Source organism: Salvelinus namaycush, chromosome 25 (assembly GCF_016432855.1).
Source record: "Salvelinus namaycush isolate Seneca chromosome 25, SaNama_1.0, whole genome shotgun sequence".
NCBI classification, from domain to species: domain Eukaryota; kingdom Metazoa; phylum Chordata; class Actinopteri; order Salmoniformes; family Salmonidae; genus Salvelinus; species Salvelinus namaycush.
In genome coordinates this window covers 15212032-15351264 of record NC_052331.1, presented here as the reverse complement: position 1 = coordinate 15351264, position 139233 = coordinate 15212032, and the positions used below count along the sequence as shown (strand labels likewise).

The 139233-nt window shown below is 42.6% G+C and overlaps 4 protein-coding genes and 2 pseudogenes across 6 annotated transcripts; 1 reads left to right on the top strand and 5 right to left on the bottom strand.

Annotated features, from left to right (window-relative positions):
• Positions 1-25998: 25998 nt before the first annotated feature.
• On the bottom strand, positions 25999-60352 carry LOC120020293 (myosin light chain kinase 2, skeletal/cardiac muscle-like). 3 transcript variants are annotated; one of them, XM_038963855.1, is made up of 16 exons: positions 60051-60352; positions 53737-53946; positions 43616-43774; positions 43351-43432; positions 42275-42866; positions 41723-42051; positions 41068-41173; positions 39842-39935; positions 39437-39546; positions 35572-35713; positions 35356-35426; positions 35091-35219; positions 34750-34902; positions 31440-31518; positions 28348-28405; positions 25999-28039 (listed from the first exon to the last, which is right to left on the bottom strand). In XM_038963855.1, exons 3-15 carry the CDS (start codon positions 43733-43735, stop codon positions 28349-28351), a joined length of 2064 nt encoding a protein of 687 aa, XP_038819783.1. In that variant the 5' UTR covers positions 43736-43774; positions 53737-53946; positions 60051-60352; the 3' UTR covers positions 25999-28039; position 28348. The 3 variants fall into 3 exon arrangements, with proteins under 3 accessions (XP_038819783.1, XP_038819784.1, XP_038819782.1); XM_038963856.1 differs by lacking the exon at positions 53737-53946; XM_038963854.1 differs by lacking the exons at positions 53737-53946; positions 60051-60352 and adding an exon at positions 46899-47782.
• Positions 60353-69770: 9418 nt separating this feature from the next.
• Positions 69771-108287, bottom strand: LOC120020669 (annotated as a pseudogene).
• A 980-nt stretch (positions 108288-109267) lies between these two features.
• Positions 109268-114169, top strand: LOC120020292 (ranBP-type and C3HC4-type zinc finger-containing protein 1-like). The gene is made up of 9 exons (XM_038963853.1): positions 109268-109998; positions 110437-110611; positions 110744-110839; positions 110946-111087; positions 111173-111263; positions 111362-111641; positions 111723-111841; positions 112025-112135; positions 112238-114169. The coding sequence occupies exons 1-9, from the start codon at positions 109741-109743 to the stop codon at positions 112280-112282; spliced, it is 1317 nt and encodes a 438-aa protein (XP_038819781.1). The 5' UTR covers positions 109268-109740; the 3' UTR covers positions 112283-114169.
• Positions 114170-115258: 1089 nt separating this feature from the next.
• On the bottom strand, positions 115259-118516 carry LOC120020668 (annotated as a pseudogene).
• A 736-nt stretch (positions 118517-119252) lies between these two features.
• exosc4 (exosome component 4) lies at positions 119253-121214 on the bottom strand. Its single transcript, XM_038963427.1, has 3 exons — positions 120630-121214; positions 119981-120187; positions 119253-119734 (listed from the first exon to the last, which is right to left on the bottom strand). Exons 1-3 carry the CDS (start codon positions 120798-120800, stop codon positions 119375-119377), a joined length of 738 nt encoding a protein of 245 aa, XP_038819355.1. The 5' UTR covers positions 120801-121214; the 3' UTR covers positions 119253-119374.
• Positions 121215-123805: 2591 nt separating this feature from the next.
• LOC120020291 (cAMP-dependent protein kinase catalytic subunit beta-like) lies at positions 123806-137292 on the bottom strand. The gene is made up of 10 exons (XM_038963851.1): positions 136961-137292; positions 132174-132235; positions 131790-131918; positions 129916-130014; positions 129573-129655; positions 128197-128323; positions 126832-126927; positions 126567-126689; positions 126138-126302; positions 123806-125417 (listed from the first exon to the last, which is right to left on the bottom strand). The coding sequence occupies exons 1-10, from the start codon at positions 137004-137006 to the stop codon at positions 125292-125294; spliced, it is 1056 nt and encodes a 351-aa protein (XP_038819779.1). The 5' UTR covers positions 137007-137292; the 3' UTR covers positions 123806-125291.
• Positions 137293-139233: the final 1941 nt, after the last annotated feature.

Genomic DNA, 139233 nt, shown 5'->3' with positions numbered 1-139233 from the left:
CTCTCTCATCCATTTATATGCAGATGATACAGTCTTATACTCAACTGGCCAGTCCCCGGATTTTGTGTTAAACGCTCTACAACAAAGCTTTCTTAGTGTCCAACAAGCTTTCTTGGCACATAAACTTGTTCTGAACACCACCAAAACAAAGGTCATGTGGTTTGGTAAGAAGAATACCGCTCTCCCCACAGGTGTGATTACTACCTCTGAGGGTTTAGAGCTTACAGTAGTCATCCCATACATGTACTTGGGAGTATGGCTAGACGGTGCACTGTCCTTCTATCAGCACACATCAAAGCTGCAGGCTAAAGTTAAATCTAGACCTGGTTTCCTCTATCGTAATCGCTCCTCTTTCACCCCAGCTGCCAAACTAACCCTGATTCAGATGACCATCCTACCCATGCTAGATTACGGAGACATAATTTATAGATCGGCAGGTAAGGGTGCTCTAGAGCGGCTAGATGTTCTTTACCATTCTGTCATCAGATTTGCCACCAATGCTCCTTATAGGACACATCACTGCACTCTATACTCCTCTGTAAACTGGTTATCTCTGTATACCTGTTGCAAGACCCACTGGTTGATGCTTATTTATAAAACCCTCTTAGGCCTCACTCCCCCCTATCTGAGCTATCTACTTCAGCCCTCATCTCCAGATACAACACCCGTTATCACGCCCTGACCGCAGAGAGCCTTTTTATATCTCGATTTGGTTAGGTCAGGGTGTGATTTGGGTGGGCATTCTATGTTCTATATTTCTTTGTTTTTGGCCGAGTGTGGTTCCCAATCAGAGGCAGCTGTCTATCGTTGTCTCTGATTGGGAATCATACTTAGGCAGCCTGTTTTGCCACCTTAGTTGTGGGATGTTGTCTTCGTTTATACATGTATAGCCTTACGGAGCTTCACGTTCGTTTTTGTTGTTTATTGTTTTTTGGTGACATTTTAAAAAATTAAGAAAAATGTACGCTCACCACGCTGCACCTTGGTCCGGTCATTTTCAAGACGACGCTCGTGACACCCGTTCTGCCAGTCACATTCTGTTAAAGGTCCCCAAAGCACACACATCTGGGTCGCTAGCAACTGGAACGAGCTGCAACAAACACTCAAACTGGACAGTTTTATCTCAATCACGTCATTCAAAGACTCAATCATGGACACTCTTACTGACAGTTGTGGCTGCTTTGCGTGATGTATTGTTGTCTCTACCTTCTTGTCCTTTGTGCTGTTGTCTGTGCCCAACAACGTTTGTACCCTGTTTTGTGCTGCTGCCATGTTGTGCTGCTGCCATGTTGTGTTGCTACCATGTTGTTGTCATGTTGTGTTGCTACCATGCTATGTTGTCATGTGTTGCTGCCATGCCATGTTGTCATCTTAGGTCTCTCTTTATGTAGTGTTGTCTCTCTTGTCGTGATGTGTGTTTTGTTCTATATTTTAATTGAATTTATTTTTAATCCCAGCCCCCGTCCCAGCAGGAGGCCTTTCGCCTTTTGGTAGGCTGTCATTGTAAATAAGATTTTTTTCTTAACTGCCTTGCCTAGTTAAATAAAGGTTAAATAAAATTAAAAAAAATACAATAATCTTGCCTGTGGATGACAGCGAGAGCATGTAACTATGTGACGTAGCATGTCACAATTGTCCTTATGTCCTCCATCACCTAAACTAATGTTACACCTTATTGTGAATAACCATACAATGTTGTTGAAACTGTTTATGAGAAGCATAATGTGTGTTAGAGATACACACACACACACCTCCTAACTGTTACGGGTCACCTGTAAAAGATGAGAAACGTGTGTTAAGAGTTTGAGATGGAAGCGCTTGTTTTGACACCGAAACCTTTTGTTGTGCGTCTCCTGAATATATAGGCTCTTTCTGGTCATACATTTAGTGATCAAAAGTTACAAGGGCAATGTTATATTGTTTTTTAAAACGTTAATGTAGATTTTCTGAAATTTGTATGATATCCTTGTATTTCCTCGTTTATTGAAGAGGGTTCTGTTCATTTCCTGTTCAGAGAATTGATGGGCAAATGGGGCGTGTTCGAGCACATAGTTAATGAATCAATCAATCAAATGTATTTATAAAGCCCTTCTTACATCAGCTGATGTCACAAAGTGCTGTACAGAAACCCAGCCTAAAACCCCAAACAGCAAGCAATGCAGGTGTAGAAGCATGGTGGCTTGGAAAAGCTCCCTAGAAAGGCCGGAACCTAGGAAGAAAACTAGGAACCAGGCTATGAGGGATGGACAGTCCTCTTTTGGCTGTGCCGGGTGGAGATTATAACAGAACATGGCCAAGATGTTCAAATGTTCATAGATGACCAGCAGGGTCAGATAATAATAAGCACAGTGGTTGTCGAGGGTGCAACAGGTCAGCACCTTAGGAGTAAATGTCAGTTGGCTTGTCATAGCCGATCATTCAGAGTATCTCTACCGCACGTGCTGTCTCTGGGCAGTTGAAAAGAGCAGGTCTGGGACAAGGTAGCACGTCCGGTGAACAGGTCAGGGTTCCTTAGCCGTAGGCAGAACAGTTGAAACTGGGGCAGCAGCACGACCAGGTGGACTGGGGACAGCAAGGAGTCATCAGGCCAGGTAGTCCTGAGGCATGGTCCTAGGGCTCAGGTCCTCTGAGAGAGAGAGAGAGAGAGAGAGAGAGAGAGAGAGAGAGAGAGAGAGAGAGAGAGAGAAAAAAAAAAAACTACTTAAATTCACACAGGACACCGGATAAGATATAACAGACTGACCCTAGCCCTCGACACATAAACTATTGCAGCATAAATACTGGAGGCTGAGACAGGAGGGGGTCGGGAGACACTGTGGCCCCATCCGACAATAGCCCTGGACAGGGCCAAACAGGCAAGATATAACCCCACACACTTTGCCAAAGCACACCACTAGAGGGATATCTTCAATCACCAACTTACCATCCTGAGACAAGGCCGAGTATAGCCCACGAAGATCTCCCCCATGACACGAACCCAATATATTATATTTTTCTGGTCAAGGTTTGGCTTTTTCAAGAGAGGCTTTATTACTGCCACTTTTAGTGAGTTTGGTACACATCCGGTGGATAGGGAGCCGTTTATTATGTTCAACATAGGAGGGCCAAGCACAGGAAGCAGCTCTTTCAGTAGTTTAGTTGAAATAGGGTCCAGTATGCAGCTTGAAGGTTTAGAGGCCATGACTATTTTTATGAATATGTCAAGAGATATAGTATTAAAATCTTGTGTCTCCCTTGATCCTAGGTCTTGGCAGTGTTTTGCAGACTCAGGACAACTGAGCTTTGGAGAAATACGCAGATTTAAAGAGGAGTCAGTAATTTGCTTTCTAATGATCATGATCTTTTCGTCAAAGAAGTTCATGAATTTATCAATGCTAAAGTGAAAGCCATCTTCTCTTGGGGAATGCTGCTTTTTAGATAGCCTTGCGACAGTATCAAAAATACATTTTGTGAATGTTCTTATTTTCCTCAATTAAGTAGGAAAAATAGGATTATCGAGCAGCAGTGATGGCTCTTGGATACTGCACGGTACTATCTTTCCAAGCTAGTCGGGACACTTCCAGTTTGGTGTAGCGCCATTTCCGTTCCAATTTTCTGGAAGCTTGCTTCAGGACTCGGGTATTTTCTGTATACCAGGGAGCTAGTTTCTTATGACAAATGTTTTTTGTTTTTAGGGGTGCGACTGCATCTAGGGTATTACGCAAGGTTAAATTGAGTTCCTCATTTAATGAATGGTACGGGTAGTGTGGTAGTAGCTTATCCCGGGGGACGTCCGTTTATATCCCACATGGTATTTATGCTCTAAAGCATGGGTTTAGCACCGTTACTGATATGTGTGCTGGTATAAATACATATGTTTATTATCTGAACATGTATGTATGTTATTTCATGTGCTTTGAATGTTAATTGACCAGATATGTATAAGGGTTTCCCATGGGTATTGCTGTAAGAAGCCTGTCCTCTCATTGTTTGTGGGACAGGACAGGGAACAGGTTGGCATGCGGCTGTGGTTTCTGTTGTTATTGTAGCCTAGGTTTTGTTTGACGAGCTCTATTTGATTTTTTTTGTAAATACTTGTACATTTCGGCAGCTATTATTGTCTTCGCTTGCAAATAAAAAGCCTCACTCTTGGCAAGAAAAATCTGTTCTGCATTGTTGCCTCCTCTCTCTAAAATCGTACCGCTGGGTCAACCTCACAAAGCAGATACGATGTATATCGTGTTCCATTATCAGGCTGGTCTGGTGTTGAGGGAAGGGAAAAGGGGAACGGGCGGAGGGGAAGCAGGAAATGGGAACGGGGTAAGGAGGGATAACATTACTGGGACAATATTTGATTCATGGAGATGGAGATGTAAATATGGTCTAGCGGTTTAGTTTAGCTTCCGGCCAGGCTGCAGTCAGCAGCCTTAGAGCAGCGGGAGTCAGGGGAGTGAAGCCCTGTACTGAAACTCTTCTTGTCTTCAGCTCAAACCCCCAGGGATCCCAACAAAAGGACTAAAGATGTTGGATGCTCTGGAAAGTGACATTCGGAAGAAAACTCATACTTATTTCAACCTTTCATAATGTTAAATATCATTACTCCACAGAATTCATCTTGAGAGAGGAGGGAGGGGGTATGGTATATTGAAGGGCTTCATTATTTCTGGCAGGGAGATCCACACACACAGAGGTGACCAGAGGACTATACCCAAATGGCAACAGCTAGCGCTAGCTACAACAGATTGTACACCAAACACAACTTTCAGGCCCTGGTGGACACGCACGGGAGCATGCAAACACACACACACGCACACATATTTCAGGCCCCAGCACTGTGTGTGCATGGGGTTGGGAGATGAGCCAACAGCATAAGCCCACTACAGTACAGTACCTCTCACCCTCTAACCTCTCACTCCCACTCCCATCCGACATAGTTAGCCTCCTTCCAACTTTAATGTCTCCATCCCTATTGGATGATTTACTCTCCTCTGCCGGCCAGCTCCACTGTGAACAGAAGCCACAGCAGAGGCTCTCAAGGCCTAGGGAGATCAGGGGCTCCCCGGAGCTAGTCTGCTGGGCACTAACTGGTTGAATAAACTTTGTTTCAACATAATTTCAACCACAAAAAATGTATGTGATGACATTGAATCAACGTGGAAAACTGATTGGATATACAAAAAGTCATCAACGTAAAGGAATTTCTGAAATGTTTGTGTTTTTTCAAACAACTTCTAACCTATTAGCTGACAACTCAATCAAATGTAAATCAAAACTGGTAGACGTGAACGATAAAATGTATTATGAACCATAATACAATACAACATTGAGGTGGAGAGTGTATACAGCATTCTAGTTATCAGCCTCCACAGTGGTCGCTCTGTGCTCTGTGCTCTAACTGCTGGCAGAGAGAAAGAAAGAAACCTGGCAGAATCTCTGCTCTACTAGAAACAAAAAGCTGTCAATAACAGGAACTCAATCACAGCTGCCCTGGTTTCTGGTAAGTACTGCACTCTGGGCTGCCCAGTCTGCCTTTGACACAATGTGCCTGGGCTCTGGCCTCCTTCACTGAATGAAATCTCTAACTTGGCTCTCTTGGAACATAGTCATTTGTACCTGATGGGGTGATGGGGTGTCTCTGCTATTTTTATTCAGATGGTTTAGCTGCTTGCAACAAAGAAACAGCTCAACATTCTCCCTTGATTTACCAAAGAAAGTATAGAGCTCCAACAGTGCAGGTAGGTTAATGGAACCAAAAGTGGATGTAATATTTATGTAGCTCTTGTTTTCCCGAGACAGTTGCAAAACAGAGCAGATGCACACAGGAATTTGACTCACTGTCTTGTACTTTTGAGAATGAGCCTTGCGGTGAGCAATTTACCATAGAATGAGCCCAGAGTTAGGAAAATGAACAGAATCTTGCATAGTTTCATCAGGTGCTCGATTAAATTCTGGGGGCAGATGTGTTAGAAAATATACTACAACGAGGATTGGAAACACGGTGGTAGCTCCACCCCACTCTCTCTGCAAGTTCCGGGCAAGTCTATGGGCCAAATGTCCCATCCCCTTCCGAAATTCGAAAGTTGTAAGCAAGCACCTGCGAAATCGTGATTTGTCCAAACGATCAGTGAACAAAGAACAAAGTTCCTTGTCAATTCTTTATAATCTGGTGGACTTCTCGGAAGGGAAAATTATGTTTTCAGTTCTTGGAATCAGTGTACATCTCATCGACTGGGCTTTGAAGTCATAAACAGTCAGTTAGCATGTGTCATCAAAGCGCCACCCTCTGGCCACAGGCCCAATCTGCTCTGGATTATAACACTTATATAAGAGCTACAGTAGGCATACAGTAACACATCGCTGAAATACAGTTCTGCAATGTATGAAATTATGTACAGAAGACCACAGTAGATATTATCACGTTGTTGACACAAATCATTGTTAAACAAAGTACATATTCTCAGTACTTTGTAGATAATATAGCCTAGTTATACATCTCCAGCATTCTCCCGGCTCTCGGCTACTCTGTTCACTCATCGCTCTTTAGGATAAATATAAAATCACACTGAACATAATTCTCAAATTCTCTCTCTCGCACTCTCTCCTCGCCTCCCCTCCTCCTCTCCCCTTCTCCGTTCTGTTTGGAACCAGTTCGGGGAGCCGTGGAGCCGTGGGTTCAGGACTAATTGAATAAGCAGCGACCCTGTGGACCGCCTCTCTGTGGGACCCGGGATAGGATCTAAAAGTGCACTCCTCTGAGGGCAAACATAGCCAACTTAGAGTCATTTCATGCTCGCTGCTCCGGCATGCACACCAGGGGCCAGCCCAGCACGGAGGCCACACACACCAGAAAGAGAAGTAATTTATGTGCTCTCTAATCAGGCATGCTTTAAATTCTGTTCTTTCTCTCATGAAACACAGCTGTTAATTTTCCCTGGCTCTCAACCCCCCCCCCCCCCCTCATCTCCCTCCTCTCCTTCCTCTTTCCTGAATCAAATGGATGCTGCAAAGGCAATTAATAACCAAAAACGATCTCGACATGCAGGACTGAACATGCTAACACACCTTGACGGCAACTGCCTGTTTATCCCGAATAGTGCTCGGATGTGAGTGCTTATTATCAGAATGCATACCGGTATCAGTGATTGTTGCACCCTGTGCATTACAGCAATGGAGTTGACACATTAATAACAGCATTTACGAGGGAATCAAAATGCACAGATCCAGTGGTCAGTACGGTGGAAAAATAGCTCAGTATATACTTTTTTGTATTTGTTTATTTTTTGCCTAGGGTGTATCAATCATATTGGTGAACGTAGAAAGGCCTACCGTTTCCATGCTATCCAAGTCAGTGTCTTCTGAATCACCCCACCATCACCTCTCCGGGGTCAGAACCCCACTGGACACATGCCAGAGCACTGTTTCATTAAACGGAATTCCCAAATCACAATCTTAATGAAGCTTGCATCCATTCTGTTATTTAAGCTCCCAAACTGGACTGTTAGTGATTATGAAAACCTTCAGCTCCCCCCAATTACAGACCTGCGGACTTGTGGACCATAACGTCATCTGAAGCAGTTGATATGAAGTGAACTAGACCCACTCACGTTGCATAAGCCTACTGCTTGTCTAAACTTAGTGAAGTGAATACACACTGAGTGTACAAAACATTAGGAACACCTTCCTAATATTGTGTAGCATTCCCTTGTGCCCTCAGAACAGCCTCAATTCGTCGGTTCATGGGCTCTACGAGGTGTCGAAAACTTTCCTCAGGGATGCTGGCCCATGTTGACTCCAATGCTTCCCACAGTAGTGTCAAGTTGGCATGTTGTGGATCTCTAATCCAAATAGTTCCTTCCATCTGATCCCACAGATGCTCGATGGAATTGAGATCTGGTGACTGGGCAGGCCACTGCATTAAGCTGAATTTACTGTCATGTCCGTGGAACCATTCCTGGACAATCCTAACCTTGTGGCATAGGGGATTATCCTGCTGAAAAATCTATTTGCAGAGGGATACACTGCTGCTATGAAGGGATGCACCTGATTGGCAGCAATGATGTTCACATATCCCATGGCATTCAAATGTTGCTTCACTTTTATCAAGAGGCCCAATGTGTGCCATGAAAACACACCCAACAGCCCCACCAGCAGCCTGTAATGTTGACACACGGCATGATGGATGCATGTACTCTTGTGGTTTTCTCCATATCCTATTCCTCCCATCAGCATGAAACAGCAGGAACTAGGATTCATCAGACTATGCCGTGTGTCAACAATGTCCCATGTTTTCATTCCTCAGCCCACTGCAACCACAGTTTCTTGTTGTTTGCTGAAAGAAGTGGAACTCTATCAGGTCAGCTGCCAAACCCCATTCATGTCAAGGTATGACAAGTTGTGCATTCTTTTATGGGTCTTTGGGCACCAACGTTGGATTGTCAGTTGACTAACTGTAACCTGTCAGTTGACTAACTGTAGCCCATCTGTTATTCTGCACAATTCATGTCAGCTTCATTTGTCCTCTTTCATGAACGATCCGTTTTCGATCACTGGCTGGATGTCCTTTTTTTTATATATATAACTAGGCAAGTCAGTCAAGAACAAATTCTTATTTACAATAACGGCCTACCCCAGCCAAACCCTCCCCTAACCCGGACAACACTGGGCCAATTGTGTGCCGCCCTATGGGACTCACAAGCACGGCCGGTTGTGATACAGCCCGAGATTGAACCAGGGTCTGTAGTGTTGCCTCTAGCACTGAGATACAGTGCCTTAGACCGCTGCGCCACTCTGGAGTGCGTGGTGGACTATTATTGAGAAACGGTTGAGCATGAAACCCCCAGCAGCGTTGCACCTACAGCCATACCCGGTTCAAAGGCATTTCAATCTTTTGTCTTGCCCATTCACCCTCTGAATGGCACACAGCAATCCATGTCTCAATTGTCTGAAATCTTTAAAGTTTTTCTTTAACGTGTCTTCTCCCCTTCATCGACACTGATTGAAGTGGATTGAAATGTTCACCTGGCCAGTCAATGTCATGGAAAAAGCAGGTGTCCCTAATGTTTTGTACACTCAATGTAGTTCGCATTAATAAAATAATTGATGTACCCTTATTGTAAAGTGTTACCAACAATTTAATTAATACATGCTTTTTAATCCATTTAGTTGTTATATCTCAATAAATACCCTTTTAGAACAACTTTTTTATAATGGACAATAATGCCATAGAACACATACTCCATTACATTACTAGTGATAATAGAAGTATTTCGAAGAATATGAATCCCTGTCTCCGCCATGTCTGAGAGCATATCAGCCAAAGATACTGTAGCCACGCTGTAATCCCCAGATCTCCTGGCCCCTGTACCTGTCTACACTTCCTGCAACGGTTCTCTGCCCTTGACTGAAATATGACATTCATAAGCATTCCCATCATATTACAGGCTGTTTCGGGGGGCTTTAGGGTTCAGAGGAAGCCAGTCTAACAGTGTGCCTTTTATTACACGCATTAGTAATCCAGGAAAGGGGAAGCACATGTCCGGGTGAAATACGATCGATTTCAGATGACCTCCAACAGATCGTTTCTCAGTCCATCCCCTCTAAGACGTTCTATGAATCACTCACATAACTACAGTAACTCCCTCCTGATTCACTTACACGGACTGAGGTAATATCGAAGTAATTCATTAATCAATTAATTCACTTTCAGTGAATCGAAGAGCTCTCTCCTAAATGTTTAATAGCATAACTCTACTTTACACATTTTAGACGTACTTGATATGTTTTCTTTCTACGTGTCCTCTGATAAAGCTTACATTATGTTTGTCTTTATAGCGCTATTGGAAGTGAGGCAGACAGGCAGCCCCTGTGGTGGTGTATTTCTCCCTCTAGCTAAACTTGAAAGACAAGTGAGTCATTCGTTTACCAGGCTTGATATTACACACAAACATGCTAGGTTGTTTGGCTGGGTTAAAAAGATATGACTCAGCCGGTCAGATCAGAAGACTAGAGGTGTGGCTGAGCAGGGGCCACCTGTGAGAGTAAATGTCATTCCTGATCATCTGTTCTGTTGTATTGTTAGTAGCATGTTAAGATTAAACACTGACAGTTTTTTAAGCTTTTATGAGGTTAACAGAAGTAAGCCTCATAAAAGTGTATGTGCTTCTTAAGAGCCTGTGCAATTCCCAATGTTAGGAAAGTTACCACTTCATCACAATGTGATGAATAATGTTAATATTATATAAGAATATGTCATTTGCAAGAATATTTAAGGAAAATGTCAAATTGCAGTATACAATCTTAACATGTGAAAGAAAATTATGATCTGAAAGCCACGCCCCTAATAAGCCACACCTGAAAGTAAACCAAATTTAAATTAACCCATCTTTGGGTAATCCCAACAACCTAACAAATTGGGTTAATCACGCAACTCAACGGGCTGGGTCAAAATAACCCAGCATGTGTTCTGTCCATTATTTACCTAATGCTGGGCTAACAAAAAACAAATTGGGTTGTTTTTAACCAAGCTTTTTTGTTGTTGTTGACTGTACTGTACTCACAGTAGGGACAAGGTTCATTGGAAAACCCAGATGACTGGTAAAAAATCTATCAAAACACAGAGTGAGCACGCTGCTTTGGATGTGGAGTCTGGATTTTCTGGGGGATAAAGTCACTGAGGGGGAAATGGTTTCTCGAAGGACATTAAAATGTCATGAAAATATATTATTCATTTTCTAACTGTTTTATTGTTTTATTATATATGTCTGAGTTGTCTCTGGAGACCACTGTGTAATACGTTTGCTTTTAAACTAAATTAGAGAGTTACTAAAATGGTAACACTTTACAGTAAAGTATACTTTAAAATACTTACAGTATCTATATCATTAAGGACAGTATGAGAAAAAAGTTTTTAATTTCAGTCTTGGGTTTGACAGGTATATATCACTATTATGAGCTACATACCACAATTAGCTAGAGATAAATTCCTTGAACAGTCTTCAATCTAATTATACACCATGATAAAGTGCAATGTGCTCTAACTGTTCAGGAGTTCATTTGCCAGCACTGACACGACCTCCCCCCTCACCCATCTCAGGCCAAAGCCTCCTCCTCTCCTTCCCACTAATCTCAGCCTCAGTGTGGCCCTTTTTGTGTGCGAGCACTGAATCTGTGGGCTTTGCCGGCTTTCCACTCTACAACCAGGCAGGCTGCTGACTCCACACTCTCATCCCTCCATCCCCCAGCATCCTGTTTACTCTGTGTAGCCGTGCCACCTCAGAGTCACTCCAGACCACCAAGGTCCTAACGGCTGCGTGGGATTGGCCGGTTTAGCGGCCGTCGCCATGGGAACGGTAGGGAGAGGTGCTGGAGTGGGCAGAGGAGTGGCACTGATGGTCGCTTAGCGGTGAGGATGTTTTACGCTTTGGACCAGGGCGAGAGGAAATGTATGATTAAACTAAGACCAGTCCCTGACGTCAAAAAGTCATTGGGGTTGGTATGTGAGTAGAGCGTGTGGCGGTGGGGTGAACTGTACAGTGACCCTGTCGGTCTTTGTCTTCAGAACGTGGCAGAGACAATACAAGTTCTAGAATTAGTTGTTGAAAGCCAAGACATAAGTTAACATTGAAATGATTGCCACTGTCCTGTCAATCTAACATGGCCATTTCTTTAAAACACATTTAGTGGTTCTCTCTCTCACACAATCCTTCAATATGAGACGTTTTTATTCCCGGCCTCTGCCATAACATTTTATTACAGCTCTTTACTTGGCTGGCGAAAAGTGTTCATACCTCGCTGCTTAAATTTCCTCTTTAGGTATGAATGTAATTGGAGATGTTATTTTTGACACTAGGGAAAACAAGAGCTCATGTTGGCCTCTAATATCATGGCAGTTATTTTTCCAGAGCTTTTGTCACCCTCTCGTGGTAGGAGTAGCGGCATTCCGTGTTCTCTGCCCTCTTCTCAGCCTGTCAGCGTTTCAGTGTTTTCTCAGAGAGCTACCACAAATGGGACCACAGCTAGCTCCATCGCATCTATTTTTGCCTATATGGACACAGCCATGGGTGGTCCTGCTGCTTCTTTACATTGTTGAACTCCTGACAGCAGCAAACCTCTATGAAAGCTCCAGTTCAGTCTTCTGAGTCTGCATTTCAGGCTTCAGTCTTCTGCAGTGAAAATAGTTCTGCCAGGGTCAGTCTGTCAATGACTCATCAAAGCAAACAGCCCTGGCCTGGGCAAAGCAAACGTAGAGGACAACGCTTCATTGCCAGAACATTCTATTCTCAACCAGAAGTTCTGCTGCCATTGTGGAACTGACGAATGAATGGTGCTGCTAGAGTAGGAGGGGTGTTTAGCTTTCTGTTTTGGAATGAGTTGTCCTGGATATGAGGTGTTTGTGGCTAGTTTGAGGAAAAGGGGCCAGATTTCCAGGCAGACAGGGATGCTGGATGGAAGGTTGAAAGGGGGAGAGGGGGTTTCTGGGGAGGGATACAGGTGTGGGTGCATTAGTCCCTGGTCGGAAAGCAACCACTCCGCACTAATTTTTGCTGAGTTTCTGGAAAGTGGGTTTGAGAGAGAGAGAGAGAGAGAGAGAGAGAGAGAGAGAGAGAGAGAGAGAGAAAGAGATTCAGCGGAGAGTTTCCCCTTCTGCGCTGATGTGTGCTCCAGTACTTGGGCCTGCAGGTCCTGATGGCCTCCTGTTGGTCTGCCAGATTGGGGAGAGGAGAGAGAGGGGTCTGCTGAGAAAGTGCTGGGGGGTGAGGGGGATGGGGGAGGCATGTGCCACAAGGTGGAGAGAACATAGAGGGGGGAGGTCAGAAGCGGATGGAGCCTGTTTTCCAACATAGAAACCCTGCTTGTGTTTTACATACTTTCTGTGAGTACAGTGCAAGCATTAACCGACTGAGAAAGAGTCCCAATGGGGTCCATCTGTCTGTACAAGTGGACTGTATTCCCATTGTTGATACTCTCAGAATATTCAACATTCCATGCATGGCTCCCCCGATATCCTGAGATTCTAGACAGGAAGCTTCGAGTATACTTCTACTTGTTATTGTGGTTGTCCTCTACACAGCCTGGATGCTCTCACCCCGACTCTGACAAACTGGGGCGGGGGCATGACATTTTAAAAATCTGCAAAAAAATAAATCAGACACTTTCAGGGAAAGAAAAGCATTTGAGCCAAAGAGACAAGCCCAGCCAGTAACAAAACCTGGAACAGTGGGGAAAGGGGGGAATTGTGTGTCCTGACTCAGAAGTGTTTGTGCAGGGTATTCCAGGCTGACTGTGAGTGTGACAGCCACAGGATCAGGATGTGTGTGGGCTATTGTTCCTCACTTCTACCTCAGCGCTAAGGCTTCACTTACTTCCTCCTCTCCCACGGGCCGCGTGGTAGACGTCCTGGCCCACACACACACTCAGATGTGATGTGCAAACATAAATATGATAGTTCACTCTATTTCTGTTGCATCTGTAGATGTGAGGGGAGGCGATGTAGTGTATAAAATAGATTTTCAATCGCAAATTAATGTAACATTGTTTTTGTGTTATGCAAAAACAACTTCTAGAACTGGTAAAGTGATGTATCTTATGTAACTCAATCTTGTGTGTGATTTGAGAGGACATACTGAATATTCAACACCCTCACAGCCTACTTTTATAAACTGAAAAAAAAGTGATCATACATAGTGTAAGAACAGATTATTCAATCACTTAATCAAATGTAAAATGTAAAAATGTAATGCATTGTTTCATCCCAATCCCAAACCTATTGAGAAGTATTTGATAAATGCAATTAACTATTGTCATATGTGTGATGCGACTTCTTTGACATACCAATAATGAAGAACTTGTCATTTTGACATGGCGGAATGGCAATAAGTAATACATAATGGCAATAAGTAATACATAATGGAAATAAGTAATACATAATGGAAATAAGTAATACATAATGGAAATAAGTAATACATAATGGATATAAGTAATAGATAATGGAAATAAGTAATACATAATGGAAATAAGTAATAATGTCTCAATCTTTACAGTTTACTAATGTTGAACAAGCTGTATTTCATCATTATAATAAGCCGTTTAAGAGGACCCTCAATTCAGATACCACTAAATAGGCCTCATTTTATTATCATCTAATAAAGAAAATAAAGTACAGATATTTATGTTAAGGAAAAAAGGTAATGCAGGTAGATAGTTTGATTACAACAGCTGCTCATGTGTAAGAACATGTAGTAATAAAAACAGCATTTCCCAACAATACCAAACCTCTCAACCCGTAAGTACCAATAACAGTAATATCATCTACAACGCCACAGAACCGACACACAGAACAGTACATCTTTATGTCTGTTCTGCCACACACAACACATAAATGTCTCTCTCACACAGGCTGCCTTTGTGTGGTCAAGTATATATGGTCAAAAGAATGAACCACAGAACTGTGTTGCTCTTTTCCTGTTTTCCTTGTCTAAAAGGAGGTTGGACCCTGGTCTGACCAGAAATGCCAATCCAAGAAAAGACCAGCTATGAATCGTGAACCCGCTCTGCCTCTGACAGGAGAGCACAGCCAAAGATCAGTGATCCCACCCAAGACCATGAGGCCCACTACCCACTATTTCTGTTTGTGTGTGTGTGTGTGTGTGTTTGTGTGTGTGTGTGTGTGTGTGTGTGTGTGTGTGTGTGTGTGTGTGTGTGTGTGTGTGTGTGTGTGTGTGTGTGTGTGTGTGTGTGTGTGTGTGTGTGTGTGTGTGTGTGTGTGTGTGTGTGTGTGTCCCAAAAAATAGTTATTTGGCTGCCCAATAGAATTGCAGGGTACAATGCTTTAGTAACAAAAGCTGCAGACTGCGGTGCGAAAGGTTGCATTCCAGTCAGATTTCACGCTGGGCATTTTAATGCCGCAGAACCAACATGGGACAAATTGGACTGAGTGAAAACCAATTAAAACCAGTGATCCCTGATGTCACATCTCTCCACTTTACCTCAGCCGCTTCTCTCTCTGACCATGTCTCGACTTGTGTCGTCTGTACGTCTGACTGTCCGTCCTAGCTATTTGGAGAATCCTTCTCTCCTCTCCTGTCTGACTTTCTTTGTGGGAAACCTTTTACACCACAATAGCAGCGGCCGGGCCGGTCGGTCAGCTTGGGCCTGCCATTGGTTGCCTTACAGGACATGGTGTTTGTGTTGGCAGGGGGAGCTGTTTTTTGGGAGTCATACAGACAGAAAACAGGCTGGAGCTGGAGTTTTTTCCCCTGCGTACTTACGGTCCCGGCAGCAGAGGGACCGTCCAGGCTTCAGCTCATCAATCACTCAGCACTGGGAGGGAGGACAGTCTCTGTGGGTGGGATGGGAGGACATAGCAGAGAGATGGATGTGCATGTACTGTATGTATGCAGCCTATGTACCAGTGTGTGTGTGTGTGTGTGTGTGTGTGTGTGTGTGTGTGTGTGTGTGTGTGTGTGTGTGTGTGTGTGTGTGTGTGTGTGTGTGTGTGTGTGTGTGTGTGTGTGTGTGTGTGTGTGCGTGCGTGCGTGCGTGCGTGCGTTTGTGTGTTTGTGTGTTTGTGTGTGCTATTAAACATAACAGAGGGGTATGTTCGTGGGCAGGATAATTGGACATGTGCATGGGTAGGAGGTCAGAGAGATGAGAGATGACCACTTTATATGTCTGGTTCAGAAGTTCTGAGCTGACCAAACACACACACATACTCCTCTGCACTGCCTTGAGTGTGAGGACTGGCCTCCAGTAGCATCCTGCAGCCTGGGCAATTTTATTAAGCAACCATAAGAGAGCAGAACAGACCAGACCCATACCTGAACCTCAGCCCACATAACAGGCCCTGATGGATTGAACCAGCTCTCCCTGCAGTGGTGCTGCCCAGAGACCTCTCAGTAGGGCTGGCTGGCTTAACAGAGACCCTGTGCAGGCCCAGGGGTGAGCCAGGTTGATGGATAAACACAAGGCTGATGGAGAGGGCCCTATTGTGGGGAGCCCCGGACCAGCGGTAGGTCCTAGCCTGGAGATGATATGGAGCCACACCGCTGGGTGACCCAGCAGCAGGGACCCTCCCAGATCATTAAAGGGAACCTCGGCCTGGTCATTTGATCAGCGCTCTGAAAACACTGGACACAGCAAGCCGCTGTGTTTCCCCTACGACTGCAAATCAATCTGTGTGTGGGTGGGAGGGAGGGAGGAGGCGGGTGTTTTCATTTCATAAGTCATGTTTCAACCGTTCTTGAAAGGCGGCTTGCGCACTCATAAAGGTAACGCACATGTACTCACCACATGATTTAGAAAAAATCCAAATTGCTAATGATGGTTAAACAAATATAACCAAAGGCAATCATTGCAAGTTCGAAGGTTGGCCTAATTTTTTACTTCTGCTCTCATGCAAAATCGCAATTGACTGACTGGTGTAGTAGAATGTCATGACTCAAAAAGTTCTATCTTCATGAGAACACGGTGCTAAGACAGAGCAGACATTGTCACTGGGAGATATCCAGGTAAAAGGTGATAAATTAGGTTGTGATTGAAAGGGTTAATGAGACAGTTCCGTCTCATTGGTGGCGAACCTCAGCGGTGTTAAAAACAGATCAGTCACCAAGCGCTGGACGTTCCCAGCGCTGGACCTGACGACACATGTACTGCCATTAACTGAGCATAAACGCTGTTCGGTCTGTTCCTGTCCCCCCCTCCCCTCACGCCACGCAAATCAGAACCACCTGCCCTAGGGCCCTGAGAACCACAAGGCTCTCCTTTTCACCGGATCTCCACAGAGCAGAGAGAGAGAGAAAATAAGAGATCGGGAGAGAGAGAGAGACTACCTCCAGGGGGCCTACCTCCAGGGATATTCTTTGAACAGAACAGAGAATCTTCCCCTTGACATCCAACCCCCTCTTGGCCTCCCAGTCTCTACTCCCTTATGAAGAGTGCAAGATAGCCAATATATTTTATTACGTACAGGAAACTCCTGTTACAAAGGACACTTTGTTAGCCGATCCGTGGGGATCCCATGTGGGGTTGAGACTTGTCCTCTCTCTCTTTCGCTCTTATACTCCATATTTTTCTCTCTCACGCTTTTTTTCTCTCTCTTCACTTTTTCCCTCCCTCTACTCCCTCTCTCTGCTCTCTATGTATGTGGGTGGGTGGTAGGCATATCGGCTGACAGATTGTGGAGTGTACCACGCAAGGGCCTCGGGTGCTTTCTCAGAGCCAAGATGGCACCTGGGTCTCCCAGCACCTCCACCTCCAACCAGCTCCCATTGCCTGCCCTGCACCCTCACCACAACTATCCCCTGCCCTGACGTAACAAACCCCCTCCAGTCTCTGCAACCAGCAACCAGTCTACACACACACCCGCTACACGGCAGCAGTTCAGTTGAACAGCCACCAGGGGGCCAGAGGCCTGGACAAAATGAGCCACTCATATTATTCTCCATCCCTCACTCTGCTCCAGTGAATTATTTTAGACTAACTTATTCACAGGAATACATTTCTTGTTTAACAAACAACGAGAAAGAGGCAGACATCATGTCAGTAAAGCTGCTTTTTTCACCTTTTGTGTCTTTGCTCCGGTGGTCTGTAACTGACAGGAACTCAGGCACTATTTGTTATCTTTAGGCCCAATAAGTACATCTGGTTCTGGTTTGGTTCCTCCACATCACCCCTGGAGATGTGGATGGAGGGGACGCAGGGGTGGGGGAGGGTGGCGGGGAGGAGAGAGGGATTTCTGTGTGGGAGCGTTGGTCTTTCTTCTCCTCAGTCTTAAATTGAATTTCTCACCATCCCAAGCTGGGCCTTGGACCAGGGATCTAGGGCTTCTCAAGCCTGTCACACGAAACTCTCTGTTTAGCTAGCTCCCAGCCCTCAGGCTCTCAAATACAACGTGAAGAGAAAAAAAACCTGGAAAGAAATCAGTTTCACCTGTTTAGCCAAATGATTGCATGTTCAAAGGAATAAGACCTGTTAGCCAGATCACATAGGTTTGTGAGGTAAGAATGGCTCAACTCTTTTCGAACCCTCCCTGTCAAGAAACCATTTCTGTCTGTTGTTGGTGAAACACAGTGTCCGGTGGTGAAACAATAATGTTCAGCTCTCAGCTAGCCAGGATGCAAAGAAGAGATGTACTGATATTTTGTTGAATTACACTTTTGATCGCGTCTTTTATTTCAATCGGGAGGTAGGCCTACGTGTTTCCAAGCCATTATCACAGTTTTGTCATACTTTGAAAGAGAAAACGATGTAAATGTTCTCGTGTTCTGGAGAGAGAGCAGTCATATACTGGGAAGACCAACTTTACCTGAGGGCCTCACACTGTCTTGGTAGGAAGATTCACATTGGGAAAATGGTGAAGATGGCCTCTACTGGGGTTTAGCTGGCTAGCAGGTAGCTGTAGCAGAAGGTAGCTGGCAAGTCCAGTTAGCCAGGAGGTGATCTTGCGAGAAGTTACCCAGAAGGTCATCTGTCCCTGCTAATGTTTCACCGTTGGTACATGTTTATCATATGTTAAGTAGCTTGTTCTACCATAGAATATTGTTATAAAATGCAGTAACGTGTTGGAATCGCGGGTTTATGCACTGCGGTTTCGTTTTTTTTCATCATGAACTGTTTAAAATGGCGGGAGTTACTACCAGTTTGAGAGTGGCGTCATGGGTAATGTTTAAACATTGTTTCTACTTGTTATTACTTGTTTTTTTTAATGTATTCTTTATTCAGCATTTACTAACACTAACTGTTACTGTCTGAAATGTTAGGCTACCTGTTGAAGATGTTAAGAATAAAACCATTAGCTTAATTAGTAGTGAGCGCCATGAGGTCTTGGTGGGGCACTCTTATTTTTCGCTTGTTTCAATAATTGCAAGCTGAGGCTCATAAAAATGCCACTCCCATGCACAGTCACTACAAATGCCTCATTTGTTAAGTTTGACATTGTGTATCAGAACAGTAGGCCTATACATCCTACCAATTTTAGCTCAAGGCGCCCGCCAATAAAATACAAATGATTTATTGGCGCATCGAACCTTTGTTTACCTCCTCAGTGGATAGTGTTACACTTAACAATGGCGTCATCTGAATGCCGACATCTTTATAGAGCCTACCTGTGCCATTGCTTTAACTTGTTATGTTGACAATAAAGGCTCGCTGAGTAGTTTAAATCAGTTGGGGTCATGCCCTGCATCTTGTGCCCATTACTACAATATTAAGGCACTAATATTCAGACACCGAAAAAGACGGCTTAGAATCCAGACTACATCCAGATGATAACAGTATATTACCAATAACAAAATCACTACCTTTTTAATTTCTTCCTTAGCTACCGGAGTATGACTAGTTGCCATTATCAGCATCTTTCCCACTGTCCAGACAGCAGCCAACCAAAGGAAGCCTCATACAGGAAGTAATAAACACAGACCAGACCAGACTAATCAATTCATAACAACCATTGGACACAGCCCCAGTTAACCAGTCACTAATGTTTCTCTCTCCTGGGCCATCCTCCTAATTCAATCATCTTTCTCATGACATCATCAGGACCGACGGGCCAATCAGAGCCTGCCGGGCTAGCAGGCTAAGTGTTGGAGCTGACAGGGTTGATTGTTGTCCTTTGATTAGCTCTCCTTGTGTGGTATGGTCCGGCCGAGACGAAGAGCATAACGCATAACATTGGGCTACATTAAGTGCCAAGTCCAGCCCAACACAGGCATGGTTGTTATAAGCTCAATTGAAATCCTGATGGTGGGAAAATGGAGAGAGAGATAGCAGAAGGGGGATAAGGAGGTGGTTGTGTGGATTAGATTAGATAGCAGCGATCAGGACGGGAGATCTGAGATACCCTAAAGAACCCCTTTGACCCTTTGACCTCTAATGCGCACATGCACACACACACACACACACACACACACACACACACACACACTTGGTTTTCCTATTTCTTCTCTTTCTGACAAATTGTGTGTGTGTGTGACAGTAAATGACAGTAAAAACATGACCATACATATTTGAAAGGCTAGAGCTCACTGGAAATAAAACATCATAATAAGTGGAAATTAACAACACAAATTGCTTACCAGGTGCTTTCACACACATACACTCACACAGACACAAACGCGCATACAGTGCCGTGAAAAAGTATTTGCCCCCTTTCTGATTTTCTCTATTTTTGCATATTTTGATACTGAATGTTATCAGATCTTCAACCAAAACCTAATATTAGATAAAGGGAACCTGAGTTCACAAATGACAAAGTTAACAAAAATATAAAATTGATACGTATTTTATTTAATTAACAAAGTTATGCAACACCCAATTCCACTGTGTGAAAAAGCAATTGCCCCCTTACACTCAGTACCTGGTTGTGCCACCTTCAGCTGCAATGACTGCAACCAAATGCTTCCGGTTGATCAGTCTCTCACGTCACTGTGGAGGAATTTTGGCCCACTCTTGCATGCAGAACTGCTTTATCACAGCGACATTTTGGGGTTTTCATGCATGAACTGCTCATTTTAAGTCCTTCCACAACATCTCAATTGGGAGCTGAAGCGCAGCTGGGTCAAGACAATGATGCATGAAAATGGCTAAAAAGCAACAAATTTGACATTTTGGAATGGCCTAGTCAAAGTATAGACCTAATCCCAATTAAGATGTTGTGGCAGGACTTGAAACGAGAAGTTCTTGCTTGAAAACCCACAAATGTCGCTGAGTTGCAGCAGTTTTGCAAGGAAGAGTTACCGAAAATTCCTCTACAGCGACATGAGAGACCGATCAACAACTGTAGGAAGCGTTTGGGTTGGAATCATTAAAGGTGGCTCAACCAGTTATTGAGTCAAAGGGCGTAATTACTTTTTCACCGTCGGTCCTGATGATGTCATGAGAAAGATGATTGAATTAGGAGGATGGCCCAGGAGAGAGAAACATTAGTGACTTTTTCACACAGGTGTTGCATACATTTGTTTATGAAATAAATTAAATAAGTATGTAATTGTTGTGTTATTTGTTCACTAAGTTTCCCTTAGGTTTTGGTTGAAGGTCTGATAACAGTCAGTAAATATGCAAAAGTAGAGAAAATTAGAAAGGGGGCAAACACTTTTCAGGGCACTGTACACATACTGTACACATACTGTACACATACTGTACACATACACATACACATACACTCTTTCCCTCTCTTTCTGTTCATTCTGTGTTTCTCAGCCCTTCCTCTGGCCCCTGTTAAAAATCCCTGATTCCCACTTTTTCCCAACATAGCTCAGCTAAACCCCATCCACCAGCAGCACCAGCACCCCACCCCACACACTGTAGTCCTCTGTTTATTTTTTCAGGTGAACAAACTGTATCCCACACACTGGCTCCCTCAGTTGCTTTTAATTAGGCTTCTGGAATCTTCTGTGCTTTCATCTGATTCCACGGGTGTGTGTGTGTGTGTGTGTGTGTGTGTGTGTGTGTGTGTGTGTGTGTGTGTGTGTGTGTGTGTGTGTGTGTGCGTGCGTGCGTGCGTGCGTGCGTGCGTGCGTGCGTGCGTGCGTGCGTGCGTGCGTGTGCGTGCATGTGTGGTGACTCCTGGCCGAGGTAAATAAAAGTTAGAACAGAAATAGCTTGAGGCAAGATTGCGTCAGAGGCAGCAGGGTTAACAAGAGGTTGAACTGCCAAGCCAAGGAACATTTTGCTCACATCAGTGGATTCTAACAATAGTTATATTTAATTGATCAAATCCATTTACGTAATAGAGATGTATGTGTATGTTGTCTGTCTGTGGGTGCGTTAGTCCTTCTGACACTTTTTCACCCCCTCAAATACAACCTTGTAAAGCCTGAAAACTCAACTCATCACAAACAACAAGGCTGTTTTCATTCCAACCCTAAATCGAAACAGATCTCACTCAAGGATTGCTTTCGCCTAAGCTTCTAATGTGAGAGACCATAGATGGACTTCACTTACTGGGGTCTGCCCTAGGGTATTATGGGGCAAAGGTGTTAGGCTAATCCACACCATCCAATATCATTCATCTATAAAGGGCCATGACCCTTGATTTTCTTGGCCAAAGCATTACTAGGCCTAAGGTTAGGTTGAGAGTTCAGGAGGACATGGTTTGACCATGGTGGCCAACCTGGTCTCAGAGCAATTCGTATTATTCTGTACGTAAATCAGAGTCACTCCATCTAGTATGATATATTGCGTTTCGTATTGTACAGTAGGTATTCATTTGTGGATGTCCATCACCCATTTCATATGATATGTTACGAATTAGCTAGCTGGCTAACGTTAGCTAGGCTAGGAGTTAGGGGTTAAGGTTAGGGTTAAGATTAAGATTAGAAGTTAGGTTAAAGGGTTAAGATTAGGGTCAGGGGAAGGGTTAGCTAACATGCTAAGTAGTAGCAAGTAAAAGAGTGCCTTTGATATTTTAAGTAGAAAAATTGCTAATTAACTAAATTCTAAAGTTGTCCGTGATGAGAGTCGAACTCGCATCCTTTGGGTTGCTAGATGTTCTCGTTATACACCCACCCATCCTACTTACGTTTTTGCTTTAAGTAACCATCTGCCTAATGTAACCGTAACAAATGTAATATATCATACTAATTAGAGTGTCCCGTATCTACATGTATTATGTTAAGTCTAGTCTATAAGACCAGGCTGTGGTTGCATTCTCTGTGTGTAGCTATCACTTCCAAACCTAAGAGAAGTCAACAAAATGGCATCAAAACAACAATGAGTTATACTTTACAATAACTGTCATTGGGCCATTCATTATACATTCTTAAACATGTTTTCAAATAATTAAATACCTATTCATATTTAAAAAATAATTTGTGAATGCTTATTCATGAAAGTTATTATTAAGCGTTACCCAATAGCAATCCTAGTCATATAATCAGAACTCAGGAATGATCCCATGATCCAAACCATCAATTTATTCATTTCAAATTTGTTCAGAGATTTTATCTAACACCCAAGAAACGTTTTATAATGAAATTGGCCCCAACTTCCAAATGCTCATTGTGTCCCCTAAATCAGGTAGGCACATTCCTTCATATGATGGAGTGCCCTGCAGTTAAATGCTTTTGGGACAAAGTTACAAAATTCATTTCAAAGAGAATGAATGTAAATATTCAATGCTCCTCAGCCGTTACGTTACTTAATGATAATAGCCCTTTGAATCTCTCATTTAATCAGAGAAGATTACTGCTGGCAGGCAGCACTGCTGCAAAACATTTTGGGGCTCTAAGACGGCAGCCACCTCACTCTCTCCCATTTAACCAGTGGATACAGTTACTATTAGAAGTAATAACATTAGAATTATCCACAACGAGAATGAATGGTGCTAGTCAAGGAACAATTGAGGCACTGACAAATATACTTAACTCTGTAAAAAAAACTATGTCAACTAAAGCCTCAACATACAAACCAATTATATACTGTATATTTAATGAGACTCAGGTCATTGTGGGGGGGGGGGGGTTGATTAGGGGGAATATAAGGGGAAACTCAGGGTATGGATGGATGGGAGGGGGACTGATAAGCAACCTCGGTTGCCTGGTGGGAAGGGAGGGGGTGGGAGCCATGCTTTCCTCGGGTCGGGATGTGGGGGGTAGGGCAGATGAAGATGAAGGAGGAGGGGAGCTAGGCGTGGTGGGAAGGGGTGGGAAACATGGTTTTCGGGTGGGGAGGGAGGATGCGGGCGTGTGCATGGGGACTGAGGGGGTTGGGGGGAATGGGTTGGGAAGGGGGAGCCTTTTTTAATTTTCCTTGCATACAGAATATTTCTGTTGATGCTGTTCTTTGTCTTTCTATGCATTTCTTTGATTGTTTTTTAAAATGATTCTTTCAGGTGGCAGCCCACAGGTACAGGGAAGTAGGTCATATGAAATGCAAATATTATAACTGAATGTATGAATATATCTGAATTAAAATGATTTTGAATGTTCTACCTGTACCTGTAACCAAATTTGAAAACTTGGTAATGAAGAGGTAGATTGACTAATGTTACAGCAACTACAGCCATGCCATGAACACTTGTAGCAAATGGCTATTGACAACCCATTAAACCAAGGAGATAAACTGTACCATCAGACCTGGTCTTAAAAGTACCTGGGTCGTTCCATGAAAAGACTGCCTTTGATATTTTAAGTAGAAATTGTGCACCGATATTGCATTTTTAAAAGCCTGTTATATTAAATGAAGTATCCTTTAATATAGACCACATGGAGAATTCAATAAATCCCTCGGTCAACCCTGTGTCACTTCTAGGAAGATTTTAACCCACTTAATCCCAAAATGTATCCAAGTTTCACAATCAACGCCCTAGTTATGTTGTAGCCATTTCTGAAGATGATTAGTTATTTAATGTGATTAGTGAATCATTTCTGAAGATGATTCGTTATGTAATGTGATTAGTGAATCATTTCTGAAGATGATTCGTTATGTAATGTGATTCGTGAATCATTTACGCCTGTACGTCATTTTAAGTTTAACCCTATATGTGAACTGAACTCTCATTTTAATATGGTGGAACGATTCCTTTTTAAAATTATTCTAAAGAAACATTGAACATTTAATAGTCAAATCATAGAGTAAAACCAGGTAAACTGGTTCTACTCTTTTTGGCCATTTTCTGATGTTTTGTGGTGGAAAACTGAGTGGGTCGAGCAGAAAACATCAACCCTGTTACACAGATAGACAGGCTAGCAACGTTTGAATTTAATTTGCATTCAATTGCCACTCGCTGTTGCTTACAACAATCTTCCATTCTCCCTGTAACAAGGGAATTTATGGATGATTTAAGAACAAATCGTCAACCCTGTTACTTTATTGATCACTTATTAGGTACTTACTATAGTCATTTTTTTATTTCACCAAATGAGATGGGATAACATGTTTTTAATGATTTTTTTTAGGACTGAATGTTAAAATTAGGTGGACTAAATTACACTGCTCAAAAGACACCAAATTGGTTGAACGACCCGACCCACCTGCAACTTTTGAACATTGCTTTTGTTTAAAGGAGAGCCTGATGAGCATGACTCAGTAGACCTACACTGAGCGTACAAAACATTAGGAACACCATCTTAATATTTCGTTGCACCAACTTTTGCCCTCAGAACAGCCTCAATTTGTCGGGGGGCATGGACCCTACAAGGTGCCGAAAGCGTTCCACAGGGATGCTGGCCCGTGTTGACTCCAATGCTTCCCACAGTTGTGTCAAGTTGGCTAGATGTCCTTTGGTTGGTGGCCCATTCTTGATACCCACGGGAAGCTGTGCAGCGTTGCAGTTCTTGACACATTCAAACCGGTGTGTCTGGTTCCTACTACCATACCCCGTATAAAAGGCACCTAAATCTTTTGTCTTTACCCGCTGAAACGGCACATATTCACATTCCAAGTCTCCCTTGTCTCAAGGCTTAAACATCCTCCTTTTGCCCTGTCTCGTCCACTTTATCTACACTGATTGAAGTGTATTTAAAAAGTGACATCAACAAGGGATCATAGCTTTCACCTGGATTCACCTGGGCAGTTTGTCAAGGAAACAGCAGGTGTTCCTGATGTTTTGTGCATTCAATGTATATCTACATTGAAATCCTGAGTAGGCTACGGATTTCTTTCCTGGTTTTACTGCCCTCTACTGGACACATGTGGTCAATGGAATTTGAAACCCATTGGGATTGGTTGAGCCTCGAAGCTACAGGAGCGACAGTCAGGAACCCAACAAAACACCAACACTGTGATTGACAGAAACTCAGAACTAAAGTTTTGTTCTTACTTAATGTTGGAAATACAACACAATTTGAATACGTTTTAAAGAGAATTTCAATGAAAAGACACTTGTGATAATGTAGGCCGTCATTGTAAATAAGAATTTGTCCTTAACTGACTTGCCTAGTTAAATAAAGGTTAAATACAAAATTACAACACTTAAATGATAATAAAGGTGTTTTTTCTTTCGCTGTAATATTTATTTCAGTTTTAATGCTCCAAAACTTCAAAAGAAACATTGAATTCAAAATGAGTTTCACTCCATTGCTGAGATCAGATTATTATTGTATTTTTTATTGTACTCTATCCTTCAAAACAATGACAATCAATGTTCAACGGACTTAAAAAGACAGCAGTTTTACTGTTTATACAACTGTAAACCTAAGATACACCATAGAGGAAATTATTTAAAAAATGTAATATATGAAATACTAGCCATATTTAATTCTAATAGCTAGTATACTTTCCAATAGCCAACATTCATGGAAGGTAATAAAGTAGTTTAATTTTTAATTACAAAATGATAACATGTGGACAAGCATTGAGAAACAGTTTGAACAAATAACAATAGTAGCAATGGAAACATTTATGCACAACCCTACACATTGAAATAATTATGTATAATGTGTCATGTATGTACTATAATTGGTTTTACTGAGCACATGAAAGCAAAAAGCATGCTTTCATTAAATAAAAAGTAACAAAGGCAAAATATTTTTTTCCCACAGAAAACAAAGAAAATACTGATAAGACTTGAATTATTTGAATATAAAGTAAAACTGTTATATATATATATATATATATATATACACACACACATTAACAAAATATAATGAAATAATGCAGGGTATGACTACAAGCAAAAAAACATAACTACTAACATGGTATTTTCTCTTAAGTGCTAGGATTAGTTTTGATAAATTCATCTGATTTAAACAAATAACAATATAAAGTGCTAGAGCTTATGAAAACTGACCAGACAATATCCATTCAACCCTTTTCATACTGTAGATTTACAAATATACTAGAACATGGATAAAACGTCCCAAACATTGTCCGATTATTTTAGATTTAAATGTATTAATATCCTTGCTTGAATTTCGGCCTTTTTTGTTCTGTTTGTGTGAAATCAAAATGAGTCATCTCTGAAACTTAACCCTTAGATGCAGACCCTAAATCTGGGAGGCCAATCATCTTGTAATAAATATTCCTGCGCAAAGTACATATTTTTCTAAAATACAATATAGAATATCAACAGGATTTGATATTCTATAATTCTATAATGGATCGAATGATTTCAACAAAATGAAAACAGTATATCAATACTTTCCCAGACTCAATACTAAGTACTCCAGGTCTGCATTAAAGGTTTAAGCAAACAACTACATATTTGATCTATTTACACCCAATATCAAGAGAGCACAAAACAAATAACAAACACGTGACATTTGTCTATCTATCAGTCAAGTTCAACGGAAAAATCCTTTGGTTTGATAAATACACACAGTCAGAGGAAAAGTGGGGTACAGTACTCAACATGGAACTCTTTCACGTTAGCAGAAGATTAAATGAAATGGAGAGCAGCATCCCAGCATAAACATTGAGATGCAATGTGGATAACTGATATGGAAGTACAGCAAATCAAGATGGATTCACACATGAGGGAAGAGAACAGTAAAACTGTACGACAGGGAAACAAACAAACTTTGGCTAAAAGTAAACATAGTTTTATCTGGAATCTAGTTTGTCTGACAAAATCAAACCCCCAAAGTATTTACAAGATACTAGGTTAGAGTTTGGTGTTATGTCATACATGCATTGCAGATGAAATTCACATGCTGTACCTAGTATACTATCTTTCACTACAGCCTCCAGTCTTCTAAGCTTTGGCATCACACTGAAATAGCACTTTTACAGTACATGACAACCCATTCAAAAAAGTACAGTACGACTGTCAGTTAATGTTTCCACTAAAACCAATTCCTTCTTTTTGTCTAATTTTTAACCTATCCTTGGACATACGTGCTAAAAACAACAAAACAGCATATCTAGTGAGCTAACAGTTCAGGTAACATGTATCGTCCATTCATAACACAGCTACGGTAGTTCTATAGGTGTACAGACAGGTAAGCTCCAGTAATTCTACAGGTTGTAGTTTTACAGGTTGTAGTTCTATAGGTGTACAGACAGGTAAGCTCCAGTCATTCTACAGCTGTAGTTCTACAGGTGTTTAGACAGGTAAGCGCTGGTAAATATGCAGGTATACAGCAGGCTTGGTCCAGGTGGCCACAGCTGGCGCCGTCTAGTCATCATGCTGCTCAAAACATAATGGGATGGGAAACAGTTAAGTTTCAGCAATGTCAACCTTTTTGGGCTATAACACTCTAATCTGAATTTCTTACTGCCTTTATGCACAAATATTGAGAAAATGCTTCCCCCTGGTGGTTTCTAGGAGGACATGACTTTATTGTTGAGATTGAGAGCTGAATCCTGACTTGAGACGTAACATGTGCATTTTGGGGAAAATATTCCATTAAACTGTGTAGAGTGTTTACACAAATGTAGAAAAATATGCAGTAGGAAGTAGATACAATTTGTGATGAGGAAGGTTTAGAGACTTACCTCAACTATCTGTAATGGGTATGCATGAAGAACGCCGTGAGCGGTTACACATGTTCTTCTATAAAACACAGAGGCAAAACACTACGTTAAGTCAATCATCGATAACAATAAGAAACAAAAACACTTCCTAACCTCAGCAAACCAATCAGTGCCTGTTTTAAAAATAGGAACTACACCACTTGATAATATAGCGGTATTCTCTCAGGTAGTAAGCTGTTTCAAGTGTTAATGTCACATGCACAAGTTACGGTGAAATGCCTTTCTTGCAAACTCAAAAACCCAACAATGCAATAATCAATAACAATGCAATACTAGAAAAAAATATGCATACTATATACAGCAGGGGCCGGCAACCTAAGGCAAGTGTGCCAGCCTTCGATACATTGATTTCAAAATTGCGTTGGTATTCACTGCAATGTCGTAGTTTCCAAGTTATGTCAATCCTGATTAGCCAATGGGCTTTCATAATTTTGCAGGAGATTCATATTATTAGTTCAGTGCAAGACAACCCACCTCACCTCTCCCGCAAAATTCAAAACCAAGGCAGCACTGAAGATGAGAGATTCATTTTCACATGTTATCAGCAAAAGAAAAACAAGGCAGATGTCCACTCATTAATTGCCTCGGACAAATGAATAATGATTAGTTTTACTGATGCACCGGTCTATTTGCTCTCTTTGTTGTAAAACTGTTGTTTGTCGGACATCAAGTGTGCGGCATCATTTTTGGAACGAGACATGAGAAAAACTTTAAGGATGAGGAGGACAAAGCTGAAGGAATCAAAAGACACAGTCATCTCAAAGATAAAATACATGCCTGTGTCTGCCAGAACTGTTGAAAGGCACGTTACCGAGATGGTTAAAAATGTATAGGAGCAGCAAACTGTAGCGTCAAAAGATGCAGCTGTGTGGCTCTTGATGAGAGTTTGGATGTGAATGACATTCCACGTCTGGCAGTTGTTGCAAGATACTGTGACTCAGAGCCGGTACGTGAGGAGCTGCTTTGTCTATAACCCATGCATGGTACTACTAAAGGTGGAAGACGTAGCAAAAGCCTTCACAGATCATTTTGAGGAGAGAGGTGTCGATATCAAAAACATATTCACTATTACACCCCGCTATGGTGGGGAAACAAAGGATTGGGAAAGCTGACTGAAGATAAGATTGGCCACCCCGTGGTTAAATGTCACTATATAATTCACTAAGAGAATCTGTGTTCCAAGATCAAGCCTGCGGTGCTAATGGAAAGCTCCTCTGTTTAGCGAGCTATGGAATTCTTACTTTGATAGATATTCAATAGACACAATTAGTTGTAATGCACATATGAAAATCCTTACTGGCATGCAGATCGCTAGAAATGGTAAGATAAATAGTAAATCGGCACTCCAAACAAAAAAGGTTGCCAACCCCTGATATACAGGGACAGCTCCAATACCATATTTACAATGTGCAGGGATACTGGAGTGATGGAGGTAGATATATATAGGGGTAAGGACTAGGCAACAGGATAAAAGATAAACAGAGTAGAAGCAGCTTGTACAGTGCCTTCGGAAAGTATACAGACCCCTTGACTTGGTCCTAGCGCTCCGAGACAGGGTTGTGTCGAGGTACAGATCTGGGGAAGGGTACCAAACAATGTCTGCAGCATTGAAGGTCCCAAGAACACAGTGGAATCCATCATTCTTAAATGAAAGAAGTTTGGAACCACCAAGAGTCTTCCTAGAGCTGGCTGGCCAGGCCAAACTGAACAATCGGGGGAGAAGGGCCTTGGTCAGGGAGGTGACCTAGAACCCGATGGTCACTGACAGAGCTCTAGAGTTCCTCTGTGGAGATGGGAGAACCTTCCAGATGGACAACCATCTCTGCAGCACTCCACCAATCAGGCCTTTACGGTAGAGTGGCAAGGCAGAAGCCAGTCCTCAGTAAAAGGCACATGACAGTCCCCTTGGAGTTTGCCAAAAGGCACCTGAAGACTCCCAGACCATGAGAAACAGAATTCTCTGGTCAGATGAAATCAAGATTCAACTCTTTGGACTGAATGCCAAACGTCACGTCTGGAAGAAACCAGGAACCATCCCTACGGTGAAGCATCGTGGTGGCAGCATCAATCTGTGGGGGTGTGGGAGGGACTGGGAGGATCGAGGGAAAGATGAATGGAGAGATCATTGATGAAAATCTGCTCCAGAGCGCTTAGGATCTCAGACTGGGGTGAAGGTTCACCTTCCAACAGGACAACAACCCTAAGCACACAGCCAGGACAATGCAGGAGTGGCTTTGAATGTCCTTGAGTGGCCCAGCCAGAACCCGTACTTGAACCCGATCTAACATCTCTGGAGAGACCTGAAAATAGCTGTGCAGCAACACTCCCCATCCAACCTGACAGAGCTTGAGAGGATCTGCAGAGAAGAATGGGAGAACTCCACAAATGTTTATTTTTTTACCTTTATTTAACTAGGCAAGTCAGTTAAGAACAAATTCTTATTTTCAATGACGGCCTAGGAACAGTGGGTTAACTGCTTTGTTCAGGGGCAGAATGACAGATTTTTACCTTGTCAGCACTGGGATTCAAACGTGCAACCTTTTGGTTACTAGTCCAACGCTCTAACCACTAGGCTGCCTGCCGCCCCATAAATTCAGGTGTGCCAAGCTTGTAGCGTCATACTCAAGAATACTTGAGGCTGTAATCTCTGCCAAAGGTGCTTCAACAAGGTAAAGGGTCTGAATACTTACGTAAATATCATATTTTCATTTTTATTTGTAATAAATTAGCAAAAATATCTAAAAACCTGCTTTTGCTTTGTCATTATAGGGTATTGTTTTATAGATTGATGAGGTGGAAAAATAATGTTATCAATTTTAGAATAAGGCTGTAACCTAACAAAATGTGTCAAGGGTTCTGAACACTTTCCGAATGCACTGTAAGTGAGTGGGTGTGCGTGTGTGTAGAGTCAGTATAAATGTATGTGCATATTATGTACAAGTGATCAGATGATGGAGTGAGTGTGTAGGGCCCTGTAAGGGTGCATAGAGACAGTGCAGAAATAAAAGGTCAATACTATTGTTCTCTATAAGGAGTGAGTAGGTGTCCTGTACCTTTTCATGAAGTCGGTGATGGAGGACTGGATCAGAGAGCCATGGATGCCTCAATGCTTCAGAGGCACCTATCCTCCAACTGCACAATAACACACAAACAAACACAAACAGTGAGATAAATGTATAAACAGATGTAAAGCTCTGTCTCTTGGCAGACATTCCCCTTATAGATAGATTTTAATATATTGCAAAATATACTTTATATGTTAAGCAATATATTCTGGAATAAGGCGGATGTATGCAGGGGAGAAAGTAAGGTGGCCCGGTACGGCGTCCTGGCAAAATAAATACTGTAAGCCCTTTGAAGTGATTGTTTGACAAGCAGATGAAAACATCATGACTGGTTGGGTTTATGCCACAATACAAGCTAATACGTTTTTCAAAGTTAAATGAAAAATCTTTATAATTGGGACCATAGAGATGCTATAGAATTTATAGGGATTCTACATTTTATTCTATGATTAGGTCCACACGGCCGGCCCGCCCATTAGGTAGGATTAGGCAGCCTCCTAGAGTGGCAGTTTGACGAGGGAGACCTTTTCCGAGCTAAACTGACCAAGACGCACCTCCAACAACACATAACACCTCACATTATTCTGTCTAAAAACAATGATAACTTCTCTCACCCAGTGGCATGAGGGCTATTTAGGTGAGCGCTGATGCCGCCCCTTGATAATCAGTGTCCACTTTGTCCATGCCCAGCGCGCCTCTCCAGGGTGCTGTTAGAGAGACGCACCGCTGCGGTGCTCTACCAACGCTCCATCAGATTCATTTAACATAAATTATGTAGCATACGGTGGAAAGAGTAGTAGCCTATGTGGTTTTTCTGTAGCTCATAGACTGGAGACCAAATGTATAGCAATGTCATGAGACAGACACTTTTTAAATCATAAACTCATTAATGAGGAAGTCAAAGAAAAAGGCAAGTCAGCAGACATCAGTTTTGGATTGGCTGCGACATAACCAAACAGAGGTGGACAGCAAACGGAGATGAAAGTAAATAATTTCAACAATTGTCTTCATTTAATTCGACTTCACTAACAACAATAGGGCTTTGCTAGAGTCTATTTTCCTATAAAAAATATTTTTTTTTAAATGGATTTAATGTTGCTCTGTGGGATGTTCAAAGTTTTGGATACTTTTTTATAACCCAACCCTGATCTGTACTTCTCCACAACTTTGTCCCTGACCTGTTTGGAGAGCTCCTTGGTCTTCATGGTGCCGCTTGCTTGGTGGTGTTGCAGACTCTGGGGCCTTTCAGAACATGTGTATATTTACTGAGATCACATACCGTAACAGATCATGTGAAAAATAAAGTCCCCCTAAAATAAAGTCCCCCTGTGTGCAATCTAACTAATTATGTGACTTCTGAAGGTATTTGGTTGCACCAGATCTTATTTAGGGGCTTCATAGCAAAGGTGGTGAATACATATACACGCACCACTTTTCCGTTTGACATTTTTTAAACAAGTAATCTTTTTCATTTCACTTCAACAATTTTGACTATTTTGTGTATGTCCATTACATGAAATCCAAATAAAAATCCATTTAAATTACAGGTTTTAATGCAACAAAATAGGAAAAACGCCAAGGGGGGTGAATACTTTTCCAAGGCACTGTATGCCATACCCTTTGTTAAAAAAAAGGTTAAAAAGGATACCTATTGTTAGCTTTAAATTTTGAAATAAATAAATAAAAGGATCTAGATAATATAAAGCATTCCATAACAACTCCATGATGCCTTATTCTAGAAACAAGCTTTAAAATGCCCACAAAAGACGTGACTGTGATGACATTCTGAAGCTGAGCTGTGGCATTCAATATTCGAGGAGACAAAACATTTACTCTGCTATTCTGTCCCTATTATTTGAGCCTTTCACTGTCGGAAAAGAGATGTTTAAACCCAGGCAGCTTTAGGGAAGCGCTTCTGTTGTTGGGTTAAAAGGATCCTCCCCTTTTTTTAAATTTTCGCCAAAAAAACATACCCAAATCTAACTGCCTGTAGCTCAGGCCCTGAAGCAAGGATATGCATATTCTTGGTACCATTTGAAAGGAAACACTTTGAAGTTTGTGGAAATGTGAAAGGAATGTAGGAGAATATAACACAATAGATCTGGTAAAAGATAATACAAAGGAAAAACCAACCGTTCGTTTGTATTTTTTTGTACCATCATCTTTGAAATGCAAGAGAAAGGCCTAAATGTATTATTCCAGCCCAGGTGCAATTTATATTTTGTCCACTAGATGGCAGCAGTGTATGTGCAACGTTTTAGACTGATCCAATGAACCATTGCATTTCGATTAAAAACATTGTTTCAAGACTGCCCAAATGTGCCTAATTTGTTTATTAATATATTTTCATGTTCAAAATTGTACACTCTCCTCAAACAATAGCATGGTATTCTTTCACTGTAATAGTTACTGTAAATTGGACAGTGCAGTTCAATTAATAATAATTTAAGCTTTCTGCCAATATCAGATATGTCTATGTCCTGGGAAATGTTCTTGTTACTTACAACCTCATGCTAATTGCATTAGCCTACATTAGCTCAACCTTCCCGTGGAAGGGACACTGATCCCGAAGAAGTTTGCAACGGATGAGTAGCCAGCAGTTGAAGCTTTAGATTTACTGCCTCGGTTGAGTCTCTGTCTGGGTGGAAAGGTAACTTTTGCAAGTGCATTCTTAGATGCATATGGATGTCTAATATTTAACTATTTGCAAAAATCAACCGTTTTGTTGCCAACAAGACACTCTGGTTTGACAATGGAGAAATATGGTAAGAATGCCTATTTCGCTGTCCATTCTTACCTGAAACTTCTATTTATTATCCACCTTTCTTGAGACTTTTTCTCTTGATTGCAAGCTGATTTTCCTCCATTCAACGCACAAATAAATATAAAACGAATTTAATAGAGACATTGGTGATTTTATAAGTCTAATCAGAGTGAAAATATTAGGATACGTTATTGACATTGAACTGATTATATATATATACTAACCAGATGTGTTAAATATTTTGTTTAATTTGTTTGCATAGGCCTATGAATTGGCCTGCTATTATGTTCTGTTCTACCGACTATTAGCTGAGAAGAAAATTAGCCCAAGGCCAAACCTATTGCCAACCCCTGCTGTACAGTATTCTAGTTAATGCGGGGATAGGAGGGGTTGTGGCAATTTTTTGTCTCGGTGCAGCAGAACGTCCAGAGCCACTCTAGGCCCATAAATGTTTTGGGTGCATGCACGTGCACATATAGGAGGTCCCGTACCGGGAAGAAATTCAATCTACTTTCACCCCTGGATGTATGATACCTTTTATTGACGATGAGTAGTTTAGAGATGAAGTCTTTGGCTTCCTCTGAGATGTCTGTAAATTCTTCCTCGTCAAAGTTCCACTGGCAGTCAAGGATGTTGTTCAGAGTCTCAGGGTTATTGTCACCCAGGAAAGGACACAGACCGCTGAGACTGTAGAAGAAGAGGAAGAGCCTTCAGTGTGTGTGTGTGTGTGTGTGTGTGTGTGTGTGTGTGTGTGTGTGTGTGTGTGTGTGTGTGTGTGTGTGTGTGTGTGTGTGTGTGTGTGTGTGTGTGTGTCTGTGTCTGTGTCTGTGTCTGTGTCTGTGTCTGTGTCTGTGTCTGTGTCTGTGTGTGCTTACAGCATATATGTAATGACTCCCAGACTCCACATGTCGGTGTTGAATGACACAAAGTCATAGTTGACAACTTCTGGGGCCAGGAACTCTGGGGTGCCGAAATTCACTCGCAACTTCTCTCTGGGCTTGTATCTGGGAGGAATACATGTTCATTTTGAATAGGAATCTATCAATAGAAATACAATATTATAATACTGCATGCAGTGATACATCATATCATCTAAAATTATATGAATGAAACAAAGATCAATGTGAAGTTGAAACCTACTTTCTGGCAAGTCCAAAGTCAATGATCTTGATTTTATTTGTGACTCTGCTCACACATAGAATATTCTCCGGCTGAAAGACAACAAAAAGGGAAACGCTTCAAGGTGAAAAGATATCAGACACAGGTAGACAAGTGGTTATCTGTTGTGCACAATCTGTGTATTGCCATGCTCTCAATAACATCACTGCCCCTGTCAAATACAGTGTGGTTGTTTACCTTGAGGTCCAGATGGAGGATGTACATCTTGTGCATGTGCTGCAGGCCCTCACAGATCTGCCTGATGAACATGACCGTGTCCAGCTCCATCAGAGTGTAGTTCTCGTCGATGATCCGGTCAAAGAGCTCCCCACCATCCACACTGCGATCACACACACAAAAACCCATTGTACACTCTCAGAAAAAAGGGTATGGTTAGGGTACAGTATTATTCTCTGGGGTACAAAAATATCAAAATACGCATAATGTACCTTCAGAGGTACACATATGATCTCACATGGTGCTGTTCAGTACCTTTTAGGGTACATGTGCAGATAATCTAGTTTAATGGTACATTATTGTATCCAATATTTTTTATATAAAAAGGTACAATCACTGGAGGCATAGCTTACTGGAGGCATGGCTTTCAGTTAGTTATTTTTGCCCACCCGTGAGTGGAAGTGTTGTACCTATGGTTATGGCCTATGATTATATTAGTTAAAGTTTGAGCATGTCTGCTGCATGTTCTAAAGTCTTTATTAAGGCTTACATAAGATCATTTCACCATAAAGAGCTGTAATCAATATTATAGAAACCTGAACACAACACTGTGTGACCTTGTCAAGAGGTAATCCTCTTGGACCTCTTGGAAAAATGGTTAATGTGTTGGCTTGACCCAGTCCCGGGCGGCGCTGCCCTTTGAATTTGATACACTGGTGTCAGAAGTGGGATGGCGGAGAGGCGTGTACACATGAGGGACTTGGTATAGAGAAGAGGTACATTTTTTTCCACTTAAAAGAAACAAACAGCTTTGTCGCTGTGGTGGTACTCTAAAAATAAAAATGTGTATCTTATGTCTCTTTTAAGGTATGAACTGAAAGGGTTAATGTGATGGGCATTCTGAGTCTTTCCATGAGCCGGTTCATTATGCTCCGTTCACATAAAAGAGAAGCTGATTTGTCTCCCAAACGGCTCTTCGTTCAAAATGCTTAAAAATCTACCTACAACCATGCACTTTTTTTTATCTCTTATGTAAAGCCCAAAAAGTAGTCCACCATTCTGTTAGATTGTTAAATGCGCTTTTATTCATTTTTACTCACTTCTGGTGTGGACCAGAATGACGGACTCTCCCCACTATTTTTGGTTTCTGCAGTGAAGATTCACCATCTACAGATAATTATCTTGTAAATTATCTGCAGATATTCGTTGTTTGAGCTCAAAAAGCAGTAGTCGCAGTACGCAAATCAGGGAACCAAATAAAGGTCTATTTCACCGATGCAATTCGGTTCCCGACATTCACCAAAAAGATGCAATCAAAAAGAGCTGTTTATTGGCGAGCGAGCCAACACTGAAGGGTACAATTATGTACCTATAACTAAGGGTACAATGAATGTACATTACAGGGTCACTATCAAACTGGGTAAACTTACTGTGATTGTTGTAATAAAAAAATGCTTCTTGGCAAAGAGCAATTTCTCAAGCAAGAATTTTGCTTCGACTTTCTCGGAGTGGTGAGGGAAAAAATGAAAACTAACTGTTTAACTTTCACAACACAATAACTGTTAGATCTCTGAAACATTTTAACAAAGATGCATTTATTGATCACTTGAGTAAAGTCAATTGGGACCCGGTACTTATATGTCTAGATATGGATAAAGCATGGGACTGTTTCAACTGTTTCTTAAGCATTGTGGATAAAGTGGCTCCATGGAAAACTGTAAGAATTAAACAAAGAACTGAACCCTGGATGAATCAAGAAATCCTTGAGGCCATTAAATCAAGGAATACCACATTTTGAGAATATGACAGAAGCAAAGAAGATGATGCTTTCCCTAGACACAGAACCCTAAGGAACAAAGATAGTCAGATGATTGAAGATGCCAAAAAAATCATATTTTAAATGCAACATTTGTGAGAAAAGGAATAATCCTAGGAAGTTGTGGCATTCCCTAAATCAGTTGGCATATAGTGATAAACAGAAACAAATTGCAAAAGCTTGGGTCTTGAGGTCAAAGGACAAATTACGTTTGACAAGGAAGTGGCAGCTAAAAATCTCAATAACTTTTTCACAACAGTTGCCTCAGATTTAATTTAGAGGATACCTGGTTGTACTGGAGTGTATGGGGAGGGTCAGGTCCCAGGCCGTTACTCCAAGATGATTGTACAAGCTGATGCATTTTCCTTTACAGCAGTGTCTCAGGCTTGAGTTGTCAAGAGACTGTTTGAACTAAACTGCTCTAAAGCTACAGGCCTCGACAATATCCCTGACAGGTTTTTAAGATATGGTGCTGAATTTATTGCCCCCTTTGTCACCCATTTAATCAACATCTCTATTGAGCAGGGAAGAGTTTCCATGCATAGGAAACGTAATAGAGTGATCCTATCCACAAGAAGGGCAGCAAAACACACATGGGAACTATAGACCTGTATCTATTTTGAGTGTGGTGTCAAAAGTGCTGGAAAAAGTAATTTATTAACAGATGAATATACTATCAATAATAATATTTTATACAAATTACAGTCTGGTTTATGAAAGTCCCACTCCACTGACAAGTCTATTGTTTTCAACTGAATTTATCAGGACATTTCTGTGGAACGGTAATGCTGGATCTGCAGATGGCATTTCACAAGGTTGATCATAGTATCATGCTTTTGGTTTTAACAGCAGGGCCATTGACTAGGTTAGATCCTATTTATCAGGTAGAGACAAAATGGTGGATGTTAACGGAAAACTTTCTAGTGCAGTGGTCACCAACGTTTTGTCAAGATCACTTTCACAGCCAAAAATACAAGTCGAGATCTACCGCTAAGATTTTTTTTTAAACATGACTTACATTTTTTTTAACATTAACCTAATAAAAACAGTTCTGTCGGAATGAGATTTGTGCAATAGGCCAAAATATATTGATGTGACACCCTAAAGACGACGAGCTAGTTCAGTGTCACTTTGATTCTGCGTACACATCATGGTTCACCAGCAATCCCTAAACATCTAAAGAATAAAGACAGACCAGCCAAAACAAACTGGTGAGGTTTTTACTTAAAACCTACTCATCTGGAGGTCAAGCATTTTAATCAGCTAGAGAAAAGGGTCATATTAATTCAACTTGGTCTGGTCCATAGAATCATTACTGACTCAGCCTCTAGGTACCTATCAAATCATTCACTTACATTAGAGTTGTCCACCAATACAACACCAGAGCCTGATATTGCCTGTTTTAAATTCAAGAGTCTATTTGGTAAGAACACCTTTTTATATACCGTTGCTGTTGAGTGGAACGAACTACCACAGCAACTCAAATCCATGCCGACCACAATCTCATTTAAAAAGAATGTCAAAAGCTGGCTAATGATCGAGCAATATATATTTTTCTCATGTCTGTATGTAATATGTCTGTATTTATGTAATGTATCTGTATCTATGTAGCCTAATGTTGTAATGCTTTTGCACCATGGAATTTAGGGATTACAATGGAAATAAGTCAGACATTTTTTGTGATATCCCTGTCACTTTGAAAAAATGTATCTATTGTGTGTGTTTACTTAACTGGCAAATAATATCTATCAATCAATCAAATTTACCACCTGGTGATGTCACCAGGCAGTCCAAAACTCCATCCCACAAAAACAGGCTGAAATTTCAGGTGGCCTTTTCAAACAGCTCTTACACTAAAAGGGCATTATCATTTTCACAATTTCACAGTGTTATTCAAACCTCATAGTGTTTAAATGTATATAAAACACAGAAAAAAGCAAATTTTTGACTGCACTGGTCCTTTAAAGATTGAGAAAACAGTATGAGAAGGAACATACAGCAAGGTAGAAAACCATAGAGATTCAATATAATGCTGATAATGTTCCATTTCATTCTGTGGAGGGAACGTACTATTCCAGCACCAGGATGATGTCATTCCTGGACTCGTAGGCGGCGTAGAGCTGGATCAGGTTGGCATGGTCCAACTGGTTCATGACCGTGATCTCATTCTTGACCATCTCCTGCATGCCAAACACACACCAACCACACAATGAGAAGTGTCAGATGTTCACTCACAGCTAGCAGGCAATGTATGTCTCTTTTCTGGGTCAAATTAAAAACATCTGAAGAAATATATTCCCCATCCACGTAGACTGAAATGGCCTTAGAGCATTATGTTCTGATGTCTACTTTCATATTTTGAATAGAAAGCAAAGTAGGTCCGCATTCAAAAAGTCGTTTTCAAGGAAGCTACAAGGATGTGTAGAGGTTTTTACATGCATGCAAATCATGTAAAAAAATGTTTTGACTTTGTACCTTTTCTTTCGGACTCCGGGCTTTGATGATTTTGGAAGCTAGGGTGAGACCTGAGGAGTTTTCCATGCATTTGTGCACCTGGCCAAAACGACCCCTAAGAGAGAGCAAAGATAAGTAAGGTGTCTTCAGTTCAAAGTTTCTGAGTTACACCTGTCTGTGTCATTTTATCATTTATAATGGGAACGTTTCAACGCAACCATACTCCCTCGACAGGGGTCAGAAAGACTTACCAAAACTATCACCTGTAAGTCACAAATCCTAGAATGTTACACATCAAGATATTACATCCCCTGAATTGATTGGGATCTCACGGTCAGAACTTGAACTATCAGAACTATTGTATCAGTATGTCCTCAAATACAGAATCAGATCTCTTCCAATACAGGAAAGTAATATCATTTTGTGAAGGTATTGTATCTTGTATTGATTTCTTCTTTATTTCAATAGATGAGAGTAAGAGGCCTCTCTTTGAAGATTTGGATTAGCGATTAGCTGCCAGCTGGCAGAGGAGGTATGGTTTCACATACCCTGAAGGCTTCGAGTAAAAATAACTTTGAAGCTATGAACCAGGGGAGAGGAGAAGAGAGGAGAGTTACACAACTCAACTTGTCGAGGACCTCTCTCTTCTTCTCTCTCGGTCTTTGATCTAGGTTAGATACTTTTTTTCCCCGTGGGTACAGTTCCAAAAGACCCATTGGAGAATTGACTAATTTATAATAACTCAGTATGATGCAGAACAGAGTGCGACGGAGAGTAGTCGTTGATAGCCTATGCTCCCTGAGGAACGATAACCCTAAGCAGACATTATTTTACATTACTAGTTGAAACATTGCAGGAATAAATAAGAGATAAGATCACTGTTTTTGTCAATCGCACACAAGGAACTAATTAAATGTACTTCTGCTTTTAACCCAACCCGTCCGAAAGAAATACAGTACATACGTATAGGTTTTTGAAGAGTTTTGAGCAGCTACCACACTGGGCGCCCGGGGAGCTGTTGTGGGGGGTTAAGTACCATGCTCACGGACACAATGGCATCTAGGACTTGATACTAGTAACGCTCCGGTTGCTGGCTCGCCTCTCTAAACCTTAGGCAACCTGCCGCCCATGTGTTATATCATATGGATACAATTGTTCTTGAATTTGAAGATGAACAGTTGAAAAGTAATTTTTACCTCCTGGTTCAAGTCCTCATGTATCGCTAGGAACAGGATTGGAACACTTACCCTCCTAGAATCTCAACTCTGTTGATGGTGTAGAAGTTGTTGATCTGGTTGGGTTTGGCCGACACTATCCGATGGTTGAATGGAGCTGGTGGAGGAGGACTTTTGTCTAAAGGGAGGTATGAAATACATACAAATATATTCTTATTTATTTATCCTTCATTTAACCAGGGAAGTCACATTGAGATTGATATCAAGTGAGCCCTGGCAAACAGTAGCATGGAGGGGAAATATAAGCTGTATTGTTAATCAGTTAACATGTGCTCTTGTAATGGTACCTCAGGATTGTCATAATCAAGTTATCACCCTGTGCTTACTCACACCCTGTAGTAAACATGACAGAAGATACAAGCTTGGTTATGCAAACGTCAGTTCTCTCGTACTTTGCTACTCCTAGAGAGCATGCTTTTCTGTCCAAATCCAATAAGGTTATGAATATTTTCTACAGAAAGAGATAATTGTCACCATATCAGCAATCTATTGGATTTCATATTAGGCCCGCGTCCTAAGATATGTTTGCGTAATTCCAGTCTTCCACTGAGATCCATATGTGATTTATGGAATCGTGTGCACATTTCAAATGAATAAGATTCCACCAACTTACCACCTTTCCACCAGACTTAAAGCCACGGTACCCCATAAAGATGCTGGTCCTCACCAATGAAGAACGGTTCCCCAGTAGACTGCTTGACTTCTGTGGCCTGATCTTTCCCCAGCCTCTTCTTCAGCTCCACACGGATATCCACCCCGTATGCCTTGAAGACGCCCCTTCCCTCATCCTCTGGTCTCTCTGCTTCTTCCTCCTCCTTCCTCTCCCCCTCCCTCTCCTCCTCCTCTCCTTCCTCTACCCGACTCTTCTTGTGGTCCTCTACTCCCAGGTCTTCCTCCATCACCCGACGCTTACTGCTGGTGCCGCCCTCCTCCATCTGGTCCTGTTTTGCTGCCTCCAGAGACAGAGAGGAAGCACTTTTGTTGTGGTCTTCACAGCTGGAACAGACGGACATGTTTTAGAAATGTTTTAGAAAATGTGGAATGTTGTTTCGCATGTGTGTATACGTGGAAGAGAGGGGTCAGCACATAAAGCACTATTGAAGTAGGGTGAGAGAAAGGTAGAGTAAGATAGTGTGAAAGGGGGACAAAGAGAGAGAAAGATAGAAATACATAGATTGAAAGAAATAGGAAGAAAGTGAGGGTAGAGGAGATACTGTACTTCTCGGGAATGGAGTTGGTGTCTCCTGGAGCTTCAGGGGAGGTTGGGAGAGAAGGGATATCCTTTACTGACATATCAACAGCTTCTGATGGGCCTTTAGAAAGTGTAGTGTCCCCCTCTTTCTCCTTCTCCCCCTCTTTTTCCTCTAGTCTTCTATCCTCCTCAGGCTTCTCTGTGGTTTTCAACAGCTCCTCCTTTTTCTCCTCTTCCTTAGATTCATTAAGGTGGTCTTCCTTCTCCTCCTTTTTCTCCTCTTCCTTAGATTCATTAAGGTGGTCTTCCTTCTCCTCCTTTTTTACAACCTCCTCCTCCTTCCTCTCTTCCACTTTTAGTCCATCTCCTGCAGCCTCCTCCTCAGACAATGACTCCTCTTCAGTCACAGGGGCCTTGGGGCCCTCGAGGATAAAGTCCAGCAGGTTTGGGCTGAGAGAACCCTCTGAGGCCCCTCCAGATCCAGCCTCCAGGTCCAGGAAGCCATCAGGGGTGAGGTGCTGCTGCTGCTTGTGACCTGATGATGATCTCTCTGCATTCTCCCTGTTGAGCTTCTGAACCTCCTCTAGTAGCAACACCTGCTTCCTAAGGGAGATGGTATCTGCAGAGGAACAAACAGAACGTCAGAGGGTATACAGTTCAAATTAATTCAACCACCTGCATGAACGTCACTTTGGTAACTTTAATCAGACAATTGCACAATACCTCAGAATGTCAACACACTCCTAGTACCCTCCTAAGAGGACGGCAAGTGGTTGTCTGATGTTTCTGTCTGAACTTTTGAGCTCTTTGATGTTTCTGTGTCATGATATACTTGTTAGTACAATACTGTTGTTTACGTCTGACAGGAAGAGTGTTGTGACTTGCCAGTTCCCTTTCCTTTGGCTAAAAAGAAAGTATCGATTTTTCCTCTCCCGCTCTCGAAGCTTTCAGAACAGGTGTTGTTTACATCTCACATGTTACATGTTGTGAGTGCTGCTGTGTGTGATTTAGGTTGTTTTTACTAATAAAGGGCACTGTGTGTGTGAGGGGTGTATGGCTGTGATGTATTGTTGACACATTTGAATGTGCTGTGATGTGAGCACCTGCTGTGTCTGGTGGCTTCTTCTTTTTCTGTGCTTTCAGACCCGACTTCTCCTTCCCATCCTTCTTCTTGTGATCTTTTGGCTAAAGGAAGGGAAGAAGGCGATATAAGATCATCACGCTCTGCATTTGGTCTGCATGTCAACATTCTTTAAAATGAGGTCAGGTATGTATATTTCCCTTAAACCACTACCAGAATACAATGACAATATTTACTGCTCAGAAACGTCATGAAAACATGTTTTCTTTGAGCAATTTAACACATACAAAGTTTCCGGTGGGTTTGCTGTTTGCAAGGAAATTCTTTGGTCCGTGGAGCTTTGTTGTCTTGTTACTGTGAGTGGTCTCCGGGGTGCTGGGTTTGCGTTCACATGCAGGGTTTATCATCCCTTGAGTACCTTTAGTGGCTTTAGTAGAGGTAGTTTTCTGTTTTAAGAAGACAGACAGCATGGCAATGTTAGTTGGACATGGTGAATGGCATGCAACATGAGATGGATAAAGACACAGTTAGGAAGGGTAAGGAGGAAGGGTGAGCGGTGGTGAGGGGGGTAAGTTACAACTGAACAAGAAAAATGGAAACAATACATGAAAGAGTAAAGAAGGATTACATTTAAGTGGCCGTCAAACATATAACCTAGCCTTATCAGTTGTTTTATTCAGGGTAGCACCCTGATACAGACGAACTTTGTTTCAGTCAAAGCATGCTGTTGATTGCACACAGCAGATGAATGGATAGGGTGTTACATATGTACGAGGCTGTGAATTTATAGCATATCACCTGTCATAGTGAGTAATAGCATGCAATGCCAACCCTGAGCGGAAACATTTCTCGCAACCAACCAAACACGTCTTCTCAAACAGACTTCAGTAAGGCGGGGCTCACTAGTACCACAGAAAACGCTCCAGTCCTTTTATGAGCAGGTCAACATCTTAAAAAAATGTCTCAAGGCATGACCCTTGAGGGCCTCGTAGTTGTTGGTTGTGAGGTAAGCACTGCTCAGTAGTAAGGCAGAGAAAATATTACGAGGATAGGGTTTCCACAGTGACAGCAGTGTTTCTTCCTGAAGGACAAATCTAAGGATAGGGGGGTTGGGTACAGTGTGTGTGGTGTGTGTGCGGGGAGGGGAGGGGGGGGGGGGGCTAAAGTGACAGATGTCTGTGGTGGACAGACATCTCATACCTTGGAGTTGATGGGAGCCGGCCAGAGGCTGAAGGTAGAACCTGACGAAAGCTCTGACGACAATGAGAATTCCTGGCGATCTGAGTCATACAGTAGCCAATAGCCAATCACAGAGGTATGGATGCTGCCATAACGTCTGGACTTATAAACAGTAAACATCTGGTTTTCAGTGATACAGTATATTCAACCTAGCTTCCTTTTCCCCAGAAAACCAGATGTAGGGACCCCGCTCAGACGTTTCTTTTACACCTGCTACGTTAGGTTAGGACTTATATGACCTTAGAGTTGCTGTTTGAGTTCTAACCTCAAATCAAGCTGAAAATGTTATGTCTGTATCAAATGTGTCTGTTTTGTGCTGGAACTGTGTTGAAATGGAAGGACCCTTAACTAACCAAATAAGGGTCTGACTACATTAAAATGTTCCGATACCAGTACCTATTTACAGTACCCCTTTCCTTATTTCCTAGTTCATCTACTTTACACTACTCTACACCATGAAATGTGGAAACTCTTACGCTACACTGTATCTCATTGACCACCTAAATAAGTTGGTCTATGCTTGATTTGATTTTTAAAATAAAATAGATCCTGCAGGTAATATACCCTGGGCATGAAAACAGAAACCTGCCTGGCATCCACCCTTGTGCCAGTGATGGAGAGTGATGGGGTACCTATAACTCCCGCTTAAGGCTTTAATGCTAAACACTACTACCCATTGACTTTCAGTGTCTGTGCCTAAGACCACCCTCCGCATGTTACTGCTATTCACATTGTATCAACAATTTCAAGTGCTTGTTGAAGTTGGAAGTGACTGCCCTTTAAGCCCAGAGGAATTGGGTGTAAAGTTCATCTTCCACAACACAAACAGTGTCATACATTGTGTAACCCAGTGCAGTAGACAGTATGCATCAAATTCCTCTCTTTCTGTTATCTATTCAGTCCAGTACCAAATCTAGTCAACCAAATGCTTATACTAACTTCCCTAAGATACACAAATATATTTATTGTCACATACACCTGCTAGGTTCAGCCATGGTAGTACAGCATCAATGAAGCAAATTAGGGTTAAGTTCAAGGGTAAATCAACAGATTTTCACCTTGTCATCTCAGGTATTTGAACCAGTGACCTCTCAGCTACTGGCCCAATGCAATAACCACTTGGCTATCTCTCACCCCTGTCACTACCTGTTGCCAATGAATCCTTAACCAGTTAGATCCCTATTTAAGCCACATGCCTGCTTCTAGTACAAAGGCAAATACATTCTACAGGTCCAGCACTCCATCCCCAAGCAATACTATGAATCTGAAAACAGCACCTACAGCATATAGCAACTGAAATCAAATCAAATTTTATTAGTCACATGCGCAGAATACAACAGGTGTAGACCTTACAGTGACATGCTTACTTACGAGCCCCTAACCGACAGTGCAGTTAAAAAAAATACAGAATAGAACGATATAGAACCACTCCACTATTAAAAACACTCTCCCTATACAGGTCCATCCTCTTCTTCCTATTTTGAGCCCTTCAAATCTGAAGAAGTGCCAACCTCTGTGAAATGTATCATACAGTGTAAAGTACAGACATTGAGATCAATGGCTGTTTGACACTGTTACTATGGCTGGAGGTAAATAATGTACATGGGGGGTTGCCCTGAATCAGAGCTTGGAGAAGCCTAATTACCATGACTAAACGGTCACGTGGAATTAAACTGCCATCACAACTCGTGACCGCCGGTGTGGTTGTAATACGGTCACTGTAACAAGCCTAGTGGTGGAAAGTTCCCCACCAATTTTACCACTGTGTATAGGCTTTGGCACCTTCCATACAGTATGGCCTACTATGCATGGCACTATAAAACCAGTGAAGATCGCTATAAACCAGTGGAGATTGTTATATAAGTCATATTGGTTTGACACATCTTCCAGCACTGCATGAGAAAAAGTAGCATGAGCAAAGCCACAATCCTTCCTTAGGAAACAGAACTCCACTTGACTAGTCAGCTTTGCTGCTCTGATCATTTTCCTCTGCAGTGGCAAAGTCATAAAACTAAATCAAATCATAAACCAAACATGTCAACATGGAACGCCGTGTCTATCTCCGAACCTATATACAACTGTGCAATTTTTTTAAGGACATGTAACTTGCAGGTCCATGAGGGAACAGTGAACCCAGCAATTCATCTAACCTAAGTTGCCGTCACATCCATATCATCAATCCATTATAAAAATATGAACGCAGTTCACATTAACGTATCCAAGGCTCCATTGAGTGCATAAAGTGCCTTAATAAAGCAACCTTTATATAGTCTACATAGACCTGCAAAAACACACCTCTTTGGTTAGCGCAGTTAGAACTCCCAGTCTCACCTTGTCGGTCGTCTTAGTAACTGAGCTCTTGCTCTTTTCTGCGGACGATTGCCTCTTAATAGCCATCTTGAGGTCTTTTGACTTGGAGGCCTTGCGTGCTGCCGGACCCATAAACATCATCTCCATAACCCGGGGGCTCTTCATCGTCTCCCCAATGAATCTGATGACCTGATGGATGCTGAGGACCAGCTTTTCCATCCCGTCCAGCTTCTCAGCCTGCTTCTCCGAGCGCTGGTCCAGCACTGTCATGATGGAGCTCATCTCCTGACACATCTCTCTCACCTCGCCCCCCATGCCCGTGCCCTGGGTTTGAGCCAGGGCCGGTGGTAGAGTTCGGGCTCTGGCAGGGATATGGATCTCTTCCTTATCCACCTTCAGTGTTTCCATGTCCCTCTCTATACTGTCAATGTCCTGGGACATTCCGTCCAGCCGGTTGAGGACCTTCTCCTGGATGTTGATGAGTTTGTCCATCTTACTGTTCAGAGACTCAATGCGATTCTGAATGAGGTCCAAGCCGGCACCATTGCAATCGATTACATTATCCATCGTGCTTGGCTTTCTTGAGGTTGAGTTATAGTTCACTATCTTGGAACTCATGATAGAATCATGTTAGGACACCCAATCGAAACAGAAAAAGGGTCACGTGAGACAGACGGGGAAACTTTTTGGGAAAATGTAGCCAGCCTTATCCCTCTGTGCTCATCTTCAAGTGTACAGACAAGCTGATCTAATTGCGGAAATGGGAACGAAATGCCAATTTCTCGATGAAAAATAAATAAGTGAACAAAATTCAAATCCATGAAGAGTAAAACAGAAAGATACAGCTAGTAACGGTCACTGTAATCTGTGAGATTGTCCCTATGCCCCTATGTCGCTCACCCACAGTTTGACACCTCTGCACTTCTCCCTACTGGAGGTGGTATTAAGAATGGAATAAGCTGATCTCCCTAAATGTAAACAGAACAGCCAACGTCAGCAGGGGACCAGCAATGGGGGCGGAGGGCAGTGGGTGGCTGTGACGGGCAAGGGTTCGGCTCTGGAGGGGCTGTCAGACAAATGCCCACGACCGTCACCAGTCGCTGGCCCGCCTACCAAGTTTCAAAAAGTCCCTCTCTCTGAGGCAAAGTGGAAAGTTGTCTGGGATGATGCTAAACGCTTTGGGTTTCTTTTACTTTATTTGCATGTAAATTAGTAGACTTTTCAGTCTGACTTGGTGGTTTCACAATGATTAGGCTGAACAGGTGTCACAGATGGGGAGGGGAAAGGAGGGGGGACACTGACGAGTTTTATTTATAACCGGTAGGGGACATTTTTAGGTCAACTCAAAATATCAAACAATTGTCAAAAGATCCACTCACAAAGAACAGCTGTGTTTGCAAAAAAATATCCTTATTAATGACAGGTGGAGCAATTCACATCTTAGAAGTGTTTATGAGAGCCTAAAGAATAATGGTTGCGATAACATCGGGAAAATACTTGCATGTGAGCCTGATTTTCAGTATTTAAGAGAGTAATGTACGTTGCTACGGAAATCTCTTCGCTGGCTGCGAAACAGCTGTAACGAGCACCCACCCAGTGAGGGAGCAAGAGAAAATCAAGGCAGGTTCAGGTTGTAGCCTGTATTCCCCTTGGCTGAAAAAGCACTTAAGGTCTTTAGCCTCTGTGCTGAAATTGGAGAGGGGGTGACAGCCATGATTAATACTGTCTCTCTCTCACAAGAACATCCAGTCAGATCTTTCCCACACCATCACACACGCTTAGCCTACTCATAGACAGTTAAGACAGTTACAATTTGTTTTACTTAGTGCCTGGTAATTGGACCCCTCAACAGTGTACCCTATAAGCCTATGAACATATGTTTGATGCAGTGGTCCATCTGGGACATACAGTACCAGTCAAAACCTTGTACACCGACTCATTCAAAGGTTTTTCTTTATTTTTACTATTTTCTAGAAAAGACATCAAAACTATGAAATAATACAAATGGAATCATGTAGTAACCAAAAAAGTGTTAAACAAATCAAAATATATGTTATATTTGAGATTCTTCAAAATAGTCACCCCTTGCCTCGATGACAGCTTTGCACACTCTTGGCATTTTCTCAACCAACTTCATGAGGTAGTCACCTGGAATGAATTTCAATTAACAGGTGTGCCTTGTTAAAAGTTAATTTGTGAAATTTCTTTCCTTCTTAATGCGTTTCAGCCAATCAGGTGTGTTGTGACAAGGTAGGGGTAATATACAGAAGATAGCCCTATTTGGTAAAATACCTAGTCCATATTATAGCAACAACAGCTCAAATAATCAAAGAGAAATGACAGTCCATCATTACTTTAAGACATGAAGGTCAGTCAATCTGGAATATTTAAAGAACTTTGAAAGTTTCTTCAAGTGCAGTTGCAATAACCATTAAGCGCTATGATGACTGGCTCTCATGAGGACTGCCACAGGAAAGGAAGACCCAGAGTTACCTCTGCTGCAGAGGATAAGTTCATTAGAGTTACCGGCCTCAGAAATTGCAGACCAAATAAATGCTTCACAGAGTTCAAGTAACAGACACATCTCAACATCAACTGTTCAGAGGAGACTGCGTGAATCAGGCCTTTATGGTCGAATTGCTGCAAAGAAACCACTACTAAAGGACACCAATAAGAAGAAGAGACTTGGTTGGACCAAGAAATACAAGCAATGGACATTAGACCGGTGGAAATCTGTCCTTTGGTCTGATGAGTCCAAATTTGAGATCTTTGGTTCCAACTGCCGTGTCTTTGTGAGACACAGAGTAGGTGAACGGATGATCTCAGCATATGTGGTTCCCACCGTGAAGCATGGAGGAGGAGGTGTGATGGTGTGGGGGTGCTTTGCTGGTGACACTGTCAATGATTCATTTAGAATTCAAGGCACACTTAACTATCTGGTTTGCGCTTAGTGGGACTGTCATTTATTTATCAACAGGACAATGACCCAAAACTGTGTAAGGGCTATTTGATGAAGAAGGAGAGTGATGGAGTGCTGCATCAGATAACCTGGCCTCCACAATCACTCAACCTCAACCCAATTGAGATGGTTTGGGATGAGTTGGACCGCAAAGTGAAGGAAAAGCAGCCAACAGGTTCTTAGCATATGTGGGAACTCCTTCAAGACTGTTGTAAAAAAAATCCTAATGAAGCTGGTTGAGAGAATGCCAAGAGTGTGCAAAGCTGTCATCAAGGCAAAGGATGGCTTTGAAGAATCTCAAATATAAAATATGTTTGGATTTGTTTAACCTCTTGACGCTAGGGGTCATATATATATATATATTTTTTTTAAAGAACATTCCCAAGGTAAACGGACTATTTCTCAGGTCCAGATCGTAGAATATGCATATAATTTACAGATTAGGATAGAAAACACTCCAAAGTTTCCAAAACGGTCAAAATATTGTCTGTGAGTATAACAAAACTGATTCTGCAGGCGAAAACCTGAGAAAATATAACCCGGAAGTGATATTTATTTATTTTATTCTGTGTTTCCTGGCCAGTCTTTCTTCCATTTAAAGGGGTATCAACCAGATTCCTTTTCCAATGGCTTCCTCAGGCTGTGACCAGGCTTTAGACATAGTTTCAGGCTTTTATGTTGAAAAATTAACGATATTTTTCAAAAGTAGTCAGGTGTCCTCTGAATAGTGCCTGCGCGCCAGAGGGGAGCTCTCCATTTTGCTTTTCTCTCTTATTGAATAGGTTATGGTCCGGTTGAAATATTATCGATTATGTTTGTTAAAAACAACCTGAGGATTGATTATAAAAAACATTTGACATGTTTCTACGACCATTACGGATACTTTTTGGAATTTGTCGAACGGAACAAGGCTTTGGTTTTCTGAACATAACGCGCAACCCAAATGGCGTTTTTTTGTGATAAAAGTAATATTTATCGAACAAAAATAACATTTGTTGTGTAACTGGGAGTCTCGTGAGTGCAAACATCCGAAGATTATCTGAGGTAAGCGATTAATTTTATTGCTTTTCTGACTTTCGTGACCATGCTAATTTGGGGCTAGCTGTTGTAGCATTGATTGCTACACTCACAAAAGCTTGGATTTCTTTCGCTGTAAAGTATATTTTCCAAATCTGACACGATAGGTGGATTAACAACAAGCTAAGCTGTGTTTTGGTATATTTCACTTGTGATTGTCACGTTCCTGACCTGTTTTCCTTTGTTTTTGTATTTGTTTAGTATGGTCAGGGCGTGAGTTGGGGTGGGCATTCTATGTTTTGTGTTTCTATGTTGGGTTCTTTTCTATTAGCCTTATATGGTTCTCAATCAGGGACAGGTGTTTGACGTTTCCTCTGATTGAGAACCATATTAAGGTAGGCTGTTCTCACTGTTTGTTTGTGGGTGATTGTTCCTGTGTCTGTGTATGTCGCACCACACGGGACTGTTTCGTTTTCGTTCGTGTATGTGTTCGTTCCTGTTAGTGCGTTATGTTCTCTAGTTCAGGTTTGTTCACATCGTTTATTGTTTTGTAGTTATTCAAGTGTTCTTCGTGTTCGTCGTCTTGTTTAAAATAAATCTATCATGTATTCATCACCCGCTGCGTTTTGGTCCGATCCATGCTCCGCCTCATTCGAGGAGGAGGAAGAAATAGACGAACGTTACAGTGATTGCATGATTATAAATATTTGTTGTAATATTTTTGCATTTGGCGCCCTGCAATTCTAGCGGTTGTTTAGGAAAATGATCCTGTAAAAGGGATCCGTAGCGCAGAGAAGTTAACACTTTTTTGGTTACTACATGATTCCATATGTGTTATTTCATAGTTTCGATGTCTTCACTATTATTCTACAATGTCGAAAATAGTAAAAATAAAGAAAAACTCTTGAATGAGTAAGTGTGTCCAAATTTTTGACTGGTACTCTATGTGCTTTGAATCAATGGAAAGTGTAATAAGAGACATATGCGTCATCAATACAAACACTGCTCATTGCCCCTGAACAAGGGAATGGGGTAATTCACATTGAGATATAGGGTTTTCCCACAGCCACTTTGGAGACAAAAACATATTGGATAAATGTTGTACTCCACTGCATACAGAATATGCATGTTGGCATACACAACTGTCATAAATTATCATCATGCATAGGTATATATATTTTTTTAAATGGAATCTATTGCTATACTTATAATATTGTAATTCACAGATCGATAGATGATAATATAGTTTCACCCATGCAACTTGAACTGAACTAAGAGAACACTTCAAATGATCATGGTGTCATTGATGTGTGTGCCAACTCCCCCGTCCAATCCCGTCATATATTCAGGGATGATACGGCTAAGGAGGCATCCAGATTAGCCTGCCCTCCCAGGCCTCTGTGAAACATGTAGTTGACAAAGACAGGGGCCCACAGACTACAAACTGGGAGAGGGAAGGGAGGGGGGGGGGGGACCTGTCCTTGGGTACCAACAGGTGACAGAATGGCAATTTCGACAACGTAGGCTTAGCTTGTGTCACTTTCAGAGGTGCAGAGGGTTACCTTACGCAGGCAATTATTTCCATGGAATAAAAACGTTCCATCGAGGGGAAAGGGAAGTCAAGGCGGGCTGCCTCAGAGGATTATTGCACACAAACGACGCTCATAAATCAACTTGGAGCTTCAATACTCACACTACTACTCATTCGATTACTACTAATTCAATTGAACATTGGCTGATCAACGGTTGCACTCAATGGTAGAGATCTGAAAATATAGTGCCTTAAAGAATACTACAGCAGATATCTATTTACCTGAATATTTCTGTCCTCCAATACAGGCCTTGGAGCATGCTATAAACTGCAGCTCTAAGTAGCAGACCACAAAACTCTGAGCACAACTGTGAAAGCTTCCCCAGATATGGGGTAAAATGTTCACATCTACCTCGAAGGTCGATGCATATAATAGTGGTTCATATTACGCTACATTGGTGTGGGCCGGCTGGGGGGGAACTGTAAGACGATTAAACTGTGGATGAGACCGGGAGGAATAAACATGCTTCAGTAGTGGGGTTGATTACATAAACCAGAGGTCGAGTTTATATCACCAACACTTTAAAGTGAAACTGGAGCAGTGGCTGTCAGAGAGCCCAAACTCAAGTCCCTCCCTACCCACCCTCTCAATATAGTATGTGTGGAGCATTTACAACTTCAGCCACACACACACACACACACACACACACTCACAGGAGGGTTGCAGGCAGCAAAGGAATAGCATGATCAAAATGTTATTTTATTTGTGTGTGTGTGTGTGTGTGTGTGTGTGTGTGTGTGTGTGTGTGTGTGTGTGTGTGTGTGTGTGTGTGTGTGTGTGTGTGTGTGTGTGTGTGTGTGTGTGTGTGTGTGTGTGTGTGTGTGTGTGTGTGTGTGTGTGTGTTTTAACTATTCTTGTGGCCGAGAGAAGTCCCCACAAGAATAGTAAACAAACAACAATTTTGCCAACTGGGGAAATTTTGTTTGTCCCCACGAGGTCAAATTTCTAGGGGATTTAGGGTTAAGGTTAGAATTAGTGTTAGGGTTAGAATTACGTTAAAGGTTAGGAGCAAGGGTTAGTGTTAGGGTTAGGAGCTAGAGTTTTGGATTAGGTTTAAGGTTAGGGTTAAGGTTAGGGAAAATAGGATTTTTAATGGGACTGAATTGTGTGTCCCCACAAGGTTAGCTGTACAAGACTGTATGTGTGCACGTGTGCGTAAGTGTGTGTGTGCATGCGCGTGTGTGCGCACGTGCGTGCATGTTTGAACGTGTGTGTGTCTTATTCTGAACAGGATAAACAGTCTCTGCCGGGGGAGTATACTGTGTGGTATTAGAGTCTCTGCCTCTCTCACCCAGAACACGCTGATCTGGGATGCTCCAGTCGTGGGATGCTCCAGTCGTGGGATGCTCCAGTCGTGGGATGCTCCAGTCGTGGGATGCTCCAGTCGTGTGCTGCCTGTTGGGGGGGCCTGAGGTTGGACATCTATCCCCCTACTGTCCCCTAGCCCTGTCCCCCCATCACACCGCCTAGCCCACCAACTCTTTACCGGTCCTGGCGGTCTCTTGGAAAGTAAGGGGCAAAAACTAAAACGTGGCAGCTAAGAAACTTAACACCTGTTAACAGCTTAGAAGCCCCCCCCCCCATCACCCCCATATTCACTCGTTTTCTTTACAGAACTTTGTGGGATGGAACACTAGGCCAGTGTTTGTGAGACAAGATGAGTACTAAGGTTAACTGAATTTACTGTTAAAATAAATGGAATTAAAGAAACATGTGTGCGCACTGGTATGTTTTTGCATATCAGTTAATGAAAAGGTTTTTTGATTGGGTAATAAGAGTTTGTGTTATTCATTAAATAATTATTATGTAGGTACCATTTCCTCAAGTACATTCCAGAGAAGTAGCAGGCTAAAATGAAGATTAACTTTAATTTATTGATTTATCTTGCTGTCTTGCTTTTTATTTGTGATTTTATATTTTATATTTACAATGACGGCCTACACCAGCCAAATCCAGACAACGCTGGGCCAATTGTGTGCCACCCTATGGGACTCCTAATCACGGTCGGTTGTATTACAGCCTGGATTCGAACCAGGGTGTCTATAGCGACGCCAATAGCACTGAGATGCATTGCCTTAGACCGCTGCACCACTTGGGAACCCGAGCTGCCTCCAATGTTTTTTTAGAGAATTTTTGCAGTAAATCCAACTGGCCTCACAACCACAGACCACGTGTAACCATGCCAGCCCAGGACCTCCACATCCGGCTTCTTCACCTGCGGGATCGTTGTGAGACCAGCCACCCAGACAGCCGATGAAACTGTAGAGTATTTCTGTTTGTAATAAAGCCCTTTTGTGGGGAAAAACAAATTCTGATTGATTTGGCCTGGTTCCCCAGTGGGTGGACCTGGCTCCCAAGTGGGTGGGCCTATGCCCTCCCAGGCCCACCCATGGCTGCGCCCCTGCCCAGTCTTGTGAAATGCATAGATTAGGGCCTAATGTATTTATTTCAATTGACTGATTTCCTTATATGAACTGTAACTCGGTAAAATCGTTGAAATTGTTGCGTTTATATTTTTTTTCAGTATAACACATGCAAGATCCTTACTGTGTATTATACCACTTACCTAATGGCCAATTAGTCTGAAATGTAAGGGCATCTTCCATGGAGGACGCCATACTGTTGCATACTGTACATGTACTGTGTTGCAATCTCGTGTAACCAGCAAGTCGACTGGATGTCCTGAGTTACAAATGGAAAGCTAAGCCACATGTATTAATAGTGCTGCAGATCTGACCAGATACCACGACAGAGAGGGGAACAGGAGAAGGTGATAGATCATCTTGTCTTTGGAGCTTTACTGATGGAACACACTTTACTGCTGGAACACATCATTGCTCAACTACTAAACCAAAGCCAAGATTAACAATGACTCATCCGTAGTCAGCAGTTCTTTGAACCTAATAACCCACTGAGCTATTTATTCAGTGCGCTGCTCACAGTGTGCCAAAGGCCTGTCTACAGTGTCTACAGTGTATAGTGCTGTACAGATCCTATACCTCTGTTTTATCAAGATATCCCCATCTTTGCAATGAAAACGATCCAACTTGTGAAAAGGGTGTTCTTTTCCACACGTTAATGCTTGCCTCAGACTATGGAAGCCATGAATTCTGTATTAGCCGACATCCTCAATATTATACAGTGAGGCAGCTTCAAAATCATTCACTGCTGGGATCCTCGACTCACATTACTCTTCAACACTACCACACATACTGTAATCCACATTCCATGTGTTGAGCTCAGTAATTGAATTGAATGTGACATTTAGCTAAAGCACACCATGTTCCAGGAGATAATACAGCCAGTAGAGCTGTGATGGTTACCTGTGGTATCAGAGATGTGATCAGGACAACATCAGGGAAAATTGATCTTGACTTGGATTGATTACAATAAAAGATATTGTCTACCCTGGCCATTTCAGAACAATGAAAACGGTACTGTACGTGAAGAGGAGACTGTGGAACTAAATACAATTACATTCCCTGGGGAGTTATTCTTGGTGGCTGGATGGCAACTGTCTGGCAGTAAAGTACTGTGATTATGATAGGGTGATTCAAAAGGAAACCAGTTCCCTGCTGCCATAAAATTCCTTATCTACTGATGGACAGTGCAGTACCATTTGTCTGCACTGTATCACAACACCTGATGCTATAATAAGCCACATGCTCTATCCGTAGTTCCCCTCGGAGCACAGCGTCCTTTCTCCCCAACTGAATCAAATTGGGTGATCTCCAAGGCTTCACAGGCTACCCACGCTACCAGTGCCTTGTCCAGGGGATGGCCACAACACCCTCTGAAATCTGATTGGCCACCCCAGTGCCCCTACCCCAGAAATTCTGAGATCTGATAGGTCGTCTCTCAATATATTGAGAATTTTGAACAAGACGAGCACCAACAGCAAGACTCATCAATCTCACCAGAGAAAGCATCCGAGCGAGCGAAACAGCACCTCTCTGTCTTAGTAGGTGAAGCCCATGTATCTAATGCTGTCTGGCCAAAAAGAGCATGACAAGCGCGTGCATACATAGGAGGTCCCATAAAAAAATTAAGACCATACCGAATGTTATGGTGTAATTTGCACTCTGGATGGCATTCTTAATTGAATTTACTTCTGTATGCTAATACGCTTATATACAGTCAAATCCTGACTTTGAACGCAAACACTGTAACAACATTGATTTATTATGTATTTGAACAGGGAACTGTACCAAACCTAAGCTGAAGCATTTAATGCATTAAACTATCATAATTATATTGAGGTTCAAAATGTTATGGCCCCCTTAAACTGGGTCTGTGCCCCACCTTGGCCACCCCATTCAAAGTGTTCTGGACACGCCACTGCATGCAACCCCCATTTGACAGGCGCCACTCTGACTACATGTCCACGTGGTGACCAACATGCCTTTTCCTCCTCAAACTAGCATACTCTAAAGGGAGAAGAACTGAAACCACTTATTTTTTGAGGAAACACATTGAGGAAACTTGTAAAGAGCTAATGAGTAATGAACTGCTTATGTCTCCAAGTCCCCCCCTACCTGACCCATCACCCGAGTGGTCCAAACCCACTGCTGATTTGTGACCTTGTGTTTACTATTGTGACAAAATGGAGATGTCTCATTACATCAATCAACAGAAGGGGTGGCTGTACAAATATGGGTACTTGGTGGGTATAAGAGAACTATTTCAGCAGGCATCTCTGTACTATCACACAGTGTCCTGCAATTTCATTTGACGTCAATAATGACGCTACTAGTTCAAAAACATGCCAGCCTCAGTTGCCTTGTCTAGCCACCCCATAGTAAATATCTGTCATATCAAAACATGATGCCAGGTTCTAACAGACGCAATTAAACTGTACTGTTACTCACTGATTTGTAATGCTCTAGATGCCTCTCAGGGAGAGACAGAGAAATAACCGTAGGCTTCTCTCTTTCGCACGGTCTTTTGCTCTTCCAATGGTTACGTCCATAACGTTAAAGACATCACACCATATATTCCCCACCTACAGTGTACAAATGAGGCCAGTTGAGGGGCATATTTAGTTCAGTTGCACTGTTACATAGCGGGGACACCACAGATCCTGTATACTGAACAAAAATGTAGACTTCAACGATTTTACTGAGTTACAGTTCATGTAAGGAAATCAGTCAATTTAAATGAATTCAATAAGCCCTAATCTATGGATTTCACATGATTGGGCAAGGGCATAGCCATGGATGGGCCTGGCTCCCAAGTGCCCTCTCAGGCCCACCCATGGCTGCACCCTTACCCAGTCATGTGAAATACATAGATTAGGGCCTATTGAATTGATTTAAATTGACTGATTTCCTTATATGAACTGTAACTCAGTAAAATCGTTGAAATTGTTGCATGTTGAGTTTATATTTTTGTTCAGTGTATTCAGAAAGTTGTCAGACCCCTTCACTTTTTCCACATTGTGTTACTTTTTGGGGGATTCCACCTGTGATAAATTAAATTGATTGGACATGATTTGGAAAGGCACACCTGTCTATATAAGGTCCCACAGTGCATGTCAGAGCAAAAACCAAGCCATGAGGTCGCAGGAATTGTCTGTAGAGCTCCAAGACATGATTGTGTCGAGACACAGATCTGGGGAAGGGTACCAAAAAATGTCTGCAGCATTGAAGGTCCCCAAGAACACAGTGGCCTTCATCATTCTTAAATGGAAGAAGTTTGGAACCAGCAAGACTCTTCTTAGAGCTAGCCTCCCGGCCAAACTGAGCAATTGGGGGAGAAGGGCCTTGGTCGGGGAGGTGACCTAGAACCCGATGGTCACTCTGACAGAGCTCCAGAGTTTCTCTGTGGAGAAGGGAGAACCTTCCAGAAGGACAACCATTTCTGCAGTACTCCACCAATCAGACCATTATGGTAGCGTGGCCAGATGGAAGCCAGTCCTCAGTAAAAGGCACATGACAGCCCGGTTGGAGTTTTCCAAAAGGAACCTAAAGGACTCTCAGACCATGAAAAACAAGATTCTATGGTCTGATGAAACCAAGCTTGAACTCTTTGGCCTGAATGCCAAGCGTCATGTCTGGAGGAAACCAGGCACCGCTTATCAACTGGCCAATACCATCCCTACGGTGAAGCATTGCGGTGGCAGCATTATGCTGTGGGCATGTTTTTCAGCGGCAGGGACTGGGAGAGTGGCCTGGATTGAGGGAAAGATGAACAGAGTACAGAGAGATTCTTGATGAAAACCTGTTCCAGAGCGCTCAGGACCTCAGACTGGGGCGAAGGTTCACCTTCCAACAGGACAATGACCCTAAGCACACAGCCAAGACAACGCAGGAGTGGCTTCGGAACAAATCTCTGAATATCTTTGAGTGGCCCAGCCAGAGCCCGGACTTGAACCCGATAGAACATCTCTGGAAAGACCTGAAAATAGCTGTGCAAGCGACACTCCCCATCCAACCTGACAGAGTTTGAGAGGCTCTGCAGAGAAGAATGGAAGAAACTCTCCAAATACAGGTGTGCCAAGCTTGTAGCGTCATACCTAAGAATACTCGAGGCTGTAATTGCTGCCAAAGGTGCTTCAACAAAGTACTGAGTAAAGGTCTGAAAACTTATGTAAATTTAATATTTCAGTGTTTTTTTATTATAAATTAGCAAAAAAAATATGGATTTGTCATTATGGGGCAATGTGTGTAGATTGATGCACATTTTTTTTTTTTTTGCAATTTTAGAATAAGGCTGTAACGTAACAAAATGTGGAAAAAGTGAAGGGGCCTGAATACTTTCCCGAATGCCCTGTACATGATCTGTATACATGACCCACTGGGGAGCCAGGCCCAGCCAATCAGAATGACTTTTTCCCTACAAAAGGGCTTTATTGCAGACAGAAATACACCTCAGCACCCCTTCAGACAATCTCACAGGTGAAGAAGCCAGATGTGGAGGTCCTGGGCTGGGTTACGGTTGTGAGGCTGGTTGGATGTACTGCCAAATACTCTAAAACGGCATTGGAGGTGGCTTATGGTAGAGAAGCGAACATTCAATTCTCTGGTGGACATTCCTGTAGTCAGCATGCCAATTGTACGTTCCCTCAAAACTTGAGACATCTATGACATTAAAAAAACATGCTTGTCTTGTCCCCTAAATATGTTTTATACATTTAAGTTCGTGTTGAAAGTGAAAATCTACAACTATCACATATTGCTGGCAAGTTCTTCAGTGAAAACAAACTGGTGAAACAGCACGTGGTCATTTTAAGTGTAAAGGGTCCAATGCCTAAGGCCTTCTCATATCTTACTATGGTGCTGACAAGTATCGGTGGGTTATGTTCTACTTCAAACTTGTATCCAATGGAACATCACACCTGTGCCAGAACTGTAGAGTTTAATACTTTTTTAAAGCAACAGTAACAGCATGCCGTCCTGAATGAACAAACTGAAACACTAAACAAAAAAAGCTATGTTTCAAAGCCATGCCTTTCTAGCTAAAGTCCTAGGTCACATGAACCAGGTGCTGCATGCTGTCCCGTGCTTTGGGAGATAGCAATAAGTAGAATTTTCACAACACTCATTGACATAAAGCAGACTCCACACTTCTCTTATTTACAAGACATCAAAAATACTTATTTTCTACCTGCACGATGGAGGGGAATGGATTCTGTGGGCTTCCTCCTGTAGAAGAGTAAATCCCAGAGCCTGTGCCAGAGGTACGAAGCCATCAGACACATACTGCTCACTAGCCAATTGTCCCTGCCCTTGAAAAAGTTACCTATGGCTTTATCCACTCTCCGCTCTGTCTTTAATCTCAGTATCCAACAGGGTCCTCTCGAACCTCAGAGAGAGGATTCAGAGGCATCAGAGAGGAAGGTTAAGACAGATAGCAGAATGCTGATTAGCAGAGAGAGTGTGCCCAGTTTCCAGGGTTAGGAACGCCCAAACATTACTGCACAATTACCTCTGCTCCACCGCTCAAACTTTGTCAACTCCGTCAACCCCCACTCCTCAGCCCATCAGCTCCATGGGGTTCAAAGGACAGGTGGGTTTGTACTGTAGACAAAAGAGTGACAGGTGCCAGCAAAGGGTGTCTAAGAGACAGACCTACTGAGAGGTCCGTGCTAAGTACGTCAGAATACGTCCTTAGCACCTTGGTTTGCAAGGGTAAAGGGTAGAGATGATGATAATAGCACAAGGGAATGATTTATCGTGATGGGATATTATTTTTGAAAATATATCGTATCATTTTGACAATATTGCAATATTATTTTTGCGCTAATTGGCTGTACCTGCACCAAACCTCTAGTATTTTTCCTTCGCCGATTGTTCTCCATCTTCTTTTTAGATAGGCTCATGGCTCTCTCTTGTCCCTCTGCAGCAGACATTTGGTGAGCAATATGTTTACAACATTAAATTGCAATAAGTATTGCACAGTATTGAATCGCAATACATATCGTATCGGCACCTAAGTATCGTGAGGTCCCTGACAATTACCAGCCCTAAAGATTCATGGATAAAAATAACATGTCAACAAACTTCATTGTAACTCTTAAAACTACCAAGAGCTGAGGGGAAACATGACATAAAAGAAAGGGTATTTGTGATAATAGGGGTTCTATAGACTGCCTGAAGGTTGGAGACTTGGAACGGAGTGTAAATAGTCAGTACTATTGGATTCGTGCTGCAAATGTCCCACTGGCATTCATGTGGTGTCTTACTCCTTACTGTTTTGATTGGCCTTTATACTTCAATTGACGATTACCAAGGGAATCTCTTTAGCTGAACTGTATTCATGTATTTCCACATCATTAGATTAGATTATCTTTCAATACGCATCAATGGCTGAGCATTTGTAATGTACACTAAATTGCATATAGTTACAAAATTCACTGTATTTAAATGCAGAATTAATGCATTAGGCATTATTTCTCTCCTGTGGTGTCTACCGGTATGTCAGCAGTACTTAAAATGTTCCTTAAGGTCCTCTCTATAATGTTATGCTTCAGCAGAGCAGAACTGCTCAACAATGAAACATTTTGGCTGTGAAAGGACATACTGTCCCTGGTGGCTGGCAACACATCATCTGGCTAAATAAATCAAATCAAATCTGGCTAACGATACCAGCTTGACACTCTGAGAGGCAGCATGGTAGCAGAGATACCAAAACAACAGTGGCAAATGTGTGGCATGTCTGAAAAGCACCCTGGATTCCCTTGGCAACGCCACAGGCTCTGCCAAGCAGAGTGATGAGTTCACTGGTCTGGTGAATAGCAGCCTACCCTGCACAACTGTACAAACTTAAGTGTTGGCTGTCTCTGATGAAACAGAGGTATTGCTCTAAAATACTTTGGTACTGTAGACTTGTGAACCATACCACTGGTCTTTGACTACTTATAGAATGCAGAACAGGGTGACGTGGGGTAACAAGCCCCCCGTAATTATTACAGAAACCACTTTAACAAAACGTTTCTATGGTAAACTGGTCTAATATTTTGAAACAGTTATATATATAACTATATAATCTAATTAAGTTATATCTATAAACGTTTTATATATAAAATATATACAACATATATACAAAAGTATGTGGACACGCCTTCAAATTTGTGGATTCTGCTATTTCAACCACACCTGTTGCTGACAGGTGTATAAAATCAAGCACACAGCCATGCAATCTCCATAGACAAACATTGGCAGTAGAATGGCCTTACTGAAGACCTCAGTGACTTTCAACGTGGAACCGTCATAGGATGCCACCTTTTCAACAAGTCAGTTTGTCAAAGTTCTGCCCTGCTAGAGCTTCCCCGGTCAACTGTAAGTGGAAACATCAAGGAGCAACAATGGCTCAGCTGCAAAGTGGTAGGCCTCACAAGCTCACAGAACGGGACTGCCGAGTGCTGAAGCGTGTATGTAAAAATCATCTGTCCCTTGGTTGCAACACTACCGTGTCCCAAACTACCTCTGGAAGCAACATCAGCACAATAACTGCTTGTCGGGAGCTTCATAGTGCCAACTGTGTGGAGGAGGAATGATGGTCTGGGGCTGTTTTTCATGGTTTGGGCTAGGCCCCTTAGTTCCAGTGATGGGAAATCTTAATGCTACAGCATACAATGACATTCTAGACGATTCTGTGCTTACAACTTTGTGGCAACAGTTTGGAGAAAGCCCTTTCCTATATCAGCATGACATTGGCCCCGTGCACAAAGCGAGGTCCATAACTGGTTTGTTGAGATCGGTGTGGAAGGACCTTCCCCAGAACATTTGGAATGAATTGGAACGCCGAGCCAGGCTTAATCGCAGTTACCCCGGTACTTGGAAAAAACGGTCCTTAAAAAAAAAACATTTCATTAAATAACAAAATAAGTGTACATTGTAGCCACTTATTTTCTTTCATAGTTTGTTTGCCTAAGCAACTTTCCCTCCTACAGCCCCACATTTTTCTCAAAGTCGAGAGAGATGCCACCCTGTGGCTGAAGCACTGACTACATCTTGGTTCTGTTCTTTAATTCCATAGATTTATGGTTCTGGGGGTTCGAATTACAGCCCACTCTTGGGGAACTCAGTAGACTAGAGCTCAGTAGACTCCTCGAGGACCCCCAGCCCATCCATGTATTTAAACTATTCAAGAGCTGGCACACCTAATTCAATTTGTCAACCAGTTATCAAGCTGTTGATTAAGTGAAAAAAGTTAGCTAGTTCAGGCAACAACAGAATTGTGAAACGGCCAAGGGTCCGGAGATTGCTGGAGATTGCATCATTGCTGCAGGGAAGGGACTTTAACACTAGATGGTGCCAGTCAACCAGTAACTTAATGGGAGTGTCAAAGTAAAAGGACACATGAAATCTGCCATATATATTATGCCTACCTCCTCAAAACCTCCCTCCAGCTGGATGTGCTTCAGCTCCCAGAAGCAGCGCATGGTCTCCACTCTCTCCAGGTAGTAGAAGAACGCCAGCTTGGCTATGTTGTTCTGGCTGTCAGTGCGCTGGCGGCCCACCTTCAGCTTGGCCACCTTGGCTGGGGGAGACACCCAACCATGGTGGGTATTCTCTGTCCTCTGCAGGGGGACCTCTGGTGCCTGTCTCTCATGGCTGCTGGGCCTCTTGTCTGAGCTGAAGAGAGATCAAATATAGACAGTCAGAAATGCATGTAGTTGCATCAGAATATGTTGCTCCTGACAAGAGATGTTGATATACATTTGGATAATGGGAAAAATAAGAGTTGATTTACTTCACCTGTTCCACATTGCATCTAGCCCAGAATCCCACTATCTGCAGAGCTATAAACAACAAATCCCATAATCATGCTAAAAAAATGTGACACACCTAAACTGAAGACACAAGCGGCTCACATGTTGCAAGTGAACTCAAGAAATATGAAATGAGATTGTAAAAAATGACACCTGCAATAATAAATGTAAAAGAGAACACTTTGCATCTACCTCAGAAAAGATACATTCATTTTGAGTGTAGAATCTCAATCTGATCCAATGATGCCATTTGAGAGAGAGATTTTTCTCATAATTCTACTATTAGAATGGGGTATCTGGTATTATACCACACAACTAACCAAGCCAACTCCTTAGATTGATGTTGAACGTTAATGGCCATTATCTCCTTTCACAGCTCAACACCATTGTGTGACAGTGCCCACACACCATTGTAATAATAATACTCGCTCTTTTGGATCACGGTTTGTGTTGTACTAAGTGTTACGTTATCTGGGACAAAGAACAACATATTTACCACTGACCAGTACATATTGACTAAAACATATTTGATCCAAAATAATTTTTTCTTACAGCATGCCATGATTGTTTTAATATTCATACAAAGTTGAACAAACTACAGTAGTAATAATATAGTATCACTCTGATAACAACTGATAATTAGGATATTTATTGTTCATATCTACATTTTGTGTAGTATAATATGATAGCTCTTCATTGTGGCACAGAACTACGCTTTATTCCTGTCTGTGTAAATCCTGATAACAAGTAACGGGTAGTTAGAGCAGGGCCGACCCTCTACACCCTGCTAGGCTAAAGAGGTGCTAAGATGAAAAACATAGACATCATAGCATGCATGAGATAGCTTTGTCCTTTAACCATGTACCCTATAATGCTTTTACACAGCGACATTACAAACCAATGTACAATGAGGGATAGTGCCAATGGTATTTCATTTGCAGGTAATTTAAAGCACTATGACTTACCATTCATATTGAGTCACTTTTTGGGTGCTCAGCACTTCTTTTCCTCCCATGTCTCTCTTTTTTTTTATCTCTCTGTCTCCGTCTCTTGTTGTCTGTCTGTATGTAGGATACATTCCTCCATCATATGGAGTGTGGGACAGGGACTCTGATGGGGGCAACCACGGAGAACACTTTGTTACAGGTGAACGCAGCTCTGCTGAGCAGGTGCAGGGTCCTGGTTCTGGACAAGCTGTCTGTGGAGGCGCTGGGGATCAGCGTACTGGAGAAGATCTCGGTGAACTCATGGATCAAGACGAGTTAGACTCAGCCGAGCTCGGATCAGAGTAAGTAGATAATGCCGTCTCCTCCGGGAATGCGTCCCTTGTTATCACTGAGCTTGCCGGATTTCTCGGGGACATGTCATCTAGAAGTCTCAGATTACTGAAACCTGATTGGTCGAGTGTGAGGTCCTCTCGCTCCTCTGTGCCCTATAGGCAGACAGTCCTGGCAGTTCTCTCGACAGTGATGGAGGAGTGTGTGTGTGTGTGTGTGTGTGTGTGTGTGTGTGTGTGTGTGTGTGTGTGTGTGTGTGTGTGTGTGTGTGTGTGTGTGTGTGTGTGTGTGTGTGTGTGTGTGTGTGTGTGTGTGTGTGTGTGTGTGTGTGTGGCCTAGCCTGTTTAAGTGAGACAGCTATCAACTGCTGTCAGCAGATGAGGGCTCAGTTTTAACAGTCTGCTAGATATATGGCAGGGAGTATTCATGGTCAACATGGGTGTTAGTGAGTGGTGGAGGTGATTGAGCTAGTTGTTATATTAGTGTTTAAAGATGGTGGTGCTGGTGCAGTAAGGGTGAGAAGCCATGGAGTGAAATGCTCTTTGGTTGTGTACAGATCTCTATGCTCAGGTGGACCAACCTTCTCTATTGCATCTCATCGTTACATCTTACCCTGTTTAGAAGCCAGACGAGTTCCCTTAGTACATGTTCCTTTGTACAGTACGTGCCCTCCCTTATTACCCTCCTGACCCCTTCTCATTTGATCGGCCCCCCTTTTCTAAAAGTCATTAATATAATTAAAAGGATGGTAGGAAATGTAATGAGCTGTTAGGGTCACAAAGCAATGGAATGCAGTTCAGATGTCAAGTGGATTGAATGTAAACAGTATAGGTTATTTATCTAACCTCATATACAATGAGTGTACAAAACATTACGAATGCCTTCCTAATATTGAGTTGCACCCCCTTTTGCCCTCAGAACATCCTCAATTCATCAGGGCATGGACTCTACAAGGTGTTGAAAGCGTTCCACAGGGATGCTGGCCCATGTTGACTCCAATGCTTCCCACAGTTGTGTCAAGTTGGCTGGATGTCCTTTGGGTGGTGGACCATTCTTGATAGACACGGGAAACTGTTAAGTGTTAAAAACCCACACACACTCAAATCAGTGTACCTGGCACCTACTACCATACCCCATTCAAAGGCACTTGAATCTTTTGTCTTGCCCATTCACCCTCTGAGTGGCACACATACAACATCCATGTCTCAATTGTCTCAAGGCTTAATAATCCTTCTTTAACCTGTCTCCTCCCGTTAATCTACATGGATTGAAGTGACATCAATAAGGGATCATAGCTTGGATTTACCTGGTCAGTATACCTGGTCATGGAAAGAGCAGGTGTTCCTAATGTTTGAACACTCAGTGTAGATGGATTGTTTAATTTAGGCACATAAATCAGAATCAGAAAACTCAAACCTCAAATTATTTTTAATTAAATAGAAGAACTGCATACATCAACTTGAAAGATGATTGCACAAGTAGACTCTGATAGATGCCAAAAGAGATGGATAGATGTTGCTATCTGAGCCCTTATTCCTGGAGGTAAGGGAATAAATACTCTGACATTCTCTTCAAAAATGATGTGTTTTTCAAATGGCAAGTCCCTGGCCTGGTGGGTTAAGTGTGAGTTCATGTGGGTCAGTATTAAAGGGGTCGGTATTGGTGACGAGAAGTCGACATGTCCGGACTCACTTGGAGCTGATGGAGTGTGTGTGCATCATTCCCGGGACCAGGAGTTGTTTTCAACACTCCCCGCTCATTCTCATGGTGTCACCGTCGACTCAACACTGTCAGCTCAACACTGTCCTGTATGTCTGTCGTCTCACCTGACACACAGGCAAGAAGAACAATCAGTTCAAGGCTAACTTCTCTCCAGCTTTTACAATGACATTATCACCCATGCCTATTAAAGATGCTCCCCTGTACCGGTGTCAAGTGGAAATCTGACTCCTGCTGACTCCATGAAGTTGTTTTTGGTAAGGGGGTTGAAATTGTATTTGTCACCTTAGTGGCCAAGTGGAACACATCTCTGTTGTGTACTTGTGTTAAAGACAGGTATATTTGAGATAACAGAGAATACCTTAAATGGCTTTGAAATTTGCATAGTTGACTAATTTGCCTTTAAAGGGATACTTTTGGATTTTGCCAACTCATTTTCCCTTTATCTACTTCCCCAGAGTCAGATGAACTTGTGGATGACATTTCTATGTCTCTGTGTCCAGTATGAAGGAAATTAGAGGTAGTTTCACGAGCTAATAGTAACTACCATTAGAGTAATGACTGGAATTAGAGGACTGGCCACCCCTCATAGCCTGGTTCCTCTCTAGGTTTCTTCCTAGGTTTTGGCCTTTCTAGGGAGTTTTTCCTAGCCACCGTGCTTCTACACCTGCATTGCTTGCTGTTTGGGGTTTTAGGCTGGGTTTCTGTACAGCACTTCGAGATATTAGCTGATGTACGAAGGGCTATATAAAATAAACTTGATTTGATTTGATTTGGAAGTCTATACAGTAAGTATCTCCGAGCATGCTAGCAGTTCCACGAGTTCATCTGACTATGGGGATGTAGATAAAGGGCATCATTGCCAAAATCCTTAAGTGCCCCTTTAAAGGTACTTTATCTAGGTCAAATTGTTCATTTGAGCAATATGAGATGGAAGGGAGATCCATGCAATAATGGCTCTATATAATACTGTACGCTTTCTTGAATTTGTTCTGGATTTGGGGACTATAATTTAATGTGTTACTGTTTCCATGTTTTGTAAACCAAAGGTCTATATTGAGAAGAAGGCTCTGGACACCATAGCCCTCCTGTGTGACGGCGACGCCCGGGCGGGGCTCAACAGGCTCCAGTTGGCCGTCCAGGCCCGGGTGGGTGCGGCCCGTCCTGGCCAATCAGCACCCGGCAGCGCCCCTCCTCGAGACATCATGCCTTAGGAGGAGCATGTGAAGGAGGGCCTTCAGAAGTCCCACATCCTCTATGTCTACGCAAAGCAGGTGAGTCCAATGGTTCAATTGGAAAAAAAAGTATAACTAGTCGCATAGCTATTGTATTATCCAGGTGCATGGAAAACAACTGTACACTAAATTGAAATTCCAGAACACTGATGAGCTTGATGCTCCGCAATGGTTCAAGCGTAACATTAGAATACATTATATTCTATTGATTCATCTGCGAGTCAGTGGACATGGACTTTTTAGGTTGTACTGTACTGCACTGCTCCTCACTGGAATGACACAGACATTTAGATGACAAATGATGCTGGCATGATGTTGTCAAATGATGTGGCGACATCCTGTCTGGTTGGCTTCACAGCAGCTGCCCAGAAAGAATGACCCAAGCAGTCTGTCTCTCAGCCCATGGGAATGGATAGCAGAATAAACCTGTGAATAGTTTAGTTGTGTTTCAGAGGTCTCTGGTGGTATGGTGAATGTGCTGTTGTGTCCATAGAAGTAACGTTCCCTTCGCTCTGATTCTAAGAGATGCCGTCAGATCCAGCCAAGGAACACAGTGCGTTCTAACACGTACAGTATACTCTTTCAATATGCCCTGCATTAGCTGAATCAGGCCAGGCCAAGTGGCTGGCGCTAATTAGGTTAAAGTCCTCACACAGTGACTGTATCAGTGATGTCAATGTGGTGTCAGCCTGTTAGGCGCTATGGTGCCAACTGCCCTTTATTGGTGCTTTAGAAGCAGGGGCTGATTGATGTCACTGTCATCTTCCTGGAATCAATGAATAACCAGAATATCTTAGTCAGACACTTAGGAAATTAGTAGATTCTTTGGATGGTCATTAGGGCTGGGAATTGCCAGGGATCTCACAAGACAAAATTATTATGATACTTTGGTGCCGATGTGATATGTATTGCGATTCTCACAATTCTATACAGTATGTATTGCGATTTGATACTGCGATTTTATTGCGATTTGATGTTCCAAATATATTGCTCACTCTGCTGCAGAGAGACGAGAGCGCAAGAGAAAATCTGTTTTGATCAGTCATGGAATAAAAGTGCTGAAAACATTTTGCAATGTGCAAAGCTGTCATCAAGGCAAAGGGTGGCGACTTTGAAGAATCTCAAATATAACATATATTTTGATTTGTTTAACACTTTTTTGGTTACTACATGATTCCATATGTGTTATTTCATAATTTTGATGTCTTCACTATTATTCTACAATGTAGAAAATAGTGAAAATAAAGAAAAACTCTTGAATGAATAGGTGTGTCCAAACTTTTGACTGGTACTGTATATAAAATATTTTTTTACAAATTGATACTTGGAGACAATATTGTGATATGTAATTGTATCAATTTTTCCCCCCATCGCTAGTGGTCATAGACTATAGTATATGGTACCCGCCATTACTCTTATATTATATGCATTAGTGTCTGCAAAGGGAACGTGAGGGGACTTGATCCTTTAAAGCTCTGGTTCTCAGCTTTACTTTTTCTGTCAACCTCAGTTGAGGATGGATATGGGGTCGGATGACCATTCCCACTGTCTGTTCTCAATATTCCTAGTATTTTATTTCTCAGTGCATAACACCCTGTCATGATTTCACTAGTAAGTCAATCCAACACTACAAACAAGCCATACAACAAGAAAGGATCATTGAGTTTTGGAGGGAATCCTGATGACTGCTGCTGCTGCCAACCCACCACCAGAGACAGAGGGATGTCCCTGTCTGCCATGCACCATAACAAGTGTTTTCCAGCTGGCATGGGAGTTTATTATCAGAGCCCCTGACATCCATCATCCTCCATGGCCTGGTGGATATTACAAAATGCCTCCAGGAGGACAAAGCCCTATCCAAAATAGCTGTGTCAACACACTAATGCCTCATGATTTGGGCTTGGATATGGAGGGTTGGAGAGGCAGGGGAGTCATCCATCTTGGACAGAGGGGAGAGAGGGACACCCTGAGTGACAAATGAGACAGCGTTGTTCCAGATTAGAGGACGGCCGTCTCATAATGGGATTTTGTCACGGCATGGGGCCGACTGGAAGCAGGGGATAGACCCTCACTTGCTTGCAGGGCTGGGGTCAATTCCATTGAAATTCCAGTGAATTCAGGAAGTACAGGTAACTGACAAAATAAAGGAAACACTTGAGTAGATGAGAGATACAAAGTATTTTGAAAGCAGGTGCTTCCACACAGGTGTGGTTCCTGAGTTAATTAAGCAATTAACATCCCATCATGCTTAGGCTCATATACAGTATAACAATGCCCAATTGCACATCATTTTGTAAACCATGGCTATAAGAAGAGATCTGTGACTTTGAAAGAGAGGTCTCAAAGGCACATAGGGGGTTTAAAGGGTGTGTGTGCGTGTGTGTGTCTGTGTGTGCGTGTGTCTCAGTCACCAGATCTCAACCCAATTGAACACTTATGGGAGATTATGGAGCGGTAACTGAGACAGCATTTTCCACCAGAATCAGCAAAACACCAAATGATGGAATTTCTCATGGAATAATGGTTTTGCATCCCTGTACATTGAAATTCCAATTATCTTTAATGCTTTGAAATTGAAATTGTAATTTGGCTTACTTTCTGAACTGACTGGAATTGAAATAGACCCCACACCTGCTAACCTGGTCCCAGACCTGTTTTGTGTTGTCTTGCCAACTTATATGGTCATTGTCACAGCATAAAATGTTGATAAGGCAGGAAAAACCGATCAGGGACTAGGCTAGAACGTCACCACAACGGTGAGTTCATTAGGCTCGGGGTGCTGGGGTACTGACTGAGGTCCTCAAAAGAATCCAGATCTTAAATTAGCCTATGGAGTTAAAAGAGCTAGACTTTCCTCGGAAGGCTCCCCGGAAAGTATTTAAATATCTTAGCTTTACAACAGGAACACAAATATAACCTAGACCCAGCTCTGCAGCAGCATGACTTTTATCTCAAGACTTGCTGTCACGCCCTGACCTTAGTTATCTTTGTTTTCTTTATTATTTTGGTTAGGTCAGGGTGTGACATGTGTTTTGACTTGTCTAGGGGTTTTGTATGTTTATGGGGTGTTTACTAGTCTAGGTGTTTGTATGTCTATGGTTGCCTAGATTGGTTCTCAATTAGAGGCAGCTGTTTATCGTTGTCTCTGATTGGGAACCATATTTAGGCAGCCATATTCCGTGGGTTATTGTCTATATGTAAGTTGCCTGTGTCTGCACTTGTTTAATATATAGCTTCACGGTTGTTGTTTTGCATAGTTTGTTTAAGTGTTCTTCGTTTCGTTAAATAAATAGAAGAATGTAATCTTATCACGCTGCGTCTTGGTCCTCCTCTCTTCATCCAAACGACGAACGTGACACTTGCAAGACAATGCAGGATGGATGTTTTTACCAGCTATAGCCCTAATGGTAAATGTAGTGTATTGAAAGTTTTGTCATGACAAAAACATGGCTGAAATTCATTCATGTCATTGTATGTAGACCTACGTAGATCACTATTCTCTTATGTGAACACAATCGGATACTGCTTTATTAAGTGTTGTTAGCGTGAAGGATATTTAAATTAAGCAATTTTAAATATGAAACTTAAAACAAGCGACTTTGGTCAACCAAGCTTTTGTCTGGATTTGTTTTGCAGTTTGGCATTTACTGGGATGACTCATGCACTGAAGGCAGCTCTGCAGGGCAGTCATTAGCTGACATAGCAACAAAGTCATACAATCTGATTTTAAACCTAACCTTGACCGCAATGCTAACCTTATGCCTAACCCTAACCTTAAATTAAGATGAAAAATTACATTTTTGTTTTCATACATTTTTCCCGATATTACTCAAATTTTGACTTTGCAGCTGGCAGACCGAGTAGAAATCGCTCTTCCTCCAGGACAAGATTCATTCCAATAAACACCAACCTGCGTTTGTTTGTAAGCCATCTACAGTTAGCCAGTAACCTCTGTTTATCGCTCTTTGCCTTGGAAAGCCGCCAGTGAAGCTCTGGACAATTTAGGCCTCATGTCACAATGAGTACAGGCTAACTCTGTATTTCAGATGGATGAAGTATGGGTGTGGATTGAAGGGGGATGGATGGAAAACAGTAGGGACAGCTTGGCAACACACACACCCCTCACATGGATCACAAGGGAACAAACCTGGGTTCAAACAGTAATTGTTTTCTTTCAGATACTTTGACTGTCTGGAGAGTTTGTATTTGTAGAACTATTCCATCGGCTCCATTGCGCCAAGAAAACTCAAATAATGCGCTGCTTTCAAAGAAAATGAATACTATTTGAACCAAGGTCCACTAGGCCAGGGAGAAACATAAGACTAAAAGACATTAACATCCCTTCCACTGGCCCTTTCATGAGATTCAGCTGTTGGTCAGTCAGGAGCAGGGCAGAGATTTACTGTACCCTGCTTCTCTATAGGGCTTTACCAGGGGTGATGAAATTTCCCCACTGCTTGACTAATGAAACGGATATGTGTGTGACGACGTCGGGAATTGGCCTAGGGGGTTTAGTGTCACAAAAAAATGGTGATGACATGCCACCTTGACAATGATCTGTCCAAAGATATAGAATGATCTGTCCATAGAATAATTTTGCTATTTGATTTTGAATTGTAAGACCCCTTGACGTAAGTGTATATACAATGAGCTCCAACAGTATTGGGACAGGGACATTATTTGTTGTTGTTTTGGCTCTGTACTCCAGCACTTTGGATTTGAAATGATACAATGACTATGTTGTTAAAGTGCAGACTGTCAGCTTCAATTTGAGGGTATTTTTATCCATATCGGGTGAACCATGTAGAAATTACTGCACTTTTTGTACATATTCCCGCCATTTTACGAGACCAAAAGTATTGGGACAAATTAACTTATATGTGTATTAAAGTAGTCAAAAGTTAGATATTTTGGTCCCATATTCATTTGTAGCACGCATTGACTACATCAAGCTTGTGACTACAAATTTGTTGGATGCATTTGTTGGATGCATTTGCTGTTTCAATCAATCAATCAAGTTTGTTGTTGTTTGTTGTTGTTTGTTTTGGTTGTTTCAGATTATTTGGTGCCCAATATAAATAAATGGTAAATAATGTATTGTGTCATTTGGAGACAATTTTATTAAGAATAGAATATGTTTCTAAACACTCTAAACACTCCTACATTAATGTGGATGCTACCATGATTTCGGATAGTACTGAATGAATCGTGAATAATGATGAGTGAGAAGGCATAAATATAATACTTTGAAAAAATGCTAACCTCCCCTGTTAATGTAATGGTGAGAAGTTAGCATGTCTTGGGGGTATGATATTTGTGCGTCTGTAACTTTCTCACTCATCATTATTCACGATTCATTAAGGATTATCCGTAATCATGGTAGCAACCACATTAATGTAAAAGTATAAGATGAGGATGTGCTTTTAAAAAGGCAAGGGGAAATGGAGAACGTCTCACTTTTGCCGTCACAAGCCAAGTTGGTCAAGAACTACTGCAGTTATCCTTTACCATCATCCCAGGGATCATCCCAGGGATCATCCCAGGGAACACTTACTTTGGCCTGTGGCAGCTGTATGCTGTGCTCTGTGTCAGAGTAACCTACTTTCTTATTTTCCTTTGGTCTGCACCTCGTCTAAGTTTTTATGTGTGTGTCTCCAGCTCATACAGACAGTTGTTCTGTGCCTGTCAGCAGTCAACTCTTACTACTCAAACAGGTATAGACCAGGTTATGGGATGTTCTGACTGGACGGTATGGCAGATTGGCTCTGCCCTTCCTCAAGCTGTATCTCTCCCAGGCCTGCCACTTCATCAGGATGCCAGAGTGTGAGGTGCGAGAGCAGTCAGAACATGTGACCAAGGGAAACCAAGAGTTGTCCTTACATCTGCCTCTGTTAGATATCAACTCTTAATTATGTTGTGGATACAATAAAGAGAGAGGTTAGATTTTACCTGAGGAACTCCTTATTTTCCTACCCTGGTATCCGGTATACCTTTTAATATTGTGCCATATCACAACACTAATAAAGTTAATTCTCTCTCTACTCCCTTATTTTCTTCCCTCGCTCCTTCTCTCGCTCCCTCAGGTTATCCTGGCTTAGTGTGTAGTGTACCTGGCCAGGGCTCCCAAGTTAGTAGAGCTTTACAAGGCGTATGGTAACGTGAAGCCCAGTCTGAGGAACTGCCATCTGTTCCCCTGCACCTCTGGAACACCCCATGCTGATGAAGGACCTGGGCTACTCCAAGGGGTCCAAGTACAACCCTGCCTTCGGCTCCAGGACATTAACTACTTCATCTGGAACCCCTCTGGCCCATAACCTCTTACCTTTGAGGTTGACCCATAACTAGGGCTGTGGTGGTCAGCCGGTGATTGTCAGGAAAATAACAGTCGGTCTCACAGTAATTGACCGGTAATTAACATAAACACATTTAGCATCTCCTGGCATCCACACAGTGGCTTGTAGGCTATCCATGTAATATAGCCTACACCATCACAATACATCCATTATTTATTTTAGACAGGTCTAAAGAAGCATGATATGAAGAAAATGTAGTCTATTTCAGAAGAAAAGAACAGCATACTCTGAGTTGTCCTTATGTTAGGTCATGATGTGGCTATGCCAAATGGCGGTGGGCTACACTAGTTCATTTAGCAGACAAGATTTGCTTAGAATTCTGTGGAATGATTTTATAGTATGAAGAATACAATTGAACAAAGCTGAATAAAATATAAATATTTTCTCCAAATGATTTGAGGGAGTGTACACATGCAGCTATTCTGTGTTGAGCAGTTAACAAAGAAACATGTACTCCTATGCACTTAATATAGAGTTACTTTAGTTGTTCTACAAACATTGGGCTATATGTTTTATTTGTAGTACATTCTAAGGCTGCATGATGCAACTAATGATGATTTGAAAAAAGTCGCTTGAAGGCATGAACTCTGCTTTGTTTTTTTGCGCAGGCTGTACACACTTCATTAGTCTCTCATTCAAAATGTAATGCCTTGAATTTCACGGCGGCATCCCCTTTGTGGCCGTAATGCACCCTAAAAAAATCCATGCCTTTTGCGGCCAGGGGTCGTTGTGCCCTTCTCTCTGAGTGCTGTGCAATCTTAACCGCATCTCACTCACATGGCTCTACATCAGGTGATTGGGTCTTTCACACAGGCTACAAGTGAAGACAGACACATCAGGGACACAATTGCAATCATCCTTATCCAATGCTGAGGTGCATATTGAAGATATTGGAAGAACTGTCCACATTTACTTTTCGTCAGCCAACAAGATGAGTAGGCCTAACGAACAGCAAAAGCACTAGCCTATGTCAATCTACTATCCCCCATAGTACAAAAATCGACCGATTCTATTCTGTGCAAGAAATAAATATTCCAAACATAGTCTGGGACAGTTAACCCTCGCAGGGCTGCTGGCCCAGACGGCATCCCTGCCGCGTCCTTAAAGCATGCGCAGACCAGATGGCTGGTGTGTTTACGGACATATTCAATCGCTCCCTGTCCCAGTCTGTTGTCCCCACATGCTTCAAGATGGCTACCATTGTTCCTGTACCCAAGAAGGCAAAGATAACTGAACTAAATGACTACAGCCCCGTAGCACTCACTTCTGTTATCATGAAGTGCTTTCAGAGACTAGTCAAGGATCATTTCACCTTACCGGCCACCCTAGACCCACTTCAGTTTGCATACCTCCCCAACAGGTCCACAGACGACGCAATCACCATCACACTGCAGACTGTCCTATCCTATCTGGACAGGTATCTTCGACAAGCGGACCGTCGCCGGACCCCAACTCCCCGCTACCGCATTGGGCAGAGGGTACGGCTTTCCACTCGGGATCTGCCCCTTCGGGTAGAGTCCCGCAAGCTGTCTCCCCGGTTCATTGGTCCTTTTCCCATCTCCAGAGTCCTGAGTTCCACTGCTGTCCGTCTTGTGTTACCCCGTACCCTCCATATTCACCCTATCTTCCATGTGTCTAGGATAAAGCCTGTGTCTCACTGTCTTTTGTCTTCTGTCTCCAGGCCCATCTCTCCCCCCGGGTTGTCAGTGGCCAGCCAGTGTATACGGTGAGACCCCTCCTGAAGGTTTGATGACGGGGCAGGGGTTTTCAGTACCTGGTTGACTAGGAGGGTTATGGCCCGGAGGAGAGGTGCTGGGTTCCTGCTAAAGACATCTTGGATCTGGCCCTCATCGCCGATTTCCACCGCCGACACCCCGGTCAGCCTGGGATGTGCCCAGGTAGAACGCCAGGTGGCGTCCCTGGGGAGGGGGATACTGTCACGCTCTGATCTGTTTCATCTGTCCTTCTGATTGTCTCCACCCCCCCAGGTGTCTCTTATTTACCCCAGTGTATTTATCCCTGTGTTTCCTGTCTGTCTGTGCCAGTTCATCTTGTATGTTTCCAAGTCAACCAGCGTTTTTCCCGTTCTCCTGCTTTTTTCATTCTCCTTTTTCTAGTCCTCCCAGTTTTGACCCTTGCCTGTTTCTGGACTTTGTACCCGCCTGCCTGACCATTCTGCCTGCCTTGACTACGAGCCTGTCTGCCACTCTGTACCTCCTGGACTCTGATCTGGTTTTGACCTTTTTGCCTGTCTACGACCATTCTCTTGCCTACCCCTTTGGATTATAAACATTGTAAGACTCCAACCATCTGCCTCCTGTGTCTGCATTTGGGTCTCGCCTTGTGCCTTGATAGTACGAACTGGCCATGACAGACCCAGCAGACTTGGACCAGCTCTACCAAGCTGTCTCCCTGCAGGGAGCCACCATTGGGAGACATCAGGAGTTGCTACATGGCCTTTTGGAAGGGCTCAGTTCCTTGACGGAACGCCACGACCATGGGTTGAAGGCTATTATGGAGCAAATCAGGGAGTTAGCTCAGAGACTGTCTGCCACCTCTGAAAAACCTCAATCAACCAGTATTTTTTTCCCTATCTGTGGTGAGTTTGTACAGCCTATCCCGGCTCCACGTGAACCCCGCTTACCTCCTCCAGAGAGATATTCGGAGAATCCTGGTACCTGCCGGGGTTTTCTTTCTCAGTGCTCGCTTATTTTTGAGCTACAGCCCTCTTCATTTTCTACAGACCGATCGAAGATAGCGTATATAATTACACTAATGTCGGGAACGGCGCTCTCCTGGGCTACGGCAGTTTGGGAACAACAATCTACCATTTGCGGTCATTTGGAGGAATTCATGGCAGAGGTGAGAAAAGTTTTTGAGTCTCCGGCATCTGGGAGAAAGGCGGTCAGCAAACTGCTTGACTTATGTCAAAACTCCGTAGTGTGGCAAACTACGCGGTGGACTTTCGCGCGGTGGACTTTCGCACGTTGGCCGCCGAGAGTGCCTGGAATCCGGAGTCTCTTTTCGATACTTTCTGCACGGATTATCTGAGGAGGTAAAGGATGAGCTAGCTGCTCGGGAACTGCCAGTGGACCTCGACTCTTATCGCCTTAACCATTAAAATTGATGGACCCTAAAGGAACACAAAAGTGAGAGGCGGTTTGGTCTTGGGCACACTCGTGCACCCGATATGCCACGTTCACCTCCTATGGAATCCGGAAGTTTCTGAAGGCAGCTTTTACGAGAGGAGTCGAAGTCACCCGAGCTCTCTCGTGAATCTACGACGGGTGAGTTGGATACTCCTGCGCCTATGCAGTTGGGAAGAACTAGACTATCAGTTTGGGAGCGCTCACGGAGGATGAATAATAACTGTTGACTGTACTGTGGAGGGGCAGGGCATTTTATAGCTACCTGCCCTTGAAACCCTTGTCTCTAGTGGGTACCAGTACTATGATGAGTCAGACAGGGAGTTCCCTGATTCCCATCATCCGCACACCCCTTTTTGCTCTTGTGCTGTGGGGAGACCAATCTAAGTATCTCCGAGTGCTCATTGACTCTGGGGCTGATGAAAGTTTAATGGATGCCTCTATAGTTTCGGAGCTTGGTATTCCCACTCAGCCTCTCTCTGTGCCCATGGATGCTAGGGCACTGGACGGCCGCTCTATAGGGGAAGTCACCCATAGTACTGTGCCCGTTCAATTACGGGTTTCTGGTAACCACAGTGAGACCATACTGTTCCTCCTCATTGCATCTCCCCATGTTCCAGTCGTTTTGGGATTTTCCTGGCTACAAAACACAATCCTGTGATTGACTGGACCACAAGCTCCATCCTGGGTTGGAGTCCTTTTTGCCATTCCATTGCCTTCAAGCAGCACAGCCTTCCCCAAGTCGTGCTCCTCAGGATGTTAGCTAGACTGTGGATGTCTCTGCTTTCACCACAGAATACCATGACCTCCTGGAAGTGTTCAGTAAGGCACGTGCTACTTCCCTTCCCCCGCACCGTCCTTATGATTGTGCCATTGATCTTCTCCCAGGCACCACATCACCTCGAGGTTGATTGTATTCTCTGTCTGGACCAGAGACCAAAGCTATGGAGGAGTACATACAGGAGTCTCCGGCCACTGGGGCCGGCCGTCCTTCTGCATCTCCTGCCGGCGCTGGGTTTTTCTTTGTGGAGAAGAAGGACAAGACCCCGTGCATTGACTACCGGGGACTTAACGATATCACTGTCAAAAATCGTTACCCCCTACCTCTCCTCTCCTCAGCATTTGAACCTCTCCAGGGGGCTACCATGTTTTCCAAGTTTGACCGTCGGAATGCCTACCACCTGGTTCGGATACGCAAGGGGGATGTGTGGAAGACAGCCTTCAACACAGCCAGTGGACATTATGAGTACCAGGTCATGCCATTTGGATAATGCCACTTTAATAATGTTTACATATCTTACATTACTCATATCACAAGCATATACTGTATTTTATATAATCTATTGCACCTTCGCCATATCTCATCCATACTTACATGTACATATTCTCATTCACCCCTTTAGATTTGTGTGTGTTAGGTAGTTGTTGGGGAATTGTTAGATTACTTGTTTAGATATTACTGTTAGATATTATTGTTAGATATTGCTGCACTGTCGGAACCAGAAGCACAAGCATTTCGCTACACTCACATTAACATCTGCTAACAATGTGTATGTGACAAATACAATTTGATTTGATTTGATTTGTGGGGTGCAATAGATCCCATATTAATAGAACCACTAGCAGCAATGTGGCTGACGCAACAGATCAGAACGTTTAGCTTAAAATGTTGATAAACTATTAGGCTATTTCTTCCCATTACAAGAGCAGCAGTGTGCACATGGTAGTAGGCTATAAGAGAATGTTCCATTAGCGGAAAACACCATTATCAAAAGTGACCGCAAATGCAATTATAAATGCAATGTTTGTATTATAAAGGTGCATTTTTATGGTGAAAATGATTTTCCCCAAACTTGAAACTCATGCGTTGCTTATGTATGCCATTAACACTCTAAACCGTTTGTAAAGCGGATTAATGTTGTAACGGTCGTCATAGTCGTTCTCCTCCTCAGACGAGGAGGAGCATGGATCGGACCAACACGCAGAGTGGGTAGTGCTCATGATAATTTATTAATTCGAAACTGAACACTAACATGAAACAAAATAACAAAATGAATACAACCGACAACAGTCCCGTGTGGCACGAATACAAACACGGAAACAAACACCCACAAAACACACGTGAAACCCCGGCTGCCTTAGTATGATTCTCAATCAGGGACAACGATTGACAGCTGCCTCTGATTGAGAATCATACCAGGCCGAACACAAAATCCCAACATAGAAAATCACACATAGACAAACCCACCCAACTCACGCCCTGACCAACTAAATAAATACAAGACAAAAGAAAACAGGTCAGGAACGTGACAAATGTGCTTCATTTTAAGAAGTTATTTGGCCACTTTGGTTGTGATTACAAACATTATCTACACATATAGGCCTATGGGAGAGGCTACATGAGGTGTGTGACTATTTTTTGAAAAAGACGCAAAAAAAGGGAGTTTCCTATGCTGGGCATAATTTACAAGTGATAATATATAGTTCACAAGTGATAGGCTATTCTTGATTTAATCTTGTCTTTACATATACTAAATAATGTATGTGTGAAATTTGTTTTTATTTAGAATGGACCATTATCACGCACCTGTCTCGAAACAGGGACAGCGTGAAAAAATATATGTCATCTATGCACTTAAATAGCGAATTGAGGACGCTTTTCCTGTGGTTGATTTTCATGCCAGCCAGGTAGGCTATACTCCTATTGTTAAGATAAACAATGTGCTTAATATTAGGAAAGTTGAGAAATAAATATAGTAGGCCTAGTCTATAGAAAGCTGATGGGATCCTCCTCTTTTTAGTAAAGGCCATCACTCTGTTTTCTCACGCAATTGAATAGCCTATAGAAATGTTGGGCAACATGAGCTCATGGGCTCTCATGAAGTGATTAGATTTTTGATTACGTTTACATTGATGTCAGAGTGATTAGAGGGACAATCGAGTTCTGAGTACAAGGCAGTTAGCAAGTTTGGTAGGCTACTAATGCCTTTCAGCTGCATCAGAGCTTGGAGAAGCCTAATTACCGTGACTAAACAGTCACGTGAAATTTGACTGCCTTCATGACTCATGAACGCCGGTGTGGGTGTAACACAGTCACCGCAACAGCCCTATCCATAACCTCTGGCATCTGTCAAGGTTACTGTGAGGGTTATTAGGCTGAAGCTTAAAAAAATTCTGACTAACCCTAACACGAATCAAACACTAATGACTAAGACCAATTTTGAGTTCAGTTTTATTTAAATTGTATTTATTTAACCTTTATTTAACCAGGAAGGGCTCATTGAGATTTAAAATATATTTTTCAAGAGCGTCCTGGCCAAGATAGGCAGCACCAAGTCATTACAAAAATTACAGACAGACAACATGAAAAACTACAAGTAATCTAGTAAAAACCATTGAATTCACAAGAGTATAACAAAATCAAAAACAGCAAATTAAAAACATTGACAGGTCAGGGAATCAGCCTCAAAATCCTTCATCAGTGATTTAAAAACACCAATCGGGACAAGTTCTTCCAGTTTAAAATTATTTTGTAAGGTGTTCCAAGACGATGGCGCAGAGTACATAAAAGCCCTTTTACCAAATTCAGTTCGGACATTTGGAACAGTTAGCAGGATAAAGTCCAGCGAACGAATAGAGTACCCACCACATTTCTGAACAATAAAAATGCCCAAATAAAAAGGTAGTAAACCCAAAATGGCTTTGTAAATAAAAGTATACCAGTGACTGAGCCTACGAGTGACTAGAGAAGGCCAGCCAACCCTGGTATACAAAGTGCAGTGCTGCGTAAGGGTTTTGCAGTTTAAAATAAATCTCAAAGTGCCATGGTAAAGAGTGTCAATTGATCTCAAACACTGAGCGGGAGCATTCATATATAAAATATCCCCATAGTCTAGTAAAGGCATAAATGTAGCTGATACTAGCCTCCTTCTGGCTTCAAAAGAAAAACAGGCCTTATTCCTAAAATAAAATCCCAATTTCAGCCTCAATTTTTTTGTAAGTTGTTGAATATGCAATTTAAAAGAGAGGCCGTCATCAATTAGAATTCCAAGATATTTATATGAGGTTACAACCTCAATCTCCTTGCCCTGACAGGTAGTAATAGGTGAAAGGTTCAGAGGTCTATTTCTTGCATTAGAAAACACCATTAGTTTAGTTTTGTCAGTATTGAGGATAAGCTTCAATTGACACAAGGTATGTTGAACAGTATAAAAAGCAGTTTGCAAGTTCTGGAAAGCTTTTGTAAGAGACGAGGCACAACAGTAAATAACAGTATCATCAGCATAAAAATGAAGTTGTGCATTTTGGACATTTTTTTGGACAGCATGATCAACTGATACAGCATGATCAACTGTATCAAAAGCCTTAGAGAGATCAATAAAAAGTGAGACACAGTGCTGTTTTTTGTCAAGGGCTTCAGTGATATCATTTAAAACCTTCATGGCTGCTGTAATTGTGCTATGCTTCTTCCTGAAGCCCGATTGGTACATTGATAAAATATAGTTAGTAAATAAAAACTATTTTAGCTGTTCACTTACAAGGGTTTCAAGTATTTTCACCAGGGGTGACAGCTTTGAGATTGGCCTATAATTATTTAAAAAAGTTGGATCTCCCCCTTTTAAAAGTGGTAGGACAAATGCTGATTTCCAGATCTTTGGAATTTCATTACATTCCAGGGTTAGATTGAACAGATATATACGTGGTTCAGTGATGTTATCACTTTGTTAAATAAATAAATATAATATTGTATTGTATATTGTTACCATTAAAACATTTTTTATTCTCTCACATAACAGTATGAGGATATATTTTGTCCAATATATAGAAAAAGAGGAACAGTAATTACCACATTTTATTATAATGTATTTAATCATCTAGTACTCTAGGTCATTATATGTAAGGTATACGGTTTTTCTTCAGTTTTGAGCCATTGTCTGCAAACAAAAGACAAATGACCTTAAAGTTAAAACCTCTTAGGGATCGGATCCCGTTAGCGGGATCAAAATCGACAACATCTAGTGAAGATTACAAAATTGTAATATTAAACATTTATGAACATACAAGTGTCTTACATCATTTAAAAGCATAACTTCTTGTTAATCCAACCGCGTTGTCAGATTTCAAAAAGGCTTTACGGCAAAAGCATACAATGCAATTATCTGAGGACAGCGCACCCACATCAAAATACTTTTCCAACCAGCACCGGCTTAACAAAAATCACAAATAGCGATAAAATAAATCACTTACCTTTGAAGATCTTCCTCTGTTTGCAATCCCAAGGGTCCCAGCTACCCAACAAATGTTTGTTTTGTTCGATAAAGTCCTTCTTTATATCCAAAAAGTCAGTTTAGTTTGTGCCATTGATTTCAGTAATCCACTCCTTCAACATGCATACAAAGGAATCCAAAAAGCTACCGGTAAACTTCGTCCAACCAAGTCAATCAATGTTTCTAATCAATCCTCAGTTACCCTAATATGTAAATAAACGATAATATTTCAGACGGAAAGAACGGTGTTCAATAGAAAAGGAAAATAACAAAGAGCACGCCAAAAGTCTCCCTGTCATGATGAAAACACCTTGGATAAACTACAACTACTTGTTTGTTTTTCAAGAAACAAGCCTGAAACCCTTTCTAAAGACTGTTGACATCTAGTGGAAGCCATAGGAACTGCAATCTGGGTTCTATTTGTTTGTATATCCCATAGGCTAGCATTGAAAAGGTCTGTGACCTAAAGAAAAAAAATTCTGAATGGATTTTCCTCAGGTTTTTGCCTGCCATATCAGTTCTGTTATACTCACATACATTATTTTAACAGTTTTTAGAAACTTCAGAGTGTTTTCTATCCAATTATATCAATTATATGCATATCCTAACTTCTGGGCCTGAGTAACAGGCAGTTTACTTTGGGCATGTCAGTCATCCGGAAATTCAGGATACTGCCCCCTAGCCTCCTATGCACTGCCACTTGGCTTTTTTTTTACACCAACTCTCTTGCAATCCATGTGCTGTTGCAACAGTTCTGCTGCACCACAGTTCAGTCAGTTAATCCCTACTAGGTCTCGGGTGCCATTATTTTAACTATGTGATATTACTCAGCAGCTAGACAGCCTCGGCCTGGGGCCTCATAAATTACGTCATAACTCACCTGACTGATCCAGAGGATGAAGGAGGCAACACGGGTGAAGACAGTGGGTTTCTGGGGGATGTTGCAGCCTTTACCATTTGCAAAGCTGGTGACACACTAGACATACCACCTACCATCTGCCCTGACAGTTCAGTGGCCCACTGGAATCACCCTGGGGAGACACAAGAAGACCAGGGTGGAGGAGATGGGGAAAAAAGCAACTAGACACATTGTAAATAATAAAAAAATGTCTGACGGTAGTACATACACAAAACACGACAAACATGCACTGTACACACCTGCGTTCACTCACTCACTCACGCACACACCCACACAGACATGCACTCATCCACACACACACATACTGTACATTCATACTACAGCACACATCACAACTGCTGCTACCAGAATAGTATTATTATTGCTAAAAACTGTACAATTTGAACACTTGCCCCCCATTCTCCCCTTCCCCAAAACACATGTAAATATTGGATTATAAATTGGACCTTCCTGCTTAATAAATGCTTATTCTGCTGAGCCATTTACTTTATGTTCATATTCTTATATTTTATTATGTCTTCTTGTTGTTGCATTGTCGAGAAGGGACATGCAAGTAAGCATTTCGTTGGACGGTGTATACCATGTGTATCCTGTGCATACGACTAATAAAACTTTCAACTAGAATGCATTCATCCAGTTTGGTGACCTCTACTCACATGACTGGCGGACTTGCGCTCTCCGCCAGCGCAGATCATGGTGGTCTTTGCAGAGCTGCCCCACCAGTCACTATGGCTACAGACACTGTGCTCCACCAGAGGAAGCAGGGCCTGCTGCAGGTGGTTGGCTGCTGCACCACCAGCTGAGAGAGGGAGAGTGAGAGAGAGAGAATGAACAAGTAAAACAAACAACACTGTATAATCATGTAGCCCTATATGTTTGCCATCATAATGTGTTATGGCTACATTTTGGCATTAGATGCCTACATAATGCCTAATAAAGTGAGACAGCAGTAAAAGTAAACAAACAGTATTTGACATGGGCTGCATTGAGTGTCTTACAGTAGATGCGCCCCCAGCCGGTGACATAGCAGGGCTGGTTGTGGGTAAGGATGGCACCGCTCTCTGGAAGGCAGGCCAGCTGGACCTTGTCATTGATCACAGCACTCCTCACCAGCTTCAGGAGGGCAATGTCGTTCCTGAAAGTAATAGGAGAAAGCAAACACCAAAGGAAAAGGACAACACTGTCAGGGCAAGAGGATCTTATGACTGACTTTGACAATATGAGTTCTGTCTGTTTTGTTACAGCCCATGTTTAAACAGCAAAGGTAGATGATAACAGTATCATGTTCTGTTCTGTCGCTGGCTCAGTGCGTTTCAACACCGTCTGCCATTATTTATTCAGCTGTTTGTCTCTGAAAGTGACTCATTATTAGAACCTGTTGTGTACTATATTTCTGGGCAGATCATGAAGGAGCATGAAGGCCTTACCCACATGAGACACAGTTATCGTTCCAGTCAGGATGGAGGATCATCTTGTCCACCATGATGGACTCCTCATAACCCTCCTCTGTATTCATGTCATGCTCTGCCACGACCACTGGATCTGATCAAAGGGATGAACACAGGTGAAAAATATGCAGAAACACTGGTGAAGTAACCTGGTTGGCCCAGATCTGTTTGTGCTGTATAGCCAATTCCCAACAGCCTTAGTTCTCTATACAGCACAAACAGGCCTGGGGCGACTAGGCTACAGGTGAAGAGAATGTTTATTTTACTCCGCTGACGAGTGCAGCATTTGGTCTTACAGTGCCACATGCTGGTAGGGCAGACAGAGTATCAGTGTTTGTTATGCCCTAGTTTGGTGATTGCTAAGGAGTGTGTAAGAGAAAGCTTCTCAGGGAACATTATGGGAACAGTTTTTGTCAGGGTTTCATAGAGCAGCAGGAGAGCCTATATATAAAGGTGTTCAATGTTTCTGTCATACCCCAGCCCTATTTATTTATTGGATGCCTATTATGATACTAGCTATATTTGATAGACTCATACAGCCATTTGCATGGCATATTGCATGCTGGACTCGCGTAATGCAGTGTGCAGCCGTCATGACCCAGTTATCAGCGATGAGCGTACCTCCGCAGGTGGGGAAGAACGACTCCAGAGAAACCTAAGAATAAATGGCAAACCCATACATGGGTCTAAACAGTAACATAATTGTGTGTGTGTGCATGTGTGTGTGAGTCTATATTAATAAACCAGGAATGAAAAGTATGCATTATGTGCTCTCATCGGATAAGTTACAAATCGAAAAACAGGCAGGTCCCTAATCAGCAATTCAGGTCATATAAAGGGACTTGTAGGTCAAGATATGTGGTATAATTAGTTCAGGACTGGGGACATTTGTGAGATTATGCTAAAATACTGTATATGTGTCTACGTATGTCTCCAAAAACGTATGTTACAACAATTTGTCTATTTACAGTATGATACTTTTTTTTGTGTAATAACTCATTAATTAACAACGCAATTAATGTAAGTTTATCATTACGCTGTACGCTTATTCATACTGTAATTCCCAGTCTTACCTGCCATGGCCAGCTGTAGGGCCGAGCTTCTTCCCCGTTCACAACCCTGCTGGTGCTGGGGAGGTAAGTGGGTATGCCACAACCTGAGACTAATGAATACATACAGAGATAATGACTGGCAGTGTAAGTGATCGCTCAAAAACAGCATCACAAAATAGTGTCCGCTCAGGTTCATTACAGGTAATGAGAAAATCCACATATGCCCTATCTTATGAGCTACAATCCATGTTTTGCAAACCACATAGGATTCTATCATTTCAGTGACCCTTTTTTTCTCTCACTTTTCTGTCATAGCTTTGAGAATAAACAATTGAAAAATATAATTCTAATGCACACTCACCTGCAGTGACTGCTAGCACCAAAACAAATGCCAGTTCCAATAATTTCTCAATTCTCCTTTCACCCCAAGCCAAGGTCTATTGTATGAGCTCATAGACCATTATATACCCAGGACAACCTCTTATCACTAGGCCTGCCTGGGATCAGACTACCCACTCTCCACCTGCTGATCAGTTTTTTACAGATGGCATTGAAAAACGATTGACATCATACTGTAATTTTCTAACTGTTATAATAATTGCATATAGGCATTTCTGGATTTAAAGACAATAGTGATTTATTATTTATTAATCATGTGTCACGTTCTGACCTTTATTTTCCTTTGTTTTGTCTTTAGTTAGTATGGTCAGGGCGTGAGTTGGGGTGGGCTGTCTATGTGTGTTTTTCTATGTTGGGGTTTTGAGTTCGGCCTGGTATGATTCTCAATCAGAGGCAGCTGTCAATCGTTGTCCCTGATTGAGAATCATACTTAGGTAGCCTGGGTTTCACTTTTGGTTTGTGGGTGTTTGTTTCCGTGTCAGTGTTTGTAGGCCACACGGTACTGTTTCGTTTGATCATCGTTTATTGTTTTTGTTCCTGTGTTCAGTTTTTGGATTTATATTAAAGACATGAACACTTACCACGCTGCGCTTTGGTCCGATCCTTCTACCACCACAGACGATCGTTACATCATGAACTATTATACAGAAGTAGTAGTTCTAGAGGGGTCTTCTAGAGGAACTTGTCTGGTCAAATAAATCCATTCAATTAATAGATACAAACTGTACTTCGAAAGTACGAAAGTACCTTATCACTCCACGGCGGAAGGTGTCAGTGTATACACGTGTCATTCATTATTTTGTGTTGTCACTACGGAAGTGCGAGACATGGCACTATTGAAAGGAGTGATTTCTGGGTTAGCGTTAAGTGTGGCGGTGGAGCAATTGAAGTTGAAGATTTCTGGTGATGTGACACCTGCCATTTGGTGTGTCTGCTGCATCGCAGACCCGGTGGGGAGCGTGGTGAAACAGAGGAGTCACTGTCAGCACATTTGAGTCAATATCCGACAAAGTCATGTTATACAGTGTATTCGAAAAGTATTCAGACGCCTTGACTTTTTCCACATTTGTTAAGTTACAGCCTTGTTCTAAAATGGAATTTAAAAAAAAATCCTCATCAATGTACACACAATACCCCATAAAGACAAAGCAAAAACAGCTTACATTTTTTTTGTACTGAAATATCACATTTACATAAGTATTCAGACCCTGTACTTGGTTGAAGCACCTTTGGCAGCGATTACAGCCTCAAGTCTTCTTGGGTATGACGCTACCAGCTTGGCACACCTGTATTTGGGGAGTTTTCTCCCAGTTTTGCAGATCCTCTCGAACTCTGTCAGGTTGGATGGGGAACGTCGCTGCACAGCTATTTTCAGGTCTCTCCAGAGATGTTCAGACTTGTCCCGAAGCCACTCCTGCTTTGTCTTGGCTGTGTGCTTAGGGTCGTCCTATTGGAAGGTGAACCTTCGCCCCAGTCCGGTCAGGACATCAATCTGGATCAGGTTTTCATCAAGGATCTTTCTGTACTTTGCTCCGTTCATCTTTCCTTCGATCCTGACTAGTCTCCCAGTCCCTGCCACTGAAAAACATCCCCACAGCATGATGCTGTCACCACCATGCATCAGGTTTCCTCCAGATGTGTCGCTTGGCATTCAGGCCAAAGAGTACCATAAAGGCCTGATTGGTGGAGTGCTGCAGACGGGAGTAAAAACTAACGGGGGCATTGTTTAATGCGTTTCACAGGACAAAACATTCCAAGCATTCCAATATACGTAAGCAGGGGGGTACTACAGGTGCCCTAAAGGGACAAACTAGAATATCAATACACAACATATTCCTCCCCCTTTACTTTTGATACCTCATAAGGAAAAAGTTAATATTCACTGTTTTGCATATTATTTTCCTTTTTAAATAACTGTTCTCTTAATGTAAATAAAGGACGCTTTCAGAATAACCTTTTCTGACCTAGGGAAAGACGGTAGACTGCCTGAGTTCCCAGACTTAACCCTGGGGTGTATTCTGCCCCAATGTCGGAGGTTAGTCTGAACTAAATATTCAACCTTTCAGGGGGTCGTCTTTCTCTTAAAGGGTAATGACGTTGTACAGGTGAGTCTACAGTCACATTGTCTCTGAGTCTGAGTGGTGATGGTGTATGCCCACAATGGGGTGCAACAGTACCCTGAGTAGGCACTCTGCCTGGTTCAGGTGAGTCTGGAGCACTTTCCAAATGTGTAGGTCCTGCAGTGGATGTTCAGGTGATGGCTCGTAGACATGGTAGGTCTCCAGTAGCTGATCTTGGTTTGTCACTTGACAAGAGTCATTTCTGAGGTTGGTTCCTGGCAACAGTTGATCCAAGTGTCTCGTCCAGATGATGTTCTCTGGTCTGTGAAATGTGTAGGACACATGGCCTGTTTGTGTGACCACTGTTGCTGGTTTCCACTTTGGACCTTTGCCGGCAGTTCCGAGCAAGAACTCTCTCTCCAGGTCTGAAGCAATGAAAAGCTAATTAACCTATTGAATGATAAGCATGGCTGGTCAAATGCATTTTCAGCAGGGAACCGATTAACGGTTAACCATCCCTGTGTGTGTGTGTGTGTGTGTGTGTGTGTGTGTGTGTGTGTGTGTGTGTGTGTGTGTGTGTGTGTGTGTGTGTGTGTGTGTGTGTGTGTGTGTGTGTGTGTGTGTGTGTGTGTGTGTGTGTGTGTGTGTGTGTGTGTGCGTGTATTTACCCATTCCGGTCTTGTTCCAGGGGAGAGGAGCAGTTCCCCAGTCCGTAACGTACCTTCTTCGGTGCAATCAAGTCCAACGGTAACATGTTCATCAGGGACTCCTCAGCAGCCTACCCCCTCATCCTATTGCTGCTAATAGACTGTGACATCACAAAGAGGTACAATTCAATTACCACAACATCAGTACAACTTTATGGTTCCTGAGTGGCATTAGAAACTATTGGTACTGTAGAGAAATCCCCATTCACCAACTACTGCACATACACTTGCAGTGACACTAAAGATATGTCATTGAGGGCCTCAGTAGCTTTATCAATACCAATGTCAATTGAGAGTGGAATTATACAGTTCAATTCCACATTGGTAAAAAGGGTGCAAGAAGCCAGTCGAATAGCCAGTGTTCAATGTACATAGGGCAGAAGTCTCTAAGGTAGAGTAACGGGTGGTAGCCGGCTAGCGTTTAAGGTGCAGGGCAGGGTACCAGGCGAAGGCCGGCTAGTGATGGCTGTTTAACAGTCAGATGCCATGGAGAAAGAAGCTGTTTTTCATCCTCTCGTTCTCAGCGTTGACTGACTGTAGATGGTAGCAGGGTGAAAAGGCTGTGGCTCGGGTGGCTGAGGTCCTTGATGATCTCCTTGGCCTTCCTGTGACATAGGGTGCTGTAGATGTCCTGTAGGGCAGGCAGTGTGCCCCCAGAGATGAGTTGGGCTGACCGCACCACCATCTGGAGAGCCCTGTGGTTGCGGGCAGTGCAGTTGCTGTACCAGGAGGTGATACAGCCCGACAGAATGCTCTCGATGGTGCATCTGTAGAAGTTTGTGAGGGTCTTAGGGGCCAAACCAATTTTCTTCAGCCTCCAGAGGTTGAATACGTGCTGTTAACTGGTATCTCTGTTATTTGGGGGCGCTGCTCTATTGCATCCTGCAGTGTGTATGACGTTTGGTGTGGCATTCTTTTATGTTTTTAATTTGTACACTTAGTTTACAAACAATCTGCCAACCATGGATTCACAGTGGTGGGGTGTTGGACTGATTTTGTTGATTGTGTACATACCCGCTACAAACGGACAACATTTTGAAAACGCTCCTGGCAGCGGATTCCAAATACAGCAGGGAGTTCTTACTACAATGCAACTCAAACACAAACGCGATGGACATCCCAATGGCCCATCTAATCCCTGATTGTCTGCGAGTGGATTACAAACCCAAATGCAAATGTTTGAAACGCGGGGGAATCAGACAAAGACTTAAAAAATGAAAGAACAAACTTCCCTTACCCACCACCTTGATGATTAATTAATGCCAGGTCACTGAGGGGGAATGAGGATGAGCTGTCAGCAAATCTGCGCTTCCAACACGAATATCGGGAGGCCTGTTTGCTTGGCTGGATGACAGTCCTGGACAGAGAAGTGGAACCGGCCGGCTTCACTCTGGTCAGAGCGGACCGTGATCTGACAGTCACAGGGAAACTTCACGGCGGGGGCGTCTGCCTGCTTGTCAGGGACCAGTGGTGTAAATCGATCCTGGTAAGAGAGAGACTCTGTATCCCCGACATTGAACTGCTTTCTGTGTCACTGCGACCCTACTATCTGCCCAGTGAGTTCCCCCAATTGTTTGTTACTGTTGTGTACATTCAACCTAAAGCTAATATAACAAAGGCATCAGATATTATTTATAATCTGTCACAGAAACTGGAATCCATCTCCCCCGACGCACCCAAATGTATTTTAGGGGATTTTAACAAATGTACCTTGCACAAAGTCCTGCGCACATACCACCAGTATGTGAAATGTCACACTAGGGAAGATAGGACTCTTGACTTGTGCTATGGGACAATACCAAATGCGTTCTCTGCCACCACCAGACCTCCCCTGGGGACATCAGACCACAATGTGGTCTACCTCAGGCCAACCTACTGTCGGCTGCTGGAGATGGAGAAACCCACAGTTCAAACTGTCCAGATCTGGAATGACAACAGTAACACTTGTCTCCAGGAGTGTTTTGACTGTACTATGTGGGAGGTATTTGAGGACAGCAGCTCTGATCTTGATGACAGATGTTGTTTCAGACTATGTAAACTTCTGTGTTGAGTCAGTTGTGCCTACTAAAACCTGTAAAATGTTCCCTAACAATAAGCCTTGGGTATCAAAACATCTAAAATCACTACTTGATAGGAAGAAGGCAGTTTATGCTGAGGGTGATAGACAGGCTTTAAGCAGTGGTGGGCTGTCAGGGCCTGCAAGGCCTTCTCTGCTGGCCTAAACATCATCAGAATATAATTTTTTTTTAAATATATTTTCCCACAAATATGTATTAAATTATTCCCCAGAGTAAGAGTTATACTCTTCATTTCATAGCTTTCCTCTTGGTTGCACTGCTTCCAGCCCCAGGTTGAGATTTGGAGGGCTTGTCTTTATGTTAGATCTTTTATCCAATCACATTCAGCCATCATGTGTTGCCAGGGGTCTAAAATCTGCCCTCAGGCCTTCAGAATCAACAGTGCGGGCGCTTGTCGCTTATAGTGAATGGAAATGAAAATTTAGTGTCAACCAATCAGCTTTAGAGTTGGCTATTGTACGCCTGCTGGCTGGCTCCAGTGTTACACAGGAGCCAGCTAGCAGGCGTAGTGCGTGCACGTCTTTTGATTGGATTACCAATATTGAGAGGCAGGTCCTATCGGCAGATCTAGGAAACTGAATTTGATAAACGAATTAATTTGCGTACTACTAAGCTGTTTTTTCAACCCACAATGGCGGAAGGAGGAGAAGATATCGATTTGGTCGAGGATATAATTATAACGCCATTCTCAAGACGAACTTTTCAAGAAAAGTTAGACATTGTAAGGAGAGGTCGCCCGACGCCACAAAGCCTGTCACAGGCGGGAAAGGGCTTCGTTCGCTCGCCACTTTCAAAGTTTCAACTACGAGCGCTGTCAATGGCTCCTTGGCTCCGAGAAGCACTGCAAACTGTACTGCTGGGAATGCCTATTATTTGGAAGTGATCGATTTGGTGTTTGGAGCCACACTGGCTTTGCAAACTTGAGTTGTCTAACCAAGGCAGCAACGAGACACCAAAGTACGGCTGGGCACTAACAAGCAATGGTGCTTTTGAAAACTTTTGGGGACACCGGAGTGGATCTACAGCTCAAAGAACACGCGCGCAGGGCAACGGAGCTGCACAATGAAAAGGTGAAGGGAAATATTGAAAAGACTCATTGATTGTGTCATGTTTTTGGGTAAACACTGTTTACCCAAAAATGTCAATTTGTCAATTTCAAGGTGACGCAACGCCTGGTTATACTGCGTTTCTGTCTAAATGTATAGTGTCTAGAGCCATGGCATCATAATGAGGTGGATTAATTCGGGTGGGACTGTGTAATACCTCACTGAAGGCCCAGGCCCCAGGCCCACGGCACGCCACTGGCTTTAAGAGATGTGCAACGTGAGATCTAAAGATAGTGTAACGGCCGTTGAATGAAGAGGACCAAGGTGCAGCGTGGTGAGCGTACATAATCCTTTATTAATTATGACGCCGACAAAAACAATAAACAATACCAAACAACCGTGAAGCTAAAGGCTATAGTGCCAACAAACAAAGATAACTTCCCACAAAGACAGGTGGGAAAAAGGGTTCCTAAGTATGGTTCTCAATCAGAGACAACGGTAGACAGCTGTCCCTGATTGAGAACCCTACCCGGCCAAAACATAGAAATACAAATAATAGAACGAAAGAACATAGAATACCCACCCCAAATCACACCCTGACCAAACCAAATAGAGACATAAAAAGGATCTCTAAGGTCAGGGCGTGACAGATAGATACTGGTGGACAAGGAGGCATACAAGCAAAGAGTGGAGAGGACCCTCTCCTCAGGAAACGCAAGGGTGGCCTGGCAAGGGATTAAATCCATGGCTAGTGCCCCCCACACAGGCAGAGGAAAAACCAGTGCTGACCTTGGGAGATATGAGGGCCAGAACATGGTTAATGAACTGAATATTTTCTTCTCAAGATTTGAATCAGACAACTTTGTGTCGGAGGTAAAACAACTGGAAGCATCATTACAAATGTTTGAGAGAGTTAAACAGTCTGATGTTTAAAAGTTGTTCAGGGGATGTAACACACACAAAAACCCAGGCCCAGACAAAATAAGTGGACATGTGTTAAAGCACTCTCCTGAACAATTGGCTGGTGTTTTTACAGACATTTTCCAATCTTCACTCGACCAGCAACACGTGCCAGTATTGTGGAAAAACTCAATAATTTACCAATTCCTAAAGCATCTAATCCCTCTGTGCTGAATGACTACCGCCCTGTCGCCTTGACATCCTTAGTAATGAAATGCCTTGAGAAACTTGTGAAAAGTCATATTCTCAGAGTCACCCAGAAGCTTCTCGACCCATTTCAGTTTGCCTATCAGCCTAGCAGAGGAGCTGATGATGCCATTCTTACCCTATTTAACATCTAGAAGGTGCCAAATCCCATGTTAGGGTTCTGTTTGTTGACATTTATTCTGCCTTCAACACAATCCAGTCCTACATTCTGGCACAGAGACTCATTCGGGACTTCTCCTTAGATGGGGGGTCAAAGTAGGTCCCCACGTGTCAGACATACGCAATACCAACACAGGCTCTCCTCAGGGATGTGCTATGTTTCCACTCCTGTACATCTTGTACACTAATAGTTGTACTAGTTCCCATCCTGACAGACACCTCGTTAAGTTTGCTGATGACACTGCCTTGATCAACGTGTTGCATGATGACGAGGAACATCATGGCCTGGTCATAAAACTGGTCCTAAATGACTTGGTGTGACGAATCACACTTGGTCCTTAATACCAACAAGACCAAAGAGATAGACTTCAGGAAGCGTACAACACCTACCTCTGCTACATCTATCAGAGGTAAGATTATAGAGATTGTAGCGGTATACAAATATCTGGGTGTCCCCTTAGACAAGTTTCAGTGGAGTAAATGTACAGACCTGCAAAAAGAGTCAACAGAGACTGTACTTTCTCAAAAAGCTGGGATCTTTTTATGTTGACTGTACTATAATGACTCTGTTTTACAAATCTTTAATTGAGAGTATTTTAACTTTTTGTATTGTTTGTTGGTTTGGCAATATCACTGTCAGCCAGAAAAATATGCTGAGAAGGATTATCACCACAGCAAGCAAGGTACTTGGAGTCAAACAGACAGGCCTGGATGAGATCTTTAAGGTCAGGGCCCTCCGCAAGGCAAAAACATTTTAGACCCAAGCCACCCCCTGTAACAGGACTTTGAACTACTCCCCTCTGGGCGCCGGTATAGGGCACCCCTCAGCAGGAAAAACAGAACTAGACAATAATTTGTGCCAGGTGTGATATCCCTCCTAAATAGCTCAGGTTAATGTTCTTATCGACTCAGTAAGGCCAGCAGGCTAGTCTTTAAAAACAAAATGTTTTATTGGTATGTAACTGTTATGAAAGTTGTATTGTCAATTTCGTTTTGTATTTAAACCCCACTTTAAACGTGTACATGACACTGCAAAAAAAATCCCAATAGGGACAATAAAGTCAGTAAGTAAGTTGTGCCTTCTTCACCACACAGTCTGTGTGAAGTGACCATTTCAGGTCATCAGTGATGTGCATGCCAAGGAACTTGAAGCTTTTGACCCTCTCCACTGCGACCCCATCAATGTGGATGGGGGCATGCACTCTCTGCTGTCTCCTGTAGCCCATAATCAGCTCCTTCATTTTGTTTACGTTGAGGGAGGGGTTATTTTCCTGGCATGACTACGCCAGGGCTCTCACCTCCTCCCTATAGGCTGTCTTGTCGTTGTTGGTAATCACTGTTGTGTCGTCGGCAAACTTGATGATTGAGTTGGAGACGGGTGAACATAGAGTTCAGGAGAGGGCTGAAAGAGCACCCCTGTAGGACCCCGTGTTGAGGATCAGCATGGCGGAGTTGTTGTCGCCTACCGTCACCACCTGAGGTTGGCCCGTCAGGAAGTCTAGGTGTTATGTTGTACAGGGAGGGGTTCAGACCCAGGGCCCAGGGCCCTGAGCTTTGTGTTCAGCTTAGAGGGCACTATGGTGTTGAAGACTGAGCTGTAGTCGATGAACAGCATTCTCACATAGGTATTCCTTTTGTCCATGTGGGATAGGGCAGTGTGTAGTGCAATGACGATTGTGTTGTCTGTGGATCTGTTGGTGCGGTATGCAAATTGTAGTGGGTCTAGGGTGTCAGGTAAGGTGGAGGGGATATGGTCTATAAAGAGCGACTGCCCCTAAAAAAACATCTAATCCCAATGTGTTTAAAGGATCACAGCCGTTTGAGATTGGAAAGCCCTGGACCACAGCCAACTATGGTTTGCATACCCTGCCGAAGGACCAGGTGGTCGTAGTTCGTTGGTCTCCAATGGTGGTGAGTTTACTGGTAGCTAGACCATAGACTGCTGGTTATGTATCCGGTTATGTATATTTTGATAATCATTATCACTATCATCGCTATCATAGCTGACGTTAGCTAGCTACCTAACTAGTTAGCTAACTACCTAATTAGCTGTCTAACATTAGCCTAACTCAATACAACTCCGTTACAACACATTTCAAAAGAAGTCAACTAATTAGTAGGAAAACCTTTTGTCATGATTGTGATGTCACCAGATGTAGATGCAATAATGTTATAACTTTAGCCAGCTAAGATTGAGGGAACCACCACACATTAACATTGCTAGCTATATTTCAAACTTCGCTAGTAACAGTAATAGCAACATTGCCATCTCTCTAAAGTAAATTTGACAACATAATATGTTAAAATTGTTGCTGACACCCTAATGCCTCCAATTTTGGTGTCAGCATTCTGTGAGGATCAACGCTGGAGACAGGAAGCAGGTACAGGGAGAACATTTAATGAGCAACGGACATGAATCAGGACAGGAACAGCGTCTGGACAGGGGAAAAAATAACGACATCAATGCAGACACAGTGAACAAACAGGGGAGCAGACGGTTATAGGCTGGTTATTCAACAAAGGGAAGGAGTCCAGGTGAGTCCAATGAGCGCTGCTGGGCGTAATAATGGTGACAGGTGTGCGTAATGAAGGGTAGCCTGGCGCCCTCGGATGCCAGAGAGGGAGAGCGGGAGCAGGCATGATACTATAGGTAGGAGGTGAAATCTAGTTACTCGTTTAAACTGAGTGGGGATACAGAATGTAATTTATATATCAACATGGCTTCTCTTTGGAGTAATTTGTTGTTATAATCACCTCTGTGTGGTGGATGAACTTTTTAGATCCCAACGAAACGCAATTCATTAATAGAATGATTTTGTTCTATAAAGTGTCTCGCAACTGGCAAGGTGATATCTAGACGTCTGATAGTGGATTTATGTTCTCCAAGGCGAACTTTCAAGGTGCGCAATGTTTTTCCAATATAAATCTTATTGCAAGAACACTGTAACACATAAATAACTCCTTTACTAGTGCAAGTTATACCTTACTTTATCTCATAGGTCCTAGAAGTCTGATGGCATACTAAGTTAGAACATTTCCTTATGGTGCTACATGAGGTACATGATCTACAGGGGAAGCATCCTTTTACGAATTACTCGTTCTCTGTCTGACCACATGTGATTTAACCAATATGTTTGACAGATTTCTTTTGTTTGTAGGTGAAAAGGTGGATTCTGGAAAGCAGGATATAAAGAGGAGTCTGATGATAGTATATACCAGTGTTTATTGACAATAGACTTGATGCCATGGAAGATGGCGCCGACAGAGATGGTCGCCTCGCTTCAGGTCCTTAGAAAACGATGCAGTTATTTGTTTTTTATGTATTATTTCTTCCATTGTTAGCCCAGAAAATCTCAAGTGATATTACATACAGTCGGGAAGAACTATTGGATATAAAAGTGATGTCAACTTACCAACATTATGACCAAGAATACGTCTTTCCCAGAGACCGAACCAAAACAACGTGGTCGCTGCAGGAGAGGCAGACGGAGCGGCCTACTGGTCAGACTCAGAAGGCGAGCACACCATCCACCGCTTCCGAGCATATTACTCGCCAATGTCCAATCTCTAGATAACAAGGTGGACGAAATTAGGGCAGGAGTTGCCTTCCAGAGAGACATCAGAGATTGTAACATTCTCTGTTTCACGTAAACATGGCTCACTCGGGATATGTTGTCAGAGTCGGTACAGCAACCCGGTTTATTCACGCATCACGCATCACGCCAACAGAAACAAACATCTCTCTGGTAAGGATGGGGGTGTATGCCTTATGCCACAGCCGTGTATATCCCCCCTCCATTTTGTTGCTCCCAGCCTATAGACAGAAACTAAAACAGAAAACGCTCGTGCTCAGGTCAATACATTGCTGGTCTGACCAATCGGATTCCACGCTTCAAGATTGCTTCGATCACGTGGACTGGGATATGTTCCGGATAGCCTCAGACAATAACATTGATGTATACGCTGACTCAGTGAGCGAGTTTATTAGCAAGTGCATCAGAGATGTCGTACCCTCTCTGACCCGCTCTGACCATTAAAACCTTCCCTAACCAGAAACAGTGGATTGATGGCAGCATTCGTGCAAAACTGAAAGCGCAAACCACCGCTTTTAATCATGGCAAGGCGACCGGAAACACGACCGAATACAAACAGTGCAGCAATTCTCTCTGCAAGGCAATCAAACAAGCTAAGGGTCAGTATAGAGACAAAGTAGAGTAGCAATTCAACAGCTAAAACACGTATGTGGCAGGGTCTACAGTCAATCACGGATTACAAAAAGAAAACCAGCCCCGTCGCAGACATCGACGTCTTGCTCCCAGACAAATTAAACAACTTCTTTGCTCGCTTTGAGGACAATACAGTGCCACTGACACGGCCCGCTACCAAAGCCTGTGGACTCTCCTTCTCCGTAGTCAAAGTGAGTAAAACATTTAAACGTATTAACCCTCGCAAGGCTGCCGGCCCAGACGACCTCCCTAGCCGCGTTCTCAGAGCATGCGCAAACCAGCTGGCTGGTGTGTTTACGGACATATTCAACCAATCCCTATCCTAGTCTGTTGTCCCCACATGCTTCAAGATGGCCACCATTGTTCCTGTTCCCAAGAAAGCTAAGGTAACTGAACTAAATGACTATTGCCCCGTTGCACTCACTTCTGTCATCATGAAGTGCTTTGAGAGCCAATTCAAGGACCATATCACCTCCACCCTACCTGATACCCTAGACCCACTCCAATTTGTTTACGGCCCCAATAGGTCCATTGACGATGCAATCGCATTCACACTGCCCTATCCCATCTGGACAAGAGGAATACCTATGTAAGAATGCTGTTCGTTGACTACAGATCAGCATTTAACATCATAGTACCCTCCAAACTCGTCATTAAGCTCGAGACCCTGGGTCTCAAACCCGCCCTGTGCAACTGGGTCCTGGACTTTCTGACGGGCCGCCCCCAGGTGTTGAAGGTAGAAAACAACATCTCCACCCCGCTGATCCTCAACACTGGGGCCCCACAAGGGTGCGTTCTCAGCCATCTCCTGTACTCCCTGTTCACCCATGACTGCGTGGCCATGCACGCTTCAAACTCAATCATCAAGTTTGCAGACGACACTACAGTGGTAGTGCTGATTACCAACAACGACGAGACAGCCTACAGGGAGGAGGTGAGGGCCCTCGGAGTGTGGTGTCAGGAGAATAACCTCTCACTCAACGTCAACAAAACAAATGAGATGATCGTGGACTTCAGGAAACATCCAGAAAGCGAAGTCAGTACAGGCGCATCAAAGCTGGGATCGAGAGACTGAAAATCAGCTTCTATCTCAAGGCCATCAGACTGTTAAACAGCCATCACTAACATAGAGACTCAAATTTCTGTCCACTTAAATAAATGGACTTAATAAAGGTATCACTAGTCACTTTAAATATCACCACTATAATAATGTTTACATAGAGGTATCACTAGTTACTTTAAATAACGGCACTTTAAAAGAATGTTAACATATCCTACATTACTCATATATATATATGCTGTATTCTACACAATCTACTGCAACTTGCCTATCTGCAACTTGCCTATGCCATCGCTCATCCGTATATTTATATGTACATATTCTTATTCATCCCTTTACATTTGTGTGTATAAGGTTGTTGTTGTGAATTTGTTAGATTACTTGTTAGATATTACTGCATAGTCAGAACTAGAAGCACAAGCATTTCGCTACACTCACATTAACATCTGCAAGCCATTTGATTTGGTTACAGCTATCATTGAAAGTAAGTATATAGTTGACAAAAAAAAAGTTTTATTCTGTTTTTGTTGGGAGTTAAGTAACTGGCTTCTGTTCAAGGTTTTGACTTAAGCCAGGTATTGGGGTATCCTCTCAAGCAGAAACGCTCAAGGAGAGATTTTCATTGCCTATCATATTCTTCCTCTATGTCACAGATGCGACCCAATCTATGAAGTTGGCTGACTGGTAAACCAATTTTTAGGGGGAGAGGTTGATAAAAATACTAAACTGACAGCTGATAGTTATTTGTAGGTTTTCTATCAACTGTAGTACTTAGAGATTGTCCCTTCTTTGTAACAAGCACATCTAAGAAATGTATAGAGTTAATGTTCTTTTCCGTAGTGAAGGAAATTGATTGTTCTCTAGAGTTAATGTAGTTAAGAAATGTGTTTAATTTAATTTCGGAACAATTGCAATTGCAAAAGCAAGTGTCTGTATAGTGGGTCCAATATTTAACATGATCTTTGTAAGGATTATTTTCATAAATAAAATAAAATTCTAATTTCCCCATGACAAGATTTGCATAGTTCGGAGCTAATGGGTTTCCCATTGCTTTTCCAAAGGTCTTGTAAATTTAAAATAGTTACATGCCGCCCCATTCATTCTCACTCACTCTCATTTCACCAGTGTTCATTTTTTCTGCTACCTGTCATCACAAACATCATCAATCTTTATTCCCACCATCTTCTTTCCAGACACAAATAAATAGTACAAAAAAAGGCTTTTAAAATCCATGAGAATTAAGCAAGAAAGCAATATTGCAGTAGTGAATGGAGACCAACACATGACCATTTCAGGTCTATAAATAAGTAAAACATAAGGTCAGTTACTGCAGGAATTTTGAGTGCACAGTCTGATGGAAAAGTCCAGGTTTATGTATTTTTGTTTCTTTCTTTCTTTCCTGTAGTGAAGTCATACCCCAAAGGGCGCCAGATGGCAATAGAGATTGCATCATCTGTGGATCTGTTTGGGCGGTATGCAAATTGGAGTGGGTCTAGCATTTCTGGGATAATGGTGTTGATGTGAGTCAATACCAGCCTTTCAAAGCGCTTCATGGCTACGGACGTGAGTGCTACGGGTCTGTAGTCATTTAGGCAGGTTGCCTTCGTGTTTTTGGGCACAGGGACTATGATGGTCTGCTTGAAACATGTTGGTATTACAGACTCAATCAGGGACATGTTGAAAATGTCAGTGAAGACACCTGCCAGTTGGTCAGCACATACCCGGAGCACACGTCCTGGTAATCCGTCTGGCCCCGTGGCCTTGTGAATGTTGACCTGTTTAAAGGTCTTACTCACGTCAGCTACGGAGAGCGTGATCACACAGTCGTCCGGAACAGCTGATGCTCTCATGCATGCCTCAGTGTTGCTTGCCTCGAAGCGAGCATAGAAGTGATTTAGCTTGTCTGGTTGGCTTGGGTCACTGGGCAGCTCGCGGCTGTGCTTCCCTTTGTAGTCTGTAATAGTTTGCAAGCCCTGCCACATAAGACGAGCGTCGGAGCCGGTGTAGTACAATTCAATCTTAGCCCTGTATTGATGGTTTGCCTGTTTGATGGTTCGTTGGAGGGCATAGCAGGATTTCTTATAAGCTTCCAGGTTAGAGTCCCGCACCTTGAAAGCGGCAGCTCTACCTTTTACCTTAGTGCGAATGTTGCCTGTAATCCATGGCTTCTGGTTGGGGTATGTACGTACAGTCACTGTGGGGACGACGTCCTCGATGCACTCATTGATAAAGCTAGTTACTGATGTGGTGTACTCCTCAATGCCATCGGAAGATTCCCGGAACATGTTCCAGTCTGTGATAGCAAAACAGTCCTATAGTTTAGCATCTGCTTCATCTGACCACTTTTTTATAGAGCGAGTCACTGGTGCATCTTGCTTTAATTTTTGCTTGTAAGCAGGAATCAGGAGGATAGAATTGTGGTCAGATTTACAAAATGGAGGGCGTGGTGAGCTCAATGAACAGGAATGTGGAAGTACGCATCCTTCAGGTTGAGCATGGTGAACTACTGGCCGCTTGAGATTGCTTGCAACACCCATGCTGACGAGAGCATCTTCAACTTGACCTCCTTTAAACATTTGTTGAGGCCTCACAGGTCCAGGATCGGCCAGAAGCTGCAGTCCATTTTCGGAACTATGAAATACGTAGAGTAGAACCTACTTAGCCATTCTAGCATTCTACCTTTCTGATTATGTCCTTATTCAGCCGGAGCACCTCCTTCCTCACCTCATCTGCCACGAGGTGACCCAGATGCCCAATTAGGGCGGTGGTCAGCATCGGAACTGGAATTTGTATCCCCCCAGGACTGTGTCCAGTACCCAGGGAGAAACGGCCGAAGATGACCGCCAGCACCTCAGGAGGACATCCTTCTAAGCCGCGTGCTGCTGCTTGTAAGGGTGGTCACAATGCCTGTACTTGGGTTGTCAGGGTGTAAAATGCTGGTTCCCATTTCCCTTCCCCTGCTGTCTTGGCGGGGGAGGAGGGGCGCCAATACGTTGCTGGAGCGCCCTCGAGACATGCTGCCCTGTTTTCCAGTTCCTCTGAGGGGTGGCGGTAAGGCGCATAGTTGCCGAGAACTCCTGAAAAGTCTCTCTGTCTTTGTGCAGTTTTGTAGTCTGCTGTATGATGTTGTCAACTCCTGGCCAAAAGGTGGAATCTGGTGTGAAGGGGAGCGCCAAGAATATTTTCTGAACTGGCGGTGGCAGTTTTAACTGTGTCAGCCAGGGATGGTGGCATGAAGTCCCCACTGAAGCCAAAGCCTATCCGTTGACACGTGCCATGTCCGTCTGGAGCATAGTGAGCAGCCTTGAGACCTCTGTAGCCTCTTTAAGAAGCTTGCCACCAGCCCCTGGGAGGCAAGTGATCAGCAGGGCCGAGTCAGGATTGCAGCATTAAAGCCGCATTTACGAGGCTTACCATAATGGAGAGGGTCCCGAAAGAGCTTTGCAGCCATTCATCGCTTACTCTTTCAGTAAGCGGTGGGTGGTCGAACACGGCCCGGAACCGGCGGGTGAACTCGGGGTAGTGATCCCTCGCCAAGTCTGGGCCACTCCACACTGCGTTGGCCCACTCCAGGGCTCAACCCGTCAGACAGGAGACGAGGATGCTCACGCTCTCCTCCCCCGAGGGAGTCGGACGAACGGTAGCCAGGTACAGCTCCAGCTGTAGTAAGAACCCCTGGCACCCAGTCGCCGTTCCATCGTACTCCCTGGGGAGCGCCAGACGCAGAGCACCGGATCCGGACGCCGGATGAGGGGTAGGTGGTGCTGGCGGAAGAGGAGCTGGGGGTGAGGTAGGGAGGCCACTCCTCTCCCATCGGTTCATCCTCTCCATCATCTGGTCCATTGCCGACCCGATACGGTGGAGAATGGCTGTGTGGTGGAGGACTCGCTCCTCCATAGATGGGAGAGGAGGTGCCCGAACATGCAGGGGAGCCACCTTCGGTGGGAGTCGTGACACAACTAAAAGGAAGAATTTTTTACTTCTCTCATTGACTTCTCAAACCCCAAACCCTGGCCTGGTCTGCTTGGTCTGTTTCGCAAGCGTTCCCAGTAGTCTAACAATATTGCACCTTTGGGTTTAAAAACTCTGATAAAACTTAGTGTATGTACACTTCTGACCCACTGGAATTGTGATAGAGTGAATTATAAGTGAAATAATCTGTCTATAAACAATTGTTGGAAAAACTACTTGTGTCATGCACAAAGTAGATGTCCTAACCGACTTGCCAAAACTATAGTTTGTTAACAAGAAATTGGTGGAGTGGTTGAAAAACAAGTTTTAATGACTCCAACCTAAGTGTATGTAAACTTCCGACTTCAACTGTATATATACACCTCTCTCAACGAGTGCAGTGTATGAAGTCAGAACATCTGCTGTCTCAGCCACTGCCTGTCACCAAGGGTGTACTCCAAGGCTCGATCCTAGGCCCCACGCTCTTCTCAATTTACATCAACAACATAGCTCAGGCAGTAGGAAGCTCTCTCATCCATTTACATGCAGATGATACAGTCTTATACTCAACTGGCCACTCCCCGGATTTTGTGTTAAACGATCTACAACAAAGCTTTCTTAGTGTCCAACAAGCCTTCTCTGCCCTTAAACTTGTTCTGAACACCTCCAAAACAAAGGTCATGTGGTTTGGTAAGAAGAATTCCCCTCTCCCCACAGGTGTGATCTCTGAGGGTTTAGAGCTTAAGGTAGTCACCTCATACATGTACTTGAGAGTATGGCTAGATGGTACACTGTCCTTCTCTCAGTACATATCAAAGCTGCAGGCTAAAGATAAATCTAGACTTCGTTTCCTCTATCATCATCGCTCGTCTTTCACCCCAGCTGCCAAACTAACCCTGATTCAGATGACCATCCTACCCATGCTAGATTACGGAGACATCATTTATAGATCGGTAGGTAAGGGTGCTCTCGAATGGCTAGATGTTCTTTACCATTCGGCCATCAGATTTGCCACCAATGCTCCTTATAGGTGTCACGCCCTGCTTTGTATGTTTCTATGTTCTGTTTGGTCAGGGTGTGATCTGAGTGGGCATTCTATGTTGTATGTCTAGTTTGTCTATTTCTATGTGTTGGCCTTATATGGTTCTCAATCAGAGGCTGGTGTTTGTCGTTGTCTCTGATTGGGAACCATATTTAGGTAGCCTGTTTTGTATTGTGGGTTGTGGGGTATTGTGGGTTCCTGTTACTGTGTTCCTGTGTTTTGTGTTGTCACTTTACGGGACTGTTTCGTCTTCGATCGTTTATTTGTTATTTTATTTGTTTCACGTATTCCTATTAAAATGGATACTCACCACGCTGCATCTTGGTCCGACATTTCTTACTCCTCGGATGAGGAGGACGAAGATTTCCGTTACAATAGGACACATCACTGCACTCTATACTCCTCTGTAAACTGGTCATCTCTGTATACCCGTCGCAAGACCCACTAGTTGTAGATTATTTATAAAACCCTCTTAGGCCTCACTCCCCCCTATTTGAGATAACTACTTCACCCCTCATCCTCCACATACAACACCCGTTCTGCCAGTCACATTCTGTTAAAGGTCCCCAAAGCACACACACCCCTGGTTCTCTTGTCTTTTCAGTTCGCTGCAGCTAGCGATTGGAACGAGCTGCAACAAACACTCAAACTGGACAGTTTTATCTAAATCTCTTCATTCAAAGACTCAATCATAGACACTCTTACTGACAGTTGTGGCTGCTTTGCGTGATGTATTGTTGTCTCTACCTTCTTGCCCTTTGTGCTGTTGTCTGTGCCCAATAATGTTTGTACCCTGTTTTGTGATGCAATCATGTTATGCTGCTGCCATGTTGTGTTGCTACCATGCTGTATTAGGTATTAGGTGCTACCATTAGGTCTCTCTTCATGTAGTGTTGTTTTGTCTCTCTTGTCGTGATGTGTGTTTTGTCCTATATTTTTATTAAGTTTATTTTCATTTTTATTCCCAGACCCCGTCCCCGCAGGAGGCCTTTTGCCTTTTCATAGGTCATCATTGTAAATATGATTTTTTTTCTTAACTGAGTTGCCTAGTTAAATAAAGGTTAAATAAAATAAAATAAATACAGTTGAAGTCGGAAGTTTAAATACACTTAGGTTAGAGTCATTAAAACTAGTTTTTCAACCACTGCACAAATGTTTTGATAACAAACTATAGTTTTGGAAAGTCTGTTAGGACATCTACTTTGTGCATGACACAAGTCATTTTTCCAACAATTGTTTACAGACAGATTATTTCACTCATAATTCCCTGTATCACAATTCCAGTGGGTCAGAAGTTTACATAAGCTAAGTTTACTGTGCCTTTAAACAGCTTGGAAAATTCCAGAAAATGATGTCATGGCTTTCGAAGCTTCTGATAGGATAATTGACATAATTTTAGTCAATTGGAAGTGTACCTGTGGATGTATTTCAAGGGCTACCTTCAAACTCAGTGCTTCTTTGCTTGACATCATGGGAAAATCAAAAAAAATTGTAGACCTCCACAAGTCTGGTTCATCCTTAGGAGCAATTTCCAAATGCCTGAACGTACCACGTTCATCTGTACAAACAATAGTACTCAAGTATAAACACCATGGGACCACGCAGCTGTCATACCACTCAGGAAGGCGACGCGTTCTGTCTCCTAGAGATGAACGTACTTTGTTGTGAAAAGTGCAAATCAATCCCAGAACAACAGCAAAGGACCTTGTGAAGATGCTGGAGGAAACAGGTACAAAAATATCTATATCCACACTAAAATGAGTCCTATATCGACATAACATGAAAGGCCGCTCAGCAAGGAAGGAAGCCACTGCTCAAAAACCTCCATAAAAAAGACAGACTACGGTTTGCAACTGCACATTGGGGTCAAAGATTGTACTTTTTGGAGAAATGTCCTCTGGTCTGATGAAACAAAAATAGAACTGTTTGGCAATAATGACCATCGTTATGTTTGGAGGAAAAAGGGAGATGCTTGCAAGCCGAAGAACACCATCCCAACCATGAAGCAGGGGGTGGCAGCATCATGTTGTGGGGGTGCTTTGCTGCATGAGGGACTGGTGCACTTCACAAAATAGATGGCATCATGAGGCAGGAAAATGATGTGGATATAATGAAGCAACATCTCAAGACATCAGTCAGGAAGTTAAAGCTTGGTCGCAAATGGGTCTTCCAAATGGACAATGACCCCAAGCATACTTCCAAAGTTGTGGCAAAATGGCTTAAGGACAACTATTGGAGTGGCCATCACAAAGCCCTGACCTCAATCCTATAGAAAATTTGTGGGCAGAACTGATAAAGCATGTGCGAGCAAGGTGGCCTACAAACCTGACTCAGTTACACCAGCTCTGTCAGGAGGAATTGGCCAAAATTCACCCAACTTATTGTGGGAAGCTTGTGGAAGGCTACCTGAAACGTTTGACCAAGTTAAACAATTTAAGGGCAATGCCACCAAATACTAATTGAGTGTGTGTAAACTTCTGACCCACTGGGAATGTGATGAAAGAAATAAAATATGAAATAAATCGTTCTCTCTGCTATTATTCTGACATTTCACATTCTTAAAATAAAGTGGTGATCCTAACTGACCTAAGACATGGAATTTTTACTAGGATTAAATGTCAGGAAATGTGAAAAACTGAGTTTAAATGTATTTGGCTAAGGTGTATGTAAACTTCCGAATTCAACTGTGTGTGTATATATATATATATATATATATATATATATATATATATATACTGTACATACATTTGTTTTATTATTTATTTTTTACTTTTACTTCACTACATTCCTAAAAGAAAGATGTACTTCTTACTCCATACACTTTCCTTGACACCCAAAAGTACTCGTTACATTTTGAATGCTTAGCAGGACAGGAAAATGGTCCAATTCACGCACTTATCAAGAAAACATCCCTGATCTACCCTATTACCTCTGATCTGATGGACACACTAAACACAAATGCTTCATTTGTATGTTATGTCTGCATGTTGGAGTGTGCCCCTGGCTATCTATAAATAAATACAAAATAAGAAAACTGTGCCATCTGGTTTTCTTAATATAAGCAATTCTAAATTATTTATACTTTTACTTTTGATACTTAAGTATATTTAAAATCAAATACTTTCAGACTCAAGTAGTAGTTACCTGGTTGACTTTCACTTTTACTTGAGTCATTTTCTATCAAGGTATCTTTACTTTTACTCAAGTATGACAATTGGGTACTTTTTCCACCACTACCAAACAGATTAAATAACACATATTGTATATCTAGCAAGCTAGCTAGCTATGTTACTAGCAAACAGTGAGGATTAACAATAATACAACAATTTACCATTTTAAATCTCTAAAACTGACGTTGGTTTTACTATTAAAATATTTGCCTAAGCATGCCTGATAGACATGTCTGTAGGTAGAATACTGTCTGCCTACCTATGTACCTAGGCAGACATGTTCTGGTCACTGTGCAAAAGTTGAGGGTTATGCCATATTTATTTATATTAAGCGAAATATTGTTGTAAATGTAATCTCTATGACTGTTGATGTTATGTTGGCACAGTTCAACTGTTGTTCAAACTACAATAGGAGTAATTTATTTAATTTGTTTGTCTTAGACAATACCGTGGTGCCTGGCTTCTTCCTGGAGTGGATTCTAGACACAAACAGAATTACTTGGTCATGTAGGGGTCCACATTTTGGTTTTTTCCCTAGCTGATTAAAATAATTGAAGCTTGATGAAGAGTTCATTATTTTAATCAGCTGTGTAGTGCTAGGGCAAAAACCAAAACGTGCACCCCTTGGGATACCCAGGACCAAGTTTGGGAAATGCTGGTCTAAGCACAACCCAAAAAACCTTGCCTTATTTAAAAGTGCTGTCTTTAAACCTCCCCCAGCCCATTGACTTTGACAGATCATTCTTGTCAATAGTAGCCCTTTGCGGGGGCTTTTGGTAGACATGTCTTTTCATTGTGTTTTGAGAATCTGCAGAGAGAAGAATGAGGTGGTTCTGTCATTACTGTTGGAGTCTTGATTTTATACCTTTCAGTGTCCCCTGCTGGTTTCTGTCCCACAATCTTGTGCTCCATAATTGCAAGGTGTGCCCGCTCCCTCATGCTTTTGTAGCCAAAATGCTGCCGCCTTCGGGTATTTTTCAGCAGGGCACTGTGGAAGGACTCCAGATAACCTGAGTATTACAAAGAGAAAAGGTCAAAAGAGAAGAGGGGTAAATTAAATTGATTACATGGTCTGAAAGGTGCTCTGTGGTCCAACAGAAGTTCTGAGATTGCTGGATGTTGTTCGTTTGAAGTACACAATGCCATCGTCCAAGTTTGTGAGCATGCCCCATCTACCTTAGCGGGCAGTATCTGCATTTGCTATTAATGCCGGACTTTGTGGTTCATTATGAGCAGACGAATATACAGGAAGTCAAAACTTCCCGATTCTACCAGTGAAATGAAAATGTGCTAGTTCTAGCTTGCGGTTTGGATAATGTTAATGATAAAAATGTAATGTTGTTAATATAGTAATGACTATATGCCGTGGCAGAGCTAGGGTGAAATTCCCCTTTAAGCTTGAAAAGCTGGTGAATGGCAAGTTGAACGGTTGCTTCCTGGGCTTAAGGAGAATCGCCATATTCCATGTGTCCTGTAAAGCCATATTCTGGTTCAGATCGTAGTCAGATATGACTGTACTGCGCAGCAGAGCATGAGCAAATGTCTCAGCTTCACAATGTTAGTGATCAATTTAGTGTTACCCGAGCCCTGCCCGTACCTTAGTTATGGATTAAAAACAGGCCTTACCAACCCCTAACATGAAGTTTAATGTCGGGTAACAGAACTCTACTTTGCAGCCTGAATGGAGAATATTTTATGTACAAACCAGTCCATGGGGGATATGAGCACAGATAGAACAATGAGACAGATATTTCACCGGATGTATAAATGTGAAGCATCCACTTGGCGTTTCCACTCACTACCAAATATGGTTGTGAGAGGAAGCCCACTGGCCAGCAGTGGGAGAAGATGGAACGAGATGGATTTTGGCCGACATTCCGCAAATTTTGTCATCGATGAAACATTTGATCTCATTACAGTTTTCTGTTCTCAAAACTAGAATATGTTATGAACAGAGTGGACTAAGTTTTGTAGACTTTACCCTTTGCAAAAGCTTTTTAAAATGCCATTGTTTGTTCTGCCCACTATGACTAATTTGTTCCCGTTGGAAACGGCAGGCTGTGGTCCATCTTGTGTATAGCCAGTTGCATAGATTCCATTTGGACGGTAAGATGAAACGACTCAATATCGCGACCTATCGAACTTTAGGCTAGTGAACGCGTTATTATTGTATTAGATTCACTTTAAGTATAATTGATTGTTTTCCTCCTCATGATCAATAATATACTTATTTATCATTGGATATTATTATTATAATACCGAATACAGCATTCATTAACGTTGCAACAATTAACACGGTGTGCAAAGCTGTTGTTTTTTTCCCATCTCGATTTCGGATCATGTCTATTAAGACCGGTTTCCATCGGAGGTAAATAAAGGACGAACCAAGCTACTTCCTGTTTTGATATTTTTTTGGGGGGGGTTGTTTCGTTTCACTATCGTAGCTAGGAGAGAGACAAGCCAGATAGATAGCTACAATGAAACGCTATCACTTTACTAACAGGTAGGCTGTTAAAAAACAAGACTGATACAAACTAGCGATACCGACATAGGTACCGTTGTGCTTTGGAGGTTCCAACTGTTTTTGTGCTTGTGGAATATGGCACTGAGTTCTGGCGGTTGGGGTAAACCGCCTGTGCCAGCCCCGTCCCAGTCTGTACATGGCGGGCCCGCGCTGGCTAACTGCAATACCGTTTTGATGTCGGTACGGGTGTCGGTTTGCCATTCGGGTATTCGACCGCTTTGCCTCCCTGGAGCTGGCGATGAGGCTCTCCGTCTTCAACTTAGCATGGACCCCAGCAAAGCTGGAGAGTTTCGGCTAGCACTGAGGGACATTAGCGGAAGCGGCCGTAGTGTGGTAAGATACACTGCTCTGTAACGTCTAGATCTACTGTATCTCGACACCTGATGTAATGCCATGCAATACATTTCATGCGTTGACATGAGAAATTGCACACATGTGTTTGTTGGTTGGAGCAATATCTGTTAACAGAAAATACAGTAGTCACTGAATTGGAATCTTGTTTAATCAAATACTACAGTAATCCTATTGGTGGGAAACGATGTATTGTGATGATTACAGTTTACTTATCTGTCCTTTGTGTTTGTCTGTACAAGGGAAGACAAAATGTTCTTTATGGAAGATTATTCCAGCATGTAAACAACTAAACATCAAAGTTAGCACATTGCCACTGGGGTTACAGTTTGTCCCTCTAAGGTGAAGTGGGTCCATATCCATGAAGTCCACAAAGATAAGAGATCTAAGCAAATTATTCTCTTTATTTCTTTCTCCCAGTTCATTGCCGAGTTTGACCTGCGCTCTGTGCAGTATGAGGTCAAGTCCCCATGCCTTCACGAGATGCGCTTGGCCACGCCCCCTCATGACTGTATCCGCTTCAACTTCCGCTGTGACCTGGAGGCTGAGCAGTGGGCCACTGTGGTGATGTCATCACTAAGAGAGGCACACAGAGGTCAGAGGGCATGGCAGTCTTTTTCCTCTTGTTTGCTTGCTTAGATGCATTCATGTCGTTGTGTATTAGGAGTGTCTTCCTAGTATACCATACTATGGCTAGCACAATTGACCACTCTCTCCCTCACTGTAGTTGCTGTAAATAGTTCCCCACATCCTATGGATGACCGACAGCAGCATGCAGCAGAAGCTCTAGAACAGTGCAGCACAGCCTCCTTACCACTCACTGGTGAGTACCCTCACCACACGATTCCCCCACTCTCTTTCTACCACATTTGCAAGACTACATAGGGTACATTTTTCTGTGTGTGAGTGAACATGTTCTCTCTCTGAAGAGGAGCTGTGCTTGGAGCTTGCCCGGGCGATCGAGGCAGGTGACAGCCAGGGTGCTGCTCAGCACGCGTCTGCTCTAGCTCGTCAGAAGGCAGTGCTCACTATCCAACTGTCTGAGAAGAGTTACGCCGAAGGAGAGATAAGGTGAGAAGTAACAGGCAGTAGCTTGGCAGTAGTCCAAAAGAACATGGATAATTTGTGCTAATAAAGTTTCATGTCTCTATTGCAGTTTGTCTGTGGCAGTGGAAGACATCTCCTCTTCCTGTTGCGTCACAGTGAAAGTCTTTCCCCACATGACTGTCACAGCACTCAAGCAGCAGGTCAGATACATTTCTGTCTCTGTTTGCTAGAATATTTGGGCTACATTCGGCAAATGAAACTGTCCACAAATCTCTCCTCTGTCATTGCTCTCTCTCAGGTGTTTTTGGAGTATGGCTTTCACCCTCGCGTGCAGCGCTGGGTGATTGGACAATGCCTTTGCACAGAGCCTAGGTCCCTGGCCTCGTATGGGGTCCAGAGGGATGGGGATACGGCCTACCTTTACTTGGTCTCAGCCCGCCACGCCCGCCTCACCCGCCAGCTATTCCAGCAGGACCAGGAGGGTGCCCAACTCACCCCACCCCCCAGCAACGGGCCTCTGTCCCAGGACTGGAGGGGCTACAGCACCCTGCCCTCCAGGCTCAGCCACAACACCCAGGGTAAGTTTACCTCTTGGCATGCACTTACACACATGCGCACACATGACTGAACTCCTTTTTCATTGTTGTGATTGGCTGTAGGGAGCACCGGAAGTGGGGCCGAGAGGTTGGGTACGAGCGAGATCCGAGACGCCCTCAACCTGGAGACGCTGCATCTTATCGATAAACCTGATAAGCCCAGCAAAGCCAGTAAAACACAGGTCAACCCCGATGTTTAAATTTGTGATTGACTGTTTTTACGCAAGATGATCGAGTTGAGCACCTACTCTTCCTTTACTTGATAGTTCCATGTAGCTAGTGTACCGCTGAACATCACTGGTTGTGATACACTAATAGAAAGTTCCTACTCTCACACACATCCTCTCTGTCCTTCTGATCTGCAGACCGAATGGGCGTGTCCCTCCTGCACCTTCATCAACAAGCCTACCCGACCAGGCTGTGAGATCTGCAGTACAGCCAGACCTGACTCACACAAGCACAGCCGCATACAACAGGTACTGTATCTATGGCATGCCTACAGACAGATGGCACACATCACCGTTATTCTCCCTTTAGTAAACTATAGTATTTTCTTTATTCTCATCTGTGTGATAAAGGAGAAAGGAAGAAGAGAGGAGCAGATCAGTGCATTGAGCAGTTAACTGCCTCAACCGTAACCTATACAATAACCTGGAAGACTGATCACTCACACACCAACTTAGAGCTACAAACCCACCACCACTACTGACATACTATGATGACACCTCTGGACGCTGCAGCACAAACATTCAACTCCACTTGCTGAGGCTCACAAAAGGAACTACCTGTATAGTCAATGAGCTGGCTTTTGACTCTGTGGACATGAGTCAGCATCCTTTGCCTTGTGGCAGACTTTACCATTTATTTATTTTACATAAGGGATGGAGGGGTGGACTAGTCCAATATTTATTTTAGAGGGGTGGGTGGTGCTTCTCTCATCCCTCTACCTGATATATCTCAGATGAGATAATATTGTATATTTTGAAGTTGGCCAACTGTGAAAGTCGATACTTTGAAAGCTGAAAAAAGCTGTTTTTAAAACCCGGGCCTGTATTTAAACAGTCTCAGAGTAGGAGTGCTGGCTGTCCCAACCCCCCCAAAAAATATTGGTCGACCGAAAGTAGTCTGTTCTTTCGACCAATCGATTGGTCAAAAATGTTTTTTTTCCATACATAGACACACCCTATGTGTTTTAATAAAATCAACTATATTCACTGAGCTTGTCTGCTGCTTTTAATGGCGCTGCCAGGTAGCCTTGGTCTACTTCTATGCGTAATCAGGTGCATATCTTTACTCAACATTGAGTGCTCCAAACAAAAAAGACTGAGTAAATTGACAACTAAAAAATGGAATGAAATAAACCTAAACTTGTTTCTCACAAGTGTAGTATATGTTGTGCACTCCGCAAACAGTGTCCACTTCGACAATGAGAACGGTAAGACTAATAATACTGAATGCATTCACAGAAACTACTGTAAATAAATTAACAGTAAATGTACTACTGGTGATACGGGTGTGCCATCCTCGCGGCCTCCAATGGATTTGTACACTGAGACAGGCGCGAATCAGACAGGTCTCACGTGCCATAAAAAATACATAAAATCAAATCTTCATTGTCACATACACATGGTTAGCAGATGTTAATGCGAGTGTAGCGAAATGCTTGTGCTTCTAGTTCCGACAATGCAGTAATAACCAACGAGTAATCGAACCTAACCATTTCTGCTCAATTTGACTGCTCGACTAAAATCTTGGTCGACCAGTTGACTAAATGGGGTGAGCCCTACTAGGATCAGATTAGATCATAATTAAATAAACATGGGGGACCTGATCCTAGATCAGCAATCCTACTCTGAAACAATGAGGGGATTCGATTAATGCCCCAGGTGAACCGGGTAAGAGTTGATTGCGTTCCAGTTGGAACCGAGCGTGAGCCAGGTGCCCTGCTTTTGACTGTGAAGTCAGCTCAAAGCAACCATGATGTAGGTTAAGCAGGTGGGGTAATGAGTAGGATTCTGTGTTTTCACATGCAAACATGATTGCGTGGATAAAAACACTGACAATGAAAACTAGTTAAATTCAAACAGGTTTTTTATGTAAAAGATATTTCTGAATGATGCCTTGTTGACATGACCGAGCGGCGCAGATTGCTGTTTGACTTGAGATTGGCGCTTCTCTCTCACCGCTTTTGCCCGTTCATGGTTCAGCTTAATCAGGCACCCTCAGTGTGAATACAGGCCCAGGTCTTGTCTGTCATTGGTTGGTGCCATATTGTTTTATAGGAGGGCAATTGCTTGCTAGGAGGCTGTGGAAGTGACAGGGTTTTAAAAGTGCTTTTATTTTTATAACATTGTATTTAGTGTTTTAACAGAATGTTTGGCAATGTTGACGCGTAATGCGTTTCACCTACTTGCCAATAAGTTTCTGTCTGAACTGTGATAGTGACAATGTTTTGTCAGGAACATGACTGTATAAAATGGTGTTAACTGAATAAACATAAGTTAATCAAGTTTGAATTAAGTTTTTATTTCAGCATTTATAAATTAGTGTTCAAGTACTTTTTTTTTAAACATTTGAAAGTAAAGACAATTCTTAGTTCATACAGTAGATGCAATTATGGATGTTTTTACTTACCATGAGGTTGGCAGTAGGATGTTGCTACCTCCTTAACATTCTATTTTGTCCCTTCCAATGTCAGTGGAACTGTTTGATCAATTAGCAGAATATTCACTAACATAACCAAGAAACATCCAAAACAGTTTCAGTTATGTATTTGGGTATGATAAACCAAAACCATCCCATGCACACAAGCCTGAACCCAATACAATTCTGCCACACACGTCATTTATAAAAATAAAAATAAAATACTTTAACATCTGACCCACAGATTTATTTTTTAAGAATCTTGTAAGAGTCTGCTGACTTCAACAGGCTTCAAGCTTCCTTTTAAAGAGGCATTTTCTCAGCCATCTGCACTATAGGTATGATTGAAGAATGAAGGAAGTATTAATCATGGGCAGTTGACTACTCCGTTGTCAACACGTTGATTAACCAGTAGATCTGTATCAATATCTTTGAAAATACCATAGAAGTATCATTAGCTTTTACAACAATTCAATCTGTTTTCTTTTATCATATTTTGGACCAGTGTGAGAGTATCGCTCCACTAGCCTACCTATTGTTCCTGCAGATAATAGCCAAAAAGTCTACCAGTGTGCAACTGATGAGTCAATCACTTTAACATCACTGTCTGGCAAGTCCTAATGGACTTCATATCAAAAATACAAACGAGAACTTTAGTTTACTTGTCCCAATGTGATATCATAGACATAACTACATTGTATGATTTATGAATGTAAAGAATATGAGATCGCCTTTATTCAGTCAGTTCCACACCATTTATAAACTAGTCAAGCTTGCTGTTCGTCAATCAAATCAGAGTAAGCCTTTGTACCAGCACTTCGTGGCTGTATATGAATTGCAAAGGAAAATAAATTAACGTGCCAGAAAACAATAGGCTAAATGGATTTCAGCTCATCATGACGACATTATATGGGACGTGCAAATTGACTCACAGACGATGAAGAAGCATCATGCTCTCACCCTTTGTGTAAAGAAATTTGACTGCAACCACAGCGTACACAACACACACCCACAGGTACGGAGAGGTGGGACAGACAGACTGTCAAACCAGCAGTGTTTCCCTGTCATCGCTCACTTTGTGATTGACAGGCACCTGTCCTATCAAGATCGCTAGAAGATGCATATCGTTCATTCTAGTGGGAGGGCTCGGCTGCCTATTTTACTGATATACGAATTTAAAAAGTAGCCTAGTTAATTTAAGTGGAAAAAGTACCCGGCTTAAAATGAGTGTGTAACCGGCTCTATAGCCGACAGCCGGCGCTAGTGGGAAAACAGGTTGTGTTTTCTTTGAGTGTGTGTATTTGAGAGGGAGAGAAAGAGAGGGATGTGAGGGTTTGTGTGTACCTGTGTGTGTTGTGTGGCAGGGCCTGCTGTGTAGATGACAATAGCAGTGAGGACCACAGTTTCAGTCTCAGACACAGGGAAGTGTTACATAGCCATCTGCTGAGAGAGGATGGGGAGGGTGTACAGAGCTACCCCTGTCATATGACTGATCACTACTGGAGTCAGTATAAACAGGATCCCTGGGCTGATGGGAGGACAGACGAGGAGAAAGTAAATTCCAACCATCCTCCCCTCTTGGCCAGGTCTCCCTTCGGAAAAAGGTAATCTGACCTCAATTGGACTACCTGGTTAAATAACGGTTAAATAAAACTAGAATCCCCAAGGTCCCAGAGGTCGAAGGACACACGCAGCAGCATGATGACAGCCAGCTGGCCGAAGGCGGGCATGTAGTAACCACTGGAGGCAAAGCGAGAGAGTGAGGGCATGAGAAGTAGAACTGGTGCAGACGCTCCAGGAGGTTGTTCAGCTTCCGGTATATCCCCTCCAGGAGCCTGAGGATGAGGGACACACACAGGTTTATTTGCATGGAATTTTAAGAGTGAAAATGTCACCATAGAAATGACAAAAATGTTAATGTTTTCTGATCATCTGAATTGAAGCTTGGACATCAGTAGTTGACCTGCCGATGGTGGTGGTGTCGGTCTTGTACTGTCTGAAGGTGTTGATGCCCCTGACGGTGGTAGCCTGTTATGAGAATCATGTTCTTGATGTTCATAAACCAATTCAATTAAACTACTCAGTCTGCTATATCAGGATTTGTAGGATACTGATAGAAATGAAAACAGACAGAGGCCAGTCTACAATAGTCATGAATGTTTATTTACGAGAGCTCTGCTAATCATTTCCTGTACATTGGTCTATATACCTCACATTTCGTCATAAATGTCCCTCTCCGAGACAATGACAATATAGTTTACAAGTCTTCTCCTTCTCATACATTGTCTGCCACCTGTTATACAATCTACTACAAGCCCAAGGTCTCTCCCCTCCCTGGGTGGGGACAGAATGTCCTGTAAGGAACACAGTAGTATAGCTTGTCTGTGGATAGCTCCTCTTATCATTTGTTTCACACTTGCACCCTGCCTACGTACCAAAAAGGAACAAAAAGTCCCCGTTCCAATTCTGACCAAAACCACACACATCAGATTTATAGTTGTATGATAAATAAATGTCATACAATCATACAATGACAGGGTAGAATTCTGTTAGTTATAGTTCTACGTTAAATGTATACATCATTTAGTCATTATTCATAAGATTCATAACACAGCCTCTATGTGGTATCTAAGGAATGGGCCGTGGTTCCCCCAGGGCCGCCCGCTGGCCTGCTTCAACAGCATCATGGTCTGGGCCGCGTAGCTGTAGCCCAACGTCATTCCTCTGGAGCTGGATGGAGAGAGGGCAGTCAGCATGACAGCCAGATAATTAAACATGTTATTACTGGCTCGTCCTTACCTGACACAAATACAGAGGAAGGGACAAGCTGAAATGTTTGTGGTGTGCTATTATTAGACCTCTGAAAACATTTTTAAAAATAGAAGTACCTTCTGCAAGTATATCAAATTAATTACTCACTGAAGTAACTACTGGCATTTGGACTTCCTCCTTACCTTTCCCTGGATGGTACACAGGTATACCATATTCTGGCAGAAGGCTTAGAAGAGGTTGGCCAGGTCCAGGTTTGGTTTGGCAGCTGGCCATTGAGCCCCTCCAGCACCAGGTGCAGACTGGTGATGATGTCACTGCTCTGCTCCAGAGACAGTGCTGCCTGGATGGAGCCACCTCTCCCCTGCAGCGGAGACCAGTCACCACCTGGGGGACCCAGAGTGAGGCACAGTGTTGGCAGGTTTGGGGTTGATGGTATAGAGACATTGAGAATACATACAGAGTCCATAATGGTGTCTCTACGACTGGTGCATTTCAGGGTTACATCATTACAGAGATGCAGGTACTGACCAGTGGTGTTGGTGTGGTGGTATCCCTCGAGCCAGGCCTGCATGCCGATCAGTTCATGTTCATTCACCAGAAAGATATCCTTAGCCCAGTGGATCTGACCTGAGAAGAGACCGAATCATTGACTGATTAATTAAAGAAAGAAGGTAGGGGTGTATGCTTGTGTGGTGCTTATCCAATGGTCTGTGTAAGTAGTATGCTTACTCCTGAAATACTGGGCAAGGCCCAGCCTGGTCGTTGTTGTTTCCCTCACTACAGGGGGCACTCAGCACCAGGGCTTCAGTATGAGGGGCTCTGGGGGCCCGAAGGATCCCATAAATGTTAGTGCCATGCACCATCTGACCGAGACTGACAGACAAACAGAGAAAAGGATGAGTGAGAGAAAGAGAAGAAATTAAAGCCTGAGAGGAAGGAATGCATCTGTGTGAAAGTGTGTGCACACTGTGATCAAATTAAATGCATGTTTAGACATCTTTGTCTTAGCACACACTCGCATATCTCTCTTTGTTTTCATCGGGAAAGGGAAGTTTGCAGGTGAAGCTCTGAGTAAACACTTCCAGCCTTTGAGACTGCATAGTGTACACCAGCCAATCCACCGGCATCTCACTACAGAGGAGAGGAAGAGAAACGCAGAAGGAATATTATGGAAGAGGACAGGGGGATTATATCATTCTTACAGCTGGAATTGTGATAGGTAAATTAAGCACTGAATGTCAAAGTTGGGGTTAGTGATAGGAAGGGCAGATCATTTTTCCTGACCTTAGTGACAGGCAATAGGAAGAAGGCTTATCAGGCTGACTCACCCTACTTTTATAGGGGAACCATTTAAATGATACCCTACAAAGTGGATTGGGTAATTTACATCAAAAGGATGCCCAGTTACATTCCATTCCCCAACGGATTCTCCGTCGGGATTCTACAAGGACTCACCAAATTGGTGCATTGGACAGGTGAGAAGGTCGGTCAGGGCTCGCCTTTGGTTTGGGTCAGACAGCAGTCCCATATTGTTGCCTTGTACCACTCACACTGGCTCAGTTGGACCCTAGGAAACTAAGACTCACACAATAATATAGCGTTAGCGCTCAACATCGTTAACCTAGCTAGCGTACCTGCTAACCCAATATTGATTGGGAGGATGTGTTAGCTGGCGTCATAGAACCAGGTACGTTACACACGCAAATACCGAAACGGTGTTTATTTTCAACCAAACAATGTCTTAATACCTTTACAAATGTGTAGTTATAAGCCAGAGCCTACCTCTCGGGTACAGTAAGTGTAACACCCAAGATGACAGGTGCAGCTAGGCCATACTGCGCTACATGTTTTTCCTCGTTTCTTACGGTACTATTGTGTGACGGACCAACTCAACTATCGCTTTAGCAAAAAAACACTTCACATTTTGTTCAGTATACATTAACATAGATTACTGTATTGTCATTTATGACTGGCTCTCCCTATTGGTTTGGAAGATGACCTTAACAAAGTTTCACAGAAATCTATTACAAAAACACCCGGTTCAGGTGATGCTACAAATCAGTAGTTTTATTTTTGCTGACTGATTTATCTGATGTAGACCCTTATCTATGGCTCTCTGTCAACCAATCATCTCAGTCAAGTTTATGGATCATTCAAAGCACAGACAGAACACATCAATGGGTTTAGATTTCATTTTTTATAAAGCATTTCATACAAAAGCATAACACGATTGTACAATAAAAAAAGTTTACTCCATCTGCTCCTCTACCTCCCCTGCCTTTCACGCAGACCAATCTACATCACTCTCCAGTCAGCGCAGACACCTCCTGTAGATGCTGCCTTACCACCTCGTCCAACACTTTGCTGACGCCCTTACAGGCCGTCATTGCCGCCTCCATCAGTGTCTCTAGGTGGTCCTGGTGGAGTCGGGCGTCCATCTGTAGCAGGGCGATGTGCCCGCCACGGGGCAACAATGCCAGGGCCAGTGATGTGCCCCCTCCACTCTCTTCAGCATGGCACAGGTCTGCCAATGGGGTCTCATCCACAAAGCCTGCAGTGCAGGCGCACACATAGTCACGCATGGGGATGCCCGCATCGACTACTGCCAGAGTGGCGGCGTTCACACATGCGCTGTAGTTCCCTCCATCTGACTGCAAGATCTGAGAGGGAAATGTGAAATGTTTCAATTCAAGTCAGGATGTTTTTTTAACCCCATGTTTCAGGGTTCAAATTGATGAAGAAATCTCAATACCTGAGAACATGAAACAAACCAAACAAAAATTAAAATTGGTTCCAAATCCCAAAGACAGGATATACAACCACTTTAATTTCACCATTTTATGAATAGCATCAGACTCCACCACAACCCATTTCATAGTTCATTCATATCTGAAATAGTGTGGTACCTTGACATAAATGTCTATTTGAGAGCGTGGGTACAGATTAGTCAACACTGCTGCCTCGAAAGTCTGCTTGAGGTGAAGGCTCATCTCTGTGGACTTGCGATCCCCGTGGGGTCTTCTCTTCCTCTCCGCTGTACTGAAGGTAGCCATGCTGTATTGGCAGTTGATGACAGCACGGTCATGGAGGGTCTTGCTGCGGGAGCCTCGCACCTGGAGAACAGAGTACATTTGATTTTAAATGCACTCCTCTCTTACCCCCTAACTGCAGTCTCACTGATTCTTCAGGTATTGCGCCAACTGTTCCTTCTCAATCACTGTATTGGTGGCAGCAGTGATATATACCCTCACGTTCTCTTGGGCCATAGATGGGAAAGTGTAGTCTCCCTGCGTATACTACCACATCTGCAAAGATGTCTGGACCTGCAGGGTGGCTAGTTTAGCTCTCTAGACTAGAACAAGGGGGCTGAACACATTTACGTTGGCTATGTTGGAAAAATTACAATTTGGATAAACAAACTGATCTGAAATGCTAGCCGAGCTGAATAAATTTCCATAGCTAATTAATCTCAGTTGTATATTAGCTAGCGTGTTATCTATGTAACGTTAGCTAACTGGGTATCTTGCTAACACGCTATTTTAGCAAGAAACTTACTTCATGAGGACCATACACAACTGCCAGCGCTTTGGTATTTCCCTGTTCTATGTACGCAGACCCGTCAGCTTGGGCAAATACACCCATACGAGCTTGTACTTTCCGCAGTTCAGCAGGTTTTCTTCCATCAAGACGATATCCTTGATCTGACAATAATTCCAAGCCTGCCATATTTTAACGTTTGAACTGGCGATAGAAAACTACGCACGTGTGTTATACACTACATTACCCACACGCCCACTGGAGTAGATACGGTGGCTTTAGGCAACCAAAATAGTGATGTACACTTCGCGAACGATTCATTATTTTTCACTGACTCGATTTTTCGTTTTTCTGAGTGACTCGTTCATTTCAGTCGTTCGTTTGACCTACTAGTGCTGGTTGCAATGAGACAAACAGCAGGATTAATACACGCTCCTACGGCTCAGCGGCCCCAGAGATATGCTCCAACTACTAACTGTCTGTCATATGAGCGCAGTAAAATAGATCATGAAATAAGCATAGAGAAGAACAATGCATGTTTAGAACTGATAATTATTCACATAATGCAAGAATGAGTGCAATTAATTGATTATTGAATGTTATGGACACAGCTTTGTAGAACCAAAACATACACAGCCTCTGCTCAAATTACTCGAACTCGAGAACGAATCGTTTGGAACTGTGCTCATCACCCTCACAGCAAGCAATGCATTCCGCCAAGAGTTGTTCACAATATAGTCTTGTTGCGCCACAACTAGATCTCGTTTCAAATGTATCAATAAATAATATTATTTGTATGCCTAGCAGTCAACAAATGTACATTGTTTAAAGCACACGTTTACAAGTCTTGTCACAAATGATAGCTCCAATATACCCCCTATGGTCATCGACTCGAGTTTTCAGTTCATCTTTCGCTGATTGGGGGTCCTACGTGCTCTGGGTATTACTGATTCAAAGGAACGAAATGAGTCGAAAGATTCGTTCTTCTGACCGAACGAGTCGAAAAGATCCAAGTCAGTAATAAGAGCCGAACTTCCCATCACTAACCTATAAGTAAACCAAATACGGTGTGGCGACCTTACCAATACATTTAAAGTAGTGATGAACTTTTTAAAAACCAAATCTCTGATGTAAATTGCATGGAAATATAACCATTTTCCATTCCCTCTTTTGCGAGCATGCGCGTGCTTTCTCATTTGTCGTATCACCACAAGCTCGCACTCATAAGTATCGCTTGAGTCCAACAAAATGGAATAAGGTTGTGGATAAAGTAATACACCATTTAATGTGTACCACCTCTAAAGACCTGCATCACTGTATAGAGCGCTTTGCTATTTACAAAATGACCTTTTTGTGTGCCTTTGTTTGTGTTTATCCATGGCCCTCTAGCCGAATATGTACTTGTAGCCCTTTCCTGCAGTCAAAATACCCAGTGTCCTCATGGGTGTAATATTATTTCCACTTATTAATAAACACCATGTACAACATTTTTTTACAGAAAATTGTGTTTGTTATAATTCGTATGTGCTGTATATAAAGTGTAATATTTGGATGCAAACTCAAATTGGAATACATTTGAACTCTGTATCTGATATGGTACCAGTGTCTCCTTTTTTAAGCCCATAACCATGTGTGTGACGTATATAGTTTTGTTTCAAAGTAGATTTGTTTAAGACCAAGAAACACTGTGTGACCCTGATTTAGCCCACCGCAGTAAAAGGTTTTAAAGGAGCCTACCCTTCGTTAATAGTTAAGGTCCAAGGACCTTATTTTCAGAAGTAGACTGGCTATGGCAGCCAAAACAGCCAAATACTCCATCTAAACGTGAATAGATTCTCAATTGCAATGTGGTTCTAGAAACGTAAAGCCTTTAACTTTCATATTACATCAAACTAATTTTACAAACGCGAAATACACACTTACTGTACACTGTTTTACCCGGCTTTATCACAGTTGCAGCAGACAATATTTTTCCTCAGAGACAACACGTTTCTGACGGCCTTCTTCTGTTACATACAGGTGTTCGGGACATACGAGATAGCTAATTAGCACAGGTGGTCCTTCTGTCATCTGTAAACACGCGCTGTAACATAGATATGGCCGTGTGGGAACACTAACCCTATAAAAAGGTGTGTATCAATAATTTTTTCCCTCGCTGATATGAACGATAAGTATTATGCTTACAAAAAAATTATGCTTGTACCGCAAGCGATGCGTGTTAATGTTCAGACTGAGCGTCGAGGCTCTTAAACTCCCCCGTACAGAAGACGCCTTTGTTCAATAAATTGACTAATGTAATAGAACTGAGAGTCATTGTGGAGTGCTAGTGGCCCCCATACTGCAGCAGAAGGAGCAATGAGGAAGTCTATTGCTGGTGCGGTAAGTTTCACAAAAGCATGTGAAATCTAAAGGAAAAAACATATAACATACCATTTACATAAAAACATAGATTTGGTACAAAATAAAAGTGAACCACCCATTTAAGACTTTTGGCATAATGGTTTTGGAATGACAGTCACAGGGAAGAGGGTTTAAGGTCCGTTCAGGGTAACTCCTAATTAAACTACACTGGTGTCAGGAGTAGGATAGCACATCCCTGACGAGTTTTAGGCACATTTCATTGGAGGCAAACTGCCATTTTTTCATATATAGCAGTCTACTAGTAAATCAGACCTATTCTTACTATATTGAACCGCATCAGCTTCTGAAGAGCTTGGATTCCACATTTAACACATCTCCCACTACCATACAAATATTTTAAGACAGCTAAGGAAAACACATTTTCTTCAGGAAATGTAATCATTTGTGAATCGTGAACAGTAAAATAAATATTGATGGAATTTCCTGAATTACTTAATTTATAGCCAAACTCGTTGAAATGATTGCTGTTGTAATGCCAAAGCCTTCTCATTTGACTGGGAAATTATGAAAGGATTTAACTGAGAGAAGTGGACATGCCAAACAAAACCTATGACATACGCGAAAGTGATCCAAAAATAAATAAATCACAAACTTCATGTGGTAATTAACAAGTACATGAACATTTCAGTCATGATGTGTGATGAAGCCTGGTCTCTCTCTTGGACGTTATCCTGCATTATATAGTTTGACAAATATAAGGCCCACACATGAACACTCCTAGAGCAGTGTGCCGTTATTTACACCACAAGATTACAAAAGAAACTTTCCAAACGTTGACACTTTAAAAAATAAAATGTATTAGCATCTCTAATGTGTATAAATAAAAACATATGAAACAATGCATATACTTATAATGTAATGAGCTGAACAATGACTGGATTATATGTGATACAAAGGTCAAGGAGCAGTCTTGTTTGTCTTTTGCCAGTGTATGTCTGTGAGAAAAAACTAATGTACCTTAATCAAGCATTTCAAACTATGCATACCTATAAGTTGCAACACTACATTCTGTCATAAGAATGAAACAAACAAGGAAAGGAGGGAAGTCAAGAACAGCAATAGGGAAAAACATGGGGGAAAATTGTGTTTTGTGATCCCTTTTGAGAAGCTTGCAAGACTGCTTAGTATCAACATATTGTTATGAAGTGTGTACTGGTTTTACTAACAATGTTGAGGCAAAAGCCACAACACTACACACACTGAACTGATCAATTTAAAGAGCGCACCTCAAAAGGACTTTATTTCACTTTAACGCATCAGGAGCTCTGCAGCTCCACAAATTCATTTAAAAGTGTCCTTTTTTATTAGCGGACCTGAAATCTTAGGGACCAAAAAACCTTCACCTTCACCAAAAAACCGTTTTAATCCATGTATTAAAATGTTAAATAAAAAGGAGAGATTACAAATTCAACAAATTCTAGAATTTCTCTGACCACTTATGTTATTTTCTGTTTGTAGTTGGGTTCGCCATTCCCTGCAATGACTTCCCTTTTACAGGGCTAGAATACCAATGGGCCAGAGAATGGATGCTTTGTGGGGCTGTTGGAATTGGTCTAAAGGGGTCTACAGACAAAGGCAAAGAAAGGAAGGGACCTCTCTTCCTCTGTCACCCAATTAGTTATATTTTGGTCATGCTCTTAGCACTCAATGGTGTTTAATGTGTCTTACTCAGTGACAAAAAATATACACAAAGGACAAATACTATTTCTGAAAGCTGGCCAAAACATTGTCCTAGTAGAAGGTGAGAATAATTTTCAATTGAAAAGCATCAGATTTGTAACAGACCATAAAATCGAAACTGTTGACGACTGGAGGCACTGCCCTACAAAACCACACAACCATGTGTGATACTGCCACAGACAAGTCGGTTTGAAGTTACACTGCGTGGACTTATATGAAATTGGCCTCTCTCATATAGTTACCCTCTCTGGTTTTCCTCCTAAATCGAAAAATATCACATCTGTAAAGGGGAGCACAACATCCAAGACAACTGCTTCAAAGTTCAAAAACAGAGTGGGTAGAGGGGATAAAAAAAAAAGGTGGCGTGTCTGCTTTAATACGCAGGTATATGTGACAGTGAAGGTGTTATCATTGGCACCCAAGGATCATGGCGACCTCATTCAGCCTTGTGGAATGAAGGAACTACGTAGTAATAGTTGAACAATGGTCTCTGCTCCAACCCCAAGTCTTTAGAAGAGTGCAAAGATCCCCTTATTTTTCATGTGTGTTTTAGCCCTGATATATCCACGTGTGCACGTCCTAAAACTCGGAAAACTCCTTTGCACATTTTTCCGTTACAGAAACGCGGATCTCCTCCTCCTCGTAGTCGTCGAAGTTGCTTGTGTCTCCAGCGCCTCGACACTTTGGTATGAACGGGGCTTCCACCTGACAACACAGAGAGCAGGACAACCAGGAGCGGCGTTAGTGTGCCTTAGAGGAGACCAAGCCAGTACTTCAATGAGATTCTAATACTGCAAGAATTTTCAGATGCCTAGGTAATACCTCCTTTCAGCAAAATGCATTATGAAGTAATTCTAGTAAGCCAAATACAAAACATTATGAAACCATATAAAGACTATTGTTGCAAGATCATAATACTCAAGAAAGTGCTACTGGACACTAATAAAATACAGAGGCCTTGTCTGAACACCCGTACTTGTGTTAGGATTTTTGGCGATGCAAAAACAGAACGTTTTATAGAATGTCAAATTTAAAAATGTAGTATACTTTAAATCCCAGGATGTCATACTCATTTCGGCTTTTCATTTAGAATTCGCTGCACCCTATTGAAGAAGAGAATAAGTGTTTTCAGACCCATGTCTGTGACATCAGCTGATAACCAGAATAGGGGACATGCTCTGCAAAAATGTACGAATGGCGTGGAACAAGAGAGATTGTGCATGTAGATTACGCCTTCTCAGTATGGATGAGTAGTATGTTGATATGTTGCTGAAATAGTATGTAGTATGATTAGTACACAGTATGTTGTTTTAGCAAGTAGTAGGCAAGAATTTGGCCAATGTGTTTCATAAAAGTTAGGTGCTATAAAGAGCAATTCAACTCCGCATTGATAGTCTTCATCCTCCAACACATCCTTGTATGTACCTTCCTCTCGTAGATGGCAATCCAGTCCGTTGTAGCGAACCACTTGTGTCCTTTGATGTCGTTGACGCCGTTCTTCAGGTTGCCGTAGCGTTTGGTCAGGTCCACCTGCAGCAGGTTCCTCAGCAGGTCCTTCAGGTCAGAGCTGAAGTGGGATGGGAAGCGGACCTACAGGGGGACACAGAGGTTTGTCTAAATGGCCATGTATTGAGAAATGTACATTTGCTCCTAGTTGGACCTGTATAGTAAGTGATTAAAGACAGAAGAGGCTAAGCCAAAAGCAAGCCAAGCATTCATTGGGCAGTTAAAACCTCCTACTGAGTTAAACTTACTCCATGAGAACATGACAGGTGTTCAAAATGTGTTAAAATTGGAGGTTAAATAGGTAGGCCATTTCAGACATGCTTAATGTAAAAATGGACTTGTCCATACCTTTCCAGACACAATCTTCTCATAGATCTGAATAGGCTGGTCAGCGAAGAAGGGAGGGTATCCAGCAGCCATCTCATATATGAGGACCCCCAGGGCCCACCAGTCCACTGCTTTGTTGTAGCCCTACACACAGCACAATGACAAATGTAGTTCACATACACATATGTAATCTAAATTCATGGCAACAAACTAATGTTCCATGTCTTCAAATGTAGTAATTTAATGCACTGTGTGTGTGAGAGAGAGAGACAGACAGGACTCTCACCTTGCTGAGTATGATCTCGGGCGCCAGGTACTCTGGAGTTCCACACAACGTCCAGGTTCTGCCTTTTACCCTCTTGGCAAATCCAAAGTCTGTCACCTGACCACCAAGAACACGTACAGTCGGTAAAGCAACATAGCAGAGAAAACATAACCCATCATTTCTGCACAGCACTTTGAGATATCAGCTGATGTAAGAAGGGCTTTATAAATACATTTGATTTGACATTACAGTATACGCCATAGGCAGTGATGTGTCATGCACAGTGCTCCAGTTGGGCCGGTGCTCACCGGTACACAGTACTGGCACCTCAAATGTTCTACTGCTTGAGTACAAGGATGCAAACTGGTGAGGGCCCAAAATGGTAACACAAAAATTCACTTGGACACATAAAATGTGTGAGGTGTAAGAAAAGTGGCTTATTTTCAGAGAATAACAAGTAATAAATACACATTTGAATAATCTCAACACTCCTAACTTTACAAACCACAATAGACAGAGAAAATGGTGTCCTGGGGTAGGGGGGAGTTGGGCTCTTTGGTCTGGTTTAAGGTTTATTATGACAGGTAATGATAATCTGCCTCCCCAGACAGAAATACATAGGGCACTCTAAAATCTGTTATTGTTTTGCCAAATTCTGTTCTTGGTTTAGCTTTTCCAGGTTTCAGAATTTCTCTCAAAAATCACCCTTTTATTGATAGAACATAACATAACAATGCTTAAAACCACATCAGGAGACCACATTTGAGATCAAAAAATGTATTCATCTATGTGGGAAAGTGTAGTTGCCCTTTAATTCAATTGTGCACCAGCAAGAGACTGTTTGGCTAGTAGCAGTGTTTCTGTAGCGGTGTTTCATGTGAACCTGATTGGTACAAATTTATCATGATATCATTCTGCCAGCCAGGTAAGCCTACTTTGCAGACAACATTTAATTGGGAAGTGTTTTTTTGGAAAGCCTTTTAGAAATGTTTCAGCATGCTAACTGGCTACACAACACACACAGGTGTTACTTCTTCAGAAAGTTGCAGGAAATACATATCACTGATGCATTATTTTCAGGAATTATGAGAAACTAGTGCAATTTAAGTACTTTTGTCATAAGTTCAATACATTTTAATACCTTCCTGTGCTCAGTCAATGATTTCAATATGAGACACAGACCCCTTCCCCTTTTTCTCTTCGGATCTACACGATTCACTTGGATGGCCTATTTTGAGATCAAAGCGGTGAATATCGCCGAAAAGCGACGGGTTTTCATCTCTGTCAGTAGGCCTACCGGCATCCCTTATGCAACATTGACTCTAAAATAAGAACCCTGGTGCTGTAAAATGAAAATGATCCACTTGAAGCACTGGTCACACATACCTGGATGTAGCCATGCTGATCGATTAGAAGGTTCTCAGGCTTCAGATCTCTGTAGATAAGGTCTAGTGAATGGAGGTACTCGAACGTCAGTACTATCTGGGCTGCGTAAAACCGTGCGTGCGGTTCACTGTGAAGGAAAGGGAGAAGAATCTGTTTAACTGATCACGTAGTAGGCGCAAAAATGTAAGTGGAGTTGTAATTAACTACCAGCTATATGAGCACTGAATTTAAAATAAAAACACACACTCCCCTCCGTATTTATCTGGACAGTGAAGCAAAAACATATAATGCACTAGTCCCCCCCATTTGAAGTCGTCATAAGTATTTGGATTTCTGTTGTAGTGTATTCTGGTTGGTACAAAGTTACAAAAGTTTACTATATGGTCCCATATTCCTAGCATGCAATGACTACGTCAAGGTTGTGACTCTACAAACTTGTTGGATGCATTTGCAGTTTGCATTTGCAGGATTATGTCGTGTGGTAGGTAGCCTGGTGGGTAGGAGCGTTGGGCCGGTAACCAAAAGATTGCTGGATCGAATCCCCAAGCCGACGTTCTGCCCCTGAACAAGGAAGTTAACCCCCAAAAACAACTGGGCACCAATGACGTGGATATCGATTAAGGCAAGCCCCCGGCACCTCTCGGACTCAGAGGAGTTGGGTTAAATGCGGAAGACACATTTATGTTGAATACATTCAGTTGTACAACTGGTATCCCCTTTCCCTTTCTCAATAGAAATGAATGAGAAATAACGTATTGAGTCATTTTAATTGTATATAAGAATAGAATATGTTTCTGAACACTTCTACAGTAATGTGGATGCTATCATGATTACGGATAATCATTACGTTACAGCCTTATTTACAATAAACGTAACTCCAAAACAACGTTATTTATAATTCATTTCTGTTGGGCACAAAATAATCTGAAACACAACCAAAACAAACTGAAAACGCATCCAACAACTTTGTTGATTCACAAGCGTGATGTAGTCATTGCGTGCTAGGAATATGGGACCAAATACTCAACTTTTAAAACTGAATTTTCTAAATACTTCCAACAACCTTCAAAATGGGGGGACTAGATACATAAAGTGCATTCATTTCTAAATGGTAAAACATATGTATGAAAATACCCTCAAATAAATGATGACATTCTGTACTGTCACCTCACATAGAACTTTTGATATGAAATCTAATTCTGGAGAACAAAGCCAAATTAAAATGTTATAAATTCACTGTCCCAAAAAAATACATGAATGTAGGTTAAAAAAATGTTTCCCAAAACAATTTTCAATCAACAAATGGAAAATCTATAAACAACTTATAATCAACCAGATATTGTATTGATGAGCAGAACGTTCAGACAGACACTCACCTGAACCTTCCGATTCGTCTTAGATGTGAAAACATCTCTCCTCCTGGAACATACTCCATCACCATGTACAAATTGGAGTTGTCCTGTGGAGGGACACAGACAGACGTAAACAAATCCAGTCAGATACTGAGGTAACTGAATAATAAAGAGGCCATATGTATTAAGCGTCTCATAGTGCTGGGATCAGCCCCCCGCGGCCATTTAAATCAAATTCATTATGATCAAAAAGGAAAAACGAGCCCTAAATCAGCACTCCTAGTTTGAGACGCTTGATTCATAGCCTCTGATCTCAATGGCCAGATTAAAAACACTGTATGCAGAAGGAAAAAAAACTGAACTGTACCTTGAAGGCATAATCAAGTCTGACGAGGAAGGGAAAAGACACGGCCTGCAATATTCTCTTCTCATTTAGCGTATGTTCTATTTGCTTGAGTTTCACCACCTACCAGACAAAGAAGTGATCATCAGACAACAGTCTTGACCGACAGTTTAAGTACAGTTTAATGATGGCATGACAAAGTTGTAGAGGGTTTTTTTTTGGGGGGGGGAGCTTTAGTCTCGTAATTACCAGACTGAGGTAGCAGACCATTTATGTTAGCTCGCGAGATCAGGAGGCTTGTGTGGCTAGGGCAGCTTTTAGATTGCATTCCAGTAATCACATTTTTGTCACACGCGCCAAATACAACAGCTGTAGACCTTACCGTGAAATGCTTACTTACAAGCCCTTAACCAACAGTGCAGTTAAAAAAAAATAGAGTTGTGAAAATATTTACTAAATTTAAAAAAATAATAAGATACAATAACGAGGCTATATACAGGGGGTACCGGTAGCGAGTCAATGTGTGGGGTTACAGGTTAGTCGAGGTCATTTGTACATGTACATAGGGGTAAAGTGACTATGCATATATAAACAGTGAGTAGCAGCAGTGTAAAAACAAAGGGGGGGGGGGGGGGGGGGGGCTGACCATTTTTTGGCCCTTCCTCTGACACCGCCTAGTATATAGGTCCTGGATGGCAGGAAGCTAGGCCCTAGTGATGTACTGGGCCATACGCAATACCCTCTGTAGCGCCATACGGTCGGATGCCGACCAGTTGCCATACCAGGTGGTGATGCAACCGGTCAGGATGCTCTCGATGGTGCAGCCGTAGAACTTTGATGATCTGGGGACCCATGCCAAATCTTTTCAGTCTCCTGAGGGGGAAAAGGTGTTGTCATGCCCTCTTCACGACTGTCTTGGTATGTTTGGACCAGGATAGTTTGTGGGTGATGTAGACACCAAGGAGCTTGAAACTCTCGACCCGCTCCACTACAGCCCCGTCAATGTTAATGGGGGCCTGTTCAGCCCTCATTTACCTGTAGTCCATGATCAGCTCCTTTGTCTTGCTCACATTGAGGGAGAGGTTGGAAAGAGACTATGGTATTATAATCCAGACACTAACAGGTCAGATCATATCTGTGCATGTGATGGGAGGAACCACTGGCAGACATTACACATATTTATCATACTTATGTTATGCCACCAGATAACATCTACAGCAGCGGTATTCAAAGTTGGGGTCGCAACCTTGCAGTGGCGTTGCCCATTAAAAAATTACAAATATTTGAGGACATGTTATTGTATGGAACAAGTCACAACATACATTTGAGAAAGATCATTTAAAAAAATACATTTACATTTACTGAATTATACATTTAAAAATACATTTACTGAATTAAAAGTTATTTGTTGATGTAAAAATCGAAACGTGCCAATTTTTAAGGTTGGTTCATTAGATTTGGGACGGGGCCGCGAGAAATTCTGGCGGAAAAAATGGGGTCCCGCTGGAAACGTTTGAATACGACTGATCTACAGTGTTTTATTTCATTCTTGCCCCATTTTTTGTTTGATATTATTTTATTGGAGTGGAATTGCACACTATCTTTACTGTATTTTTGATGCTTCATTTAGACGGGTACAAACAGCTGGGATGAGAGTAAGGAGGTAGACATAGGTGGAAGACAGGGTTGAACCCAGGTCTTCGGTGGGGAGGCATGCATGTGCTTGCTGCCTGGAGTGATACCCACTCGACCAAGGCTTTGCACTTGCTGCCCCGTTTGATGCCCTAAAATAGCATCTCTTCATCCTCTTCCCATAGCAAGGTGATACATTGCCTTGTCAGCTCATACATGGGTTACCCGTCCTTGAAAAGGCCAGCTGTTTTCCACTGGGCACCAACCTTTTGCTTGTCCAGTATTTTCATGGCGAAGAACTGCTCTGTTCCTTTATGTTTGACCAGCATGACTCTTCCAAACGAGCCTGTACCCAGGGTCTTTAGCCTGTCAAAGTCATCTAGGCCCGTCGTGCTCTAGAATGGGTCACACAAAACACAGGATGTGGATTACCTAATGGATATACCACAGCAGCAGTCCCAGGCTTTTACTCAGTTCAACTTAGATATTCCCCACATCCACATCTCCTTTTCTATACACATTGGTGAAGGACTTTGGTTGAGAAGAAGGCAAAGAGATAGGATGTGAGGAATCACAGAAAGAATAAATGAGAAAGAGTCCCCAAACCCTGGATTTGTAGCTCCAACCTTAAGAGCATGAAAACATCTCACCTGTGGTGGACATTCCCATTTCCGTAAGAAGTCTTCTTTGGCTTTGGCTAGGAACTCTTTCACTGTATGGAAGAAAGATATACACAGGCAAATTAGCTAACAGGAAGGAATTGTCTGTCAACGCATGATTAATTCCTATTTATTGACTTGAGATTTGATTTGCATGGAGTGGGCAACAAAGTACAAAGGACATCTTAATGGAATCTTATGTGGAAATTCTAGAACAGTGACAGGGTATCAATTGTAACAAAATCTGTATGAAATGGAATTCAATGGAGACAAAGACTGGTAAGGTCTAACTAACCAAACTCCTATCTGCATTTTACATCCACAAAATACATGTACGGAGAAAGGGGGGGGGGGGGACAACATCAAAACGTTTGTTTTTAGTGATACAACAAAACACACCAACCAAGACGGACAGTCTAAGTAAGAAGTGATGCCAAGAGCTCCATTTCTCTTTTTTAAATAGATAGGGGGATGTAAGAATTCACTAAGACAGGTGAAGAGGCTGGGCTCTCTCGAAGCATGCAGAACTCTTGTGCATCACTTTCTGCACTGACTGTGCATTAGGGCCCAATACTGTTCACGGGAAGGCTTTAACACAGATTATTATATACAGAATTGTTTTTGATGAGCCAGGACAAACCAAAACACATGGAAAAACACAGCAGACAAAAGATATCCAGAATGACAGAATGCAGATGACAAAAACACAGAGGTTTAGGTAATGGTTTTGGCAGAACCTAGATCGAAGCATATACTGAACCACTACTACAAGCCAAGCTTGGGGTCATTTACAATAGAATCAATGCGTGCAAGGTTTCGGACTTCTGTCATTTTGGGAATCTAGTGGAAGAATGGGCATACCAAAAGTCTCTATAGATCACCCAAGGATTTGCAGGAACAATGTGGAAGGGATGATGTGGAAGAGAGAGAGAGAGAGAGTGCATAAATCTAACAAGTATATCAGATCAACAAACATGGACCATATGCAGTGAAGAACAATAGAAGATGACAACGAAGGAAAGAAAAAGACAGTATTAGATACAGAGAGAAAGAGTTGTCATTCTTCTTCTGGAATTCAGTGTGACAAAGAAAAACAAGGCGACTAATTAGAATGTTTGTTAATGACTCCTGTGGGTAAGAAAGTTACAACAGACATGACTAGGATGGCAAATGCTGTACAAATACAAAGATGTAGCAAACAGAAAAAGGCTTTAATGGCCTCCCGGGCGGCGCAGTGGTCTAGGGCACTGCATCGCAGTGCTAGCTGCGCCACCAGAGTCTCTGGGTTCGCGCCCAGGCTCTGTCGCAGCCGGCCGCGACCGGGAGGTCCGTGGGGCGACGCACAATTGGCCTAGCGTCGTCCGGGTTAGGGAGTGTTTGGCCGGTAGGGATATCCTTGTCTCATCGCGCTCCAGCGACTCCTGTGGCGGGCCGGGCGCAGTGCGCGCTAACTAAGGGGGCCAGGTGCACGGTGTTTCCTCCGACACATTGGTGCGGCTGGCTTCCGGGTTGGAGGCGCGCTGTGGTAAGAAGCAGTGCGGCTTGGTTGGGTTGTGCTTCGGAGGACGCATGGCTTTCGACCTTCGTCTCTCCCGAGCCCGTACAGGAGTTGTAGCGATGAGACAAGATAGTAATTACTAGCGATTGGATACCACGAAAAATTGGGGAGAAAAGGGGATAAAATTTAAAAATAATAATAATAATTAATTTTAAAAAAGGCTTTAATAATTGTGCAGTTCTTTTTATATAGGCTACAGTGTGTTGAAGCACTAAAAATCCCACATAACCCTGGCCTGAAAAGTAGACTATACTGTATATGATTTTTTATTAACACATTTACATAGTGTATTCAGACCCTTTAATCAGTACATTTTTGAAGCACCTTTGGCAACGGTTACAGCCTCAAGTCTTCTTGGGTATGATGCTATAAGCTTGGCACACCTGTATTTGGGGAGTTTCTCCCATTCTTCTCTGCAGATCCTCTCAAGCTCTGTCAGGTTGGATGGGGAGCGTTGCTGCACAGCTATTTTCAGGTCTCTCCAGAGACTTGTCCCAAAGCCACTCCTGAGTTGTCTTGGCTGTGTGCTTAGTGTCTTTGTCCTTTTGGAAGGTGAACCTTTGCCCCCCAGTCGGAGGTCCTGAGCGCTCTGGAGCAGGTTTTCATCAAGGATCTCTCTGTACATCATTCCCTCGATCCTGACTAGTCTCCCAGTCACTTCCCGCTGAAAAACCTTTGGTACCCTTCCCCAGATCTGTGGCTCGACATAATCCCTGTCTCGGAGCTCTACAGACAATTCCTTCAACCTCATGGCTTGGTTTTTGCTCTGACATGCACTGTCAACTGTGGGACCTTATATAGACAGGTGTGCTTTTCCAAATAATGTCCAATTAATTGTATTTTCCACATGTGGACTCCAATCAAGTTGTAGAAACATCTCAAGGATGACCAATGGAAACTGGATGCACCTGAGCTCAACTTCAAGTCTCATAGCAAAGGGTCTGAATACTTATGTAGGTAGGTATGTTTTTTTATTTGTAATATATTTGAAAAAAATTCTACAAAACCTGTTTTCGCTTTGTCATTATGGGGTAGTGTGTGTAGATTGAGGATTTTTATTTATTTAATACATTTTAGAATAAGGCTGTAACGTAACAAAATGTGGAAAAAATCAAGGGGTCTCAATACTTTCTGAATGCACTGTATGACCACCTAGCTAATGTAAATGTTTACATAATCAGAGCTGGTTATGGTTAACTGTACTGAATGGGATCCCTTTTAAAAGACATAAGCTAGGTGTCCAGTATTGAACAGTAGAATAAGGTAATAAGGTACACCTCAGTACAGTACAGTTTTTAGAGATCAGCACCACTAAGTTCATATTTTTAGAACATGGTTGGCTAATGCAAGATTTTCCATTTAAAAAAAAAAGTGCCTAACATGTTTAACAACATGGAAGGTTGTGACATGGAACAGTGAAACAAGGCTCATTCAGTGTCAGAATTAGCCTACCTCCCTGTCAAACTGGGAGTGTTTTGACATCTCCCAAGAGCCAAGCCAAGACAACGAGTCTGAGTTGGTGAGGAGGGTAGTGCAACACACACATGGGCTATTATCAGGAACCAGGTTGCCGGCACTGTAAACAGCAATAGGGCAGACAAATCTGTAGCAGCAGCAGTTTAGGGCACTGTGGCTTAGACAGGTTTAACACCAGAAGGTTGAGAGACTGGGGCTCATGTTATGTCAAAACAGACAGGAAAACAGACAGCACAGCACAGGCTTTAGGTTGCACTGATCAGATCAAAGAACACCGCTTGCTTCCTGAAACTGGAAAGATACCTGTGGCTGACCAGGTTCCTGTGCCTCTGCCTGGTCTCTTCCAACACTTCAGTAAATGTCATATGAACAGATTAACAGCATTGTAAAGTGACAAAGCTTTTAAACGACCTAGATACATTACTACCTACCATAAATGTTCACATTTGGCCGTACATATATCAAAGTGAAGTAGATGGAACAGCACATATGCAAACTCACAAGTCAGTGGCATTTCCCAGACTAACTTATGCCAGATTAGTTTGCAAGCAGTTCACACACATTCAGATCTGGACACAAACCAACACCTCGATATTCCTGACTGTATAGGACTTCATGGGGAAACATTTAAAAATGTATCAAGTCATGCAGTGCATTGATCATCAGCATACATATGTCAAAGTGTACCACTGCAAATTAATACAGTCCCAGGGCTAGTTGCGTCAAAGCTTGTAATTCCCCTTATCCTCTTACGAAGGTCTGGTGACAAGCTGTTCCAGTCAATGACAAACTGTGCTGTGTGTATGTGCATGTAGAACTGCACATCACTAAGATTAAACAGACTCTAAACCAAAATGACTTGTGAGATAAATCACTTGGGAAGGTTGTATTACGGGCCTGGTTTTATGAATGGCAAGTGGGCATTTGTCATTTCTTCACCATATTTGGTCACTGTTTAGAGGAGCGCTAGAGAGTACTGTAGAGGGAAAGCTGTATATATATATATACAGCGCCTCAAGACTGAGATGTGGAGGCAGTCTGATAATTGAAACCCCATACTTATTATACTACTTATCCTTAGTGTGGTTAATCTAACATGACATTTGTAAATAGTTTAGGAGTGGAGTGAATTTTTGGTTGCTAATGATCTATCACATTTGTAAAATTACAAATTAGCTAGCTAAAACAACTCTAATCTACAAACGCAATATCAAAACAACAGGCCTCATAGGCTATGAGACCAACACACGTCAGAGAGTCAAGCCTTTGGCTGGCTATGCTACAGTACTGTAGCTGGCATTGGACATTACTCTGGCTTGGTGATGTCTCACGGGCCTGGTGGTGGCTAACTAACGCTGATATACAGTTAGCTCTCACTGACGTTAGCTAGGTAGACAACATCATAGCGAAAGTGCTAAAACAACCCGCTAGCTAGCTAGCTAATGTTAGTAGTTAGCTAGGCCTCTGGACCAGGTTGTAACTATTTAGTTACACATCCCTTGTACTAGTGATCTAGCTGAGATTAGTTCAGAAACCAATTACTATAAATTATCGTCGATAGCCAAATATAGGGGCGAGGGTGTAATTCATGTAAAAATGTTTACAACATCAGGGATACATTTGCGTGTGCGCCCTCCCGATGTTGTCAATAAAAAATGTCAAATGTGCTAATGTCAGCATACTAACTGGGTAGTTAGCTAACTTTAGCTAGTAAAGAGAATGCTCCACGATCGCCCCAACTCACCGCTCTCCAGCTCGTTGCCTTTCTTGGCGGTAGCAGCGTTTCCCATGGTATGGAAGACACGGCGATCGCTCAGACTGCGAGAGATGGTGGTAGCTAGCTACAGCTGTTGTTGAGTGGTGTTCCCCTTGTAGGCAAAATCGTTAATTTGGAACTATATAGAGAAATTCAATTGATAACGTTACAGTCAAATATGAAAGAAGGAGCCCAAATCCCTGTTCAACACCCCCCTTCTTTAGATATTCCCCTTCCTGGCTCTTCTCTATCTCGCTGACTTGCAGCTAGCGGTCACTGCTCTCACACTTCTCCCCCCAAGCGTTCACTGTTGATTGCTTGGTCAAAGACCTTCTATGTGAAGAGATGGGATATCGCACTCAATCTGCTTCCGCCTTTACTAAAGGCTTTAGTTAGAGGCTTGTGAGGTGGTCCAGGGAAGAACGACTGCCCCCTCTCACTGAAGCCACAGAAATTCAAGGCCGACCGCGGTACTGCAGGCATTGTTTGCAGAAAACAGGACCCCCCATTATAGTGAATGTAAAAATGGCATTCTCAATCTTCTTGGTCAATCTTCGTGTAAATACAAAAATACGCCAGATGTATGTCCGTGAACTGATTATAAAATAAATCTCACACAGAAGACGTTGTAACGATAATTAAGTTGCTAATAGCAGCCTGCAGTACCCCGGTCAGTACATCACTCTAATAATAAGGGTTAACCCACTTGGTGGGAATTGTAACTTTTCAAAATTATTAAATTATCTTTGGTTACGTGGCTCATATAGCAAGGACCGCTACAGTATGATCAAATACAGCTAACCCATTTAGCTAAATAGCTGTGGTAACTACAATACACGGGCAAAAGTATGTGGACACCTACTAGTCGAACATCTCATTCCAAAATCATGGGCAAAATTATTGAAATGGTCCCCCCCTTTGTTGCTATAATAGCCTCCACTCTTCTGGGAAGGCTTGCCCCTAGATGTTGGAACATTGCTTCCATTCAGTCACTACAGTCCCTGGTTCGAATCCAGGCTGTATCACATCCGGACGTGATTGGGAGTCCCATAGGGCAGTGCACAATTGGCCCAGCGTCGTCCAGATTTGGCAGGGATAGGTAATTGTAAATAAGAATTTGTTCTTATTTGTTGTTGTTTGTTCTGACTTGTCTAGTTAAATAAAGGTTAAAAAAAGGTCGCCCACTGATGTTGGGCAATTAGGCCTGGCTCGCAGTCGGCATTCCAATTCATCCCAAAGGTGTTCGATGGGGTTGAGGTCAGGGCTCTGTGCAGGCCAGCCAAGTTCTTCCACACCAATCTCAACAAACCATTTCTGTATGGACCTTGCTTGGTGCACAGGGGCATTGTCATGCTAAAACAGGAAAGGGCCTTCCCCAAACTGTTGCCACAAAGTTGGAAGCACAGAATTGTCTAAAATGTCATTGTATGCTATAGCGTTAAGATTTCCCTTCACTGGAACTAAAGGTCCTAGCCCGAACCATGAAAAACAGCCCCAGACCATTATTCCTCCTCCACCAAACTTTACAGTTGGCACTATGCATTGGGGCAGGTAAAGTTCTCCTGGCATCTACCAAACCTAGATCTGTTTGTCGGATTGCCAGATGGTGAAGCGTGATTCATCACTCCAGAGAATGCATTTTCACTGCTACAGATTCCAATGGAGACAAGCTTTACACCACTGCAGCCAATGCTTGACATTGCACATTGTGACTTTAGGCTTGTGTGCGGCTGCTCGGCCATGGAAACCCATTTCATGAAGCTCCCAACGAACAGTTCTTGTGCTGACGTTGCTTCCAGAGGCAGCTTGGAACTCGGTTGTGAGTGTTGCAACTGAGGACAGACGATTTTCACTTGGCGGTCCCGTTCTGTGAGCTTGTGTGGCCTACCATTTCGCGGGTGAGCCGTTGTGGCTCCTAAATGTTGCCACTTCAAAATAACAGCACTTACAGTTGACGGGGCAGCTCTAGCAGGGCAGAAATTTGACGAACTGACTTGTTGGAAAGGTGGCATCCTATGACGGTGCCACTTTGAAAGTCACTGAGCTCTTCAGTGAGGTCATTGGTCCCGTGTGGCTCAGTTGGTAGAGCATGGCGCTTGCAACGCCAGGGTTGTGGGTTCATTTCCCACGGGGGGACCAGGATGAATATGTATGAACTTTCCAATTTGTAAGTCGCTCTGGATAAGAGCGTCTGCTAAATGACTTAAATGTAAATGTCATTTTACATATACAGAAAATATACACTGTATTGGCAAGACATT

Excerpts from the sequence above, each read along its gene's own strand:
- LOC120020293 (XM_038963854.1), bottom strand. The coding sequence starts at position 47,495 with ATGAGTTCCAAGATAGTGAACTATAACTCAACCTCAAGAAAGCCAAGC. Across the intron at positions 35,427-35,571 it reads TCCTCCATCTGGACCTCAAG|CCGGAGAATATTCTATGTGT; the intron begins GTAAACAACCAC and ends GTTGTCTTTCAG. Across the intron at positions 34,903-35,090 it reads GGAGTCATTACATATATGCT|TCTCAGCGGTCTGTGTCCTT; the intron begins GTAAGCACACAC and ends CTTCTTCTACAG.
- LOC120020292 (XM_038963853.1), top strand. The coding sequence starts at position 109,741 with ATGGCACTGAGTTCTGGCGGTTGGGGTAAACCGCCTGTGCCAGCCCCG. Across the intron at positions 111,842-112,024 it reads GCAAAGCCAGTAAAACACAG|ACCGAATGGGCGTGTCCCTC; the intron begins GTCAACCCCGAT and ends TCTGATCTGCAG. Across the intron at positions 112,136-112,237 it reads AGCACAGCCGCATACAACAG|GAGAAAGGAAGAAGAGAGGA; the intron begins GTACTGTATCTA and ends TGTGTGATAAAG.
- exosc4 (XM_038963427.1), bottom strand. The coding sequence starts at position 120,800 with ATGGCAGGCTTGGAATTATTGTCAGATCAAGGATATCGTCTTGATGGA. Across the intron at positions 120,188-120,629 it reads TTGTGTATGGTCCTCATGAA|GTGCGAGGCTCCCGCAGCAA; the intron begins GTAAGTTTCTTG and ends TCTGTTCTCCAG. Across the intron at positions 119,735-119,980 it reads AAATAGACATTTATGTCAAG|ATCTTGCAGTCAGATGGAGG; the intron begins GTACCACACTAT and ends TTTCCCTCTCAG.
- LOC120020291 (XM_038963851.1), bottom strand. The coding sequence starts at position 137,006 with ATGGGAAACGCTGCTACCGCCAAGAAAGGCAACGAGCTGGAGAGCG. Across the intron at positions 129,656-129,915 it reads GACTTGATTATGCCTTCAAG|GACAACTCCAATTTGTACAT; the intron begins GTACAGTTCAGT and ends GTCCCTCCACAG. Across the intron at positions 126,303-126,566 it reads AGAAGATTGTGTCTGGAAAG|GTCCGCTTCCCATCCCACTT; the intron begins GTATGGACAAGT and ends GTCCCCCTGTAG.